The sequence below is a fragment of the Moschus berezovskii genome, chromosome Y, assembly GCF_049115385.1.
Source record: "Moschus berezovskii isolate FMDL1 chromosome Y, NW_MosBer_1.0, whole genome shotgun sequence".
In the NCBI taxonomy this organism is placed as follows: domain Eukaryota; kingdom Metazoa; phylum Chordata; class Mammalia; order Artiodactyla; family Moschidae; genus Moschus; species Moschus berezovskii.
Genome location: NC_142489.1, coordinates 42,181,893 through 42,294,624, shown reverse-complemented (window position 1 = coordinate 42,294,624; position 112,732 = coordinate 42,181,893). Strand labels below are relative to the sequence as shown.

At 42.2% G+C, this 112,732-nt stretch overlaps 1 long non-coding RNA gene across 1 annotated transcript; it reads left to right on the top strand.

Annotated features, from left to right (window-relative positions):
- The first annotated feature begins 11,547 nt into the window (after positions 1-11,547).
- On the top strand, positions 11,548-74,592 carry LOC129557934 (uncharacterized). Its single transcript, XR_008686360.2, has 3 exons — positions 11,548-11,679; positions 61,426-61,474; positions 73,880-74,592. It is a non-coding gene; the product is annotated as an uncharacterized LOC129557934 (long non-coding RNA).
- The last annotated feature ends 38,140 nt before the right edge of the window (positions 74,593-112,732 follow it).

Here is a 112,732-nt window from a genome sequence, read left to right as displayed (position 1 = left end):
TATCATTTTAGTAAAGTACGCAGTTCACTGATAACTTTTTTCTTCATTCAAGATCTTTATTAAATATTTTCACTCAGTCTGAGGTTTGCCTTTTCAGTTTCTCTCCATGATCTTTTGAAGAGCTAAGTTTTAAATTTTGTTTTAGCCTAGTTCACTAATTTTTTTCTTTATGATTAATGTTTGCTGAGGCTGAAGCTGCAAGCCACCTGGCTGAAGCTTTGGCCACCTCATGCGATGAGTTGACTCACTGGAAAAGACTCTGATGCTGGGAAAGGTTGGGGGCGGGAGGAGAAGGGGACAACAGAGAATGAGATGGCTGGATGGCATCACCGACTCTGTGGACATGAGTTTGAGTGAGCTCCGGGAGTTGGTGATGGACAGGGAGGCCTGGAGTGCTGTGATTCATGGGGTCGCGGAGAGTTGGACACGACTGAGCAACTGATTTGATCTGATCTGATTGTCTTATCTAAGAAATATTTGCCTACCTCAAAAAGTGAGGTATTTGTGAAGGTATTCTACATTTTTTTTCTAGAAGTATCACATTTAGTTTTATGTGTAGGTCTATCTTTCATTTCAAATAAATTCAAGTAAATTTTGTAGATAGTGTGAGACAGATGTTGAGTTTCATTTTTCCCCATAGAGTATAGTTTTGATCCAGCACAGTTGATTGAAACAACTCTTTTTTCTCCCCATTGAATTATCTGGCTATTTTTGTCTTAATTATGGGAGGTTTACAGTAAGTCTTGAAATCAGATGAGAGTCTTTCAATTTAGTGTTTTTATAGATTTATTCTAAACTCTGAAATTCCAAATAAATATTAGAATTACTTTGTCTATTTCTACAGGAGAAATACTGATAAGATTTTGATCAGGATTGTTGAATCTAGATTCATTTAAAGAGAACTGACATTTTAGTAAAACTGAATCTTCTAATCCATGAAAATGGTATGCCTCTTCATTTATTTATGCCTTCTTTAATTTCTCTCAGCAATGTTGTATTGTTTTCAGTGTATAAGTTGTACTTTTCCCCCCTTAAACTCATAAGTGGTTATGTTTGTTATGCTATTACAAATGGTATTTTAAATTTTACTTGTCACTAATATAGAGAAATACAATTAATTTTTATATATTGACCTTATGTTCTATAATCTTGATAAATTCACGTTTTTAAGAAAACTATGGGGAAATCTGGTAGATTATGGCTCAGTTTATCCATCTATTATAAACTGTATGAGAAAAGGCTGCTGCTGCTGCTAAGTCACTTCAGTCGTGTCCGACTCTGTGTGACCCCATAGACGGAAGCCCACCAGGCTCCCCTGTCCCTGGGATTCTCCAGGCAAGAACACTAGAGTGGGTTGCCATTTCCTTCTCCAATGCATGAAAGTGAAAAGTGAAGTCCCTCAGTCGTGTCCGACCCTTAGCGACCCCATGGACTGCAGCCTACCAGGCTCCTCCATCCATGGGATCTTCCAGGCAAGAGTACTGGAGTGGCTTGCCATTGCCTTCTCTGATGCAGACTTTAAAATTTTACTAGCTTTTGGAAGTGGGTACAAGCCCAAAAAAACATGTTTTAAATGTAGTTAATTTATTAAAGTTTTGTCAGTGATTTAAAAAGATGAAATACAGTGAAATCTTTCTTTCCACACATGGATCCAGTTTTCTCTCACCTTGCTTACTAGAAACCACAATTTTTGGGGTGTCTTTTTAGAAATTGTGCACTTGCAGACAAGTACTAATTTGTATTTATTTTCTCTTTTTATACAGTAGTAGTATATTATGCATAATGTTCTATATTTGCTTTCTTACTTAAAAATATATCATGTAATTTTTTTACAGTTGCACACTGTACCCTTGTATTGATGTACTATGTACCATAATTTATGTAAGCAATCTTCTGTTAATAGACATTCAGATTTTAAAAAATATTTAGCTGTTTAAATTAATGCTTCAGTGAATAGCCTTGCACATAAACCATTTATGTGTATGATAGATTCCTACAGGTAGAATTGCTAGATCAAATAGTATTTGCATTTATAAGTTGTTCAGTTCAGTTCAGTTCATTCACTCAGTCATGTCTGACTCTCCGCGACCCCATGAATCACAGCACGCCAGGCCTCCCTGTCCATCACCAACTCCCGGAGTTCACTCAAACTCATGTCCATTGAGTCGGTGATGCCATCCAGCCATCTCACTCTCTGTCGTCCCCTTCTCCTCCCGCCCCCAACCTTTCCCAGCATCAGGCTCTTTTCCAGTGAGTCAACTCGTCGCATGAGGTGGCCAAAGTATTGCAGTTTCAGCTTTAGATACTGCTAAATTTTCCTCTACTGGCAAGCCCAGGTATTTCAGAAGTATTTATTTGTTAGGTAGTTATACTATTCACATTGCTGCAAGTAGTTTTCTTCTTTGAACCAGAGGAAGGAAGAAGAGAGAAAACATTTTTTGAGACTATTTTCATAAGGAACTTAAACATATTTATGAAACGAAGAAAGGATGGAAAAGAAAAACCATTTAAGTTTTACTATGTATCATGTGTTATTCTTGGTTGAATCCTTACCACCGCCACCACTCTGTGAAGTTAGTTTCATTTTTCTTCTTCAAAAATGAAAAACTAAGGCCCCCAAAGGTTAAATATCTTACCCAAGGTTGTACTAATGATTGTTCAGCAGAATCAAAGAGCATATTTCTACTTTCTTCAGTGAGACATGCCTATATAACTAAGAAGATTCATGATCAAGGTCCATATGTCCTTTGACGATAAGTCCATCTTATCCCTGATTCTTGTGTAATTACTGGGACCATAAATCATGGCCATTGAGTTCTAATTTACCAAAAACTTGGTTGAACTATGAAACTCACTGTCAGAAGATGGCACACAATTAAATTCTCTAGGACAGACTTTTTTCCCATAGTTCTATAGAGTATCTTATCTAATAATAGCATTTTCAGTTACACAATCTAAGATAAGGCAATCAGATCTTTTGCTTCAGTTCAGTTCAGTTCAGTCGCTCAGTCGTGTCCGACTCTCCACGACCCCATGAATCACAGCACGCCAGGCCTCCCTGTCCATCACCAACTCCCGGAGTACACTCAAACCCATGTCCACAGAGTCGGTGATGCCATCCAGCCATCTCATTCTCCGTCGTCCCCTTCTCCTCCCACCCCCAACCTTTCCCAGCATCAGAGTCTTTTCCAGTGAGTCAACCCGTCGCATGAGGTGGCCAAAGTATTGCAGTTTCAGCTTTAGCATCATTCCCTCCAATGAACATCCAGGACTGATCTCCTTTAGAATGGACTGGTTGGATCTCCTTGCAGTATAAAGGACTCTCAAGAGTCTTCTCCAACACCACAATTCAAAAGCATCGATTCTTCGGCGATCAGCCTTCTTCACAGTCCAACTCTCACATCCATACATGACCACGGGAAAAACCATTGCCTTGACTAGACGGACCTTGGTTGGCAAAGTAATGTCTCTGCTTTTTAATATATTATCAAGGTTGGTCATAACGTTCCTTCCAAGGAGCAAGCGTCTTTTAATTTCATGGCTGCAATCAGTATCTGCAGTGATTTTGGAGCCCAAAAAAATAAAGTCTGACACTGTTTCCACTGTTTTCCCACCTATTTCCCATGAAGTGAGGGGACCAGATGCCATGATCTTTGTTTTCTGAATGTTGAGCTTCAAGCCAACCTTTTCACTCTCCTCTTTTACTTTCATCAAGAGGCTTTTGAGTTCCTCTTCACTTTCTGCCATAAGGGTGGTGTCATCTGCATATCTGAGGTTATTGATATTTCTCCCAGCAATCTTGATTCCAGCTTGTGCTTCTTCCAGCCCAGCGTTCCTCATGATGTACTCTGCATAGAAGTTAAATAAACAAGGTGACAATATACAACCTTGACGTACACCTTTTCCTATTTGGAACCAGTCTGTTGTTCCATGTCCAGTTCTAACTGTGGCTTCCTGACCTGCATACAGGTTTCTCAAGAGGCAGGTCAGGTGGTCTGGGATTCCCATCTCTTTCAGAATGTTCCACAGTTTATTGTGATCCACACAGTCAAAGGCTTTGGCATAGTCAATGAAGCAGAAATAGATGTTTTTCTGGAACTCTCTTGCTTTCTCCATGATCCAGCGGATGTTGGCAATTTGATCTCTGGTGCCTCTGCCTTTTCTAAAACCTGGGAGTTCATGGTTTACATACTGCTGAAGTCTGGCTTGGAGAATTTTGAGCATGACTTTACTAGCATGTGAGATGAGTGCAATTGTGCGGTAGTTTGAGCATTCTTTGGAATTGCCTTTCTTTGGGATTGGAATGAAGACTGACCTCTTCCAGTCCTGTGGCCAGCGCTGAGTTTTCCAAATCTGCTGGCATATTGAGTGCAGCACTTTCACAGCATCATCTTTCAAGACTTGAAATAGCTCAACTGGAATTCCATCACCTCCACTAGCTTTGTTTGTAGTGATGCTTTCTAAGGCCCACTTGACTTCACATTCCAAGATGTCTGGCTCTAGGTCAGTGATCATGTTATCGTGACTATCTTGGTCATGAAGATCTTTTCTGTACAGTTCTTCTGTGTATTCCTGCCACCTTTTCTTAATATCTTCTGCTTCTGTTAGGTCCATACCATTTCTGTCCATTATCGAGCCCATCTTTGCACGAAATGTTCCCTTGGAATCTCTAATTTTCTTGAAGATGTCTCTTGTTTTTCCTATTCTGTTGTTTTTCTCTATTTCTTTGCATTGATCACTGAGGAAGGCTTTCTTATCTCTCCTTGCTATTCTTTGGAACTCTGCATTCAGATGCTTATATCTTTCCTTTTCTCTTTTGCTTTTCACCTCTCTTCTTTTCACAGCTATTTGTAAGGCCTCCTCAGACAGCCATTTCGCTCTTTTGCATTTCTTTTCCATGGGGATGGTCTTGGTCCCTGTCTCCTGTACAATGTCACGAACCTCCGTCCAGAGTTCATCAGGCACTCTATCAATCAGATCTAGTCCCTTAAATCTATTTCTCACTTCCACTGTATAATCATAAGGGATTTGATTGAGGTCATATCTGAATGGTCTAGTGGTTTTCCCTACTTCCTTCAATTTAAGCCTGAATTTCGCAATAAGGAGTTCATGATCTGAGCCACAGTCAGCTCCTGGTCTTGTTTTCACTAACTGTATACAGCTTCTCCATCTTTGGTTGCAAAGAATATAATCAATCTGATTTCGGTGTTGACCATCTGGTGATGTCCATGTGTAGATTCTTCTCTTGTGTTGTTGTAAGATATAAATTAATTGCTGACAGAAGTCAGTCAAGAGAAAAAATGTATGTTTGGACTAGAGTCTAATGACCAAAGAATCTTAATTCAGGCAGGTCACTGATTTCCACGTGGCCTAAGGCAACATATTTAACCATGACTGTCTCATCACTCTATCTGTAAAATGGGGGGTTGTTATTGATAACAATCACTCACAATGTACTTGGCATAAAATTGGTCATCATTTCTGTTGCAGCGTGAAATGTGAACTGGTTTTATCCAGAACAGATCTTGTAACCAGGCAAAACTAGGTTTGAATCTCCTTCTGCTCTTTATTGGGTGTGTGACCTTGAGCACTTCACCAATTTTGCTGAGCCTAGTTTTCTTTATCTGAAAAATGAAGGTATCAGTAGTACCTACCTTATCGGGCTGCTGGAAAAATTAAATGAGCCCACATGGATTAAATGTTTAGCATAGGGCCTGGAACATAGTAAATACTCCTTAAATGGTAGCTGTTGTTGTTATTGTTATTATTGTAATTATTGTTTAGCGTTACTTCTCATTTCTGTCCTGAGATCTCTTAAGCACTGTCTGTTGGGGCAGATTTCTATGCTGTGTGAACCAAATTTGTATGTTTAATACAGCTTTGTGCTCAGCTAAATCAAAACACAGAAGTAAACCTCTACCTGACCTTGTTGGCGATTAGCTTTTGCCTTTTCATGCATGAGATTTGATTATCTTTATCAGTGTTTTAGCTTGTGTTACATATATATCATAAAATTATCCCAACCTTTTAATACCCTGTCACAAACATTTATCTTTTTGACCTTCAATGGAACTGTAAGATTGCCTGCTCTTTAATACATCTATCTTGTATAATGTGAAATTACCAGTTCAGTTCAGTTCAGTCACTCAGTCGTGTCCAACTCTTTGTAACCCCATGAATCACAGGACTCCAGGCCTCCCTGTCCATCACCAACTCCCAAAGTTCACTCAAACTCATGTCCATCGAGTCGGTGATGCCATCCAGCCATCTCATTCTCTGCCGTCCCCATCTCCTCCTGCCCCCAATCCCGCCCAGCATCAGAGTCTTTTCCAGTGAGTCAACTCGTCCCATGAGGTGGCCAAAGTATTGCAGTTTCAGCTTTAGCATCAGTCCTTCCAATGAACACCCAGGACTGATCTCCTTTAGAATGGACTAGTTGGATCTCCTTGCAGTCCAAGGGACTCTCAAGAGTCTTCTCCAGCACCACAGTTCAAAAGCATCAATTCTTCACCGATCGGTTTTCTTCATAGTCCAACTCTCAGATCCATACATGACCATGGGAAAAACCATAGCCTTGACTAGACAAGTTTAATATTTACAGGATGGTCAAGATGCTATGAGTTTTGATTTATCCTTGCCACTAGATGGCACTGTAATAGAACGCATTCATGATAGTTATCCTTTACTGTCTAGGAAGAGATGGCATAGAAAGAGGAGCTAAGGAGTAGTCTTCACATGTGAGTCTGAAGTTGAGAGGGGTTTGAAATAGGGACATTTTATGAGTGGAAGAATTTATAGAGTGTGAACATTATGTAGTTTGGGTTCCTCCAAAAGCATGCTTTGACAAAAAAACATGTGTGTGGGTGTGTTTGAGAGGTGATGTTGAGGGAGAGGGGCAAGAATGAGAGAGCAGGAAGAATAAGATTGGAGAAAAGGAAAAGGAGAAAAAAATAAAAATAAAATAAAAAATAAAGCTAGAGAAAGTAGAAAATTAAATAGAAAAATATAAATATAATCTTTTCCTTTTCTCCAATCTCATTCTTCCTGCTCCCTCATTCTTGCCCCTCTCCCTCAACATCACCTCTCAAACACACCCACACACATGTTTTTGTGTCAAAAAACTTCTTTATCCATTTCTCCATTGATGAACACATAGATGTGTTGACACACTAACTCAAAAAATATATGCATTCCCATGTTCATGGCAGCATTATTTACAATAGGCAAGACATGGAAACATGCTTTTGGAGGAACCCAAACTACATAATGTTCACACTCTATAAATTATTATATTCTATTATCTCAGTTATTTGTGGAATCTAAAAAAAAAAAAAAAAACCAAATAATCAAAACCCCATACCAAATTCATACAAAAAGATCAAATTTGTAGCTACAACAGGTCGGGGTTTGGGAGAGGGGGAACTGGAGGCAGATGTTCAAAAGGTACAAACTTTCAGTCACAAGATAAATTAGTACTAGAGTTGTAATGTAGAACATGACTACTGCTAATGCTATTGTATGATACATAGCAAAGTTGTCGAGAAAGTAAAACCAAGAGTTCTTATCACAAGGATAATTTTTTTCCTCTTTTGTTTCTTTTATTTTTATTATATCTATGTAAGAAGATGAATGTTAGCTGAACATATTGTGGTGATCATTTCATAATAAATGTAAGTCAAACCATTACACTGTAAACCTTAAATTTATATGGTGATGTCTGTCAATGACATTTCAATAAAACTGAGGAAAAAACTGTCATTTAGGTCTAATGACACAACCTATGCACTTAATGCTAACTTCTCAAAAACCCTGTGTCTTTTTCAATATCATGAAGTAAACAATGCATTGTATCCAGCAATATTTCTTTTTCCCTTTTCTTGATTTCCTTCCTCCCTTCTCTACTAAACCCTAGTCCCGCTAAAGCCTCTTAAGTCCACAAAGTTTTCCCAGTGTAAAAGAGGTTTTTGCTGTAGTTTTTGTCTGTCTTAGTGAGGGTTTAGAAAGTATTGTCTATTTTAATTGCTCACATGATGAGGTATACAAGGTGATTGGCTTCTTGGGTGTTTTTCCTTTGGTCCATATTTTTCTATAAGTATTTATTTAATTTTGAATTACTCTTACTCTGCTAGTCTCAGTGACAAAACCTTGTGGTGAACCTAAGCCACCTGTAGCAGAAACTACTAGTGCCCCATCAGTATGTGGCAGCACCTGCATCTCTGGCTTCCTCAGGCCACTGAGCAAATTTGCCCTTTTTGTACGGACTTCACAGCCTCTAAAAACAGCTCCTAATTATTGACTAGTGGGAGATGGCATTTAAACAACCCAGTAACTCATTTCTTTGTCCCTTTGGTGGGACAGCTCGGTCTAAGGCATGCTCTACATTATTTTCCAGCGTTCCCCTGGATGATTAAGCTCTGATCACCTTAAGCAGTAGCATGCTTGATAGCGCACTTTATTGTTTGTCTTCCCTTCCCCATTTCACTTTTCTATTCTCTCACTGGTGTTTCCTATAATTACTTCTTAAATAAACTACTTGCACATGAATACCTCTCTCAGGATATATTTGTCGGAGAACACAAAGTAAGATTCCATCACTAGGTGATTATTAACGAAGCTACAGATCAAATCGTCATCGCCTCACTGACTGTCTTCACACCTGGATGTCCTGGTTCCAAGGCAAGTGCCATACCTAAAGCTTTTTGTAAATGTACTGCTGAAGGTCATGATCCACAGCTGAACATGAATATGTTCATACTAGGTTGCTTGACAATGGTTTAATAATTATTAGATATCACTGTTTAGATGAAAAGTCTGTTCATGATATTTGCATTTGATTGCTAAGTAGAAGATGCAATGATTAAAGGCTGATACTTCCTCAGGAGAAAAGTCTAGCTGTTGAGCTTTCCAGTTTCATATGGTTCAGTGATTTCTTCCAGGTTTAGTCTGGCTGCTGACATTTGTGTTGAAGTGTCTCATGCCAATCAGCCTGAGAAAAGCTGGGACTGCTGAGCTGAACCTGTGCTCATAAAAGCTACAAAGAACTGTCATATTATAGGAAACAATCCCATATTAACATAAGATTAGGTTAGGAAGCCTGAACAGGGGTTTTAATCCCTATGCAAGAAATTAGTCTGTGCACATATTGACCATATTCCTGCTGTTTATCTGTAATTATTTTCAATTTCACATAGTTTTCCCACAATTCTCTATTATTTTATGTGGCCATGGTGTCTGTGTGATACTCTGTAAACTGACCATAATCCACTGTGACAGTCTCTGAGTCAAGCTTCCTAAGACATCAGTATTTCACACCAGGACATTTTGTAGGACACCTTGCTACTCTCTGTGGGGTTCAGACATCAGAAAGGATGAGAGATCTAAGACCTGGTGTAATCACCTGCATGTAATGAAGCAGGCCACAGAAAAAAGTGAGGGAAAAAAAAAGTAGGAAAGAAAATGGTGTCAGAGAAAGTAGGGACAGATCTAAGTGTTTGTCCAAGTGTAACTGCGCTTTGTTTCTCCCTTTTAAATGTAAATGACTGGCAAAAATCTCTTTTTCCTAGGTAGTAGGACTGGGAGGAAAGGGAAGGAGGCAATATTAAAGAAGAGGTCTCTATAAAAAGCAGCATGGTATAGTCTGGAGGCCAGGATCCTAGTCCCTGTTTATGAGCTGAATGACTGTGTGAAAACTATTTAGCTGTTCTGCAACTTTCAATTGCATTTATTATAAACTCAAGTTTGTTTCTCATCCTCCACTAGACCAGGAGCATCTAAAGGTTAGAAACTGAGAATGATTCATTTTCTCCAGTATCTACATGGCACTGGATACAGAATACACAGAAAAGATTGATTCTGAATTTAAACAGAGCAAGCACAAGGGCCCCAGAATGGTCACAGATGAATTTATCTGTACCAAAGCAATCGAGAATAGAGAATAATTCAATTCCTCAAAATATATTTACTGAGTGTGGACTCTCTCTCTCTCTTTCTCTCTCTCTCTATATATATATACACACTGTGTGTAATATACATATTATGGGTGTTTATATACAATAAATAAAATGATTATAAGACAAATTCTATAGTACATAAACACATAATTATAATATATAAATTTATATCATAACTTTATATAAATTTAATACCTATAAAATGTTACACTATATGTATTACTGATACTGTATTTATACTTCCAGTCGAAACAATGCTAGAAACAGTGCAATGATCAGAAAAAAGCGCCAAATTTAAAGCAGATCTTTCATTCTAGGGGCTTGAGTAAGTGAAAATCACTCAGTCCTGTCCAACTCTTTGTGACCCCATGGATTATACAGTCCATGGAATTCTCTAGGCCAGAGTATTGGAGTAGGTAGCCTTTCCCTTCGGAGAAGGCAATGGCAAGCCACTCCAGTACTCTTGCCTAGAAAATCCTATGTACGGGGGAGCCTGGTGGGTTGCAGTCCATGGGGTCGCTACGAGTCTGACGTGGCTGAGCAACTTCACTTTCACTTTTCACTTTCACACATTGGAGAAGGAAATGGCAACCCACTCCAGTGTTCTTGCCTGGAGAATCCCAGGGACGGGGGAGCCTGGTGGGCTTCCATCTATGGGGTCACGCAGAGTTGGACACGACTGAAGTGACTTAGCAGCAACAGCAGCAGCCTTTCCCTTCTCTAGGGGATCTTCCCAACCCAGGGATCGAAGCCAGGTCTCCCCCATTGCACGCGGGTTCTTTACCAGCTGAGCCATAAAGGAAGCCCAAGAATACTGGAGTGGGTAGCCTATTCCTTCTCCAGCGGAATCTTCCCAACACAGGAATAGAACCGAAGTCTCCTGCATTGCAGGCGGATTCTTTACCAACTGAGCTATCAGGGAAGCCCTCATTTTAGGGGACAAGAGGATATAAAAGATATATTATAAACAATGCTTGGTTAAGGGCAAGAAGTAAGGAGAAGAATAGCATACAAAAAAGAAGAAAGGAATGGACAGGGGAGTCTGTGGTACAATTTTAGTTAAGATACCAGGGAAGGCGGAGTTCACGCATTAACTGGATCAAAGTAAGGCCTGCGGGCCGCGTTCTGAGAGAAAAGAAAAGGCTTTAGGAATCAAAAAGATCCGGAATGAGGCGAGGAAGTGAAAGGAAATTCAGACAGTGAGGAATAGTGAGGGGAGTAAGTTGAACGCATTTGGGAGGAAAGAAGGAAACAAAAATATAGCGCAGCCTAAAAAGAGTCGAACACGACTGAGCGACTGAACTGAACTGAAACAATGATTTTACTTTTTACATTTGGTAAAAACAAACAAAAAAACAACTGTGTGAACTATGACGAAACTCTTACTGAGGACATTCTCTCCTCAGCGGCTCTTCAGAGAGGGACAGTGTTCCCCGCCCCTAAACTGGGATTTTGTTACTATAGCTTCTGATTGGCCTGGTGTAGGCGCGTGCTCTGCGCCTATTGGCCCGCGGCCCTGTCCCGGACGGGTAGCTATCTTGGGTCCCTTCATACTGCACAGCCATTTGGGAGTTGTAGTCCCTGCTCTGTTCTGGCCAGTCGCGGGACTTTTTGCCCTCTGCTCCCGGGAACCTCAGGCAGCCACCCCCGTGGGCACAAGCCCAGACGCTGTTCCTGCCCCGCGCTCCCTCCCTCTGCCTTTACTTCTCAGCTGCCAAGATTTTGGAAGGTAGGGGCTGTGAGCAAGCCCAAGTCGAACAGCGTTTCTGTGGCGCAGGTCCGGGTTTCCACAGGCGTCTGGTCATTACTCTGGTGGCCCAGTGGGGCGGAGTCTAACTGGGTCCTCGCAGCTAGCTGGGACGTGGAGGGGGTCTGTCCGGAGGACCTTCCCACGTCACCGAGCCTTTACATAGCTTGTTGCTGAGCACTCTCCCTAATCCTAACCTGCCCCTCTTCTGCTGTATTTTATAGGTGGGGAAACTGAGGCATGGGGCCACGCCAGCTGTTCCCGGGAGGCCCCAGCTCCCGGCCCTGGTGGTGTAGTTGGCACTGGTCGCTTTGGATGGTTTTCAGTTTCATTGTTAAGTAGCAGGACCTTCTGGTGCAACAGATAACGACCAGTGTTAAAACACCCAGTTCTTGGTTCCCGAGGTGGAGGGGGTTGGTTTGAACACGTGTCCAGAAGAGCCGAGCAGGGCACAGGGAAGGCAATATTTTGGGAGACAGTTTTACATTTGTATTTAAGAAACATAAAAAAAAATAATGTATTATAGGAGGAGAAAAATCAGTACTTGTTGGACTTCCTTACATCTTTTTATGGCTTAAGGTTTTTATATGAAAACGTGGGGATTTTAAAGGTTTGTTCATGTAGGAAAAAAAAAAAGGTCGGTCAGTAAAACTGGAGCTGGATTTGCAGCCTCCTCTCTAGGATCGAATTCTCCCTTTGCTGTATGACCAGCCACTCCACCGTGCATACCTAGGAAAAAAGAGTTCAATGCTCCCTGTCTAAGTGACCTAAGGAGCTGCCAGAAGTTGAAATGTAAATGAGGTCTTGCCTGTGAAAACTTGCCCTTTGGAAACTTCCGTTCCGTTCCGTCACTCAGTCGTGTCCGACTCCATGCGACACCGTGGACTGTAGCCTACCAGGCTTCTCCGTCCATGGGATTCTCCAGGCAAGAATACTGGAGTGGGTTACCGTTTCCTTCTCCAGGGGATCTTCCCGACCCAGGGATCGAACCCGGGTCTCCCGCATTGTGGGCAGACGCTTTAACCTCTGAGCCACCAGGGACTTTATTAATGTGTGTCTCTGAAAAACATGCTGGCAACCAGCACAAAATACGGCCAGAGGATGTTTTAGAAAGGCTCTGAAACTTGCCGAGTCCCGGACTACCGAGGGCGGCCCCAATTCGCACCTGTTAAGGTGGTGTACTGAACTCTCCACTTCCTGGCTCCATGTTTTCGCCGGCGGCTCGGACCGCGGAGTCTTCTGGGAGTTGCAGTCCCTCTTCTTGCTTCCCTGAGGGCTGGTACTCCACCTCCCACCCTGCCATTTGGCGTGGTGAGGTGTCTCCTGGTAGATGAAGTTTCATTCCCCCTTTGTGTGGAGCAGCTCTTTGACTCGGAACTACAACTTCCACTTGGCGCTGCGTTTTCTTGCTGCCAATCTTGCGTCCACCTGCTAGAGCCACTAGAGCCGAGTCTATTGAGATAGGTTTAGTAAAACTGTGTTTTTGTTGATTGTTTACCTTCTTCCAAGTACTAAGTTTAGGAGATTATTGTAAACGCTCTTCTAAGTATGTTAGGGATTATGCATGTTTGCAAACAGTGAATACTACATCTCACATTTGTAGATGAGTAAAAACACTTGCAAAGATGAACTGTCTGCAGTCACACATCTAGTAATAGAATGTAATATCTTTCTTATAATAGACATCCAGTTCAGTTACTCAGTCTGGTCTTACTCTTTGCGACCCCATGAATCGCAGCAGGCCAGGTCTCCCTATCCATCAAAAACTCCTGGAATTCACCCAAATTCATATGCATCGAGTAGGTGATGCCATCCAGCCATCTCATCCTCTGTCGTCCCCTTCTCCTCCTGCCCCCAATCCCTCCCAGCATCAGAGTCTTTACCAATGAGTTAACTCTATGCATGAGGTGGCCAAAGTATTGGAATTTCAGCTTTAGCATCAGTCCTTCCAATGAAAGGACTGATATCCTTTAAAATGGACTGATTGGATCTCCTTGAAATCCAAGGGGCTCTCAAGAGATTTCTCCAACACCACAGTTCAAAAGCATCAATTCTTTGGCCATCAGCTTTCTTCACAATCCAACTCTCACATCCATACATGACCACTGGAAAAGCCATAGCCTTGATTAGATGGACCTTTGTTGGCAAAGTAATGTCTCTGCTTTTGAATATACTATCTAGGTTGGCGGTAACTTTCCTTCCAAGGAGTAAGCGTCTTTTAATTTCATGGCTGCAATCACCATCAGCAGTGATTTTGGAGCCCCCCAAAATAAAGTCTGACACTGTTTCCACTGTTTTTCCATCTATTTCCCATGAAGTGATGGGACCAGATGCCATGATCTTTGTTTTCTGAATGTTGAGCTTCAAGCCAACCTTTTCACTCTCCTCTTTTACTTTCATCAAGAGGCTTTTGAGTTCCTCTTCACTTTTTGCCATAAGGGTAGTGTCATCTGCATATGTGAGGTTATTGATATTTCTCCCAACAATCTTGATTCCAGCTTGTGCTTCTTCCAGCCCAGCGTTCCTCATGATGTACTCTGCATGTAAGTTAAATAAGCAGGGTGACAATATACAACCTTGATGTACTCCTTTCCCAATTTGGAACCAGTCTGTTGTTCCATGTCCAGTTCGAACTGCTGCTTCCTGACCTGCATATAGGTTTCTCAGGAGGCAGGTCAAGTGGTTTGGTATTCCCATCTCTTTCAGAATGTTCCACAGTTTATTGTGATCCACACAGGCAAAAGCTTTGGCATAGTCAATAAAGCAGAAATATTTTTTTTTCTGGAACTCTCTTGCTTTTTTGATGATCCAGCAGATGTTGGCTATTTGATCTCTGGGTCCTCTGTCTCTTCTAAAATCTCTTGAACATCTGGAAGTTCACGGTTCACGTATTGCTGAAGCCTGGCTTGGAGAATTTTGAGCATGATTTTACTAGCGTGTGAGATGAGTGCAATTGTGCGGTAGTTTGAGCATTCTTTGGCATTGCCTTTCCTTGGGATTGGAATGAAAACTGACATTTTCCAATCCTGTGGCCACTGCTGAGTTTTCCAAATTTGCTGGCATATCTAGTGCAGCACTTTCATAGCATCATCTTTCAGGATTTGAAATAGCTCAATTGGAATTCCATCACCTCCACTAGCTTTGTTCATAGTGATGCTTCCTAAGGCCCACTTGACTTCACATTCCAGGATGTCTGGCTCTAGGTGAGTGATCACACCATCATGATTATCTTGGTCGTGAAGATCTTTTTGTATGGTTCTTCTGTGTATTCTTGCCACCTCTTCTTAGTATCTTCTGCTTCTGTTAGGTCCATACCATTTCTGTCCATTATCAAGCCCATCTTTGCATGAAATGTTCCCTTGGTATCTCTAATTTTCTTGAAGAGATCTCTAGTCTTTCCCATTCTGGGCATTACTTTTAGTTATTATATTTTAATCTTCTCAAGAGCTATATGAGAGGAACAGCTATTTTCATGTGCACTTTCCATGTTAGAAATCTAAGGCTAGGAAAATTAAGCAACGTGGTGAAGTTAACTCATCTAGTGAATCAGGTCAGTTCAGTTGTCGCTCTGTCCTGTCTGACTCTGTGACCCCATGGGACCCATGGCCTGCAGCGTGCCATGCTTTCCAATTCATCACCAACTTCCTGAATTTGCTCAAACTCATGTGTATTGAGTTGGTAAGGCCATCCAACCATCTTATCCTCTGTCGTCCCCTTCTCCTCTTGCTAGTGAATAGAAGTGAATAGAAGTACCAACATTGTAACCCTGTCTTCTTGACAGTCTCTGCTTAGAAGAACGTACAGGGAGCCTATCCTTTCAGAGTATGGAACTTGGAATCTTTCCATTATACCATGTTGTCTCTGTAGTTAGACACTAAATTGTATCGCTTCATTTAAATCTGAGGCAAAAATCTTAAAACAGCTCCTGTCATATAGTACACGTTTCACAAATGTTAGCTATAAATAGTTTTATAATACCCTTACTTTAGAGAACAGGTAACTGGCCCAGGTCATAAAGCAGTTTGCCAGAGGTCACACAGTCAGTTTGTGTCAGACATGAGACTAGACCCAAATATCTTCTTTCCAAGTCCTGGGTTATTTTCATTCTACCAACAGTCAACTAGCAGGAACACCACATATGAAGCTGTTTAGATAATGGTTTCTTTCCTAATTTGTTGTTTTAGGTCACAGACCAGTGCTGATTGTTGTAAAGTCTTGTTTCTTATTATTGGTAAGGTTGTAATATTTCATTAATTCAATAAATGTTTTCTGAGTATTTTTATATGCTCATCTCTCTTTAGGTATAGGGCCTCAGGATGAAAAGTAGCTAAGGGATTAGGGCTAGAATGACCTTATAAACTAATTAGCTTTTTCATTTTAAAGTTAGGGAAGTAAAAAAAAAATGAGGGGAGTGAGGTACATCATGTTTCGCAGTCCTCGTGTCATGCCTTTGTCAGAAATACTCTGTTTCTGCAGGGAGACAGGGTTCTGTAGGCCTTATAGTCCTGTAGTAGAAGTAGTGGTAGTGGTGGTGTTAGTCGTTTAGTCATGTGCGACTCTTTTCAATCCCATGGACTGTAGCCTGCCACTCTTCTCTGTCCATGGGATTCTCCAGGAAGAATACTGGAGTAGATTGCCATTTCCTTTGCCAGGGGATCTTCCCAACCCAGGGATCGAATCTGGGTCTCCTTCATTGCAGGCAGATTCTTTACTGTCTGACCATGACGGAAGCCCCCATAGTACTGTATGATGTAACCTTCTAGGCTCATGGGTTCTTTTACTTAGTACCCTTGCCCTTGCCTTAGTCCCATAATTTTTGGTGGATTGCTTTAGGAAATGTTTCTGTGTCCCTGTCTTTTTATGTACATGCAGCTTCAGGATGATCCTTTTGTATTTTGGGAGTTTAGTCTTGTTTTGGCTATTTTTCTTTTCTCTTTTGTCCTTTGAGACATGATAACAAAATGTGACATTGTGTTTTCATTCACATACATTTGAAATCTAATCCTTTAATACAGGTTATCATAAATGAACACATGAGTTGTTTGAATTATACAAAACTTTTGTTTTAGAAAACACATTGGTCCTTTCAGTTATCTATTCACAGATAATAAAGTAGGGGACTCTCAGCTCTCATGTGTGAAAGATGGTTTCTGCATGATTAGATAAAAAGTAGCAGTTTTAGAGACTTCCCTGGTGGTCCAGTGGCTGAAACTCTGTGCTCCCAAAGCAAGGGGCCAGGATTCGTCCCCTGATCATGGAACTAGATTTTGCATGCCACAACTGAGATCAAAGATTCCACATGCCACAACTAAGACCATGCATAGCCAAATATTAATAAATACATATAAAAATTAGAGCAGCAGTTTTTTAAATTATTGGCTAAACATTCCTGAGATGGTTACTATGGGACATGTTCTGCTCATCACCGCTGTCCCACCAGCTCTTTTCTAAATGACACTCTGATCAATCATCTTCCAGCATACTGCTTGACCACTGGTAGACACTGAAAAAGTATTTGTGGAATTGCATTCATAAGCACCTTTGAGCTCTGTTCCTGCATTTCCCCCTTGAATCTCAGTTTTCTCTTTTAATGTTGAAATGCAGCTTTGAAATAGAAGCTGTAGCAGGTTGCTTTCAATGTGCACATTGCAGAGAAAAATTTCAGCCTTTGAGGTCATCCTCTGAGGGACTGTTTCTTTGGGAATGTCCAGGTCTGTGACTTCTAAGATGAGAAAGTGATTCAAATAGCAAAACACAGAGAGTGGTAGTCTGAAGGCCTGTGATTCAAATCCCAGCCCTGTCTCTTCAGCATGTTAGTAAACCTTTGGTTTCCTCTTGTAAAATAGGGATAATAAGCACTTGTACCTTATAAAGTGATGATAAAGATTAAATAAGACAGTGTGTTTAAAGCTTGAGCATATTTTCAGGCACTCAATAGCTTATATTCAATAGATTAATAGATCTTATTTTTGTTATTATAATGTAAAGTTGTTTATGAAAATATATTTACTCAAGATTTAAACTAGAGGTAGATCCCTATTTCATAAAAGTGTCTGTGATTTGTTTTCTTAGAGTAGCAAGCTTGGCCAACATGTGTAAAATATGAAGTTACGGCTTCCCTGGTGGCCTAGTGGTTGAGAATCTGCCTGCCAATGCAGTGCTCAACAGGTTTGATTCCTGGTTGTTGAGGTTCCCACATGTCGCAGAGCAGCTAAGCCCCATGTGCCACAACTACTGAGCCACTGCTTGGGAGCCCAGGAGCCACAGTTTCTGAGCCCCTGTGCTGCAAACATGGATGGCCATGAGCCTACAGCCTGTGTTCTACAACAAGAGAAGCCGCTGCAGTGAGAAGCCCATGTATTGCAACAAAGAGTAGACCCCCCACACACACACACAGCCACAACTAGAGAAAACCTGCACGCAGCGACAACGATCCAGTAAAACCAAAAATAAATAAATCTTTAGAAAAAAAGTGTAGTTAACTGCAACTCTTGATAACCTATCTTGTCAGCCCAGTGAAACTCTCTTGTGTAGGCAGATAGTGAAGCTTTTGGCTCTGCATTGCCTGCTGAGAGGTGCCTGATCTCTGGTTTCATCTATATATGAAGTCTTGGGTTGAAAAGCGGCTGACTGTCAGTGAGGCCTTGTGTCCACTTCTAGAAAGGACTGGGCCTATCTCAGGAGCCTCAGGGTTTAAGTGAAGCAGTTGTCATCTAGCTGATGAGTAATCCTGGGGCAATGGCCATGTGGAGATGGAAATGCTTCTTTCTAAAGCTGACAACTTCAATAGTCATGAGGTTACTGACAGAAAAGTGGTTTGCTCTTTTTCTTTTTGGCCAGGCAGCATGTGGGATCTTAGTTCCCCCGCTAGGCATTGAACCGACACCCCTTGCAGTGGAAACGCAGAGATTTAGCCCCTGGACCACCAGAGAAGTCCCAGAAAATCTGTGAGATAGGGGACAGGAAAGGAGAAACAGAATGAGGATCATAGGGGACTTCCTTGGGGGTTCAGTGACTAAGATTCCACACTGTCAATGCGAAGGGCCTGGGTTTAATCCCTGGTTTTCAGGGAATTAGATCCCTCATGCCACAACTAAGAGTCCTGTATGCCGCAACTAAAGATCCTACCTGCTGCAACTAAGACCCAGCACAGTCAATCAAATATTTATTAAAGCACCAACGAAAAAATGAAGATCATAGCAAGAGCAAAGAGAAGATGAATGAAGGAAACAGTCAAGGCCCTCAGTCAAGTTATCTTAATGTAATTACTGAGCACATTTGTCCTGCTTCTAGTTCTGTGCCTGGCACTGCACTGCTATGCATTGGAGATACAGCCTTGAATGCTGCTGATATGGAGGTGATCCTGGTTGTATATCCTAAGCAGTGAAGAACTTGAAGGAGAGAAGGAAGGAGGGTAGAGTGTGTTAGGATTTGTTAAGCAGAAAGGTCCCTGTGCTTGGGAAATACAAATCGTTTAAGGGAAAGATGAGGCTGCAGCTGCAATACTTTGGCCACCTCATGCGACGAGTTGACTCACTGGAAAAGACTCTGATGCTGCGAAAGGTTGGGGGCGGGAGGAGAAGGGGACGACGGAGAATGAGATGGCTGGATGGCATCACCGACTCTGTGGACATGAGTTTGAGTGAACTCCGGGAGTTGGTGATGGACAGGGAGGCCTGGCGTGCTGTGATTCATGGGGTCGCGGAGAGTCGGACATGACTGAGCGACTGAACTGAACTGAACTGAACTGAGGCTGCAGAGGCAGGCATGGGTGATAGTTTGCAGAGTCCAGTTACCTGGATTGTAAAAGAATTTCAGACTTTATTCAAAGGTATTTGTGAGACCATTTAAACGTCTTTTTTTTTTTTTTTTTTTAAGTCATTCAGTTGTGTTTGACTCTTTATGACCCCATGGACTATACAGTCCACATTTAGACCAGAATACTGGAGTGCGTAGCAGTTCCCTTCTCCAGGGGATCTTCTCAACCCAGGGATCGAATCCAGGTCTTCCTCATTGCAGGAGGATTCTTTGCTAGCTGAGCCACCAGGGAAGCTCAAGAATACCTGAATGGGTAGCCTATCCCTTCTCCAGGGGATCTTCCCAACCCAGAAATGGAACCGTGGTCTTCTGCATTGCAGGTGGAATCTTTACCAGAGAAATCTTAAGGGGACAAATAAAATTATTTGATTCATTTTTTAAAGAGTTTGGATGCAGTATAGATGATGAATTTGTGAGAGGTCATAGTTGATGTGAGAAAAGCAGGTAGGCCTGCATTTCTTTAATGTACATTTGAATCTCCTGCTAATTCTAAAATGTAGAGACTGATTCAGCAGATCTGGAATGGGCCAGATATTCAATGTTTCTAACAGGCTGATGCTGCTGATCCATGGACTATACTTTAAGTAGCAAGCAGGTACTTAGGAGACTCCTCAGTGTTCTAGGTGAGAGATCATGGTGATTAAGAGAATGGACTCTGGAGAGCAGAAGACTTGGATTCTAAACTTGGTTTTATCACTTGCTGTGTGACATTAGGGAAAGTGACCTAATCTCTTTGAGCCTCAATTTCCTTATTCTCTGTGATATGAGGGGGGTAATAATTTCTGTTGCTTTAGTCATGTTTTAAATTTTGAATGAACTCACCCCTGGAAAGGGTTATTGTGCTTGGTACAGAAATTGGCATTCAGTACATGGCAGCTTTGGTTTTATTCTTAGTGTTACTAGTAAAAAACCACGTTTTGCATCCTGCTCCATGTTTCCTTATCATGTTTTGAATACTAGGTGAAATAGACTTCCTTTAATTCCACTGTTTTTGCTCATGTCTCACAGGTGAAGTGCTGAACTTATTCCAATCATTTGTAAAAGTTTGAGCTTTGTGGGCAAAGAAGTATATTTCTTGCAGCAATTAACTCTGAATTTGATGGCAAAAGAATCTAAGCTCTTTCTAAATTTGAGGGAAAAACGAGGGAAAAGTGATTTGCTGGAGGGTTTTATTCAACTTAAATATTACATATTTTGGGTGAATTTACACGTATCCTAAGATTTTCTTATAATGGTAAATAAGAAGGAAAAGAAAAGAAAATTGAGAAACTGGTTAAGAGGTTCATAAAAGGCACTCATTGACCGTATTCTGGAGCTTAAAAGACTCTGAATCATTTTGTGTTTACTAGTGTTCCTCATTATGGATTTACTTCTTTTTATTAACAATCAGAGTTCCAATAAAATTCGGTATATTTTTCAGTTTCTCAGGCTCACAGCTCTTGGAACTAAAACCCACCATAGATAATGTTGAAGTATCAGTGCTTCCTCGTGAGGTTTAATGCATGTGTATTTTAGTTGGGCACAGGCTTTAGGAAAGTATGGTCTGCAGTCATTTAATTGCCAAAGTTTGTTTTTTGTGATAAGAACAGAATTTTTATTTTCTGCAAGATGTGAAGTCTCCTTTGTGTGTCTTCAGTTAAGGAAAAAAAACAAAATAAAACTCACTGCTATTTCCCTCCACATCCACTGCAGGACAGAACCTATTTGGTCATGTCAGTAGATGCTTGAGTGATGCCTCGAGGCTGGATTTTGTGTGTGTGCTTGGAGCCCTGAGGACAGGCAGAGGAAGGGGCTAGAACCTGCTAGAATAAGATTGTTTCTCTAAACTCTGAAGTACCGTCAGTCTCTGTCCAACCTCTTCAACCAACAAGTCTAGTGAAGGAAGAGGTAGTAATCTGCAGGAGATCAGGGAAAAGCAGGAGAGAGAGACAGAGACGCAGAAGGAGACAGAAAAAGAAAGGAAACAAATGCGGAGGGTATGGGAGGTTAAAGCAATAAGAGGATGGTTGGGTGGAGGGGAAGGAAACGTTGGTTTTCAGTTTTTCATTCCACAAATATGTACGTAGATGGTGCCTCTGAGGTTGTGCTGGGCACAGCTTACATGGCTCTACACACAGAGTTCAGTTACTTCAGTTGCTCAGTCATGTCTGACTCTCCGCGAACCCATGAATCACAGCACCCCAGGCCTCCCTGTCCATCACCAACTCCTGGAGTTCACTCAAACTCATGTCCACAGAGTCGGTGATGCCATCCAGCCATCTCATTCTCCGTCGTCCCCTTCTCCTCCTGCCTCCAACCTTTCCCAGCATCAGAGTCTTTTCCAGTGAGTCAACTCGTCGCATGAGGTGGCCAAAGTATTGCAGTTTCAACTTCAGCATCAGTCCTTCCAATGAACACCCAGGATCGATCTCCCTTAGAATAGACTGGTTGGATCTCCTTGCGGTACAAGGGACTCTCAAGAGTCTTCTCCAACACCACAGTTCAAAAGCATCGATTCTTCGGCGATCAACCTTCTTCACAGTCCAACTCTCACATCCATACATGACCACGGGAAAAACCATTGCCTTGACTAGACGGACCTTGGTTGGCAAAGTAATGTCTCTGCTTTTTAATATATTATCAAGGTTGGTCATAACTTTCCTTCCGAGGAGTAAGCGTCTTTTAATTTCATGGCTGCAATCAGCATCTGCAGTGATTTTGGAGCCCAAAAAAATAAAGTCTGTTTTTCCATCTATTTCCCATGAAGTGATGGGACCAGATGCCATGATCTTTGTTTTCTGAATGTTGAGCTTCAAGCCAACCTTTACACTCTCCTCTTTTACTTTCATCAAGAGGCTTTTGAGTTCCTCTTCACTTTCCGCCATAAGGGTAGTGTCATCTGCATATGTGAGGTTATTGATATTTCTCCCAGCAATCTTGATTCCAGCTTGTGCTTCTTCCAGCCCAGCGTTCCTCATGATATACTCTGCATATAAGTTAAATAAGAAAGGTGACAATATACAGCCTTGACGTACTCCTTTTCCTACTTGGAACCAGTCTGTTGTTCCATGTCCAGTTCTAACTGTTGCTTCCTGACCTGCATATAGGTTTTTCAAGAGGCAGGTCAGGTGGTCTCGGATTCCCATCTCTTTCAGAATGTTCCACAGTTTATTGTGATCGACACAGTCAAAGGCTTTGGCATAGTCAATGAAGCAGAAATAGATGTTTTCCTGGAACTCTCTTGCTTTCTCCATGATCCAGCGGATGTTGGCAATTTGATCTCTGGTGCCTTTGCCTTTTTTAAAACCTTTTTGAACATCTGGGAGTTCACGGTTCACATATTGCTGAAGCCTGGCTTGGAGAACTTTGAGCATGACTTTACTAGCGTGTGAGATGAGTGGAATTGTGCGGTAGTTTGAGCATTCTTTGGCATTCCCTTTCTTTTGGACTGGAATGAAGACTGATTAATGTGAAGTGTTGATACCTTCATCAACAGGGAAGTGATGCTGGGGCTACAAAAACAACAGGTGGCTCCCAGTTGCTGGGTTCTGCCAGCTGAGGAGGTAAAAGCAAAGCCAGCAGACAGCGGTCACAGATAAATCTGCAGCTGAGGCCTTCTCTTGGCCTCTGTCTGCCTGACAGAACGCTTCCTCTAAGCTATCGCTTCCTCTCAGTTTTTTAACTTCCAACAAGGCAACAGACCAAGGTCTCCCTGGCCCAGAGGAATTAGCTGTCTTTGGCTTCCTGGTGCAGATGAAACAGCTGAGTCCAGCCCTTGTGTGTCAGGGCCTTCCTGGAACTATATGCAGGAGTGGTTTGGCCAGAAGCTTCTGTACTTCTAGCTAGTTCCCAGGTGCTGCAGATGTGGAACCGTGGGTCACAGTTGGAATATCAATGTTCTAGCCCACTCCACTGTTCTTGCCTGGAGAATCCCAGAGACGGTGGAGCCTGGTGGGCTACCATCTATGGGGTCGCACAGAGTCGGACATGACTGAAGTGACTTAGCAGCAGCAGCAGATCATTATAGGTTCCACTGTGTTGCATACTATTTTCTTAAGTTCAAATAGAGTTGATTTACAATGTTATGTTAATTTCTGTTCTACAGCAAAGTGATTATATATATATATATATATATATATATATATATTATATATATATGTGTTATATATATATATTAGTTTCCGACTGTTTGTGACCCTATGGACTGTAACCTACCAGACTCCTCTGTCCGTGGGATTCTCCAGGCAAGAATACTGGAGTGGGTTGCCATTCCCTTCTCCAGGGGATCTTCCCAACCCAGGGATTGAACTCCTGTCTCTTAGGTCTCCTGCGTTAGCAATCAGGTTCTTTACCACTAGCACCACCTGGGAAGTAGGTAAAATGTAACAGTATTTATATATAGAAATATTACATTTGTCAGTTCAGTTCAGTCTCTCAGTCTTGTCTGACTCTTTGCAACCCCATGGACTGCAGCATGCCAGGCTTCCCTTTCCATAACCAACTCCCGGAATTTACTCAAACTCATGTCCATTGAGTCAGTGATGCCATCCAACCATCTCATCCTCTGTCATCCCCTTCTCCTCCCACCTTCAATCTTTCCCAGCATCAGGGTCTTTTCCAATGAGTCAGTTCTTCACATCAGGTGGCCAGAGTATTGGAGTTTCGGCTTCAGCATCAGTCCTTCCAATGAATATTCAGTACTGATTTCCTTTAGGATGGACTGGTTGGATGTCCTTGCAGTCCAAGGGACTGTCAAGAGTCTTCTCCAACACCACAGTTCAAAAACATCAATTCTTCAGTGCTCAGATTTCTTTATAGTCCAACTCTCACATCCATACATGACCACGGGAAAAACCATAGCTTTGATCGGATGGACCTATGTTGGCTAAGTAAAGTCTCTGCTTTTTAATATGCTATCTAGGTTGCTCATAGCTTTTCTTCCAAGGAGCAAGTGTCTTTTAATTTCATGGCTGCAGTCACCATCTTCAGTGATTTTGGAGCCCCCCCCAAAATAAATGTTACTGTTTCCACTGTTTCCCATCTGTTTGTCATGAAGTGATAAGACCAGATGCCATGATCTTAATTTTCTGAATGTTGAGTTTTAAGCCAACTTTTTCACTGTCCTCTTTTATTTTCATCAAAAGACTCTTTAGTTCTTCTTTGCTTTCTGCCATAAGGGTGGTGTCATCTGCATATCTGAGGTTATTGATATTTCTCCCGGCAATCTTGATTCCAGCTTGTGCTTCATCCAGTCCAGCATTTCTCATGATGTACTCTGCATGTAAGTTAAATTACATTCTTATATATATATATTTATATTATATATTTTTTGTATTTTTTTCATTATGGTTTATCACAGAATATTGAATATAGTCTCCCATGCTATACAGTAGGACCTTGTTGTCTATCCATTCCATATATAATAGTTTGCATCTGCTAACCCCAAATTCCCACTCCATTCCTTTCCCACATCCCCTCCCCCTTGGCAACCACAAGTCTGTTCTCAATGTTTATTAATGCTTCTATTTCAGGAAAGTTCATTTTTGTCATACTTTAGATTCCACATGTAAGTGATATTATCTATTTGTCTTTCTGACTTACTTCACTTAGTGACTAAATATATCTGTACTGCTGCAAATAACATTGTTTCATTCTTTTTTATGGCTGAGTAGTATTCCATTGCAGGAGAAGGCAATGGCACCCCACTCCAGTACTCTTGCCTGGAAAATCCCATGGATGGAGGAGCCTGGTGGGCTGCCATCTATGGGGTTGCACAGAGTCGGACACGACTGAAGCGACTTAGCAGCAGCAGCAGTATTCCATTACATATATGTACCACATCTTCTTTATCCACTCATCTGTCAACGAACACTTAGATTGTTTCCTTGTTTTGGCTGTTGTGCACAGTACTGCTGTGAACACAGGGGTGCTTGGATCTTTTTAAATTATAGTTTTATTTGGATATATGCCCAAGAGTGGAATTATTGGATTGTATCATGACTCTGCTTTTAGCTTTTTAAGGATTCTCCCTACTGTTCTTAATAGTGGCTGCATTAATTTACATTCCCACCAACAATGTAGGAGGGTTCTTTTTTCTCCACACCCTCTTCAGCACTTATTATTTGTAGACTTTTTGATTATTGCCGTTTGTCCAGTGTGAGGTGATACCTCATTATAGTTTTGATTTGCATTTCTCTAATAATCAGGAGTGCTGAGCATCTTTTCATGTGCCTGTTGGCCATCTGTATATATCTTCTTTGAATAAATGTCCTCTTAAATTTTTTTATAGCTTTCATTTCAACTCTTTAATTTTAGATCTCAACTGTAAGCTCCATGAAGGCATGAGTAGTGGTTATTTTGCTGATGCTGCCTCCTCAGCATGTGGTCCCTGTGCAGGGTATGTGGTCCTTGTCAGGTCCTTGGGCTTCCCAGGTGGCGCTAGTGTTAAAGAACCTGTCTCCATTGCAGGAGATGTCAGAGCCCTGGGTTTAATCCTGGGTCAGGGAGATCCCCTCGAGGAGGGCATGGCAGCCTCCTCCAGTATTCTTGCTTGGAGAATCCCCTGGACAGAGGAGCCTGGTGGGCTACAGTCCATGGGGTCGAAAAGAGTCAGACATGAGTGAAGCAACTAGCACACAGGCACACCTAATTTGGAATTCAGTGTTGTACTTTGCACTGAACCACATTACTTCTGGGCCATCCTCTATTCCTTCTCTGGTTAGCCAAGTCCTGTTTGCGTGGGGAGTATCAGTTCAGTTCAGTGGCTCATCATGTCCAACTCTTTGCAAACCCATGGACTGCAGCATGCCAGGCTTCCCTCTCCATAACCAACTCCCAGAAGTTACTCAAATTCATGTCCATTGAGTCAGTGACACCATCCAACCATCTCATCCTCTGTCATCCCCTTCTCCTCCCACCTTCAGTCTTTCCCAGCATCAGGGTCTTTTCCAATGAGTCAGTTCTTTGCATCAGGTGGCCAAAGTATTGGAGTTTCAGCTTCAGCATCAGTCCTTCCAATCAATATTCAGGACTGATGCCCTTTAGGATGGACTGGTTTGATGTCCTTGCAGTCCAAGGGACTGTCAAGAGTCTTCTCCAACACCACAGTTCTAAAGCATCAATTCTTTGGTGCTCAGTTTTATTTATGGTCCATCTCTCACATCCTTACATGACTACTGGAAAAACCATATCTTTGATCAGATGGACCTTTGTCGACAAAGTAATGTCTCTGCGTTTTAATATGCTATCTAGGTTGGTCATAGCTTTTCTTCCAAGAAGCAAATGTCTTTTAATTTCATGGCTGCAGTCACCATCTTCAGTGATTTTGGAGCCCCCCAAAATAAAGTCTGTCACTGTTTCCATTGTTTCCCCATCTATTTGCCATGAAGTGATGGGACTGGCTGCCATGATCTTCGACCTCTTTCACTTTCATCAAAAGGCTCTTTAGTTCCTCTTCACTTTCTGCCATAAGGGTGGTGTCATCTGCATATCTAAGGATATTGATATTTCTCCTGGCAATCTTGATTCCAGCTTGTGCTTCTTCCAGCCCAGCATTTCTCATGATGTACTCTGCATATAAGTTAAATAAGCAGGTTGACAACATACAACCTTGATGTACTCCTTTTCCTATTTGGAACCAGTCTGTTGTTCCATGTCCAGTTCTAACTGTTGCTTCCTGACCTGCATACAGGTTTCTCAAGAGGCAGGTCAGGTGGTCTGGTATTCCCATCTCTTTCAGAATGTCCCACAGTTTATTGTGATCCACACAGTCAAAGGCTTTGGCATAGTCAATGAAGCAGAAATCATCTGCATATCTAAGGTTATTGATGTTTTTCCCAGCAGTCTTGATTCCAGCTGTGCTTTGTTCAGCCGGGCATTTCGCATGAAGTATTCTGCATACAAGTTAAATAAGCAGGGTAACAATATACAGCCTTGATATATTCCTTTCCCAATTTGGAAGCAGTCCATTGTTCCATGTCTGATTCTAACTGTTACTTTTTGACCTGCATACAGATTTCTCACGAGGCCAGGTGGTCTGGTATTGCCATCTCTTTAAGAATTTTCACCTTGCTTAGAGTTTCCTTTGCTATGCAGAAGCTTTTGATTTTAATTAGGTCCCATTTGTTTATTTTTGATTTTATTTCCAATATTCTGGGAGGTGGGTCTTGGAGGATCCTGCTGTGATTTATGTCAGAGAGTATTTTGCCTACGTTCTCTTCTAGGAGTTTTATAGTATCTGGTCTTCCATTTAGCTCTCTAATGCATTTTGAGTTTATTTTGGTGTATGGTGTTAGGAAGTGTTCTAGTTTCATTCTTTTACAAGTGGCTAACCAGTTTTCCCAGCACCACTTGTTAAAGAGACTGTCTTTTGTCCATTTTATATTCTTGCCTCCTTTGTCGAAGATAAGGTGTCCATAGGTGCGTGGATTTTTCTCTGGGCTTTCTATTTTTTGCCATTGATCTATATTTCTGTCTTTATGCCAGTACCATACTGTCTTGATGACTGTGGCTTTGTAGTAGAGCCTGAAGTCTGGCAGGTTAATTCTTCCAGTTCCATTCTTCTTCTTCAAGATTGCTTTGGCTATTCGAGGTTTTTTGTATTTCCATACAAATTGTGAGATTATTTGTTCTAGTTCTGTGAAAAATATCGTTGGTAGCTTGATAGGGATTGCATTGAATGTATAAATTACTTTGGGTAGTATACTCATTTTCACAATATTTATTCTTCCAATCCATGAACACGGTATATTTCTCCATCTATTAGTGTCCTCTTTGATTACTTTCACTATAAGCAAGGTGAAAAGACAGCCTTCAGAATGGGAGAAAATAATAGCAAATGAAGCAAATGATAAAGGATTAATCTCCAAAATATACAAGCAGCTCCTGCAGCTCAATTCCAGAAAACTAAGTGACCCAATCAAAAAATGGGCCAAAGAACTAAACAGACATTTCTCCAAAGAAGACATAAAGATGGCTAACAAACACATGAAAAAATGCTCAACATCCCTCATAGTCACAGAAATGCAAATCAAAACCACAATGAGATACCATTTCACACCAGTCAGAATGGTTGCTATCCAAAAGTCTACATGCAATAAATGCTGGAGAGGGTGTGGAGAAAAGGGAACCCTCTTACACTGTTGGTGGGAATGCAAACTAGTACAGCCACTATGGAGAACAGTGTGGAGATTCCTCAAAAAACTGGAAATAAAACTGCCATATGATCCAGCAATAGCACTCCTGGGCATACACACCGAGGAAACCAGAATTGAAAGAGACACATGTACTCCAATGTTCATTGCAGCACTGTTTATAATAGCCAGGATATGGAAGCAACCTAGATGTCCATCTGCAGATGAATGGATAAGAAAACTTTGGTACATATACACAATGGAGTATTTTTCAGCCATCAAAAAGAATGCATTTGAATCAGTTTTAATGAGGTGGATGAAATTGGAGCCAATTATACAGAGTGAAGTAAGCCCGAAAGAAAAACATCAGTACAGTATACTAACACATATATATGGAATTTAGAAAGATGGTAACCTGAACCCTGTATACGAGACTGCAGAAGAGACATAGGCATATAGAACAGTCTTTGGGACTCTGTGGGAGAGGGTGAAGGTGGGATGATTGGGGAGAACGGCATTGTAGCATGTATATTATCATAAGTGACCAGTCCAGGTTCGACGCATGATACAGGATGCTTGGGGCTGGTGCACGGGGATGACATGGAGGGAGGATATGGGGAAGAGGGAGGTGGGAGGGGGTTTCAAGAAAGAGAACACATGTACACCCGGGGCGGATTCGTGTCAATGTATGACAAAACCAACCAATATATTAATGTAAAGTAATTTGCCTCCAATAAAATAAATTTTAAAAAAAATTAAATTAAATTAAAAAAAAGAATTTTCCATAGATTGTTGTGATCCACACAGTCAAAGGTTTTGGCATAGTCAATGAGGCAAAAGTATATGTTTTTCCTGGCACTCTTGCTTTTTCTGTGATCCAACAGATGTTGGCAATTTGATCTGTTTCCTCTGCCTTTTCTAAATCTAGCTTGAACATCTGGAAGTTCTGGGTTCATGTATTGTTGGAGCCTGGTTTGGAGAATTTTGAGCATTACTTTGCTAGTGAAATTGCAGTTGTGCAGTAGTTTGAAAGTTCTTTGCCTTTCTTTGGGATTGGAATGTAAACTGACCTTTTTCAGTCCTGTGGCCACTGCTGAGTTTTCCAAATTTGCTGGCATATTGAGTGCAGCACTTTAACAGCATCATCTTTTAGGATTTGAAATAACTTAACTGGAATTCCATCGCCTCCACTAGCTTTGTTTGTAGTGATGCTTCCTAAGGCCCACTTGACTTCACATTCCAGGATATCTGGCTCTACGTGAGTGATCATACCATAATGGTTATCTGTGTCATTGAAATCTTTTTTGTATAGTTGTTCTGTATATTCTTGCCAACTATTTAATGCCTTTTGCTTCTGTTAGGTATATACCATTTCTGTCCTTTATTACCCATCTTTGCATGAAATGTTCCCTTTGTATCTGTAATTTTCTTGAAGAGATCTCTATAGTCCATCCTATTCTATTGTTTTCCTCTATTTCTTTGCATTGATCACTGAGGAAGGCTTTCTTATCTCTCCTTGCTATTGTTTGGAACTCTGCATTCAGATGGATATATCTTTCCTTTTTTCCTTTCCTTTTTTCCTTTGCCTTTTGCTTCTCTTCTTTTCTCAACTATTTGTAAGGCCTCATCAGACAGCCATTTTGCCTTTTTGCATTTCTGTTTCTTGGGCATGGTCTTGTACCCCGTGTACAATGTCACAATCCTTCGTCCATAGTTCTTCAGGCACTCTGTCTTATCAGATCTGATCCCTTGAATCTATTTGTCACTTCCACTGTATAATCATAAGGGATTTGATTTAGGTCATATCAGAATGGGGAGTATAGTAAGTAAAATCTACAGAAGCTTCAAACCTCAGTTCCTCTTATCATTTCTCTGAACGTGTACAGAAACTCATTTCCTCTCCTTATTGGAGATTACACCTTGTATATTGTGTTAATATTGTCTCTTTTCCCGCTTGAGAAAGTTTGCTCCCTGAGGGCAGGGACCTCTTTGGTTCTATCCTCTGGCCCATGGTAGACAGAATGAGTTTTGGCTCCTCATTACCATCAAGATCTGAAAGTCTGGGTCATGCTGTGGCTGCTGCTTCAAACAGATGGGTCATTGATATTGTGCAGGTAATAGGAATTGTCAAATACTGGGGAGTCAAGGAGGGGCTCATAGGGAGGGAATATGGAGAGGAGCCTACTGTCTGATTCTGAGCACTGACTGCTGGCTTTGCTTCTCATTAGCTGTGTAATCTTGAGCAAAGTACTCAACCTCTCTGAGTCTCGTTTTTCTGTAAAACAAAGATGATAATACTACTTAACTCTTAAGAGTTGTTGTGAGGATTCAGTGAGATATGTTGATATAAAAAACTGCCTTGCACAGTGCCTGATGCATAGTCAGCACTCAATAAATTACCTGTGGGCACTGTCATTAAGTCTAGAATGTTGCTCTGTCTACTTCCTGGAGAGTAGTTATACTAATTTTCACTTTGAAAAGTATAGCTAGATGTTTCTCATTTTATTGCATTTTTTGGGGAAGTCTCATATTTGGCCATGAAATAAATGGAGAGGCTAGTGGTTCTGGCCATATAAAGTTTACCAAAAATGTTGGTGAACAACAACCCAGGATTCAGCACACAAAACTACAAATGCTGGTTGATGTTCAAAACAAAGAACTGTTAGTTAGAAAATAGCACATCTACCATGATGTAATATTTAAATGCATTCTCACTTAAGAAGTGAGACAGTTAAGATTCTCATTAGACCAAAATCAGAAAAATGATAAATATTAATATTTGTCATCAAAGGAAAGCTTAGAAATCAAAGCAGAGCAAGCAACTGTTGTATTTTAAGGATTACATAATCCTGAATGAATTTTAATTCAACACCTCCAAAACTCTCTTTTTAGGATTTCTGTATAAAGTAGTTTAATTGTTTTTATCCAGTACACAAACTAGGAAAGATGTGCTTTTAGTCAGAAAAAATTCAGGGGATTTGCTGATTCAAAGACCTGGGCTTTGTTGTGTTTTATGTCTGTAAGGGAGACCCAGATACGCCTGAGCCAATCCTTCTCCATTGATCGTTACCTATTTTAGGAGAATCATGTTGGGAAGTTGGCTCTGGGTAGATTATGAAAGGGTACCAGGGTGCCTCCTGGCTTTGCCTCTCTACACTGTCTAGTTCTGAATGTTCAAGGACCGTGTACATCGTCCCGCATGGTCAGGAGGGAGCAGAGGGAGAGGTGACGTACTGGTGCCACCCCCTCAGCTGTCAGGGTCCCCCTTCCTGCTTTCAGTGTCTGAGATGGCTGACTCAATTTGAGAGGGCCTCGCCAGTCACCAGTCCTGGTGGAGGTCGGGCGACCTGGGTTTTAGTTCTGGCTCTTTCACTGCCTTATGCAAGTCCTGTCCACTCGCTCTCTGGGTCTCCCTTTCCACACTTGTCCAATGAGGGACTTGGATCTGATAATTCTGAAGTCCTGGGCTCTTCAACATCCTAAGACCAGGTGGAGAGCGTCAGGGATCTGATAAGCCTTCCCGCTACCCTCAGCCAAAGGGCTTTAGCCTGGCGAGGCAGTCTTTGGGGCCAGACAGACCTGCATCTTGCCTTAGCTAATTTACTTAAGTACTCAGTTTTCTCATCCACATGGAAATAGTACAACGTTGTTGTAAATAGGAGATGTTTGTGAAAGCATTCAGTGCTGTTTGACACATCACACGAATTTAATGATGCTGCTGTTTTGATGTTATTGTTACGTTATTATGTTGCTACTGTAATTACTATGTTTATATCTTGACTCAGCACTTTCCCGTCTCTTTACAATTCAGTTTTTTCTTTCTAAAAAATAGAGATAATAAGAGAATCTATCTATTGGTTAATTGTGAGGGTGTATGCCCTGAGTCCAGTCCCCCCATACTGGTAGAATAAGACACTCACAGCAATGCAAAAGCAAGAATGGGGTTTATTTCTAGCTTGAGTTAGGGCTCATGCCTCCTCCAGCGCAGTGGAGTGAGACAAGAGCCCCGAGCCCAGGTCACAGCGGTTTTTATAGTCTCAGATTACATAAGCACCTATTTTTGCTCAAAAGATCAAGCTTTCAGAAGCTCATTGGCCAGTTCATGCGCGCTCGGGATTTTTCTGGGGGATTTCCCTTTTTCCTCTGATTGGCCCAATTTTTGGCGCCAGCAGGACTTTTCTAAGGAGGAGTTTCTTATTTTTGGTGCAGCGGGATCTTCTTAGGGAGGAGTTTCTGTGGACTTAGCCTCCACCCTGTCTCCAGGAAATCGAAACTTAGGCCGAAGCAAGGTCTCAGGATATCCTGGCTACTCAGATGTTAGGGCTCCTAACAAGGGTTAAATTAGATAATACCTGAAAACACATGGGGTGCTTCCTGGTATAAAATACCGGATACACGGTAGCAGTTATTTTAGATATCATTTTTTTTTTAATTAGTTGCAATATCTTAAAAAAAGAACTAGATAGGAAAAGGTGACTGGGGGTAGTTACCTTCTCTAATACACTTGCTGAAGCAGATTTCCCAGTTGTCTAAAAGATTCCATGTTTTCCCTAAGCATCTCATTTATCATCAGTTCAGTTCAGTTCAGTCGCTCAGTCGTGTCCGACTCTCCGCGACCCCATGATTTATCATAGGGAACAGTAAATAAATAATGTCAAAACTGTTCTTAGAAGTAAGCTGTATGTATCCAACATGAGCTCTTAAACCTGGATGCTGTAGTCTGTTTAGCATCAAATGTTCCATATACATACACAGGAAACAAAAACACTAACTGGAAAGGTATCTGCATTCCCATGTTCATACCAGCATTATGTATAATAGCCAAGATATGGAGACAACCAAAGTGGCCACTGATGGATGAATAAATAAAGAAATTTTGGTATCATAATACAATGGAATATTATTCAGCTGTAAAAAATGAAGAAATTCTACCATTTCTGATACATGAATGGATCTTGAAGGCATTATACTAAGTGAAATAAAGTCAGTCAAAGACAAATCCTCATTTACATGTGGAATGTTTAAAAAAGAAAAAATAAAGGAAAGCTGCACCCTTCCCCCACTGCAAACCTACACCAAACTAATGGGAAAAGATCAGATTTGTCATTATCAAAGGTACAAACTTCAGTTGTACAATAAATAAGTATTAGGATTATAATGTAGAACATGATGATTATAGTTGGCAGAGCTCTATGGTATATGGGAAGGTTTTTAATAGGATAGACACTAAGTTCTCATCACAAGGAGAAATTTTTTTTTTCTTTTTATTGTATTTTTATGAGATGAGGGATGCTAACTAAATCTACTTATGGGTATCATTTCACAGTAGATGTAAATCAAACCACCAGGCTGTACACCTTAAATTCATACAGTGATATATATCAATTATTTCTCAATAAAACTGGGAACAAAGGTGGTACATATACAGTAGAGAAATGGAAAAATAGAAGATCGCTAAAATAGTGGAACATGATACTTCTGGGATGACAGCCGGAAAGTCGGAAGAAATGAAGCAAGAGATTTTTCCCCCCTAAAGTCTATGTATTTCCATTTAGCTAAACTATTTAAACGATTAATTAATAAGAATTATTTCGCTAAAAGTGAAAAACAAAAAAACTAGTATTCCAGGTCCATGATGTATTTCCACACATGGATGACATATATTAGTTAGAAGAGACTTTACTTTTTATCAGGTTACTATGGGCCAGGCCCTAAATTAAGCCCTTATGGGGATTCTCTCATTTCATCCTCACAGCAACTCTAGGCAACTCCTATCTATTTTCCACAGCTGAGAAAACTGAAACAGAGAGGTTAAATATATGCTGCAGGACACCCAGCTGGCAAATGGTAGTGCTGAGACGTGGACCCATGTCATTTGACATGGAAGAGAGCTTGAGCTCTACCAGTCCTTAGCTAGTCAAGAGGTCAAACCTGCTGGGTGACTACTCTTTCTGTATTAATGAGGTCTGATGGACCAAGACAAGGATATAAATGGACTTGCTTTTTACCAATGACATAGCAAATTAACATTCATTCTTATTGTTTCTAGGATCATTCCATTTCATGTAAGGGGATGAATTTCAATATGGAATAGACTATGGGAACATCAATATTTTTCTCAAATTGGCAGCATCAAAACTATATTTACGGAATTAAAACATATTGCATTTATATAATTCAAATTCAGTTGTAAACAAGATTTCTTTATCTCTCTCTGTAGCTCAGCTTGCAGCTGTTGGCCTCAGTCTATTTTTAAAACACAAAAATAAATTGTTTCTTGTTAACTCCTTTGGATCTGCGGACAAATGCTAGACAGAGTTACTGTCGATGAGCCCAGCATCTTGGTCAGAGGGCCCAGATTACTCTATCAGAAGGTGCTATTCGAAAAAAAAATAATAATAATAATAACCTTTTCTTGCCAACTGCATAAGAAAATTAATTCATTTTCAAAAATAAAAAAGACAAAATGCTCAAAAAATAAAGTAATATTGGCATTTTGTCCCCATATGATAGCACTATTAATATTTTAATGAATACCCTTTCCATCCTTTTTTATTGCATATGTGTATTTTTTTCTGTTAGTTTTCTAAATTGGGATCACAGGTTATGTATTGCTGTGTTATCTGTTTACTCATCAGTGTATTGTGATGTGCATTTCCTATGTCAGTAATGATTGCGAAGTACTCTTTCCATTAGAACCTGCAACTTACCCTAACAGTTTAACAGTAGGTTTCCCCACCTCTGCTTCCAATATATGTTTGTTGTTGTTGTTTAGTCACTAAGTTGTGTCTGCCTCTTTGCAACTTCATGGACTGTAGCCCACCAGTCTCCCTCTGTCCTTGGGATTCTCCAGGCAAGAATACTGGAGTGGGTTGCCACTTTCTCCTGCAGGGGATCTTCCCGATCCAGGGACTGAACCCACATCTGAATTGGCAGGCATGATTTTTTAATCACTGCGCTGCCTGGGAAGCTCTCTGATGTATATTAGTGAAAAATATTTGCATATATTTATAATCACATCTATGATTCTTTTCTTAGGATATATTCTCAGAATTGGAAATGCTGAGTTATATGGTAAGCTGTAGGAGTAACTATTTGGTTTTCCTTCACTGCAGGCAGTGCTCCCCTGTGCACCTAGAATTCCCACTAACAGCATCTCCTGGGCTCCGTTTCCCAGGAACCTCAGAGAAAAAACTACGGAGCAGGAAGATGGTGGGAAGTTAACAATATCAGTCTTCAGATTCTACTCATGAATCAAAATAAACATGTTGGGTTTCTGGTACCAGCGTTAACATATCGTGTATTTGCTTTTTAACTCTGTCAGCTCCGAATTCTTTCAGCTGCAAGTGATAGAAAACTTGACTTATGGTGGCTTTAAAAAGTAGGGAATTATTTCTTCCACATAATGAGAAATTTGGGGGGCTTCTGTGATGGTTCAGTGGCTAAGACTATTTGCAACGCAGGAGGCCTGGGTTCATCCCTGATCAGGGAGCTAGATCCCACATGGTGCAACCAAGTGTTCTCACATGCCACAACTAAAGATCCCGCCTGCCACAACTAAGACCCAGTGCAGTCAAATGAAAAAAAAAAAAAAATATATATATATATATATGTGTGTGTGTGTATATATAAGAAATTTAGAAATGTGTGGTGGCTGTGGCTTTAGTTCAGCAGCTCAGAGATGTCAAGGAGAATGTGTCTGAAGTGTTCTTGGTCTTTTCTAAATGGTCACAAGATGGCTGTGGGTGAGGCAGGTATCATGTTTGTGTTCTGGGAGTCAGGGAGGGGTGTGAGACAGATGAATGAGACACATTTTTGATTCTGGGAGTTGTTAGCCTGATTTTAGAAAGTGGTGCTTTTTTTCTCTTTTTGCAGAAGTAATATATGTTCACTATAGAAAATATATTTCACCTATAATCTTACCATCCAGAGGTAATCACTGCTCTCATTTTGGTGTTTATCTTTCTAGTTTAGTTAAAAATGCACAAAAAGGTGGGATTTTAAATTTATGTGCTGCCTCATAACAGGCTTTTAAAATCGGCATCTATCTCACTGCCTTGCACTGGGTAGATGGTTTAAAGATTTCACTGGAAATTCTATGAATAATTTAAAAAATACACTATGCATATTATTTTTCTGTATCTCTGAGTAGTCTTTACAGTCTATATTTTATAGTATAATTTTTAACAGCTGCATATCCCACATTTGTTTGAATGTTTGATGATTTATTTCACTGAATCGCTATTATTTTACATGTAGATTTGAAAAAAAAATTTAACTGTGACAAATAATACTGCATTGAACATCTTTATGTGTGTGTGTGTGTACATAAATCTTATATCCTTAGATAAATTCCTTTCAGAAGTGAAATCAGTGGGCTCAAGGAAACGCCAGTTTTATGGTCCTTGATTTATATTATCAAATTGCCCTCTTGAAATGGACTATTATACTTACTACCAGCAATGTGAGTTGTTATAATCTTGTTTTACTTTCTGACTTTTAATGGACATTTTTTTTTGAGTTGATAGTATATTTGTCTGATTCAAACACCTAAACAATACAAAAGGCATAAAATGAAATTTTACTCTGTTCCTGTCCCTATACTCCCATGTCTGGCCCCATTTCTCTCATATGTTAACCACTCTCACTAGGTTTTTTTGCATCCTTTCAGTATTTTTTAATGCATTCAGGCAAATATGTACATAAATTATTTCCCTTCCTTTCTTACACAAAAAATAGCACACTGTTCTGTATCTTGCTTTATTTGGTTTGACTGCTGTGTAATGTTCCATTATTTGAATATTCCATAGTTTTATTTGTCTGTTCTCCTGTCTAGATGTATTTGAAACATGTGTCTTTTCAGGGAAACCAGGCCCAAGTGAACCATTTTATTCTGGCCCTGCAGCTAGACCACAAATTGGAGTAAGCAGCTTTATCTGAATTTCCTAGACCTACTGCCTGGCTAGCTGCACATTTTGACTTAGCCTCCTAGGTGTAGTTGGCAGTGTTTGACATATTCTCATCTAAACATTTTCATGTTTTAGTTTGGGTAAAGAGTAACCCGTCCATTCTCATCCAAGGGATGATGGCTTCTATAGGAAATTATGTCCTATCTTGCTTTGTAATAAATTCATTGTTACAGAATGCCAGGTGTATTGTATGCTCCCTTGAGAGGCTCTCGGGAAGAATCCTTCCTTGCCTCTTCCTTCTTCAGATGGCTCTGAGCATCCTTTGGCTTGTGGTTCCATAACAAATGTCCTTCACTTGCCCTTCTCTGTATCTTCTCTCCTCTTCTGTCTCAAATCTCTGTCTTTCTCTTACAAGAACACCAGTCATTATTCTTAGGGCCCACCCAGATAATCCAGAATGACCTCATGTCAAGATTCTTAACTCCATCTGCAAAAATCCTTTTTTTGAAACAGGTAACACTTGCAGGCTCCAGAGATTTGATGGAGATGTATCTTTGGGGGGCTACCATTTAGCTCACGACAGGCTTTGAGTCTAGGGCTCTGATTCCAGAATCTGTGTTCTTCCCTGCTAGATCATACCCTGTGAAATGCTGCAGAGAAAGTCCATTTTCTGTTCCACATGGTAGTAAAGGACTAACGCTTATTCACTCAGTGTTGTTTCTTCATTGCATTGTACAGAGGAGATGCTCAGTAAAATGAAATGGCTTTAATCACTGAATTTCCATAGAAATTATGGAAGCAGTTTTCATATCTGTTATTGCTTTTCTCCAGGCTGAATATTCCCCAGGTACTTCAGTTGTTCCTTATGTGAAGTTCAGAAGCCCCACTGTTCTGTTTGCCATCCTATAGGTACTTTCTGATTTGGTCAGTCTTCCTCTTCATGTGACTTCTAGACTGAACTCTTGGTAAGATGTAAGTAATGGGGTAGAAAGGGACTATTAATTCTCATGGCTTGTACTCCATATTTTTTAAAGTACTTCTAGGTTGTATTTACTTTAGAGTAGGTGCTAAAGGTCATTTCTGGTAGTTAACAGCTAAAGATAAAGAAAAAAACACCGGAAAACTCTGCCATACTAATTGACTTATTTGGTCATTGAGGTTTTAGGGCCAAATACAGCCTCAATTATGCTAACACAAATTTTATTGATTTTGGATTCTGGGGATGGATTTTGAATTTGGAAAAAAAAATGGTCTAAATGTCACATTCTGGGGTTTAGTAGAAAGGGCAGGCATACTTACAAATAAATCTAGTTGCTTCTCTCCATTCCATTTTGTTTAATCCATGGAATACAGTTGTATTTTTTTAACAGATGTGAGTAATGATCCAGTACAATTTTTGTGAGAATGAATCAGAATTTTCATGACCAAGTGTTAGAGAAGAGAACCTTTTTCTTCTAAGTTTCTACCTGTTGTGGCCTGAAGTTGGTAAGAGTGTTGTTTTTTTTTTTTTTTGATCCCACTTACCAACTACTTGTGCTAATTTTCATGTACTTGTACCCTGGACAAATTTATGTTCTTGGTGTTATGTGTGCTGCAAGTTTCACTGCTGTCAAAACATGTTTTTAAAAATAACCCATGGGTTTTAACCAAGACAAATTAGATTTTTTTTTACACTAAAAGTAAACATTTTATTAAAGAAAGTCTGAAAAACACATGCACCAAAACAAAAGTGACTACGAATGCTAAATAAAAAACCTTCAAAAAATGTGTACCACATGATCCAATGTTTAAAACTTTATATATAAAAGCTATACTATAAGATACAAAGCTAAACTATTAGAGTACTAACAATACTACTCATATAAAGAAACTTAACAGTAGTAAAATATGAATACATAAGATGCTTATTTTTGGTCCTTTCAAAAAAACAAACTAAGATTATTTATTTTAACACGGCTCCAGGCACAAAAATAGAATATAAGATGACAACTGCAACATTCTTAGTGTTTATCCTTGTAATTCTTTAAATGTCACCAGTCATAATAGCAATGACTTTTAAAAATAGTTTTTAAAAATAACCAATGGGTTTTAACCAAGACAAATTAGATTTTTTTTAAAAGTAAAATCCACCACAATATTTAGATCAGCAAGAAGATGTCATTATGACTAACTTTTCCCTGTACATAATGAGATATGACCAAGGCATACTAGAGGCATACTAATGCATTAATTTCTTTTCTTTTAATCAATTTTTTAAAGTAGAGGTTAAAACAAGAAAAAGATAATAATTCCCAGGGGTGGACTCCATGGCTTCATTTACTCCATTATATTTCTGCCTCTTGAAGCCCAATTTCTTTTAAAGGAAACATTTTATAGAGAAAGTCCTCTGCTTGGAACGCCTTCCCCTCAACTCCTTCAGTTCAGTTCAGTTCAGTCGCTCAGTCGTGTCCGACTCTCCGCGACCCCATGAATCACAGCACGCCAGGCCTCCCTGTCCATCACCAACTCCCGGAGTACACTCAAACTCATGTCCACAGAGTCGGTGATGCCATCCAGCCATCTCATTCTCCGTCGTCCCCTTCTCCTCCCGCCCCCAACCTTTCCCAGCATCAGAGTCTTTTCCAGTGAGTCAACTCGTCTCATGAGGTGGCCAAAGTATTGGAGTTTCAGCTTTAGCATCAGTCCCTCCAATGAACATCCAGGATTGATCTCCTTTAGAATGGACTGGTTGGATCTCCTTGCAGTATAAGGGACTCTCAAGAGTCTTCTCCAACACCACAGTTCAAAAGCATCGATTCTTCGGCGATCAGCTTTCTTCACAGTCCAACTCTCACATCCATACATGACCGCGGGAAAAACCATTGCCTTGACTAGACGGACCTTGGTCGGCAAAGTAATGTCTCTGCTTTTTAATATACTATCAAGGTTGGTCATAACTTTCCTTCCAAGGAGCAAGCGTCTTTTAATTTCATGGCTGCAATCAGCATCTGCAGTGATTTTGGAGCCCAAAAAAACAAAGTCTGACACTGTTTCCACTGTTTTTCCATCTATTTCCCATGAAGTGATGGGACCAGATGCCATGATCTTTGTTTTCTGAATGTTGAGCTTCAAGCCAACCTTTTCACTCTCCTCTTTCACTTTTATCAAGAGGCTTTTGAGTTCCTCTTCACTTTCTGCCATAAGGGTAGTGTCATCTGCATATCTGAGGTTATTGATATTTCTCCCAGCAATCTTGATTCCAGCTTGTGCTTCTTCCAGCCCAGCGTTCCTCATGATGCACTCTGCATATAAGTTAAATAAGCAAGGTGACTCAACTCCTTACTTGGATACTATTTCTACCTGAGGTCGTGGCTTAAACGTCTCTTCTACAGGATAACTTACTCTGACTGGTAAGACTGTTAGTTCTTGTTTTATAAGCCCCCTTAGTACCTTGTATTTCATTTGCAAATTTCATTACGTCAGTTTCAATCACCTTGCTACAACTTGTCCTTTACTCCCAGACTGTAAACTCCATGAGGCAGGGGCTGTGTCTGTTTTCAACACTTTCCCTACATCAGTGTCTGGCCCATAGAAGATGCTTAGTGAATTTTTGTTGACTGATGTTGACAAAAGTCATTTAAGGGCTTATGTGAAACAATAATTTTAATAATATTTGCATTTCTTTTTGTTTGTGCGTGCGCATGCGCACCAAGCTAATAGCAATGAGCTATTTTCCTTTTTCTTTTTTGGGGGTGGGGGTTGGGTACCACTGCATCAGATTACTGAAGTAAAAAGAACAGTTGACATTCTGTTTTAAAGTGACCATGTATTTGACCCACTTCTTCTCTAGTAATGTCATCACGATTGTATCGCATTGCTGTGGGTTCTTGGAGGCTGACAGGCGGAACAAGTTGCTTCAGCTCACAGGCCTCATCTGTCATACAGAACAGCTTGCAGATCTTATTATGTGAATGAAATATGGAGAGAGGGATATTTTTCTTCCTGGGCTATCAGAGTAATTGAAAGTAACCGTTTCAGGGCACAGGGGGACAATGCAGGAAAATAGACTGCTTTTGTGAAGGGCAGCTCATCCGCTCTCAGAATCACAGGTGTCTGCGCCGCCAAGTGCAAAGGCTCGGGAAGCATTTTCTGTGATCAAAAGGCGCAGGATTCGACCAGAACATTTTTTTCAGTAAGGAAGATGCCTTGCTTCATGTTACCACCCCTTAGTTGCCTGTTGAGATGCCACCACCGTGGGCCTTTGGAAGTGTTTCCCAGTGGATGCAGGACACAGGCTTTGTGTATACTTTAGCCAGGGAAGAAAACCATTTTAGTATTCCAGATCAATGAAGCATAGTAGAAAACTGGAAATGTGCTGTGAAAAACCATTAACCAGAGAAATTCTATTGTTCCTGTTTTGGATCAGAAGAAATAATAACACTTGACTGCTCTTCTAGTCTGTGTTTTACAAGCTTGGTCCTGGTGCAACAGAATATCAGATAATACTGTGTCAGCAACGCTTTGCCTTCTAAATCGTTGGTCCTGTACAGACAAATAGAGCTCTGTAGAACAGTTTTAGTTCCAGGAAGCTTCTTACCTAGCACTGGTCGAAAATACTAATGTACAAGGTACAGTTCAGCAGTCATTCACGTCATGACTTCGTTATATTTCAAGATAGCTTTCAAAGCACTTAGTCGAATAAAACTCTAAAGTACTGTAACTGCCAGGTTGCTTTATCTAATTTATGAAACAGAGGCAAAAGAATCAACAATAACTTTCCATTTACCATTATTCAGTTCAGTTCAGTTCAGTCGCTCAGTCGTGTCCGACTCCCCACGACCCCATGAATCACAGCACGCCAGGCCTCCCTGTCCATCACCAACTCCCGGAGCTCACTCAAACTCATGTCCACAGAGTCAGTGATGCCATCCAGCCATCTCATTCTCCGTCGTCCCCTTCTCCTCCCGACCCCAACCTTTCCCAGCATCAGAGTCTTTTCCAGTGAGTCAACTCGTCGCATGAGGTGGCCAAAGTATTGCAGTTTCAGCTTTAGCATCAGTCCCTCCAATGAACATCCAGGATTGATTACCATTATTAGATTAGCTATTACTGAAACCGCAGAAAGTATATAACCCCTTACTTTGTGTTCACTTGAATTTGGTTATTAAACTTTGATGGAACTTTCATTTAACCAAATGCCTTTGTTTACAGCAATAAGCATGTTAAATCTTTTGTGTTGTGAATTTGATATGACTGTTTTAGTACATGCCTCCTGCAAAGCCCTGTTAAAGTTACAGATTCTATTCATTTGTGTTCTGTCAAACATTATCAATTCAAGCCGATTAGGGTCTTGTTTTTCTTCTTGACTTTAAGAAATGTATTTTTTTTGCCATCAAGCTTCTACTTTTTCAAGAATATAATCAGGCATTAACAAACACAAAACTGCTTCTCAGAGCAGCTTCATAAAAATTGATTTTTCAAAATTAAATAAGCATCTGGTGGACTGAAAATGTTTTATACCTGATATTTTAAAGATATTTTGATTACTGCCAAAGAAATCAATTCCTGCATGCTGTCTTCATTGCGGATGCCATCATATGTCACTGGGTTGTGTAGAGTACAGGCTCTGGGGGGAGGCAGACTTGGATTTGCACCTCGCCTCTTCCACTTAACTGCTTGTGACTTTGGACTTTTGCCTATTAGAAAATCCAGGTAACTCTAATCATCCCTTCCTCAATATGTAATTGAGTTCATATCAGTACTATAGTGTTATATATGAGTGGATGTGTGTAAAGAACTCAAAAACCCTGATTTTTATTATAATTCGTATTTGTGTGTGTGTGTCCACACACTGCATATATGTTGTTGACGTGATTGAAACTTGCTGATTGTAAACTTGGTCATAATAATGAAAACGCTGTTCTCCTTTCAGGACTTAATATTCCTATATCACGACTGTATCTAGAAGTGACATGGAGCATAGTTATCATTTTGGATCTATTCACAGTTATAGCTTGAAGAGAGATCACTGTGAAGGTGGCTACTTCACTTGCTGAGACTGGAATCAGATCCATATTCCAAAGACGTCTTTACTTTTAAAGTGAAACTTTATTTCAGTTATTTTAAATTGATGTAAAAACTGAGTTAGAGTGTTTTAAATAAGTGAAATAGAAATATGCAGCCTTTCCAATAAGAAGGGCTCCTGTTGACGCTTATTGTTAGTACACTTGAGGAGAAATTTCCATCCTCAACAGAACCATGTGAATTTGCTGAAAACCAATAGCAAATACTGGATCTCAAAGCCCGACTTCCTGATTACTCCACGATGGATTACTGGTCAGGTGATATAGTGTGGATTTCTCCAAACCCATATACACTACCCCAAAATGGTGTATATAAAGGAAAGTGGAGCGAGAACACGGCAATTAGAGAGAAGCTTAGAAGGTGTGAGAACCAGATAAGTCAGTGAAAAACCATCTTATGTCTGCTTGAATAATGAGTCACAGGAAAATGAAAACTTCTTTAGCTATGAAAGTTTCAGCAAGAAGAAAATGTTAGGCCTTCCTGGTGTTAGTTTAACGCAAAATAAGAGCGTTTAAGAAGTCTCTGCTTCAGCATCATGTTGACAGTGCCCCTCGCTTGAGTCAGGGATTGGGGACTTACTGAGACGCACCATCTGGCAAAATAAGGAAGGCCAGTCTTGTGCCAACTGAAAAAGCTGCCTCAGTTCCAACTCTTGTGTACTTTGCACATTACTGGTTGCCTTGCAAAACGTTTATCACTGTTTAATTAGGAAGGACTGAAGGAGCTTTGTACCCCGAAGAAAATGTCAACAGCTCAAAGAAAGAAAAATCATCCACTGGGTCATCAGGGGCAGGAGGTGTTTCACTTTGAGCTTGCAGGACAGCTTGGTGCCAGAATCTTTGTTGAGGGGACATGTGTCCTTGGTGTATTTGAGCAGAACTGGGGATCTGGTTTTTCTATTATTCTGACAGTTTTCCCCCCTTGTTTCTCCTGCAGCATGGCCAGGCCTTAAAGCACATGCCGAGAAGATCACCTCTGCTCTGCTTCTTGGCCTGTCATGTAAACTGTGGCCTGTCATGTTCATTAAAATGAAAATTTGTTGAATGGAATTTGCCCAACTGGCAGAATAGTTTAAATGTCAGATTTTGTTAGGCTGTGATATAAATACTATGTTTCTATTGTTAATTAATTGCAGCGCCTCAGTACCAGTGATCCAAAATCCAATTTAGTCTGCAATAGGCCTGTGGATAAGGGCCAGAGATAATGAATGCAGAGGGAAAAAATGTACTCAGAGTTTCCATTGTATCTGTCAAGGTCCTCTTAGAAAAACAGTAAATTTTGGTGTATCACTACAGTTCAAGAGGGGCAAAACAAGACAGAATTAAGATTCATTGTCTTTTGAAGCCTCTTAAATGTTCCTTACTGTTGCATCTCTTCCACTGCTCTAGCCCAACTGTGTCCCAGCATCAAAATTCCCAAAAGATGCCGGGCTCTGTCCCCTTTCTGTGTGACTCCCCCTACCCTGTTGTTTCCACCTCTGAGTCTGTTGTTATGTTTCCAGCTCATTTCAGACTTGTAGAACTGAGCTTTCTTGCCCTGTAATCCTGCTCAATTCTCTTTGCAGTGTTCATTTCCCTCTGTTCCATTTACCATCCACCCTTCCTTTCTTTTTCTTTCTGTCCATTGTTTCGGTCCCCAGGCTCAACAGCCTATCTGTCAAGTCTGCCATCATTTGTTAAGATCATTTTGCTTCCAAATTGAGCTGGTGGCTAAATATCACTCAGAATACCACTGCTTGAACTGTCTGCATTAGAAAGAGGAGCAGAGATCTTGCCACTGGGGCCCAGACCTCAAAACTGACTGTTGCTGCAAAGCCCTGAGCCAGCAGGCATTTGTGACCACCATTCTCAAGCAATATTTTGTTGAATACTTGCTGTGAGCGTGGCATCTTACCCGGCCATCTCTCTGGGTTCCAAAGACAAGTGGGTGTGCCAAGCAGAAGAGGACTAATTAAGACTTTGGAAGGCAGGGCCAATGTGGTCCAGTGGTCAGGGACCCTCATTTAATTCCTGGCATCCTGGTCGCTGCCAACCTCATTCTGCCCCTGCAATTATGCCAGCTGAGAAGCCGGAAGAGAAGATGAACTTTGGTCCGCTCTGAGTTTCCCGGTCCAGCAGTGTCTGTCAGATTAAAAACGAGAGGGAAGGAGGCCAGAGAATCTTCCAGATGGAGAGTTCAGAGGAGGGCACAACCAGACTCCCTCTCGGCAGTGATGTGGCCAAGTCATTCAAGCCTTGGGCCAGGAGCCAGGAGGAGGGCAAGCTGCTGCCTAACCCTGCAGTGGAGTGGAGTGGGGGCCACCAGAACAGCCACACCTGGCTTTGGGTGGAGGTGCTAGCAGACTGGGCACATGCAGGCCACATGGTGGAAGCAGAGCATTTTATCCTGAGAACTGGCAGGCTGTTTGGAGATAGGGCCCTCCATTCTGGATTGCTCTTAAGGGATGAGTTCCCCAAGTCACATAGATAGCTGCAAAAACCAAATGGGGAATTGGTGTTCTCCAACCTCTCTGTTTCTTCCTTTGGAATGAATCAGCCGTGTAGAAAAGGTGACCTTAGATAGGCAGGAGGCAGTCGGAGCAGCAGTGACCCTACATTCTTGGATGGACTCGCATGTGGACAGCAGATGGAGGCAGCAGGGGTCTGGCGGAGACGGAGCACTGACCCTCACTCCCCACACTTCTTGGTAGCATGATTTTTTAATGAGATTCTGTGTTCATTGAAAAGTATCCCGTATGGATACTTCAGGAATAGGGTTTTGCTCAAATGAGAACTGTCTTTTAGACTAAGGTCATCTGAGGTCTATGAAATGGAATAATAATGAATTAGGCTAAACACCGAATGTCTGGTTTAACCTTACTTAAAAGTTGATTATTTTAACATTGCATCTGTACAACCTTAGTTTCTCTCTGAGATGAACCTCTTTTTCTCCAATTCATGTTCTTAGAGTTCAGGAAGGGTTTGTGCTATTGGCAACAGAGCTGTTTGACTTGAAATGTCATCTCATTCTAAGAAAACATACTGAGGCCACATTAGTGCAACCCTGTGCAAATGTCACATTGTCAGAGTGTCTCCTCCTAGGATTAGATTAGCCACGGTACCTCCAGCCCTGTCTTGTGGTCAGACAAATCCAGTGACTCCCCATAGCCAGGGCGCCAACCTGGCCAGGGTCATGCTTCCTGAGATCTCATGGAATTTGATTTGTCTCAAACTCTCTGAATGTTAAGATGCTAATTATTGGTTGATTGGTATTCTGCTCCCCAGATGTCACCTAATGATTTTCCAGGGCTCATGCTACTTAGCAAATGTATTTTTCCAATACCTAGCAAATATTACAGCATTGAACAAGTGTAGTGAGGATGAGTTGTGTTGTATTTTGTGTGTGTATGTGTTTGTGTGTGTATCTCAGGCCACTGAAGTATAGACTTCTGTAGAGAGATACCTTTTCATCTTGAAAAAGGCTAGAGTACAAATTAAGAAAATGAAAAAAGGGAACAAAAATAAAAAACTAAAGAATTTTCAATCAGTTTTCAATTTTAATAATAACACAAACATAATTTCTTAAAGCAAATGTCCTTAAGTGTTACGTGCTTGACACTGTCCTGGAGGATGTGGATTCAACAAGGTACATGATAGGTGTGGTCTGTATCAGCTGCATGTTAAACATTACTACATTCAGTGCTTTTGTTTAAGATAAAAATGAGGTACTGACAGAAAAGAAAAGATGTGGTCTGTACCTTTGTTGAACTTAGACTCTAATGGAAAAACTGTACATTTTGACAATATTTCTATCCATGACAATAACAATGGTTATTGACAGTTATCCATGTTAATGACAAAACTAAGGAATGGGGACTTCCCTGGTAGTCCATAGGCTAAGACTCCACACTCCCATTGCAGGGATCCTGGGTTACATCCCTGGTCAGGGAACTAGAACCTGTATGCAGCTAAGAGTCTGCAGGCCACAACTAAAGATGCTGCATGCTCCCACATGTCACAAAGATGGAAGATCCTGCACATACCACAGCTATGCGTTTGCATGCCACAACTAAAGACCCCAAGTGCTGCACTTCTTTGGTGGTCCAGAGGTAAGAATCTGCCTGCAAGTGCAGTGGACACATGTTCGATCCCTGATCTGGGAAGATCCCTCATGCCTTGAGGCAACTAAGCCCACATACCACAACTACTGAGCTTGTGCTCTAGAGCTTGCAAGCTGCAATGAGAGAAGTCACGATGGTGCACACTGCAATTAGAAAGTAGCCCCCACTTGCCGCGACTACAGAAAGCCTATGAGAAGCAACAAAGACCCAGAGCAGCCATAAATAACTGAAAAGATCCCAAGAGCTGCAAGACCCAACATAGTGAAATAAATAACTGCAAATATTTAAAAAAAAAAAACCCAAACCAAGGAATGTTCTGATCTCCCCTCTCAACCCTAAATATATCAGTTTCACAAATTCTGAAAATATAAGAAACACACACATACATTGAAATAAAACTTCCGAGAATATATCTGAGAAGTGTCAGGTTTTGGGGATCTGTTCTGCTGTTTCTCCTGAGGGTTAAGTCAGTATGGTGATGGTGAGATGGTGAATTAGTCACTAAGCTGTGTCCGACTCTTGCGACCCCATGGATTGTAGCCCATCAGGCTCCTCTGTCCATGGGATTTTCCATCAAGAATACTGGAGTGGGTTGCCATTTCTTTCTCCAGGGGATATTCTGGGCCCAGAAATCGAACCCAGGTCTCCTGCCTGCATCGTGGCAGATTCTTTCCGAATGAGCTACCACTGAACTAAATCAGTATGCAGATTGTGAAATAATTCCATGTGTTTAATCATCTGTCATCAGGTAGTTGAAGGAAACGGCAACCCACTCGAGTGTTCTTGCCTGGAGAATCCCAGGGACGGGGGAACCTGGCGGGCTGCCGTCTATGGGGTCGCACAGAGTCGGACACGACTGAAGCGACTTAGCAGCAGCAGCAGCAGTTTAACCAAGGCTATGTTTTCCAACTGCCTGGTTTTCACCTTTATGTAGAAAATGGTTTAAGAATCTTCTCTTAGTTGAAAACTGACTATCATTTGAAAGAATGTTGCAATGCTTTGTTTGCAGTAACAGCTCACTGAACATAAGAACCGGAAGTCAGGGCTGAATTTATTCATTGTCTTCATTCATTCCTGTGTCTTCATTCCTGGGTGAACAGACTTCTTTCTTTGGTATGTACATAACTGTTAAAAGACTGAAAGGTCAATAACCAATCGCCTAATGTGGCAGTAGAGTTATGTGAGGACCGCTGAATGCAACCGTGAAGGCAGATTGCTCTGTTCCAGGCAATGCTGCCTTAAGGAAGGTGCAACTGATGGTTCCCAGAGATAGCTTTTAATTGTAGGAAGATAAATCACAAAGAAAAGAGGTGTTTTTTTTTTCTTTTCCTCTTTTTTTTTTTTTTTTCCTGATGCAACATGTTTATTATGTGCCAAAAAAACTACACCACAGCTTACTCCACACACCTGTAGGAGAGTGCAATCTCGCCTGCATATACTACAGTGAGGTAGAGACTAGACTTTAGAGATTTTTAGAGGTTTTTTTTTTAATATTTGAGAAAAATATTTCTTTAAATTCAGACCAGTTTTTAAGGGAACTGGGGGCTGGAAAATGGAGTGAGGGTGTTTGGGGGTGATAAAGATTTTCTGAGCAGCTATCCTCTGAAAAGCCACTAAGATAAATCAGTTGTGTTACTGACCTGTGCCACTCTGCCTCTGTGATCATGTCTTTCAGGAGCAGCCAAACCCTAAACCTCTTTGGATCCATTTAAATATAGTCTGTGTCTTGCAGGAGGTCACATGAAGGTTATAGAGTCCACCTGCTCTAGAACAAAATGGGGATAAATTACATAGGAGGGGAGTGGGAGAAGGTGTTGTAGCTGCAGGTGAAAATGTTCTGATGGCCATTAGAAGGTTAGGTCCTTGAATTTTGGGGTCAAGAGAAACATGGGAAAGAGAGGACAAGTTTGAGCAGATATGCTTGACTTTTGTCCAGGGATAAGTACTTTGGACACTAGAGTAAGTTTCCTGATCTTGTCCTGTCCTACTTCAGATATCTAGCACAGCTATACGGACAAATGTTTGCGTATCAGAGATTTACACAAAAACTGTGGCATCCACTTGTGCAGTTGACTCTTAAACAAGGAGGGGTTAGGGAGACCAACTGGTATATATTTCTTTATAACTATTGTCGGCCTTCTGTGACTGCGTCCATATCTGGGTTTCTGTGAATTCAATAACCATGGATCATGCAGTACTGTTTACTTCAGTTCACTCGCTCAGTCGTGTCTGACTCTCCGCAACCCCATGAATCACAGCACGCCAGGCCTCCCTGTCCATTACCAACTGCTGGAGTTCACTCAAACTCATGTCCACAGAGTCGGTGATGCCATCCAGCCATCTCATTCTCGGTCGTCCCCGTCTCCTCCCGCCCCCAACCTTTCCCAGCATCACCGTCTTTTCCAGTGAGTCAACTCATCGCATGAGATGGCCAAAGTATTGCAGTTTCAGCTTCAACATCAGTCCCTCCAATGAACATCCAGGATTGATCTCCTCTAGAATGGACTGGTTGGATCTCCTTGCAGTATAAGGGACTCTCAAGAGTCTTCTCCAACACCACAGTTCAAAAGCATCAATTCTTTGGTGCTCAGCTTTCTTCACAGTCCAACTCTCACATCCATACATGACCGCGGGAAAAACCATAGCCTTGAGTAGACGGACCTTTGTTGGCAAAGTAATGTCTCTGCTTTTGGATATACTATCAAGGTTGGTCATAACTTTCCTTCCAAGGAGTAAGCGTCTTTTAATTTCATGGCTGCAATCAGCATCTGCACTGATTTTGGAGCCCAAAAAAATAGAGTCTGACACTGTTTCCACTGTTTACACACTTATTGAAAAAAAATCCATGTATAAATGGACCAATGCAGTTCAAGCATTTGTTCAAGGGTCAACTGTACTTGTTTATTCAACAAGTATTGGCTGACTGACTAGTGCTAGTATAGAATCTGGGGCTCAGATTAGGTAGGCAGGGTGAGGTTGGCTTGAACAATAAAAGCCATAGATTTTAAAGAGTTTAGACGTTAATTAAGATCAGAAAACATAAATACAGGAGAAAGTAATAATTTAAGACAGTAGAGACTTCCCTGATTGTCTGGTGGCAAAGACTCCTTGCTCCCAATGCCGGGGGCCCAGGTTCTATCTGTGGTCAAGAAACTAGATCCCATATGCCACAGCTAAGATTTTGCATGACATAACTAAAGATACTGTGTACTATAGCTAAGACCCAATGCAGTCAAATAAGAAAAAAATATTAGCATTCATGCCTGCCACGAGGCACTATATGATGAAGGTGAGAACAAAGCTGTTTTAAGACCAGTACCACTTCCTGGCCCTTTACCTTTCTGGGAACGAGCCTTCTGTATCAGCTATTCTTTCTTACTCTTCTGCTTTTGGCCTCTTGAGCTCAACTGGCTCTTGTCATCACCTTGGTATCAGGGACCAGCCTCGATATGGCCCAGGATATCCTTGGGATGAATGGCGTCGGCGTCAGACAGAAAGAGAGAGAGAGAAAGAGAGAGACAGGGGCTGATGATTCCTTGGTTTACACTGGAAACCAATAAAATCCCAGCACGGGGTTTGCTCTGTTTACGTAGGCCGCAGGTGCCCTCTCGAATCACTGGAGGCACCCCACCAGGGTACCCCCTCGAGTGGGTCTTAGAAGCCCAGGTAGATGAGTAAACGCAGAGGGCCCAGCACTCCAAGGATCTCAACCAGAAAAAGGAGAATAGAGAAAAGGATGGAAAAAGAGAAAGAACGACACGGGGAGACCAAGCTTCAGTGAGCAAGGCCCAAAACTTTATTTTCCAGTGCTGCTTTTATACCCTAAGTTGTGTACATAAAAAATAGAGAAAGAGAGGTACAGAGTCATGCCAAAATCACGCGGGGTCAGCAGTGTTGACCCTTATCAGGATCAGGGCTCATTTTTGTATGTCTCATGATATACAAAAGTTTTGGGTGGTTTACATCTTCTGGCCAGGTGGCCTGCTAACAGTTTATGGCCCTCTCTCCTAACAAAGGTTAGTTAGCTAGAAAAAGTCTTATATTCTTTTAAGATGATTTTTCTAAAGTCAGGTGCTAGACACATGACAAAGTTACATTCCTATAAGGCACAGGTGTAGTGAGCTACAAGAAAGGAATTTATTAACTTAAGATCTGATGTGGTTAAATCAAAGGCCACTACTTATATTCTCTATATGTGATTAATATATTTCCAAGGATACAATAGATAGAGGAAACTTTGCAGCAAGCATTGATTCAACAATGAAATCTTTTTTAGTACTATTCTATTGATTTTAACTTTTTCAACAGATTTTTGTATTTGAGAATATTAGGCTTTCTGTCTTAGAATGGCTGGGAGGCTATAAACAGTCACACTCATAGTTGTAAGAGCCCGGACAAACTTGTCATGCAAGTTAGAAAGCTATCAGAGGGGCTTGGATTGGAACACTCCTATTAAGCCAAGGAGAACTTTTTAACTACAGCTCTGAATTAATGTTTTCAGAGAAAGGTGGTTGGGGGGAAGCCCCCGTAAGTATTAGAGGACTTGATAAGAGGCGTTAGATAGTAAGGCAGTCAGACTCCGGTTTTCTTTGGGGTAGATGCTCAGGTAAGTCCAGGGGGTTCCTCGAGTCCTGATTAGCCTTTGCCCGTCAGGCCTCTTCCCCAGTTGACCTTTGCCACAGGTAGGATTTCCCTCGCTGGCTCCAGGCACCTTGGCACATGCTCAGCCGGTGCAGTTTACAGACAGTGCTAGAAAACCCCCTCCGAGTCCTTTGTCCTCCTTGAGTTGCCGCTTTCTTTCCACCCTTCACATCTGAACGTGCCTAATACTGTCCTCACTCGGTGTTTTCATTTTAATGATTTCCACTTATTTCTTAGCCGATTCCAAACTGAATTCTGTCTCCGATCACAAAACAGTTCCCATTTCAGTTCCTCAGTGCCGTTTACATTGTAGAAGGTATAGAGCTGGCGTGAAGCTGTGAGGGGTGAGAGGCTGTTAGCATGGGACTTTTGGCTCGAGACCGATATCGCAAGACAAGTCACAAGAGACCTTCCATGTGACCATTAGCAGGGAACCGTTAGTGAGGCAGAGTTCTTCAGTCAGCCTGACAGTGGTCCTCGGGACAGAGAGTGTGGTGGGCGGTGGGTCTCTGCCTTCTCCCCAAGGCCTTCCAGAACCCGTCCTTGCCGGCAGGTGAGCTCAGGGGCCCAGGGACGGGCCCAGAGCAGTGTCTCGCAGAACCCCAGACCTCTGGTCACAGCCGCCCACTGGAAGCAGTGGCGCCTTTGGAAGCGCACAGGCCTTGAAGCAGCAGTCAGTCTCTTCCCTCATCCCCTCTCCCCTCTGTGACAGATGGCAGTGGTGGGCCATCTCCATGGGTTGCGGACCACAGAGGTGGCAGCAACTGGACACTGCCGTGATGGGAACAGCTTCAACCCAGCCACCAATTTGTGATGAGACTCAGCTACATGTAGAGGCCACCAGAGGTATTTAGCTGATAGCCCCAGCTACAGCCTCAGCTAACCCTCAGCACCTGGCTGACACTTGAGGGAAGAACCTTCACATGATTGCATGCCTCAGTCTTCCACCTGAGGCCTCAGGCATTATAGCATAGAAAATGGCACTCCGTCAGAATTCTTGTTCCGTAGAAACCATAATAGATATTAAATGATTATTATGAAGTCATTTTAAGTAGTTTGCACTGAATCAATTCATAGCCAATGCAAATACCTATTATTGCTAACTTGTACTTTGCCAAATATAAACTCATTTCTACCAGCTTTCTTTCAATTCCTATTTGATTGGTGTATAGTTTTCTATACTTTTCCTTTCAAAATCTGTTTTAGATATATTTCTTACAAAGATCAGATAGCAAGGTTTTTTAACATTCATTTTGAAAAGAAATTATTTAATAGATGCATTTAATCTGCTTACTCTGATTACTGACATGTTTAAACTTATTTTACAGGCCCATTAGTTGTTGGGCTGGTCCCGACATTTGTTTTTTCTGTTTACTGTGCTTTCCTTTGCTTCTTTCTCCATCCCATTCCAATTTTCTGAAGAAAGAGAATTGGTTGTGTTTTCTATTCCCTAGATTGTTCCCTTCACTGGTTTGAATGTTTCTGTTCTTTTGATGATTACTCTTATGTATTTTAAAACTCTGAAATATAATATGCATGTAAGATAATTTTTGAAAATGTTTATCTGCAGTTTAAAGACAATAATAAGCCAAACATCCAGATACCACTCCCCAAGCCAAGAAGTAGAGCATTATCACATTCCAGAATCCTTTTAGAGAAGTCCATCTTTACAAAATTTTCCTTGCTCTCCAGATAAATATAGCCTGAATTCTGTATACATCATTCATTCTCTTGCTTTTCTTCATAGATTTTGCCACTTTCATGTTGTATTTCAAAACAAGATAGCATTTATTTTTGCCTTTTTGAACATTTTATATGTGGAATAATATATACAGTCTTCTGTGACATGTTTCTTCTGTTTTACACCATAATTTTGAGGGCATACATGTTAATGTGTGTAACTGGTTCACTGATTTCTTGAAGCTGTATAATATTCCATTGTAAGAATCTGTACAAATGTAAATATGTTTATTCACTGTATTGTTGATAGATGTTTCTGTTGTCTTCAATGTCTCTTGGCATCCTAACATTGATGATCTAAATATTTCTCTTGAGCATATATGAAAGGATGTCTTTGGTTATGTACACAGAGAAAGAAATGCCAATATTCCTTAACAAGTTTATCAGTAGCTTTAATGCATATCTTTGAAACTGATTCAGAATCTCTTCCTCCCAAACAACGCATCCTCTGCTCCTTTGTTCTGTATAATTCTAGCCAACCATCTGTGCATGCTCAGTCACCTCAGAAGTGTTCGATTCTTTGTGACCCTATGGACTGCAGCCCTCCGGGCTCCTCAGTCCATAGAATTTTCCAGTCAAGAATACTGGCTTGTGTTGCCATGCCCTCCTCCAGGGGATCTTCCCTACCCAGTGTTCAAACCCGTGTCTCCTACAGCTCCTGCACTACAGGAAGATTCTTTACTTGTTTCATCTTATTTGAAAACCCTTAAAACTGGTTGTTATTATTGTTTTTTGTTGTTTTTTTTTTTTTTTTACAACCAGTGCTTATTAAGTATTATCCAATATCCATGAAATTAAAAGACGCTTACTCCTTGGAAGGAAAGTTATGACCAACCTTGATAGTATATTAAAAAGCAGAGACATTACTTTGCCAACCAAGGTCCGTCTAGTCAAGGCTATGGTTTTTCCCATGGTCATGTATGGATGTGAGAGTTGGACTGTGAAGAAAGCTGATCGCCGAAGAATTGATGCTTTTGAAGTGTGGTGTTGGAGAAGACTCTTGAGTGTCCCTTATACTGCAAGGAGATCCAACCAGTCCATTCTAGAGGAGATCAGTCCTGGGTGTTCATTGGAAGGACTGATGCTAAAGCTGTAACTGCAATAATTTGGCAACCTCATGCGACGAGTTGACTCACTGGAAAAGACTCTGATGCTGGGAAAGGTTGGGGTCGGGAGGAGAAGGGGACGACCTAGAATGAGATGGCTAGATGGCATCACCGACTCTGTGGACATGAGTTTGAGTGAACTCCGGGAGTTGGTGATGGACAGGAAGGCCTGGCGTGCTGTGGTTCATGGGGTCGCGGAGAGTCGGACACGACTGAGTGACTGAACTGAACTGAACTGAATATCCATTATTTGTTATTGAATTTACTAGATTTATCACCATACATGCCAATATAATTTGGTGAGCACTGCTTTCTGTTCCTCTTTCCTTCCTTCTGAGATCAATTCCTTCTTATTCAAGGATACATTTTAGTATTCCTCTCAGCAAAAATAAACTACTGTGAGCAGGAAACAACTTTTTTTTTTTTTTTTTTTAATAAGCTAGTTGTCATTCTTGAATGATAATCGGTTTAGCATGGCTATAGTTTTCCCTGAACTTTTTTCCTTTTGGAACTTAAGACACATTATTTCACTGCTGCCTTGCTTTTCCTTTTTTTTTTTTTTTTGCCATCATGATTATTTTATTCAAGACAAGGTATTCAAGCAAGTGGAGCCTAATTTCTGAGAAATTGGGAGGCAGGTTGTTCTCACTGGTTCAATTTAAGGCTTTCTTTCTATCTTTGGTGCTGTATCTTCCTTCTGTTGTATCTACCTGTAGATTTGCTCTCATTTAGCTTGTTGAGGTCTTGGTATGCATTTTTCAAGAGGATTCATATCTTTCATTCTAGAAAATCTGCACTCTTTTTGATATTGATCTTCTCTCTTTCTTTTAAGCTATATTGTACTTTGTTAAGCATTTCTATGTGGTTGGAGTAGAAAGGGATACTGCCTAATCTCTGTGCTGTTAGACCATAAATCTCTCAGGTTTTACAAAATATAATATTTTGTTTTATCTAGTCTTCCCCAAATTATGTTTCTTTCAACACTATTTCAATCCACATAGCCTAGGGGGAAGGAGAAATTAAAAAAAAATTTTTTTATGGAAGGATAATTTCTTTACAACTTTGTCCTTGTTTCTATCAAGCATCAACATGACTCAGCCACAGGTATGCATATGTCCCCTCCTTCTTGAACCTCCCTCCCACCTCCTAGCCCATCCCACCCCTCAACATTGTAACAGAGCACTGGGTTGAACTCCCTATGTCACAGAGCAAATTCCCTGGCGATCTATTTTACATATGGCAATGTGTATGTTTCCATGCTACTCTTTTGAGTCATCCCATCCTCTCCTTCCCCTACTGTGTCCACAAGTCTGTTCTCTGTGTGTGCCTCTTCACTGCTGCCCTGCAAATAGGCTTACTAGTACCATCTTTCTAGATTCCATATTAACATGTGTTAATATACAATATTTGTCTTTCACTTTCTGACTTACTTCACTCTGTACAATAGGCTCTAGGTTCATCCTCCTCATTAGGGCTGACTCAAATCCATTCTTTTTATAGTTGAGTAATATTCTGTTGTATATATGTACCACAATTTTTTCTTTTAGTTTTTAAAAAAATTATTTTTAACTGAAGGATAATTGGTTTATAATATTGTGTTGGTTTTTGCCATACATCAACATGAATCAGCCATAGGTATACATATGTCCCCTTCCTCTTGTACCTTCCTGCTTCTTGCCTCCCTTTCCCTCTCCTCTAGGTTGTCACAGAGCCCCGGTTTGAGTTTCCTGAGTCATAGAGCAAATTCCCACTGGCTATCTATTTTACATATGGCAATGTATATATTTCCATGCTACTCTTTCCATTTGTCCCACTCTTTTCTTTCCGCACTGTGTCCATAAGTCTGTTGTCTATGTCTTCATCTCCATTGCTGCCCTGAAAATAGGTTCATCAGTGCCATCTTTCTAGATTCCATATATATGCATTAATATACCATATTTATTTTTCTCTTCCTGACTTACTTCACTCTGTATAATAGGCTCTAAGTTCATCCACCTCATGAGAACTGACTCACATGCCTTCCTTTTTATGGCTGAGGAATATTCCATTGTATGTATGTACCACAGCTTCTCTATCCATTCATCTGTCGATGAACATCTAGGTTCCTTCCTTGTCCTAGCTATTATAAAAAGAACTGTGCAATGAATATTGGGGTACATGTGTCTCTTTCAATTGTGGTTTTCTCAGGGTACATGCCCTGTAGTGGGATTATTGGGGCTATTCTATTCCTAGTATTTTAAGAAATCCCCATACTGTTTTCCATGACTGTTATCAATTTACATTCCCCCAACAGCACAAAAGACTTCCCTTTTCTCCAAATCCTCTCCAGTATTTGTTTGTAGATGTTTTTAAATGATGGCCTTTCTGACTGGTGTGACGTTATACATCATTGTAGTTTTGATTTGCATTTCTCTAATAGTGAGCAATATTGAGCATCTTTTCATGTGTTTGTTGACCATCTGTATGTGGAAGGAGAAATTTTGATATTGTTCTATAGAGGCATCTTATCTCCTGCATTAACAGTCTAAAGTTTACATCGTAGCCCCCAAGTCTGGCCTTTTTCTTTGGTGGTTGTGCATCTGTGATGATGATATGTTCTATGGTTTGATGGGGACTGTGAAGAAAAATAGCCCAGTATGGTCTGAAGCAGTTACTTAGGACACTGAAAGAAAAAAAGAAAAAGAAACACGAGAAAACCATGGAGTTGTTGACTGTTCCCAGTTGCTACACCTTGAGACATGTTAGGACCTAGACAATGACCAAATGAGAGAAATAGGCATATTCTTTCTTTTTATTTTAATACAAGAGTGATAGCTCTTAAAAAAAAGTATTTATTTAGTTGGCCACACTGGGTCTTAGTTGCAGCATGTGGAATCTTTAGTTGCAGCATACAAACTCTTAACTGTGGCATGTGGGATCTACTTCCCTGACCAGGGATGGAACCCGTGCCCCCTGCACTGGGAGCTCAGAATATTAGCAACTAGGTCACCATTTACTTATTTATTTATTTGTAATAAAAAATCTTTTTTTGGCTATGTTGGGTCTTTGCTACTGCATGTGGGCTTTCTCTAGTTGCAGTGAGCAGGGGCTACTCTTTGTCCTGTGTAGGCTTCTCATTGTGGTGGCTTGTTTCAAAGCACAGGCTGTAGCTGCTCAGGTTTCAGTAGTTGCAGCACATGGACACAGTAGTTGTGGCTCGCAGGCTCTAGAGGGTCGGCTCAGTGGTCATGTTGCATGGGCGTAGTTGCTCTGCAGCATGTGGGATCTTCCCAGACCAGGGATCGAACCAGTATTCGATATTGCAGGGCATATTCTTAACAACTGCACCACCAGGGAAGCTCCACCATTTATTTTTAATTATGGAATCAACATATGAGTAATAGTGGGGACCATTATAGAATCAGCCCCTTGAAACCTTAAATTCTTTTTTTAAAATAATTTTTATTTAATAAATGGTACAAAGCACAATGTCGAAAACATTAACAGTTAAAAATTTTTTTGAAAAATTTTTTGAAACATTAAATTCTTACTACTGTTTAGCAACTATGCTTTACCACCTTTCCTATCATATTGACTTGTGTGCAGTTAGTGCATTGTTTTGGTCACAGGCAGACTTGTTTAATTTTACATGTCTAGATTTGATTTGATTTGAAAATGCCAAATGTAGCTTACTCTGCTTTGTGAGTTTCTCTGTACTGCAAAGATGGGCTCGATAAAGGACAGAAATGGTATGGACCTAACAGAAGCAGAAGATATTAAGAAGAGGTGGCAGGAATACACAGAAGAACTGTATAAAAAAGATCTTCACGACCAAGATAGTCACGATAACGTGATCACTGACCTAGAGCCAGACATCTTGGAATGTGAAGTCAAGTGGGCCTTAGAAAGCATCACTACTAACAAAGCTAGTGGAGGTGATGGAATTCCAGTTGAGCTATTTCAAGTCTTGAAAGATGATGCTGTGAAAGTGCTGCACTCAATATGCCAGCAGATTTGGAAAACTCAGCGCTGGCCACAGGTCTGGAAGAGGTCAGTCTTCATTCCAATCCCAAAGAAAGGCAATGCCAAAGAATGCTCAAACTACCGCACAATTGCACTCATCTCACATGCTAGTAAAGTCATGCTCAAAATTCTCCAAGCCAGACTTCAGCAGTATGTAAACCATGAACTCCCAGGTTTTAGAAAAGGCAGAGGCACCAGAGATCAAATTGCCAACATCCGCTGGATCATGGAGAAAGCAAGACAGTTCCAGAAAAACATCTATTTCTGCTTCATTGACTATGCCAAAGCCTTTGACTGTGTCGATCACAATAAACTGTGGAACATTCTGAAAGAGATGGGAATCCCAGACCACCTGACCTGCCTCTTGAGAAACCTGTATGCAGGTCAGGAAGCAACAGTTAGAACTGGACATGGAATAACAGACTGGTTCCAAATAGGAAAAGGTGTACGTCAAGGTTGTATATTGTCACCTTGCTTATTTTACTTATATGCAGAGTACATCATGAGGAACGCTGGGCTGGAAGAAGCACAGGCTGGAATCAAGATTGCTGGGAGAAATATCAATAACCTCAGATATGCAGATGACACTACCCTTATGGCAGAAAGTGAAGAGGAACTCAAAAGCCTCTTGATGAAAGTGAAAGAGGAGAGTGAAAAGATTGGCTTGAAGCGCAACATTCAGAAAACAAAGATCATGGCATCTGGTCCCATCACTTCATGGGAAATAGATGGAAAAACAGTGGAAACAGTGTCAGACTTTATTTTTGGGGGCTCCAAAATCACTGCAGATGCTGATTGCAGCCATGAAATTAAAAGACGCTTGCTCCTTGGAAGGAAAGTTATGAAAAACCTTGATAGTATATTAAAAAGCAGAGACATTACTTTGCCAACCAAGGTCCGTCTAGTCAAGGCAATGGTTTTTCCCGTGGTCATGTATGGATGTGAGAGTTGGACTGTGAAGACAGCTGATCGCTGACGAGTCGATGCTTTTGAACTGTGGTGTTGGAGAAGACTCTTGAGAGTCCCTTATACTGCAAGGAGATCCAACCAGTCCATTCTAAGGGAGATCAATCCTGGATGTTCATTGGAGGGACTAATGTTAAAGCTGAAACTGCAATACTTTGGCCACCTCATGCGACGAGTTGACTCACTGGAAAAGACTCTGATGCTGGGAAAGGTTGGGGGCGGGAGGAGAAGGGGACGACGGAGAATGAGATGGTTGGATGGCATCACCGACTCTGTGGACATGAGTTTGAGCGTATTCCGGGAGTTGGTGATGGACAGGGAGGCCTGGCATGCTGTGATTCATGGGGTCGTGGAGAGTCGGACACGACTGAGCGACTGAACTGAACTGAACTGAACTGTACTGAGAGAAGGCTACACTGTATCTTGAGAAAGGAGGATTGTATCTGTAAGCTTGCACAAATATACTCATAGAGGCAAGTGGTGAGGTCTGGTTTGGGAGGGCCATGCTCCTTGTATGGCTCAGTGGTAAAGAATCTGCATGCAGTGCCGGAGACGCAGGAGACAGAGGTTTGACACATAAACTCATAGAGGCAAGTGGTGAGGTCTGGTTTGGGAGGGCCATGCTCCTTGTATGGCTTAGTGGTAAAGAATCTGCATGCAGTGCCGGAGACGCAGGAGACAGAGGTTTGATCCTTGGGTAGGGAAGATTCCCTGGAGGAGGAAATGGCTACCCACTCCAGTGTTCTTGCTGGAAAATCCCTGGTGGGCTACAGTCGGTGGAATTGCAAAGTGAGACATGACTGAGCAACTTAACACATACACCTCATATTAATGGAAGAGGCTTTTCCAAGTAAAACTTCCAGGGAAATGGAAATTGAGTGTGCAGGAAAGATGGTGCTAAATAATACAAAGTACTCGGTCAGATCAAGTGTGCTGCATGTTTGATTTGATTTTCATCTCTTCACTTTATAAGGCTTCTGTTGAGAAGTTCACTCCCTTCTGTTAAGGAGTTCACACCCCAAAAGATTAGACTGTAGATTTGGCCAGGTTTGTGTGAGTCAGTCCTGGGTAGATGTGTGTGCTGCTTTCAGTTTACGACTGTGTCTCTCACTGGCCTTTTGTGCAGGAGGTATAAGGCATGAATATTATCAGTGGTTTATTTGCCTAGCATCACATATAATGGCATATGGAAATTCTACTTAGAGACATGGAGAGAAAACATTTGCTGTTTTACTCGCAGATAACTCAGTGCTTTCGTTTTTATCTCTTTGTAGCTTTGAAGCTCAGCAGAGAAGGGAAATCCCTTGAGAACAGTCTGTAAAGGTAAGTGTATTTATTACATGGCTTTGACAAACATTGCCTTTACAACATTGATTTTTCTTTTATTCAGAGATTTAAACACTTGGATTAAAGATATAGCTGAGAGGACAACTTCCTTAACCACCTGCTTGTCCTCCCTCACAGGCAAAAGTGCTGAGCAATAGTTAGAAGGGAGAAGGAGGAAATAAAATGATGTGCTGAGGGTAGTCAAATGCTTGTATGCTTGCTGACTTTTGCTTTCTTCTCAGCAGTTAAGACATTCCAATGGTGGTAAGTTTAGTGAGATTAATGCTAGATGGAAAAAGAATGCACTCGTACCACTTCTGGTCAATAGTTAAGTAAAACCAGCTGGCCGAATAAAGCATTTAAGATAAAATGCAAAGTGGCATTTCAATTGGGTTGCATGAGATTTTTCATGAAAGTCAGATGTGCTGTTGTGTAGAGGAGCTAGTTTTGTCTAAAGTAGAAAACCAGCCAGTTTGATGTAGTCACAGTTTGATGTAGTCATTCCTCAAAGTCACTGTGGACGCTAAGTGAGTTATAGGAAATGAACTTCCAAGTTCAAAGCAATGGAGAAAGTACCTACTCAGCCTCCTGTGAAACATTACAATCGAGTTTGTTTTTACATGGAAAAATGTAATTGTTTCTTCTTTCCTAGATATATTTATAAACGTACTTCTGTACAGCATTGTTCTTTGATTCATTGTTTAATTTCTGTTCTGCATGAAGTATTTTAATTTAAAGAATTCATTCTGGGGAATTATAGGGCTGCAGTTTCATCAAGAGTCTTTGGTGGCCAGGGTGAAATATGCCATAATTTTACATTTGTTTTCATCATCAATTATGTTTTTGACAATTATAGGTTTTTTCCTGTCATTTTTATTATAGCAATCATGACCGTGACCACTTTAGTTCAAATTGGAAAAGCCATTTTGATTTACCTTATACTTTAAGTTATTCCTAACTTTGTGACAAATCTACTTCTGGAGCTGATTTTTAAATGTTTATTTTGAGAGCAATTTTACAGGGAAATTGGAGAAAGTCCCTTTTGAATAATCAAAATGTGAGCTATAAAAATACTGTTTTGAGGGTTTGTTTGCATTGGGATGACTAAACTCAAATGCATGACAGCTGGTTGGCTTGGGGTTTTTCTGTAATGGTTGGCCACCAGTGAAGAAAAAAATATCTTAAGGTACCAGTTCAGTTCAGTTCAGTTCAGTTGCTCAGTGGTGTCCGACTCTTTGCGACCCCATAAATCACAGCACGCCAGGCCTCCCTGTGCATCACCAACTTCCGGAGTTCACTCAAACTCATGTCCATTGAGTCAGTGATGCCATCCAGCCATCTCATTCTCTGTTGTCCCCTTCTCCTCCCGCCCCCAATCCCTCCCAGCATCAGAGTCTTGATGATTCTTATTTTCAGCCATGTAACTTACATATTTCTGGACCATTGAGCCACATCTTGGAAAAAAGCCATATTTGATAACTTTTAGAAATTAATTGTCATAAATTGTTGAAGTTAGTGATGCTGTAGCAGCCTTCAGAACCTTGTGATCTTTAGGTACAGTTATGGTGCTCTCTGTCTTCCTGGAAAATGTTTTCACAATGGTATAGTTTTATTTCCTCTACTCTCAATGAAAACTTTTTGTTATTCTGTTATTCTGGAGTCAATCATAGATTTAGTTCTGGTTTGACTTTCATGAGTCATTGGACCACATGCAAGTTATTCCCCTGCTCTGTGTCTCAGTTTCTTAGTTTGTGAAATGGGGCTAATAATACTATTTTACTCCTAAAGGTGTTGTGGAGATTAAATGAATTATTATGTGTTGAGGGCTTGGAACAGTTCCTGGCCCATGATAAGTGTTCAAGAGCTATTAGCTGCTGCTGCTCTTATGAATATTACTGTCATCATCATCATCATTTGTATCCTTATGAATTTATTCATTAGGTGTTTTGAGGTGTCTCTTCTCTTTGGAAGTGTCAGGGTAACGTTTTGAAAATTATCATGTTGTTACTAAAGAAGGGTGAATTCTGCTTTGGCTTTAGGAGTGGAGTGAAAAGATAACTTGTAGTTAATAAGACAAGTGAGGCCTCTGTAAGTAAAAAGTTGAAGTTTTGTAGACATGAGAGTAAACACTGTCTTTGGGTGTGTGTGGACAACTACTAACTAATATAGTCTTAAGAAGTGAGTGATCTTTTGCTATCTAGTTACACGGAGGCATTTTTGAAGAAGACCTTGGAAAGTTTAGAGGACTTCTTTACTCCTCCCCCTTTTTGTTTCTCAATGTATTTGTTTCCTCCTTTTAACTACGTTTTATTTTCTTTTGACATAATTACACTAATTGGAACTGTACTCAGAGACCTTACTCAGGGCCCTGCATTCAGCCTCAGAATAGGTGCCTGACCACAAGCTTGGGTAAATGGGTGCTTCCTCTCTGGAAGTTGAATCTTGAGCTAAAGGATTCTCCTTTCTCCCAGGGGGCATTCTGCCCTGACAGTACCTCCCATGAGACCACTGGAGCCATTCCCATTTCCTAGCTTCCACTTCTGTCTTGGTCACTGATGGTCTCCCACCCTTATTTTCCAGTCTTTCATGGATTTGCTGAGCCTCAAATTTCTTTCCTGTAATCCCTCTTACATTAGTCATTTGGTTTCTGTTGCTTGCAATCACAGAACTAAGTGATAGGGTACTTTACACATTAGGGAGTTAAATTTGGAATAAACGGGGCATGATTATAAGTTTATAGTTAAAATACCAGTCACTACTTTCTTCCATCATGTAGATTAGATAAGGTGAAGAGTTCTCAATTATTTCAAAAATGGGCTGTTTTGCTGGCTTCTTCACTACTCTCGTATTTGGTAAAAAGAAATCACTTTTGGCTGCTTATCAAGCTGTCAAAGGATATGTATGTATGTAGGGGGAGAGTTGGAAATGAGAAGCAAAGAGGTCATCCTTTCAGTTTCCGGGGCCAAGATCTCTTTGTGGCAAGGGGATTGTGAAGGGACCGTGATTTCCTTCTACTTATCCCAGCATCCCAAAACAAAACTCTTTAAATATCTTTTTCTACTTTCCTCTGAAATTTTATTCCTCTTTTGAACACTTCTCTTGCCCTGCTGAACACTTTCAACGGTGTGTAAAATGTGATCGAAAACTCAATTACTTAGATCTCTGACATTACTCGTGATTCCCTGAGAATGGAATGGACAAGTTTGCTCTATTTCCCCTTGAGTCCTGCTTGCTGACTACTCCTCTGTTCTGTGTGGTGTCTAGAACAAATCTGGTTAATGATTTTTTTCACAGGAACATCAATTTTGCACTCCAACTGTGAATAAATAGCATGGCAGCATTGTGTAGTGGAAAGAACCCTAGTCGAAGTGTTAGGAAACATGCCTTCTAGTTTGGACTCTGCTGCTTGCTAGCTTTATGACTTTGGGCAAGAAACCCAACATTTTTTTTTACAGTCTCAGTTTCTTCACCTGTTAAATAGGATAACCTTTATCCTATCTACTGCATAGGGCTTTTCTCAGGATAACAATATATGTGAAAGTGCTTAGGAAACTAAAGTGCTGTGTAATATCCATGTATTATTTTTGTTATTATTATGGTATATATATTTATTAAACATTGAAAATTCGAAGGCTTATTTTATGAGACTGAAGAGGAAGGGGTGGGGGGAAATAAAAAAGAAAAATAGAAACAAAACTCTGCCCAGTGCTTGTGCCAGAATTCTGTCTGTGCCTCCAGCTCTCATTCCTCTGAAAGGCTCTGTGTCCCGGGAGCTTAGCTTCTATTGTCAGAATTCCCCAGGCTCCCTTGCTCTCCAGTTTTCTACTGGAGTAGTCCATGGAAGGCACGGGGTGAAAATCCAAGAACGCAAGGTTGAAATATTGTCCCCTGCCTTCCTTGCAGCACTGGCTGTTTTCCTCTAAGGAAGGCCACCAGGGTTCCTGTCAAGGGCCTAGCTTCCGCCTGCAGCTGCAGCTCTTTCCACCATTTGGTAATTGCGCCTTCCCTTTGCCCCTCTAAGTCTGGGGGAGAACAGTTTATTTTTGCTAACCTCAGGTTGCTGGTTGTCTCTTCTCAGTTTCCCTTAACCTGGCCCACACCCTTCATTAAATTCACCTCAGTTACCCCAGGTGAGGTGCTGTCTTTACCCTGATTTGACCTTGATAGCACAAAGGAACTTCTTTGTATTTCTTTCTGCCATTCTCAATTCAATTCAACACATATCTTTCTAGGACTTACAGTATGCCAGGGACGTAGTAAATATTTACTTACTATGAACTGGACATTTTGGTGGGACAGTTGGAGGGATTATATCAATCAGTTTTTTAAAAAGCAAGTTTTGGTAAATTAAAAAACTATGTTATTCCTAGTATATAAAGATATCCAGGATTATGTTTATACACATGGTGAATTATCTTTTAAAATCCATTTTTATTTTCATCATAACAACATGCCTACATTGTTTGGATAAAACAGCACTAAAAAGCAAATATTGGAAAACCACATCCCCTCCTCTTTTAACTTCCCTAAATTGCAACTTTAAAGTCTGATACTTCTGGCATTTCTCTCTCTGTTTCGAGTAACATGGTTTTTACATTTTTTTCCCTGATATATTGAGTTTAGCAGTAGCTCTTTGACACTTCCATTCCTTTGTTCACTACAGCCTCCTAAAATGATTATATTACATTTTTTTTGCTTAAATCGATATAGTGTTTACGTTGTTATGTTATTAGAGTTGGTAATGTCTTCTTTAACATATAACCTTTTGTCTTCCTTGGACTTAACATATGCTTTAAAAACATTGGTTACCTTATGAGGTAGGTAGTCATGGCATTTCTGTTTTATGGTTGTCAAAACTGAGGAAGTCTTAAGTATTTACCTAGAGTCACACAGCTAATAATTGTTAGGTTTGGAATTAGACTCCAGCTAGTCTGCCTACAAAGTGTGCATTCCTAATCACGACATTATTTACAAACACTGTCAGGTCAGCTGTAATCCTAATGGCTACATTAGAAAAACAAAACAAAACAAAAAAACCCAACCCCAAACCAATAAAATCATACTTGAGTTCTATCTTCTGAGCTTCAGAATCAGTAGTTCTGGGGAGGGGATCAAGAATCTGTATTTTTAAAATACAGATTCCATTTGATTCCATTGACCAGGTTTTGAGAGCTTCAGTTGTATGATCGTACCATTATCGTAATCACCTTCATTACCATCATGACCAATCAACATCACCATCTCCACCAGCATTACCAGCACCTCCATCAGCAGCAACAAATGTCAGTTTTGCACAGTGCTGTCAGTAGCTAAGTAGAAATTCTATATCCAAAAAAGCAGCTGCTTTTTTACCTCTTAGGTGAGATCACACTGGTGGGTGATTCAGGTAATGGTTTATCCAGTCATTTTTAAGTTTGGCAAGTGCTTTGAGAAGAATTGTGCCCATAGAAGTGGACAAGGTAATTTTTTTTCAGCTCAGCTGTTTGCTTTATCTGTTATAATGGCCATGAGAATATTGTTTCTGTACTTAACCCTGATCTTAAAGGCACTCCTTTTTTTTTTTTTCCGAGAGTTCCCAATGGTGACATCTGGAGAAATACAAAGCTCAGTAAAGGAGAATTTTTGATGTCTTTGTTCTGTTTGATTTCCACGCTCCCCATCTCCCTGATGCTTGTGGCATTTCTTGTTTATCTGGCAGGAGAGAAGCAGTAAAATTTAGCCTGGGGTTTTCTCATCCCTAGGTGTGAAATTATTTCAGAACTAAAATAATAATACTTTGCATTTCTACAGTTCTTTTACTTGAAGATCTGAAAGTGTTAATAGAGCTTCCCAGCACCCTATGAGTTAGGTTACTCTTATTAGAGATTTTCTCCAAAAACATTTTCACTTCCTGTCCCATGTGTAACTTGAAAATGCTTTTGTGTTATTTGGGAATCTCAAACCGTACAAGTGCCTGGCATCTAGGGCACTTCTTTTCTCTATATTTAATTTTCATTAATTCCCAGCACATTGAGGGAAATATAGTCATTTCTCATGAGTGGGTGTGGCATTATTTAGAGAAAATTAAAATAAAAGTGTTCTTTTTATTGCCTGGTATTTGGACATTTTGAAAATGTTCTGTAGTATTCATCAGCTATGGAACTGTCTATGTCACAGTTAATTTTCCTTTTTTAACGTAGCAGGACTTGTAATATATTGAACTTGACCTGATAGTATGGTGTCCTTCAAGAGCTCATGACATGTCAAGCCAGTTAAAAATACAAACCTAGTCTGCATTCTGAGTTAAAGGTGTAATTGTTTTGTTTTGAATGTTACATGCATGAGTTTTAATCAGTAGTGTTTAGGGTTTCGGCTCTCTCAGAGTCATTGATGCAGTAGTGCTGCATGTCTGCCCTTGCATAGAACAGTCAGGAAAAGCCCTTCTAATTCTTCGTCCACACCGGGCACCCTGGGAAGCTCTTTGTCTGTGCAGTATCAGGTGACCCTGCTTTCAACGCAAAGGCCGTAGGCATAGGATCTTTCACTGTATCTTCAGGGCTTCAGTATTTATTTTCCCAGCATCTTCAAACAATTCCTACTGAAAGGTCTTATCACTTCTCTACATTTTCTGTTAGGAAGCAGGGTACCAACCTTCACTGCTTGAAGGAACTGGAAAACCTCTAGCCTCTCCTCAGTCTTGAGAGAGTCTGATTTTATGGATATAAGATCAAAGGAAACAGAACAGTTTAAATGAAATAGAACAATCAAAATTTGTCTTTATCCCTGTCTTTTCTGCTGGTATTTAGCACCATGAATTTAGTCTTTTGTGAAAAAAAAAAAAAGCTAGTGAAGGTTGGAGTTTTAAAGATTAGAGAATACTTCTAGTGCTTTCTGCTTTTGGATATGCCCCCAGTGCAGAATACAGTCTGTTGAAGTTCTTCAGATGAGAAAGGGAAGAATATACACCGGAGGGATAACAAAATGTGCAAATTGATCTCTTTAAATTATGCTGCCCCAAATTTGCCACTGAGACAAGGTGATGCATCAGCATTCGCGGAGTGCTTTATGACTCATGATGGAGAGAGTGTGTCGGACGATCACCGGGTTAATACTTTCCCTGGCATCTCAGTTGTCTTCCTTTTGGGGAAAAGTTCACTTAAGACCCATCATCTGAAGATTTGGAGGGATGTGGGCAGAATTATGAATCTCTAGACTATTTTCTCCAGAGGCTTTTGCTCAAAGGAGGTCACATTAATTTGCTGCTAATTATATGAAGCTCGATTTATCGGTGAAGATGATTTTGGCAGCAAATAATCAAAAAGTCTACTCAAAAGGGTTTAAACAATAAGGGAATTTAAAAAAAGAAGCTAACAATCCTCTCCATGTCTACCTGCTGAGCCCCATGGATGTCATGATTGATGGAAAGGCATTACAGAACGCTGACTCTGAGTGTCTGGAATCCAACCTCAATCCACTTTTTCCTGGTGCCAAGCAACTGGGGACCCACCAAGGTGCCCTTGATGGTTGTCCCTGTGCAGTAGGGGAAGGATTTTGAGCACTCGGCTGTTGACAGATGGCTGAGCATTGTCAATTATTTTGTGAACCTCTCTACTCACGTGCATTTGAACACAAAATAAAACCCATCAGAATAAAGAAAATGAATTTTCTCAAGGAGCTAAACATCCTGAGGGAGGCAGTTTCAGGTTTTGTTAATTCAGCGGCTCAACAATGTCCTTACAGCCCTCATTTCTTGCTTTTTTTTTTTCCTCTGCCATCTTCAGTGCATTGACTTGGTCCTCAAACTGGCTGCCCTCATGGTTCTAATATGGCTGCTTCATTTTGGGGAGCCATCCCCAGACAGTAGCATCCACTGGTATAAGAGACTGTCTGTTCTTATAAAGGACTGTCTGTCCTTTTTAAATACAAGGGCCCTTTCTGGTAACCAATCCAGCAGGCTTCTTCTCAGGTTGCATTTGGCTGACTGCAGCTACCTACTTCTTCCGAAGTCAGACACTGGCACATAGGATGGGATTTCCTTGATTGCCTTATATTGGTGCTTTTCAATCTAAGTTTGTTCATGTCATGGTACACATAGAAAATGATAACATTTGGTCAGAACATTAAGTTAACAGAATAGGCTGCTTACAGCTGGAGGTGACTGAGTGTGTCTAGGTGTGTGTGTGTGTGTGTGTGTCTAGGGGTGTGTGTGTGTGTGTGTGTGTGTGTGTGTGTTGAGGGTGTGGGTGGGGATTCTGGCTGACCTGACTCTTCCTGCCTGGCTGCCCTAGGGACTAAAGGGGTGGATATCTGAGTAGCTATAACCCATTTTCTGGTTTCAACTAATCAGGATTTACTCCTGAGTGGGATAATCTCATCTTGCCTAGGTACTTGGCTTTGTGGAGCTATGACACCCCAATAAAATTAGGGTTTTACCTATGAGGTAGAAGAGGGGATGCTGTTCAATACACTCAGCTGTATCTGCTGTGTGGATGTTTCCTGTCTTTGCATATATACCTAATCCCCTTCTTTATTGCTTTGTTGAGAAAGGACCAAATCTTGAAAATTTTAAGTGCTCAGTAGTTATTTGTATATCAAATGAATTAATATGTACTTGTGTATGAGACTAAGCTATGCACTCAATGCCACTGACTTCCTGTGGTGTGCCAGGAATGTGCTGTATGAAGTGTAAGAAACATGGTCCATGCTGATGAGTTTATACCCTAGGGAGGGAGACCGAGCATAACTATTAAACAAAAAATGCATGCATTATTAAAAATTATGTTAAGTCCTGTACAGGAAACAACAGAAGGCAAAACAGAGCAAACGTATTCCCTATGGAGTGATCTGGGAGGGCTTCTTTGAATTAATGGCATTTTAGTTAAGACCTGACAGAAGAATAAGGGGATGTCTGTGTGTCTGTGTGTGTGTGTGTGAGAGACAATCAGTCATGCAGAATGGGGAAAGAGGGTCTATAGTTTTGATCCTTGTAACTATGTCTTAAGAGTCATTTGTTTTCAAGAAACAAAGAAACTGAAGTTGCTCAGTATTGTCCGACTCTTTGCAACCCCATGGACTGTAGCCTATCAGGCTCCTCCGTCCATGGGATTTTACAGGTAAGAATACTGGAGTGGGTTGCCATTTGCTTCTCCAGGAGATCTTCCTGGCCCTGGGATTGAACCAGGGTCTCCCGCATTATAGGCAGACGCTTTATCATCTGAGCCACCGGGAAATTTCAAGAAACAAAACAAACAGCAAAAAAAAAAAAAAACGAAAGATAGGACCCTTGCTATAAAACTACAGGACAGCTTAATGATTTGAGGGCAGGCTGGACCAAGGGTTTCCTGAGGCAGTGGACCAGGAAGTGCTTGACCCTCAAGAGTTAACAGGAGCAGGACATAAATGGATAAACTTGTCTGCTCCATATTGAGTCTCAGTGTCTCTATCCTAAAGCACAGTGACTGTCTGGGGAACTGCATAGCCTCTCTTTTCTGCTTCTCCCTGTGTACTGGCTGGTCCCCTGCATATTCCCATCCACCCTGACTGCCCCTGCAACTTCCTCTGCCCCATTCAAGAGGGTGGTAGAGACTGGCTGGAGTTACCACATCCCAGTTCCTCTTTCCTGGGGGAAAGTATCTGAATGGTTTACTGAGGTCAGGTGCCCACCTTTGATGGATTCCCATGTGTCCTGGGCACAAGGTCACCTGACTGGTTGCCTACTTAATTCTACTTAGTCCTATTCAGTGGTATTAGGAGAGATTTTCCGAGCAGGTGGAATATAGGTCAGGTGAATGGGTTAACACTCCTGTTAAATGCTGCTTTTTAGTAACTCAAATTTTAATACCACTGGTAGAGTCCTGGTGATGTAAATAACATAGTTACTGCTGCTGCTAAGTCACTTCAGTCATGTCCAACTCTGTGCAACCCCATAGACGGCAGCCTACCAGGCTCCCCTGTCCCTGGGATTCTCCAGGCAAGAACACTGGAACTCGTTGAGTTATTCAGCTGAGCGCTGATGCCTACTGCAGAGTACTGCATACACCACATAGTTAAGAAGTATTGGGCTGGTCAGAATTTCATTAAAGTTTTCATGTAACATGGAAAACGTGAGAACTTTTTGGTTAAGGCAATAGTTCAGTCGCTCAGTCGTGTCCTACTCTTTGCGACCCCAAGGACCACAGATGCCAGGCCTCCCTGTTCATCACCAACTCCTGGAGTTTACCCAAACTCATGTCCATTGAGTCAGTGATGCCATCCAACCATTTCATGCTCTGTCGTCCCCTTTTCCTCCTGCCTTCAATCTTTACCAGCATTAGGGTCTTTTCAAATGAGTCAGCTCTTCACATCAGGTGGCCAAAGTATTGGAGTTTCACTTTCAGCTTCAGTCCTTCCAGTGAACACCCAGGAGTGATCTCCTTTAGGATGGACTGGTTGGATCTCCTTGCAGTCCAAGGGATTCTCAAACATCTTCTCCAATACTACAGTTCAAAAGCATTTATTCTTTGGTGCTCAGCTTTCTTTATAATCCAACTCTCACATCCGTACATGACTACTGGAAAAACCATAGCCTTGACTAGATGTATCTTTGTTGGCAAAGCAATGTCTCTGCTTTTTAATATGCTGTCTAGGTTGGTCATAATTTTCTTTACAAAGAGTTCAGTTCAGTTCAGTCGCTCAGTCATGTCCAACTTTCCGCGACCCCAGGAATCACAGCACCCCAGGCCTCCCTATCCATCGCCAACTCCTGGAGTACACTCAAACTCATGTCCATCGAGTCGATGATGCCATCCAGCCATCTCATTCTCGGTCGTCCCCTTCTCCCGCCCCCAACCTTTCCCAGCATCAGAGTCTTTTCCAGTGAGTCAACTCGTTGCATGAGCTGGCCAAAGTATTGCAGTTTCAGCTTTAGCATCAGTCCTTCCAATGAACACCCAGGATTGATCTCCCTTAGAATGGACTGGTTGGATCTCCTTAAGTGTCTTTTAATTTCATGGCTGCAGTGATTTTGGAGCCCCTCAAAATAAACTCATCCACTGTTTACACTGTTTCCCCATCTATTTGCCATGAAGTGATGGGACTGGATACCAGGATCTTAGTTTTCTGAATGTTGAGCTTTAAGCCAAATTTTTCACTGTCCTCTTTCATTTTCATCAAGAGGCTCTTTAGTTCTTCTTCACTTTCTGCCATAAGGGTGGTGTCATCTGCATATTTGAGATTATTGATGTTTCTCCCAGCAGCTTTTATTCCAGCTGGTGGTTCATCCAGTCCAGCATTTCTCATGATGTATTCTGCATATAAGTTAAATAAGCAAGATGACAATATACAGCCTTGACATACTCCTGTCCCTATTTTGAACCAGTCTGTTGTTCCATGTCCAGTTCTAACGGTAGCTTCTTGACCTGCATATAGATTTCTCAAGAGGCAGGTCAGGTGGTCTGTTATTCCCATCTCTTTCAGAATTTTCCACAGTTTATTGTGATCTACACAGTCAAAGGCTTTGGCACAGTCAATAAAGCAGAAATAGATGTTTTTCTGGAACTCTCTTGCTTTTTCTATGATCCCGTGGATGTTGGCAATTTGATTTCTGGTTCCTCTGCCTTTTCTAAAACCAGCTTGAACATCTGGAAGTTCACGGTTCACATATTGTTGAAGCCTGGCTTGGAGAATTTTGAGCATGACTTTACTGGCGTGTGAGATAAGTGCAATTGTGCAGTAGTGTGAGTATTTTTGGCATCGCCTTTCTTTGGGATTGGAATGAAAACTGACCTTTTCCAGCCCTATGGTTACTGCTGAGTTTTCTAAATTTGCTGTCATATTGAGTGCAGCACTTGAACAGCATCATCTTTTAGGATTTGAAATAGCTTTACTGGAGTGTGATCACCTCCACTAGCTTTGTTCGTAGTGATGCTTCCTAAGGCCCACCTGACTTTGCATTCCAGATGTCTGGCTCCAGGTTGTGATCACTCCTTCGTAATTATCTGGGTCATGAAGATCTTTTTTTTATAGTTCTTCTATGTATTCTTGCCACCTCTTCTTAATATCTTCTGCTTCTGTTAGGTCCATACCATTTCTGTCCTTTATTGTGCCCATCTTTGCATGAAATGTTCCCTTGGTATCTCTAATTTTCTTGAAGAGATCTCTAGCCTTTCCCATTTTATTGTTTCCCTCCATTTGCAGTGATCACTGAGGAAGGCTTTCTTATCTCTCCTTGCTATTCTTTGGAACTTGACATTCAAATGGTAACCCAATACTTAGCAGTAGTGGTAATATATATGAAAGCTTTTTCTCAATGGTGTAAGCCAATTATATTATTTTAATGAGAATGCTTCTTTGTTTTGTGAATAAAAAATACTTTTTATTTTTACATTTTTATTTATTTATTTTAATTGGAGGCTAATTACTTTACATTATTGTATTGGTTTTCAGAGTCCCTTGTACCACAAGGAGATCCAACCAGTCCATTCTACGGGAGATCTATCCTGGGTGTTCATTGGAAGGACTGATGCTAAAGCTGAAACTGCAATACTTTGGCCACCTCATGCGACGAGTTGACTCACAGGAAAAGACTCTGATGCTGGGAAAGGTTGGGGGCGGGAGGAGAAGGGGACGACCGAGAATGAGATGGCTGGATGGCATCACCGACTCTGTGGACATGAGTTTGAGTGAGCTCCGGGAGTTGGTGATGGACAGGGAGGCCTGGCGTGCTGTGATTCATGGGGTCGCGGAGAGTCGGACACGACTGAGCGACTGAACTGAACTGAACTGAACTGATTGGTTTTCCCATATATTGACACGAATCTGTCCCGGGTGTACATGTGTTCCCCATCTTGAACCTCCCACCCACCTCCCTCCCCATCCCATCCCTCTGGTTCATCCCAGTATACCAGCCCCTAGCATCCTGTATCATGCATTGAACCTGGACTGGTGATTCATTTCACATACGATAATATACATATTTCAATGCCATTCTCCCAAATCATCCCACCCTCGCCCTCTCCCACAGAGTCCAAAAGACTGTTCTATACATCTGTCTCTTTTGATGTCTCATATACAGGATTATTGTTATCATCTTTCTAAATTCCATATATATGCATTAGTTTACTGTATTGGTGTTTATCTTTCTGACTTCACTCTGTATAATAGGCTCCAGTTTCATCTACCTCTTTAGAACTGATTCAAATGTATTCTTTTTAATGGCTGAGTAGTACTCCACTGTGTAAATGTACGACAGCTTTCTTATCGATTTGTGTGCAGATGGACATCTAGATTGCTTCCATGTCCTCGCTATTAGAAACAGTGCTGCGATGAACATTGGAGTACATGTGTCTCTTTCAATTCTGGTTTCCTCGGTGTGTATGCCCAGGAGTGCGATTGCTGGGTTGTATGGCAGTTCTATTTCCAGTTTTTTATGGAACCTCCACACTGTTCTCCATAGTGGTTGTACTAGTGTGCATTCCCACCAACAGTGTAAGAGGGTTCCCTTCTCTCCACACCATCTCCAGCATTTATTGCATGTAGACGTTTGGATGCAGCCATTCTGACTGGTGTGAAATGGTACCTCATTGTGGTTTTGATTTGCATTTCTCTGATAATGAGTGATGTTGAGCATTTTTTCATGTGTTTCTTAGCCATCTGTATGTCTTCTTTGGAGAAATGTCTGTTTAGGTCTTTGGCCCATTTTTTGATTGGGTCGTTTATTTTTCTGGAATTGAGCTGCAGGAGTTACTTGTATATTTTTGAGATTATTTCTTTGTCAGTTGCTTTATTTGCTATTATTTTCTCCCATTCTGAAGGCTGTCTTTTCACCTTGCTTATAATTTCCTTTGCTGTGCAGAAGCTTTTAATTTTCTTTAGGTCCCATTTGTTTATTTTTGCTTTTATTTCCAATATTCTGGGAGGTGGGTCATGGAGGATCCTGCTCTGATTTATGTCGGAGAGTGAAAAAACACGTTTGAGAATGGCAATCAGTATCTTCCCCCCCCCACCCCGGGTTTATTGAAAAATAATTGACATCACAGATAATTTTAAGGCATATAGCAGGATGGTTTGATTTACATATACTTTGAAATGATTATCACAGTAGGTTCAGCTAACAGTTATCTTCTCAATAAAAAGGAAAAAAAAGAAAAATTCTCCTTGTGATGAGAACTTTAAGATTTACTGTCTTAATTTTCCTGTGTATTGTACAGTAGTGTTATCTGAATTCATCTTGTTGTATGTTGTATCTCTAGTACTAATTTGTAACTGGAAGTTTGTACCTGTGACCATCATCCTCCAATTCCTCCTCTCCCCCAATCTGTCACCTCTAATAGTCACAAGTCTGGTCCCTATTTCTATGAGTTTTGTTTTTTTTAATATTGCACATATAAGTGAAATCATACAGCATTTTTATTTCTTTCTCACCTACTTCATTAGCAATAATGCCTTCAAGTTCCATCCATGGTGTTGCAAATGGTAGGATTTTCCATTTTTTTATGTCTGAATAATATTTTATTGTATAAATATACCATATATCCTGGGTGGGCACTTAAATTGTTACCATGTCTTGGGTATTATAAATAATGCTGCTTTGAAAATCAGGGTGAAGATATTTTTTCAAGTTAGTATTTTTGTTTCCTTTGGATAGATTTCCAAAAATAATATTCCTACATCATAGTAGGTCAATTTTAATTATTTTCAGGCTTCTTCATACTGTTTTCTAGAATGGTTATACCGATTTAAAATCCCACCAATAGTACCCAAGTGTACCCTTTTTTTCTACATGCATGTTAGCATGTATTATTGTTCATCTTTTTTATAATGCCGTTCTAACATGTGTGAGGTGATGTTTCGTGGTTTTTATTTGTATTTTCCTAATGACTAGTAATGCCATGTATCTTTTCAAGTACCCATTGGCCTTTTGTATATCTTCTTTGGGGAAATATCTGTTCAGTTCCCTTGCCTGTTTTTTATTGGTTTGTTTGACTTTTGCATTTGAATTATATAAACTCTTTTATATATTTTGGATATTAAACCTAATCAGATATATGGTTTGTGAATAGTTTTTCCCATTTAGTAGGTTGTCTTTCCTTATCTTGATGGTTTCTTTTGCTGTGCAGAAACATTTTTGTTTGGTGTATTCTCACTTGCTTGTTTTTTATTTTGTTGCTTATACGTTAGATTTTTATTTTTTTTTAATGTTAGATTTCATATCTTTAAAAAAATCATTAATACAACCCGTGTCAAGGAGCTTTGTTCCTATGTTTTCTTCTAGCAGTTTCATTATTTCATGTTTTACATCTAAGTCTTAAGTCCATTTTGAGTTGATTTTTGTGGATTGTATAAGATATGGGTTCAGTTTCATTCTTATACATGTGCATTATCCTGGCAGCATTTGTTGAAGAGATTGTCTTCTCCATTGAGTATTTTTGGCTCACTTGTCAGATATCAATATTAGTTTTCCATATATGCTTGGATTTATTTCTGGGCTCTAAATTCTTCTCCATTGATCTACTTTTATGGCCAATACCATAAAAACAACTGTTTTGATGACTTTAGCTATATAGTATAGCTTGAAATCAGGAAGAAATTTGCTATGTGGCAGCAATAATTTACATAGTGTTTACATCGTGTTAGGTATTTTAAGTAATGTAGAATTTATTTAAAGTATCAGTACATGGGAAGGTGTGTGTAGGTAATATGTAAATACTGTGACCACTTCATGCAGAGAGTTGACTCACTGGAGAAGACTCTGATGCTGGGAGGGGTTGGGGGCAGGAGCAGAAGGGGATGACAGAGGATGAGATGGCTGGATGGCATCACCGACTCGATGGAATTAAGTTTGAGCAAACTCTGGGAGTTGGTGATGGACAGGGAGGCCTGGTGTGCTGTGATTCATGGGGTTGCAAAAAGTCAGACACGACTGAGCGAATGAACTGAACTGAACTGAACTGATGCCATTTTAAACCCATTTATTAACCCATTTTAAAATGGGTTATTTTTATTTATGGCAAAGAATTGATACTTTTGGACTGTGATGTTGGAGAAGATTCTTGAGAGGCCCTTGGACTGCATGGAGATCCAACCAGTCTATCCTGAAGGAAATCAGTCCTGAATATTCATTGGAAGGACTGATGTTGAAGCTGAAACTCCAAAACTTTGGTTACCTGATGTGAAGAACTGACTCATTTTAAAAGACCCTGATGCTGAGAAAGACTGAAGGTGGGAGGATAAGGGGACGACAAAGGATGAGATGGTTGGATGGCATCACCAACTCAATGGACATGAGTTTGAGTAAACTCTGGGAGTTGGTAATGGATGGGGAGGACTGGAGTGCTGCAGTCCATGGGGTCGCAGAGTTGGACACAACTGAGTGACTGAACTGAACTGAAAGCATTTTATATAAGGGACTTCAGTGTCCTTGGATTTTGATATCCTTGCAAGTGTCCTGAAACCAATTCCCTGTGGATACTGAGGGACAGTGGTATAACTATCTGTTTTATTTTGCTTTTTTATAGTTACCAGTTTCTTGAAATCTTTTTTCTGTTTTTTTTTTTTTTGGTCCCACTCTTCGTCTATGAATCTTTTAAAGACTAAAGTGAGCCTCTTGAAGGCATCATATTGTTAGATCTTGTTTTTATCCATTCAGCCATTCTGTGTCTTTTAACTGGAGAATTTAATTCATTTATGTTTAAAGTAATTATTGATAAGAAGGACCTATTGCCATTTTGTTCATTGTTTTCTGGTTGTTTTGTAGATTCATTGTTCCTTGTTTCTTATTCTGATTTTTTTTTTTTTTTTGTCTTTCGATGTCTTTTGATATCAATATGTTTTAAGTTCTTTATTGTGTTCCTTTTTGTGATTACTATAGAATTTTCCCTTGTGACTACCTTGAGGCTTAGATAAAATATCTTAAATTTATAACACCCTACTTTAAACTGATAACAATTTAACCTGAGTAGAATTCATAAACTTTACACTTTTACTTCTCTTCCCCTTCCCATTTTATATACTAACTAATAACAGATTATGCTTGTGGTTATTTTTACTGCCTTAGAAAAAAACTTTTAAATTAAGGTTTTTAAGTGAATTATGCACCACTATCACTTACAGAATCTGTGACTGTATATTTATCATCACCAGTGAGATTCATACCACTTTTTTTGTTTTTATGATGTTAATTAATGTTCTTTTACTTTCACTTAAGGAACTCCACTTAGCATTTCTTGTAAGGCAGGTTTAGTGGTAATGAATTTTATTTGTTAGGAAGTCTTTGTCTCTCCTTTGTGAAAGACAGCTTCACTGGACATAGAATTCCTGGTTGACAATTTTCTTTCAATATTTTGAATTTGTGATCCCGTTTTTTTTTTGTGGTCTAAAAATTTCTATTGATGAATCTGCCCATAATCTTTTGAAAGTTCCTTTGAATGTAACTTCTCTCTTTTATCTTGCTATTCTTAAATTATTCTGGTGGTATCATATTTACTTGGTTTTCTTGATCCTTAATTCTTTATGTCAGTATCTGCTTGTTTCAGTCATCCAACTCCTTTTCTGGACTTTAGAGGCTTGCTTTGGCACATATGCTTTTTCCCCATTCAGCTCCATTTAGGTTTCTGAGTATGTCTGCAAGTGATGTCCTTGCGCAGGTGGGACCCACTATTATGATCTGTTTTCGGGCAGGGCAACTGTTTGATCTCTGAGGATGGGAATGAGGATAAGCTGAGAACAACTGGTTGAGAACAGTTGGATAGGACTGCTGGCTTAGTTCCTTACCCAGGTGAGGCTATCTGCTTGTCTCCACTGTTGCCTGTATGCACTGGTCAGGCTTACCAGATAGACAGTTGGCACAACTATTGAATAGTTGTGCCCTAATTCACAGGGCTGTGAATTAGCTTCCTGCTTTGGCAGGGTAGCAGGATAGGACCCAGGGACTCTACAGCTCATTGTTTGGGGATCTGAATCGGTCCAGAGTGTAAATTATAGCCTTGGTCAGGTTAAGCCCCCAGTTTTGCTCTGCAGATGGTGGGTGCCATGGGCTGTGCTAGCACCAGTATGCGTGGGGATATTGAATGGGCTCTGCATCTCCTGTGTGCTCTGGGTAGATTCCCTGATTGGAGAGACTAATGGCTGTGTTAAGCAAGCAGCAGAGCTATCACTTAGAGTTCCTCCCTGAGTGCAGTGGGAGAAGCAGCTCTAAAGCTGCTAGACCTCTTTGTTATGTTAATTCGAGCTAACCTGTTCCCCAAGTTCTCTGACTGAACAGGGCCTCTGGCTTTTCTCTGCAAACTATGGGCTCTACCTACCTCTTGGCTCAAGTGCTACTGGGCTACTTAGCTTCCAAGAGTTACCTCTAGCTCTTCTGATCAGATTTAGCAGAATACCATGTTTCAAAGTGGCCAAAATCCCTTGCCTGGTTTGAAGCAGGAGAGCTTCTGTCAGTTTCCTAAACCAGCTCTTTGGCTGGGAGGGGCAGTGAGATACCCTCAGCCTTGGCTGTGAGTTAATCCTCCTGCTTGTCCATAGCATGGCAATGCTCTGTGCCTGGTACTAGCTTTTTGCTGGGGTCAGTCAGCTCTGCTTGCCTGCCCCTTGGTTTGCGCTGCTCAGCTTGCAGTTTCCTCCAGCGCTTCTGGTCAGATGAGACCAGAAGATGCTCTCCACAGTGGACGGGGCTGTGACTAAGTTGTCTGGGTGTGGTCATACTGGGCTTTAGGGCTAGTAGAATTACTCATTTGAAGATCAGCAGATCTGTACTCTGTGGGAGTTCCCTGATGAGAGTGTGCTCTCTGCTTGGTTCTGCACATGGGCAGAGCCTCTGGATTTACTACTTGGGCATTGCAGGTGTGAACTTGGTCTGCCAAGATCTCTATCTGGTTGTTACAGGCCCCTCTTCCATCTCTATCACAGTCAGGTTCCCACTGACTGAGCCCTGAGTCTGCTCCTGCAGACTCCATGGTGTGAGGTTGAGCAGGAGCTCTTGTAAAGTGATCCACAATGCTTGGATGCTGGTTGTATCTACTGTGTTCACCTTCCCACCAGAGGAACTAGAGACTCAGGGGAGACCTCTCCATGTGATGCTGTACTGGCCTAGGGGAGGGGCAATATGGTCAACGTGTAACTGCTTCTCTTACCTTCTAATGCAATCTCTGCTGGTCTCTGTGGTCCATGGAGTGGTCCATGGAGTGTGCTTCAGCCTCACCCCCATCATGTTCTAGGATTCTGTGAGTGGTGTCTTATTGTTGAATAGTTGTTAGTTGTTCTTTTTAAAATATTTTATTGGAGGATAATTGCTTTGCAATGTTGTGTTGGTTTCTGCCATGCAACAACATGGATGCATACACATGTCTATCCCCTCTTATGCCTCCCTCCCACCTCCACCCCATCCCACCCTCTGCTTTAGCAGCAGAGCAATGTCATGAACAACCTATGTTGCCATCTTGGTGATGTCAGCCTCACTAGTCTATTAATATATCTTTAAATCACTTTATAGTTACTTTATTCATATTATAAACGTAATACATTTACATTTTAGAATATTTGGGAAAACATATCAGCAAAACAGAATAGAAACGTCTTATAACTCTTCTGCTCAGAGGTGGACACCTGTGGTGTTTGTGAATATTTCTTTCTAATCAGTTCTCCATGTAGATACATCTTTTAGAAGAATTGTGCATATGGCTTTTTCCACTTAATATTGTATTGTGAATGATAAAAATTCTTCTACCACATCATCCTTAAGGACTGTACTGTATTCCCGCATGTTGATAGAGCATATAGAAGTGGATGTACAGGGCTTCCCTGGTGGCTCAGTGGTAAAGAATCCACCTGCCAGTGCAGGAGACACTAGTTCATTCCCAGATCTGGGAAGATCCCACATGGTGCAAAGCAACTAAACCTGTGCACCACAACTGTTGAGCCTGTGCTCCAGAGCCCAGGAACATCAACTACTGAGCCTGCAGCCCTAGAGCCTCTGCTCTGCAAAAAGATAAGGCATGTCAGTGAGAAGCCATGCACTGCATCTAGAGAGTAGCTCCTGCTTGCTGCAACTAGAGAAAAGCCCAAGCAGCAATGAAGTCCCAGCCCAGACAAAATAAATAAATAAAATTGTTTTTAAAAAAGAAGTGGATATACAGATTTGGAAAGCCCATCTGCTGCTGGATGCACTCTTTAGGCTGGGATGGATTGGAATGCCAACCCCAAGGTTGTGTAGCAGGGCAGATACTGCAAGGTGATTGTCGAAGTTGGTCAGAAATTAAGTTTGTGTGATAATGATCACCCCTTTCCCGAGGCCACCACATTCCTGAGGATGATTTGCGTGAAGCTCATTTTCTGTTTCACAAGGAAAAGGGCTCAGCTTAAGCATCCTTTTTAAGGAAAATAATCAGCATTCCTCAGGGTTCCAGGAAGCTTCTCTGCCACTCAGGTCAGGGCAGCCCCTGCAGACTGGAACTTGCTCCTCCTGATAAAGCAAATGCAAGCATGCCAAATTACTTTGTTCTGGCTTAACCCTACTCCAGAATGAATCCACAAATGCTACAGTTCGACAGCTTATGAACATGTGCTACACAGAACTCTGAAAGCGTCCTGCCTACTTAATCCTTTTCCTACTTCAGGGAAAGAAAAAAGTCTGTGTATACTTCAACTGAGAATTGAGGGATCACAAAAATGAAGATTGGATGCTGTGCTTGAAATCACCAGTTGTGTTTTCTCATTTCCCCTTGAACCATGGGTTGATTTTTCAGTACAGCTGCATCAGTGGGGAAATGTGTTGCTCTTAGATTCACTCCCAAGTGCGTGACTGTCTAAATGCCTTTTGAGGAAATGCAAGATCCCTTTTAAAAAGAGGGTTCGTTATGGTGGATTCTGAGGACTGGAGGTCATCTCTTCAGGTCATTATTCCCTCCCCAATACATCCCTCCCCCCACCCCCCACATACAAAGACTCTCAATTCAGATGATCACAGATGGTGAAGGGCACTTCTCTCCTTTGTGTTCTTGGAAAGAATCTTTCAGAGAGGTGCCTGCAGTCGCCATAGGTGTGCATTAGCTCAGAGTTTCAAGAATGTGCCCTGGCACTTAGATTGCATATTGATCCTTCTGGTTTGAAATGATTTCCCTGCAGAATAGTTCATGTGTATTTCCATGCCAGTACTTGCTTGCAGACACCCACGGAAGTGGTCCTGGAAAGCTGTCTAACTGTGAAGCACCTTAGATTTTTGATCCCACTCTGCTAGCTGTGGGTGTCCCCACCCGGGAGCTCTGGAGGTCTTTAGTAGGTCGCTTCAGTCTCTCTCCATCTCCAAGAAGTGAATGTGATTCTCCTGCCTGTGTCTTATTTAATGTGTGTCTGTATCTTCCAGCTGTCTTGGACTGGGGGTATTCAGGGCCATTCGGTTTGACACCAAAGGCACTACTTGTGTACAGTCAGTCATAATGAATAACTGTAAACATGATAAGATGCCTACCCAGTGGGGGTGTTAGCCGAGAGGTGTGTGAATCTGCTTGGAGGGGCAACAGCTGAGATGTCAGAGTAGTTTACCATCTCCTGGGTAGAGGCATTGGGAGAGTGTTTTCTGTCTGAAAAATACTACAGGCGTTAGATCTTAAAGCTCCGCTTCTGTGGCTGCAGGTGCTCATGCTTCTGATTTTAAATGAGAGAAGTTCTATGAGTATTAGTTGGGTAGGAGATTCAGAGCAAGAAAGACATAAAAAATGCAGGGGCTTTCAAAATGGGAATAAATTATGGTCATCATCAACCCAGGATATATTGGTTAAGATGCATTCACGGGGACTTCTTTGGAGGTCCAGTGGCTGACACTCCATGCTTCCAATGCAGGGGTCCAGGTTCAGTCCCTGGGTCAGGGAACTAGATCCCACATGCTGCAACTAAGAGTTTGTATGCCACAACTAAGGCCCGAAGCAGCCAAATAAATAAATAATTTGTAAGACAGATGTATTCATGAAGAATACATGATTTGGTGCCCTTCATACCAATAAGACTGCTACCCTGTTTCATTCTCCATATAAACATTAAAAACACTGATGCTGGCAAACAGGGAAGATATTACTGCTAGGACAGTAAATGAAAGCATATGGGTATTACATTGTAACAACATGGAATCATCACACCATTGGTATTTATCAACTGATATTGCTATTTACATTGATATCTATCATGGTATTGTGATATAGTCTGAAAATGTAGCCAGTATATTTAAGCTTACAATATACTCCAGGCAATGTGGAGGTCACTTTTCTTGAATTCTCTTATTTAATCCTGAATTCTCCTATTTAATCTTTACTTATTTAATCTTTACTGAATTCTCTTATTTAATCTTTTCTTATTTAATCTCTTATTTAATCTTTATTGCAGTAATAACTAAATATTATTAACTAAATAATAACTCAGATATTATTCTTCAGAGTTTAATGGGTGAAGGAATGGAAGATCAGAGAAGTTAATTAACTTGACCAATATTTTATTTATTTTTTGCTTTTTGGCCACATTGTGCAGCAGGTGGGATCTTAGTTCCTCAAAAAGGGATGAAGCCTGTGTCCCCTGCAGTGTAAACTGGAAGTCCTAACCACTGGACCACCAGGAAAGTTCCAAAAGGACTTTAAAAGAGAGAAACTGCAGTATATCTTTGTCCAGTTAGGGTAAGGGAAGGAGAACTTGTCTTTTCTCTGAAAAGGCATGCTGATGGAGTTTGTGCTGTCTTCCTGGTAACTTTGGACAAAGTTGAGATAATTTGGTGACAGGTCTTAAGCAGTGTTCTTTTCTGCAAAGCTGGTCTATAGTCATACATTCTTTAATTCACTCATTATGATTGATTCGTTCAGATTCATGCCCTTTATTTTTCTGTAGATTGAGCATCTGCTTTAATGAGAGTTAGGTGTTAAAAGTAACAGAAAAATAATCAGAGAATTGAGAATTTGATTGGAAAGGAGGCTATCCAGGGAGAGTAAGACTATACGGCCCTTTGTGGTTAATGTGGCAAGAAGCAGCAGAATTCAGGAGCTTGCTCCTGGAGTTATTGGGGGTGACCTCTAACTAATGTGTCTTCTCCTATTGGGAACCCCTGTTAGTATTCCAGAAATTTGGTTTCAGTACAGGGATGGGCATTTGTTCTGCACTGTCAGCCACAATGAAGAAACCTATTAACAGCATGCGATTTCTCTCTGATGGGTGGTTTGAGAGCTCAGAGTTGTATGTCTGAAAGAGATGGTGCATAGAAGTGGAGGAAGGACCTTCATATCAAATACTATAGCAGACTTCCTTTATGACACATTCAGGGACAGCCCCAGAAATAAATAATTATGGAGTGGGTAACAGCCTGCTCATTTGTCCCTTTGCTTCTCATAGCTTGTGGAACTCACCCCATTCTTCCCCAAGCACCCCACCTTCACCCATTCTCCTTTGAATTCTCAGTGCTCTTCCTCCCTCTTTTTGGTGGCCTGTCTTCCATTAATCAGAAGCAAGATAGAGGGGTGTTGACAACACTGATATCACTCATTTACTCTTCAGTGTGAATTTAGGCCAATTTATTACAGTATTTCATGTGATACATGAGATGATTTTACATAGTATGTAAGTGGAAACATTTTTGATTAGTTGCATTACTTTTTTATAGGTTTTCTTCCATTTATGGCACGTGATATTGACTAAACACAAGTGATGCTGGATGTTTACAGTGGTGATATGAAACTATCTTTCAAAAAATTGAGTTTGGCAAAATCAAATTGATTAAAAGAAAAATATTGTATTAATGATAGAATATTGGTTCACAGGCCATGTAAGAATCACGAAAGGAGTATGTGAATGACTGAAGTTTTAGAAAAGGTTCCCTGGCTGTATTTGCATTTCAGACTCTAACTCATAGGAAGAGAGCTGCATTGATCAGGATGGAGAGAACGCTCCTGAAGTCTCACTTCTAGGTGGCCACTTGCTTCATGCTGCTGCTAAGTCACTTCACTCGTGTCCGACTCTGTGTGACCCCATAGACAGCAGCCCACCAGGCTCCCCTGTCCCTGGGATTCTCCAGTCAAGAACACTGGAGTGGGTTGCCATGTCCTTCTCCAATGCATGAAAGTGAAAAGTGAAAGTGAAGTTGCTCAGTCCTGTCCGACCCTCAGCAACCCCACGGACTGCAGCCTACCAGGCTCCTCCGTCCATAGGATTTTCCAGGCAAGAGTACTGGAGTGCGGTGCCAGTGCCTTCTCCATGCTTCATGCTACAGGATTGTAATTCACCTGTGTTACAGATGACTTGCCTCACTCCAGGCTCTTCTCTTTTAGTTAATGGTTACATTTCAGAGAAAGTGATTCCTTCTCTGTAGCATTCATTTTGGTGTAGCTATGAGGCTTGTCGTCACAAGGTTCTTCATTAAATGCTCATGTGTTCACGGACCAATGCTGGTTTGAGTATGCAAAATAGACATGGTATCTAAAGCAGCAGAATGAATAGTAGAAACCATCTAACCATAAAATTATAGAACAGAAATAGAATGTTTATTTCACGTACCCAAAGTAGCACCTGAGTTTATTCAGTTTACTTCAGTCACTCAGTCATGTCCGACTCTTTGCGACCCCATAAACCACAGCACGCCAGGCCTTCCTGTCCATTACCAACTCCCGGAGTTTACTCAAACTCATGTCCACAGAGTCGGTGATGCCATCCAGCCATCTCATTCTCTGTCGTCCCCTTCTCCTCCCGCCCCCAACCTTTCCCAGCATCAGAGTCTTTTCCAGTAAGTCAACTCTTCCCATGAGGTGGCCAAAGTATTGCAGTTTCAGCTTTAGCATCAGTCCTTCCAATGAACACCCAGGATTGATCTCCTTTCAAATGGACTGGTTGGATCTCCTTCATTTAACAGAGGGCAGTTAACACACATATATGATAACATTGTGGTAAATATTTACCAACTGCATCTGGTCCCATCACTTCATGGGAAATAGATGGGGAAACAGTGCTTTCAATGCAAAGGCCGTAGGCATAGGATCTTTCACTGTATCTTCAGGGCTTCAGTATTTATTTTCCCAGCATCTTCTAATTCTTCGTCCACACCGGGCACCTGATACTGCACAGACTGTAGTGTGCATGCTGAGTCATTTAAACTGTTCTGTTTCCTTTGATCTTATATCCAGCTCCTCTGTCCATGGGATTCTTTAGACAAGAAGACTGGTTAGCTTGATAGACAGATGAGAAAGGGAAGAATATACACCGGAGGGATAACAAAATGTGCAAATTGATCTGTTGTTCCATGTCCAGTTCTAACTGTTGCTTCCTGACCTGCATACAGGTTTCTCAAGAGGCAGATCAGGTGGTCTGGTATTCCCATCTCTTTCAGAATTTTCCACAGTTTATTGTGATCTACAAACACCATGCAAATCTATACATGTGAAGTTTCCATTTACATTTGATTTGAATCTATAACTTTCTTTGCAATACCATGCAAGAGGATGCCCCCCTTTTGAAGTTAAAGAACATACTGCCCCACTGAACAGCTCAGGCCTTCATTTCTTTATCTATGGACTCGCAGTAAAGTCCAGAAGTCACTGATTTCACCCAAGGGTGAGCCTGGTCATCGTCTGTTTCCCAGTATCTCAGTGACACAGGAGTACATGGTTTAATTCGACACTGATCCCATTCTTGTCAAACACAGGAAAAGGCTTGCTGGGTTCAAATTACGCTACTTCCTAGCTGCATTTTGCCTTCGTGGCCATCTCTTATTGTCTCTCTGCCCTCCAAGACAAGGAGTATCCATCTCAGAGTCATTCTAATGTGATGAGAGATAATGTATTGAAAAAAAATGTATCACTCTGCCCAAATCTACTGATACCCTTGTGATTCTTAACACTGATATACTATAATATGGGCTTCCCTGGTGACACAACATGAAAGTATCTGCCCACATTGCAGGAGATGCAGGAAATGCAGGTTTCATCCCTGGGTCAGGAAGATCCCTTGGAGGAGGAAATGGCAACCTACTCCAGTATTTTTGCCTAGAGAATTTCACAGACAGTGAAGCCTGGCAGGCTGTAGTCCATGGGATCGCAGAGTCGGACATGACTGAGCATGTACACATACATACATATACTGTAATATACCTGAATATTTTATATATTCAGCAGTCCCAGTTAAAAAGATAGGGACACAGCAACCACCAAGATAAAAGACACAATTCTGGGTGCTCTCATTTACCCTTTGCATTCTTTGCCACTGCTCTCTCTCACTCACATTCTTGTGGCCACACGCTCCCAAACTGCTAAGCACAAATCTTACATAACAGCAGAAAAATCCCCACAGCTGTCTGTAGCCCTGCACTCAGAAATGACTCAAACACTGAGGCAGGAGCAGAGGAAAAAGAAGACTGAAAAACCTTTCTATTAAAACAAGGGCTTTGGTGGTAAGGAGACAAAGCTGATCTGACCTTCCTTCTCACCCCTGAGCTTTCATGCTTGCCGGCTGATTAGCTAGTGTCTGGAACTAATTAACAGGTGTGGCAAGAAACAGAGCAGGAAAAAAACAAACCTTGGCAACTTTCTCTCAGGGAATTGATGAGTCTAGATTTACAACAGCTCCTTTAGGACAGAACTGGCAGAGAACTCAGTGAGGCGAGTTCATTATTCAGAGTCCACCTATTCAGACTGTGAAAGGACTCACCACCAAGAAGCAAAAGTTAAGACTTCATCCCCAACTAAATGATGGCTCCCTTGACTACAGATGGTGCCCCAAACATCATGGACAAAAACATTTGAGCAGAAGTCTGAAGCCCAGGAGCAATCAGAGGACAAGAACATGTTTGCCAGACTCTGGAGTAAGACAGCAATGAAGGAAGCACAAATACTTTACAGCCATCAAAGACAATATTTTCCTAACTACTCAGAAACGTCCAGAAACTAATTACAAATCACACACTAACTTGCATGCCCTCTGAGGACGAAAAGTATTATTATATCCTGTTATCCAAGGTAACTTACCAAGAACTCCTGAAAGGTTTCTGCGGCCAAAAGAAAATAATAGTCTTTAAGTCCTTTTACGTTTTTATTCTCAGCCACAGGAATAAAATACATTTACCCAGTAAGGCTTTTTTCCCTTACTTCTATTGACACACATTATCATTTATTGAGTTTAAAATGCAATCAAGCATTTCATCCACCTTCCATCAGAATACACACAGAGTGGATCCCGTACAGCGGCCAAGAATGAAAGAATGAAGACATCTGTGCAGCTTGACCTTCAGTCCTCACTCACCTGGCCTTTCCCCTTTTCAGAACTCACATATCAGTCTCAAACTACACGTAGTTCAGTCCAGTAAGTGCAACTCGTATGTGTGGAGGTAGTCAACTATGTATGAATAAGCATCGATACCAGTGAAAATCAAAATGTTAGTCCCTCAATCATATCCGACTCTACAACTCCATGGACTGTAGCCCACCAGGCTCCTCTGTCCATGGAATTCTCCAGGCAAGAATACTGAAGTGGGTTGCCCTTCCCTTCTCCAAGGGATCTTCCTGACCCACATATTGAACCTGGGTCTCCTACACTGCAGGCAGATTCTTTACCATCTGAGTATCAACAACAGGTTGTTAGGAAAAACATCGCTATCTTAGGAGGCAGAAGTCTAGTTCCACCACTTTCAAAGGTATCTGATTCTGAGTAAGATTCTTAATTAAGCAAAACTTCCATGTGTTCATCTGGGAAGCACAAGGATGAATTTCAAATTAGATGGGCCCAGCCCCTAGCATGATGCTCACCATGCTGGTAGTAGCTGCTCGATTAATGGCCATATCATACTCACCATCACTGACTCAATGGACATGAGTCTGAGCAAGCTCTGGGAGATGGTAAACAACAGGGAAGCCTGGTGTGCTCCAGCCCACGGGGCTGCAAAGTCGGACATTATTTAGCGACACAACAACAACACTGGGAACACATCTGCAGGAGTAATAGCAGAATTTCAAGATACCCTCCCTCTTCCCTGGAAAACTGGCTGGGCACAAGGGAGTTCATGCTAGAAATCAGGGCTTGGAGCTTCCCTGGGAGATCAGTAGTAAAGAAACCACCTGCCAATGCAAGAGACATGGGTTCAACCCCTGATCCAGGAAGATCCCACATGCTGCAGAGCCAACTATGCCCGTGCACCACAACTACTAATCCTGTGCTCTAGAGCTGGGAGCCACAACTACTGAAGACCACACACCCTAGACCCCATGCTCTGCAACAAAAGAAGCCACCGCAAGGAGAAGCCCAAGCACTGCAACAGAGTGGCTTCCACTCTCCCCAACTAAAGAAAAGCCCGCACAGCAAAGAAGACCCAGCAGAGCCAAAAAATAAAGAAAGAGAGAAAAGAAATCAGGGCTTGAAGCAGGAAATACTACCCAAGAATAAAACTCCCAGTCCCAGAGAAAGAACAAGGAAGTGGGCAGCTATCAGCAGCAGCACACACGGGCGATCGCACCATCCCTGAAAAGGGACAGACCTGCCTTAATTAAGCAAGGGAAAGAAACACTACAGCTCTCTGTGGACAGAAAGGTCTGGAGCACTATTTGCCTTTAAGTGTCACCCTGAAATCTGGATCTGCTGAAGACAGTGAAAAGGTCCGTAGGGAGCTCCTTGTCTTCTGCTTCCCCTGTGGGTACATACAGCTGCTCTCATCATCTCTCCCCTGGGTTTCCAACGTAAGCTCAGGGCAGGGGATGGGGGTGGGGACTGAGGAGCCACTGACATCCCTTCAACAGCCTAGCTTGAAGACTTCAATATCCTTGGTTATCCCTCATAAACGAACTTAAAACTGAAGCCCAGTTTCTTATCAGCTGCACCAATGGGTATGTGTCCACCCTGCCCATCGTCCCCTGGGAAGGAAGTGGCCCCATCCACAACCCGAAAGAACAACTAAATGGCGATGGATTTTCCCAGCCAGCTCACTGCTTTCTCTGCTCCCCAGCAGCAGCATCTCCTGCCCAAATTCTTGGCCTGGAGACGTGCAGGGACATGCAGGACCCTGGCTAGAAACCCTTGTAGGCAGACTTGAGCTTTCTGATACAACTATGTTCGTTTCTTGCATTCACCCTATTTTCCACATCCAAATTAAGCAGCAGGTTGGCAAATTTGTTGTTCTTCAGTAGCTCAGTCGTCTCCTACTCTTTATGACCCCATGGACTGCAGCATGCCAGGCTTCTATCCTTCACTATCTCCCAAAGTTTGCAAAAACTCATGTCCATTGAGTCAATCATGCTATCCAACCATCTCATCCTTTGTCATCCCCTTCTCCTCCTGCCCTCAGTCTTTCCCAGCATCAGGATCTTTTCCAATGAGTCAGCTCTTGGCATCAGGTGGCCAAAATATTGGAGCTTCAGCTTCGGCCATCAGTCCTTCCAATGAATATTAAGGGTTGTTTTCCTTTAGGATTGACTTGTTTGATCTCCATGCAGTCCAAGGGACTCTCAGGAGTCTTCTCCAGCACCACAGCTTGAAAGCATCAATTCTTTGGTGCTCAGCTCAATTTTATGGTCCAAATCTCATATTCATATATGAGTCTCTCATTTTAACAGTCTGTTGGAAGAAGGAATCAAACATCCTCTAGAGACATAGGAAACTAGTCGATCTGATCACATGGACCACAGCCGAATGTGGTCCACTGGAGAAGGGAATGGCAAACCACTTCAGTATGCTTGTCGTGAGAACCCCCTGAACAGTAGCAAAGGGCCATACTGAATGAGGATACTGAATGAGGAATTCCCCAAGTCGGTAGATGCCCAGTATGCTACTGGAGATCAGTGGACATGAGTTTGAGTGAACTCTGGGAGTTGGTGATGGACAGGGAGGCCTGGCATGCTGTGATTCATGGGGTCGCAGAGAGTCGGACACGATTGAGTGACTGTACTGAACTGAACTGAACACTGTACTAATGCAGAGACTACCACCCAATCCACCTTAACAACTCCACAGCCGTATTAAAGCTTGGACCGCTCCCTGGTAATAAGCAGTTCAGTGTTTGCATCTGGTATGAGATTGGCTAAAAATAGGAACTTGGGCCACAGTAAATCCGAACACCCAGGAGAGTAAATGCAAACGCCTGGGAGGCTGTGTGAGGAATGATTCTATGGCTTCTCCCACTAGCAGGAAAGAATGGGCATTGTGACCCATTAGCAATCTTGTCAGGGAGTTTCTGCAGACCTCTGTGGACCCCTGCAATCTCCAGAGATCTCTAAGGTCCCCTCTGCTTTTTGAACTGCTGTGCAAGCATGCAATCAGAATTCTCAACTCTATACAGTTCTAGATTTCCTCCACAGCAAAGGCTGGCATCTTAAAAGCATTCAGGCCTGTTTGTAACCCTCCATAGGTCCCTCATGGCATCACCAGCTAGAAACCAGAAAGGGGAGACACAGAAGTCTGGAGCTCTGCTAAATGCCCACTCAGGAGCTAAAACAATAAAGGCGATTATTTTCAAGTGCTTCGTGTTTGCCAGGCCTGTGCCAAATGCACTCCCTGACTTACCTCAATTACTCCTTCAACAACCTCACAGAGCAGGGACTATTACCCCCTTTCACAGTCAGGCAAACAAAGCCCCAGCCCTCTATCCTGATACTACCCAGACTCCAGTGCTTCCTAGTGACAGTGCTTTTCAGGAGGAAATGCTCCATCAATGACAAGGGTCTCTCTTGGTCCTGTGGCTTCAAGGGGCAAGAGTTTAAGATGTGATTGCTGTCACACAGGGACTACAGCTAGGAAATGCTCTTGTGAAAGCTCAGGAAAAGTCTGAAGGAGCACCCTAGACCAGCACTATCCAATCAAGACACAGTACAAGCCACGAATGGGAGCCACATACGTTATTTTAAATTTTATGATAGTCATGTGAAACAATAAGAAGGCAGTGATATTCATCTTAATGTTGTACATTTAACCCTATATATCTAAAACATTCAAAAGACAATGTAAAATTTTATTATACATACTTGTTTCAGGGATTCCCTGGTGGTTCAGATGGTGAAAAAATCCACCTGCAATGCTGGAGACCCAGGTTTAATTCCTAGGTCGGGAAAATCCTCTTGAAAAGGGAAACACAACCCACTCCAATATTCTTGCCCGGAGAATCTCATGGATAGACAAGCCTGGCAGTCTACAGTCCATGAGGTCACATAAACTACAGCTTGCCAGGCTCTTCCTTCCATGGGGATTCTCCAGGCAAGAATATCAGAGTGAGCTGTTGTTCCCTTCTCCAGGGGATCTTCCAGACCTACAAAGAATGAGCAACTAAGCACACACCTACTTGTTTCATGTATCTTTGAAATGCAAGGTGTATTTCACATTTAAAGCACATCTCAATTCAGACAAGTCACATTTCAAGTGCTCAATGGCCACATGTGGCTACGGGGGAGTCCCCATACTGGACAGCACATTCACAGACATTTCACAATAAATTAGCAAAGGCTCAACAGTGCACACTGTTAAAACACACAATTGCACTCATCTCACACGCTAGCAAATTGATGCTCAAAATCCTACAAGTCAGGCTTCAACAGTATGTGAACCATGAACTTCCAGATGTTCAAGCTGGATTTAGAAAAGGAAGAGAAACCAGAGATCAAATTGCCAACATCCACTGGATCATTGAAAAAGCAAGAGAGTTCCAGAAAAACATCTACTTTTGCTTTATTGACTACACCAAAGCCTTTGATTGTGTGGATCACAACAAACTGTGGAAAACTCTTCAAGAGCTGGGAATACCAGACCACCTGACCTGCCTCCTGAAACATCTGTATGCAGGTCAAGAAGCAACAGTTAGAACTGGAAACAGAACAGACTGGTTCTAAATCGGGAAAGGAGTACATCAAGGCTGTATATTGTCACCCTGCTTAAACTTATATGCAGAGTACATCATGAGAAATGCCGGGCTGGATGAAGTGCAAGCTGGAATCAAGATTGCCAGGAGATATGTCAATAACCTCAGATACGCAGATGACACCACCCTTATGGCAGAAAGCGCAGAGGAAGTAAAGAACCTCTTGATGAAAATGAAAGAGGAGACTGGAAAAGCTGGCTTAAAACTCAACATTCAGAAAACTAAGATCATGGCATCCGGTCCCATTACTTCATGGCAAACAGATGGGGAAACAATGGATACAGTGACAGACTTTATTTTCCTGGGCTCCAAAATCACGGCAGATGGTGACTGAAGCCATGAAATTAAAAGATGCTTGCTCCTTAGAAGAAAAGCTATGACCAACCTAGACAGCATGTTAAAAAGCAGACACTTTACTTTGCTAACAAAATTCTGTCTAGTCAAAGCTATTGTTTTTCTAGCAGATATGTATGGATGTGAGAGTTGGACTATAAAGAAAGTTGAGCACCCCAGAATTTATGCTTTTGAACTGTGGTATTGGAGAGGACTCTTTAGAGTTCCTTGGATTGCAAGGATATCCAACCAGTCCATCCTTAAGGAAATCAGTCCTGAATGGTCATTGGAAGGACTAATGCTGAAGCTGAATCTCCAGTACTTTGGCCAACTGCTGTAAAGAACTAACTCATTGGAAAAGACCCTGATGCTGGGAAGGATTGAAGGCAGGAGGAGAAGAAAACGACAGAGGATGAGATGGTTGGATGGCATCACCTACTCAATGGATATGAGTTTGAGTGAGCTCCAGGAGTTGGTGATGGACAGGGAGGCCTGGCGTGCTGCAGTCCATGGACTCACAAAGAGTCGGACAAGACTTGACTGAACTATACAACAGTAGAAGGCTTCCCAATTGGTTTAATGGTAAACAATCCATCTGCCAATGCAGGAGACACGGGTTTGATCCCTGCGTCTGGAAGATCTCCTGGAGAAGGAAATGGAAATCCCATGGACAGATAAGCCTGGAGGGTTACAGTGCAAGGGGGTGGCAAAATACTTGGACATGACTGTGCAACTAAAGAGTAACATTGGAAGAGATCTCTGAGGGGAAAATCCACACCTAGGAAACAAATGTGGGCTCACCTGGTGTCATCCAAGTATTAATACTTGGTGCATTAAGAACACCACAAACTTATCTGATGTCAGCTTCACGAAAGAATTCCTTTTGCCTTTTATCCTAACTCTCCAATTTCCTTATCATAAACAACACTGATCAGAGGACCACTCAAATTTTGAGAAACAAGCTACCCTAAAGGAAACAATGAATGTATTCACAGTAAACACAAGATACTTTACCAGGTATAAACAACAGAGGGAAAGGATCCATTTATTCAGTCACAGTTTTAAAAACTGCTGTCACCAAGCCCATACTTAACACTTACTTAAATAGTCAAGAATCCAGAAAGGTGTTGCTTTGGAATATAAACAGTACTACAAAAGCCATAATATGATGCAAAACCTCTGGGCTTTGAAGAAAGGAAAAATAAGCAATTAATTTTAGACCCCCAAATCTCCATCAGTAAGGCTTACCCATTAGAATATGATGTAACCACTGCCGAGAGATTGGACTTCCTTCCCCCTGAATAAATGAGAGTCAAATACAAGCCAAATCAATTTCATGGATCAGGAAACCTTTGCACAAGGTACTTGCTATCAATACCTGCTCGTTTGGGTGAATTTCAAAATAGCTATATAGCTTTAAAATTGCTTATATAGCAGCAAATGTATTTGCAAGGATGTAAAAGCTCCCTAGATCTGCCTCTCATGCTACTTTCACGTTGGCTAACATGTCTTGATACAGCACAGGGATGACACTAAAGTCCTCTCCCAGTTCAATCCTTGCAGAGGACTCTAAGAGCCAGTTCAGGCCTTGGCAGGAAAGAGTTCTGTGATCAATGAGCAATATCTGCCATGGCTACAGGTAAAGATGAAGGGCCTCACATGTCAATTTGCAATCCCTGTGTAGAAAAAACTACAAAATAACACAGCGACAGGAAAGAGAAAAACACACATGGTACAGTACAGACTATCACTGAATGTTTCCATCTGTATGCACACTGGGGACGTGAATAGCCTCATACTAACAGAGATACACAAGGCATATGCATCCTGCCCACGGAGGTGAACAGCCTCACGCTAACAGAGATGCTAGCTGACAGAGACTGTCAACAGACAATGCTCCTGAGTGGCCACGTGTACCTTAATTCATCCACTGCCCACTCTGCTAGCAGAGAAGGAATACGATATCATCCAGAAAGCCAAGTTCAATTCTGCTGTGCTACTTCATTAGCTGGGGATCTCTGTTCTCCCGGAGCTCCAGCCCTCCTATGTTTTCTCAGGGTTGCGTGGAGTTACTGTTAGAGTCTGGAGTTGCCCTTCCCTCAAAAGAACAGAGGACACTCACGATAATGCAAGACACACAGCGAGGTTTATTTCCAGCTAGCTGGGGTCCAAGTGTCCGCCCGACGCAGCGGGTTTCAACAAGGACCCCGAGCACTTAGAGCCAAGGGGTTATATAGCATTTTCAAATCATGATATTTCTAAATTACCTAACTCACAGGAATTTTTTCATTACACACACCCACAGCTGTGCCTATCTCTCTCCTGGGGTCTTAAGGAGATAAGTTTATCAGACCTGTTTACCTAATTTTCAGTGTCGAAGCTGCCCACATCCTTGGTGTTTAAGATTAACTTGCCTTCCTGGTACTTAAGATTAACTTGTCTCCCAGGTTTTATCTAGTTCTTCTTCCCTCAAGTCACATACTCAGTAAAAATGGTTTTTCCAGCCTCTAAGATGGCCGTTCTTATGCTAACCCTTTCTTACAGTTACCTGACAGTATAGTTATGCAAATGCTTCTTTCACAAATCTTAACCAGCAGCTACTAAAAGAAGGCACCACTTATACTGTCCTAAGTGCTTAATACTTTCCTGGTGCTTTGCATACAGAATTTCATTCTATCTTCTCAAGGACTCTCAGAGATTGAAACTCTCATTTTCCCCATTCTACAGATGAGAAAACCAATCAAGTAGGTTCAGGGCCAAGCTGCTGCTGCTGCTAAGTCGCTTCAGTTGTGTCCAACTCTGTGCAACCCCATAGATGGAAGCCCACTAGGCTCCCCTGTCCCTGCGATTCTCCAGGCAAGAACACTGGAGTGGGTTGCCATTTCCTTCTCCAAAGCATGAAAGTGAAAAGTGAAAATGAAGTCGCTCAGTTGTGTCCAACTGTTAGCGACTCCATGGATTGCAGCCTACCAGGCTCCTCCATCCATGGGATTTTCTAGTACAGGCCAAAACTAAGATTCACTAACTTGAGCCAGTTAACCTGACTGACAGATCTGTGCAATTCTAAGAACATGCATTTGCCACTGGCTTCTTTCATCTGAATCCAGCCATCCCAAGTCTCATTTCCTCAAAATCCTATTAAAGGTCCCCAGGCATCTGAGAGTTACTTCCACAAACTGCTTTGTTTATCTGGCCAGAGTGCTTACAGTTCCCCCAGATTCTCCAAAAATCAATTTTCCATCCGCTCAGCATCTCGAGTGAAGGCAGAAACCTGAGGAACCAGCAGCTCCCTCAAGTCGGTTAATTCACTGCAGTAACTGAGGTGTTTTTCTTTTAAAAGAGCACATCCTACAGTGTTCAGGAAGAACTCTTATGCCAGAGTTAGCCATCCTCTCTATCACATAAAACAATTTCAGCAGCTTCTGCGCAAATTGACCAATTGAGAAAATGAGGGGCTGATGCCTAAAACTGTCAAGTGATTTTCTGCACCCTCCACATATGGCCCTTGCACACATGTAAGCTGAGAAAATGACTAGTTTTAGAAAACAACTAGTTGGGAGAGGAATGAAAGAAGGCAGGCATCGACTAGCATTGTGTTCTAGAAAACTAAACTTGTGCCTAAGCATATTTGCAATGACATGATGCACAGTCAACATCTGATTAATCAAGGGTAACTGACACGATAGTCAACCAGTACCTGTCAAGCAAGCCCAGGTGGTCATTTTTGGTCCTTCTCTGACCAATCTGCCCAAAGCCATTACCAAGCAACGGATGTACACTCAGCTCTAGGAAGCTCTGCTGTCCTCCACATATCTAGTGTCACTGTCACCAGGACAACCAAAGCAGAAATGAGACTGCCTAAGTCTTCTGCGTCAACCCTACAGCCAAGGGCATTTCTGATGCAAATGAACACCAGAGTCACAGAACTTAGCCTAAATTATTCCACAAGAGAAGAAAACAAAAGATTTGTCACCATCAAAACCTAGTCCTGCTGCCACATAAGACATTTGACCTTTAATTACAATATGTCATTTTCAGCAATAAATACCTTGATGATGAGTAACAGAAAGCACACATTTACCTTGTTTTCAGAGATGCACTTCAAACACCATGACAACATACATACATTCTGAATTCTCTAACAAAGATGTTGACTTTGAGTAACTTGTCTCTTAAGAGGATATGTGACATTTCTAGAAAACACATACAAGGGTGTCACTGTCTTGTACAATGTCCTGTAATTTTTCTAATTTTGCAATTTTTCTAATCTTTGTAATTTTGCTCAGGTTCCCTGATGGCTCAAAAAGTAAAGAATCCACCCGCAACATGGGAGACCCAGGTTCAACCCCTGGGTTGGGAATATGCCCTGGAGTGCTACCCACTCCTGGATTCTTGCCTTGAAAATTCCATGGTCAGACGACCATACAGTCCATGGGGTCACAAAAAGTTGAATACGACTGAGTGACTAACACTTTCACTTTTTATCAGCAGTCAAATATGACTGCCACCACCTAGACACTGAGGATTCAGTAGGCAGAGGAAGGATGGCGCTCCTGCCCTCAGAGGGCAAACAGTAGACTCTAATTAGGCTCTAAATCATAAGAGAAGAATTCACATAGATGGCATATTATAAGGACAAAAGGAGCTGGAATTAGGGTGAAGAAATCACCTCCTCAACCTTCCAACTGCTCACATCAAAAGCCACACACACTACTCCATCCAAAGTCCAGGTGTGCCTATGTTGCTGCTGGAAAAATTAAGATTCCTGAAATTTCTGTCACGTATCAGAAATCCATACATGGGTGTCACAGGTGAAAAAATTACTGGGTCGGGGATTTAATGTGAAAAAATTAAGCTCCTTGGGAAGGGGACATCGCCAATATTACTTCATTCACATTCCGCTGTAGCGGTCACTGGACTTCCCGTATCAGCCCCATCTTGGGTAGTTTGGTAACAACAAAGTGACCAAGGGCCCTAGTTCTTCAAAGTGAAACTTCTGTAAAAAAAAGAAATGTAACTTTTTAAAACTGAACAGTTCAGTTCACTTCAGTCGCTCAGTCGTGTCCGACTCTCCATGACCCCATGAATCACAGCACGCCAGGCCTCCCTGTCCATCACCAACTCCCGGAGTACACTCAAACTCATGTCCACAGAGTCGGTGATGCCATCCAGCCATCTCATTCTAGGTCGTCCCCTTCTCCTCCCGCCCCCAACCTTTCCCAGCATCAGCGTCTTTTCCAGTGAGTCAACTCGTCGCATGAGGTGGCCAAAGTATTGCAGTTTCAGCTTTAGCATCAGTCCCTCCAATGAACATCCAGGATTGATCTCCTTTACAATGGACTGGTTGGATCTCCTTGCAGTATAAGGGACTCTCAAGAGTCTTCTCCAACACCACAGTTCAAAAGCATCGATTCTTCAGCGATCAGCTTTCTTCACAGTCCAACTCTCACATCCATACGTGACCACGGGAAAAACCATTGCCTTGACTAGAAGGACCTTGGTTGGCAAAGTAATATCTCTGCTTTTTAATATACTATTAAGGCTGGTCATAACTTTCCTTCCAAGGAGCAAGCCAACTGCAATTTAGATCAGCAGGAAATCTTCCACATTATGATGAAGCATCCAAGCAGCAGCCTATCTCAGAGCCATAAAAGGACAGACCCGGGACAGCTGAACTTCAGGCAGACAGGAATGACGCCACGGCTTCAGGCAATGATGGGCTCCAACGCGCTAGCACATGCACACACATACACATTTACACCCAGCCAATCTGGGCAATATAAAACCCCAAACAAGCAACAGCAAAGAGATTTTTTTTAAAAAAAGAGTGTCCCTCGGGTAGAAATCGAGAAATCAGGCATGCTGGTGGCAAACCCCTCCAGGCATCAGCTGAGGATTGTAAATAACTGCTAGAGGCCAGGTGACTGCCCCTCTCTCAAGGGGCAGCCACTATTTAATTCCAGCTTACTATTGTCTCGAAGGAAGACACGTGCCCTAGGCTGTTGTACCTGCCTATTTTCCAGATTTTTACAAGAAGCCCCCATGAGGGCAGGGCTCTCCATCTGTTTTGGTCACCGCTATCTCCCCAGTGTCTGGTATTCAGGACACACTTGTTCATGACATGAATGAGAAATGCTCCAATTTTTAATTCAACCTTTTCTTCAACACAGTACAGCCAAAAATGCCAGATGCCCCCTGCAGAGCTCCAGATAACCCGAATGACTGTACCTTCTCCGTTTCTCTTTTCCAGAGCACGCTCTGGAACTAGGTTGGGTGCTTCATTTTAGATAAAGAACCCTGCCACCACTCTCCCAATCCTAAATCACATTCAGTAAGTTTTAAAAGTCAGGCATAACTTCATCAGCATGAGCAAACTTCCAATCTTTTTAAAAAAAAAAAAACCAAGGATTCCAGGAGATGAAGTTTCCTGTTAAAAAAAAAAAAAGCAGCTTACAGGCATTTCATTAACTAAGATCCCCTTACTATTCCATTTGCTAATTCCCTCAGGATATTCTGCAGCAGGGTTTGAGAAATAATGAAAGGGTTCTTGGTGCCTTAAAAAGCCAACTGTTAAGAGTAAAACTAACCAGAAGGACCCCTGACAAATCACATTATAATATGGACTAGGCATTGGACTCGAGTGTAGCACAGAAGTCACAGCCTCTGAAACCATCCAGTGTGGAATCAACAGTCCCTAAAATTCCAGAAGAATGTTAGAAGCCATTTCATTAAGGGTGAGGAAGACAACCCCAAAGAAACCTAGGGTCTTGCCCAGATTCCACAGCTGGCTTGGTGGGCTTCCATGGAGAGTTCTAAACTGCAGAGGAAAAATTCAGAACCCAAACTTTCTCCAGCCAAGTACAACTTCCCTTAGACATTTTCCTGAAGTCATAACTTGAGCCTGCAGCCCACATTTAAATGATAGATGGGATGATAAAATACCCCATTATTATAACATAACCATCTTTAACGCCCCAAACGAAAGTTCTTGAATTACAAACTAAACCAATTTAGATCCTTTTGAAGAGGAGTCAGAAAAACCACCAACAAACTCACTCTATCCTCAGTTATTATCAGCTTATTCAGAAGCTAAAGTAATTTGCAGAAAGGTCATCTCTTCAATGTAACCAAATAAAATCCTCTCCTAATTGCATCACTTCCTTATTTAATTGTAGCAAATACAGGAAGACACCTTTATTTCACCCAGTGTTTATGGTACTTGGCTTCTATGGGAAAAGCAGTAGCATGAAATATGAAAGGCTGGGTCTTTTAATCTGCCTTCCTGTGGAATTAGGAAAAATATCTTCCAAATGAACAGAAACCATTCTGATTCAAAATAATTCTAAGATACAATTAAGGAGACATATTTTAGCTACTCTAAGAACAAAGGTGACCCTGAACAAGCGACAACTTCCTTTTGGTTTCAGTTTCCTCATACTTAAGTGAGGATATCGTCGTTTCTTCTAGAGGGGATTAAAGGAATATAAAAAACTCACACATAGCAGCAAGATCATGGTAAGTGCCTCATGAGTGTGGGCTGTTATAACCAATGTCCCCACTTTGGAGATTAAATAAATGAGGCTATTTTCTCAACATAGCAACATAACATAGAATTCACATAGAATTTCAACCTGGAGCTCTGAGGTCCTAGTGTAGTTAGTGAATAAGAGGTGTGTATAACTGGGACTCATACATCCCCACTACCACCCAATCCCACTTCAACAGGATGTTGAGGAATTTACCCAGTGGCATAGTGACATGCCAGCTAACCAGCAACATAGCCAAGGTCATGGCCAGCTCTTAACCTTCACATTCACTGAATCAGAACACTTCAGGAAAAGTGATATTTAAAAGAAGAAAAAGAACAGAACTCATTTGTTATAAATAACTATGGCTTTGAAAATAAATCCTTTTGACGACTCGTGACTAACTTGACTCTTGAAAAGTAAATGACATTTCCTCATTAATCTGGATTATGCTTTTATATTTGGTACATGGCTAACAGCTATGTCTCCTATCCATATTATTCTACACTAATGAGTTTATCTGATTTAAGTACACTGTGAAATTCATGTGGCTGCAATGGTGTCAGAAATCAAATACCTCTTGGATTCATCTAATAACCTGTATGGAATCCTCAAAAGTATACCCACTGCAGTATCAGTTGCCAACTGTGTCCTCCTCCTCCTTAAGAAAATGGTATCACAGACCCAAAAATAAAACCAGTTGTTCTATTTTCTTACATGGAAGTGTTACATATTCCATGAACTATGCTTTCATTGCTTCTTTCTTAGTTGCTAAATTTCAGCAGCCAACTGTGTCACTTTGCTGCAGCCCCGAAATAGCTAAGTTGAGTACTTAAAATTGTATTCTGTTGTTTGGTCAGAACACCATCATGCTGATTTGTCTAAAAAAACCTGATTAGAAGGCAGGAGTTTTGCACACACAGTGCGTGCTTCTCTCTTGTATACGCTGCAGGTCTGAATCCATGAAGATATGGAGACAAGGGCGTGAATGTGTTCAAGTGTCACTCAAGTACAAAATAAAAGCAACACCCAAAGACTACTGCTTGCTTCCCAGTAGTGGCACACAACTAAAATCCAGAAATGACAGTCGCAAGTAGATCCATTCTCCTTAATTACCACACAGCACAGAGGCCTTAAAAGAGGGGTGGGCATTCCAGGGTGCAAGACCAAGCAACACTTTCTACCATGGGTAACACCACACAAGGACCTGGAAGATTCACATGGTATATTCTAAGCCTGCAGATACCGTTTCTCATCTTTAAGCAGGGAAAAAACAGACCTCCTTTGAGATGGGAGTAAGGAGGTATCTCAGACTTCACAGAGACTGTCTCATTTCTTTAAACCTCAAAATGTAACCATTTTACTAATTATATATGAAATGTCCCTGTGCCAGCCTAGCTTGCCTTCAAGAACAAATCCAGGTAAAAAACCTATCATGGAATTTAATATAATTTTTTTTTTTTTTTTACATACAGTTGTCCTTTTTTAGTTTAGTTTTTTCCTTAATCTATACTCCCTACTCGCAGATGCTAATTGCAGCCATGAAATTAAAAGACGCTTACTCCTTGGAAGGAAAGTTATGATCAACCTTGATAATATATTAAAAAGCAGAGACATTACTTTGCCAACAAAGGTCCGTCTAGTCAAGGCTATGGTTTTTCCAGTGGTCATGTATGGATGTGAGAGTTGGACTGTGAAGAAAGCTGATCACCAAAGAAGTGATGCTTTTGAACTGTGGTGTTGGAGAAGACTCTTGAGAGTCCCTTGTACCGCAAGGAGATCCAACCAGTCCATTCTAAGGGAGATCGATCCTGGGTGTTCATTGGAAGGACTTATGCTAAAGCTGAAACTGCAATACTTTGGCGACATGTTGACTCATGCGACAAGTTGACTCACTGGGAAAGACTGTGATTCTGGGAAGTGTTGGGGGCGGGAGGAGAAGGGGACGACGGAGAATGAGATGGCTGGATGGCATCACCAACTCTGTAGACAGGAGTTTGAGTGAACTCCGGGAGTTGGTGATGGACAGGCCTGGCGTGCTGTGATTCATGGGGTCGCGGAGAGTCGGACGCGACTGAACTGAACTGAACTGAACTGATACTCCCTACTCAACTCTCTTCAATACACAAAAAATAAACATGGTTACTTTATTGAGCACTTACTCTTTACCCTGCACAGAGCTCAGTCCTTTGGCAAGCATGCTCATTCCAAGCTTCATGAAGACCTTGGAAGTCAGGGTCCTCTCACGATGCCATTTTGTAGAGAAGGGGGAGGGGGGATAAAGCAAGGTACAGAGAGATTAAGTAACTCGTCCAAAGCAGTACAGCCAGTAATGGAAGAGACCAACTGGCTTGAGATGCTATTCTGATGTATTATAAACAACTTTCCATAGCTACCTGGTTTAGAAAGGAAAAAAACTGTATTAACACCATTCAAAAAGCTAAGATCATGGCATCCGGTCCCATCACTTCATGGCAAATAGATGGGGAAACAATGGAAACAGGGACAGACTTTATTTTGGGGGGCTCCAAAATCATGCAGATGGTGACTCCAGCCATGAAATTAAAATGCGCTTGCTCCTTGGAAGAAAAGCTATGACCAACCTAGACAGCGTATTAAAAAGCAGAGACATTACTTTGTGAACAAAGGTTTGTCTAGTCAAAGCTATGGTTTTTCCAGGAGTCATATATAGATGTGAGAATCAAACCATAAAGAAAGCTGAGCACCAAACAATTGATGCTTTGGAACTGTGGTGTTGGACAAGACTCTTGAGAGTCCCTTGGACTGCAAGGAGATCCAACCAGTCCATCCTAAAGGAAATCAGTCCTGAAGAGTCACTGAAAGGACTGATGCTGAAGCTGCAATACTTTAACCACCTGATATGATGAGCCAACTCACTGGAAAAGATCCTGATGCTGGGAAAAATTGAAGACAGGAGGAGACGGGGATGACAGAGGATGAGATGGTTGGATGGCATCACTGACTCGATGGACCTGAGTTTGAGCAAGATCTGGGAGTTGGGTGATGGACAGGGAAGCCTGGTGTGCTGCAGTCGATGGGTTCACAAAGAGTCGGACACAACTAAGCAAATGAACTGAGATTTCTCCTTTCCATAAGCAGATATAATCATTGTCTCCTTCAATGTGGAAGTTGCCTCCCATTGTCCACCCCAAGTACAGCAGGCAAATGAAAGGTAAAGTGAAAGTCGCTCAGTTGGGTCTAACTCTTTGCAATCCCATGGACTGTACAGTCTATGTATGGACTTCTCCAGGCCAGAATACTGGAGTGGGTAGCCTTTCCCTTCTCCAGGGGATCTTTCCAACCCAGGGATTGAACCCAGGTCTCCTGCATTGCAGGCAGATTTTTTACCAGCTGAGCCACAAGGGAAGCCCAAGAATACTGGAGTGGGCAGGACAGCAGGAACACTACTCAATTCAGTTAAGAGGGCTTCGAAAAGAGAAATCAGGCACTCTAGAACCTGGTGAGCTGACTGGCACTCCCCTAACCAGCCCTAAAAACACTTTTCACAATGTTTTTTAAAGTAGTCGTATCAACTGCTCTATGTGGTCCTAAGAAATTTCGAGCCTGCAGAGGCCCGACAAGCCAACTCAAATAGATTTCTTTTTTCTGTCAAAACAGCAAACATTTTGCTATGAATGATACGAAGGAAATGGCCTTTCCGATTAGAGGTGTCCCTACAGGAGGAGACTTGCACACGGAGCTCTCTAGCTACCTCAAGCAATCTTGCACGTCCATCATTGATAAACCTCACTGCCCTTCTCATCAGAGGAGAAAAACCACAAATTTACCTGTTATATATTTCAGTCATCACAGACTTTTGAAAATGAAATCCACCTAGGATTACCTTCAGACCTTTTTCTTTTAAGACATAAACAAATCCTTGGTCTTGAAAATTTTAAACAAAAAGGAAATGTAGGAAAAAAGCAGGAAGACGTAAACAGTGTATTTAAAATATACATCATTTCTCAAGTGATTTTTAGGTTACAACTGCATGTAAGTAATAGTTCAAGATGGTGGAGGAGAAGGATAATACAAGAGTCAAAGTACAGTCTGCAACAGGTAACTTTTTTTCACAGGTGCATCTGATCTTCTGAGGGCACAGAACGCTGTCATAGTTCAGGGCCTGGATCTTATACAAGCAAGAGAATCACTTCCGTTTCTCAGGCAAACAAAAGTATCAGATCATTTAATCATTTGGGATTACTTACTGAGGGCCTAACATGTGCCCAGGCAACCTCATTCGGGTTCCAATGCCTCATTCTGGTTCTGCAAAAGCCGCAGAATTCCACAAGCAGCCACTGCTCTTCTTAGAAGAACAGTCTCACTTTCCCGAGGCCCTCCCTGACTAGTTACCAGCTTTGCCTAAATCAAGCTCAGACGGAGAAATGAAAGTGGAGGCAAGGCACATTTTCTTGGCTTCCTTTATATTGTTGGATACATAGGCCTTTTATTCTCTGCAGACAATCAAAAACAAAGTTTCAGGTCATTACCATCCATCACCTCATAATGTTCAATCTATAACCAAAGCATAGCAAGAGCTTACTTGCCGGGGGGAGGGGGTGTTAACAAGCACTTCTGTGATAACTTCAGATGCTGTGAATTTCTACCATAAACTGATTTTTGAAATGTGACTCCATGAGAGATATACCCTAGGATTAAAGTGTTAATCACAATTTTTTTCAGTTTTCCAACTCATAAAGCACACCTCTATTACAATCTTACCCTGCTTAGAAATGACACTGCATTGTCCTGCATGCTGTAACTAAAATGTTGAATGTTATGTATTCAGATTTTCTTTTTTAATTTCACTATGAAAGGAAATAGGAAAAGCAACAAAACACTAGCAACATTTAATTTCTTTCCTCACCCTAGGTCTGGCTGACATGTCCAGATTGTCCTTTTGGTCAAGAAGTTTCTAGGAAAATGAGGAAGGGTAAGTAATGAGCTAAGGAAGTAGGAGGAGATCCCTAATAGCAATAGTTCTGGGGCATCTTAAATGCTCTTTCATGAGAGGCGAAAAGCTTCATTTTAATTAGCTCACTGATTATACTACATAAACTAGTTCTTCAGAACAGAAATAGAAAGATGAAATCAGAAAGGGTTTTTGTTTTATTTTGCTGTGTTAAAGCATCAGTATTCCCTGTACTGGCTCATGTAAACAACATTATCTTTTACTCTGTGAAAATGGGTCCATAATTAAGGGGAGTTGCCCAGAGCTTCTGGACAAGGAAATGGCAAGCCACTCCAGTATTCTTGCCGGGAGAATCCCAGGGACAGGGGAGCCTGGTGGGCTGCTGTCTATGGGGTTGCACAGAGTTGGACATGACTGAAGCGACTTAGCAGCAGCAGCAGCCGCCCAGAGCTTCACAATTGGTTAGTTCTTTTTCTCATTTCAGCCAGCCTCCCCAATAACCCTTCTGCCTCCACCAAGAGCAACTTCCCTACTTCTATCATGTCTATTTGTACTAATATTCTAACTTTATCATCTCTGTGACATGAACACTGTTTAGAAAGAAACAAAAGATTTTATTCCATCACTGCATCAAATGGACCCAGTTTCAAGACTAGACAAAGGTCCTTCACTGTCAAACGACACTTTGGGAACGGAGTTGGAGGTGCGTGACTTCTCACTCTATCCCTTAAGAGTAAGACTGCTGACTTACATTACTTATGTGTTTCTAATAAGGCCATGCAGGATGACCACCAGGACCAAAGCATGTACGTGTAAATGTATCAAGAGCCAGTTCAGAGGGAGACTCTCGAGACATCAATCACTGGTCCTCCGATTCTGACATATCCAACGTACACAGCAGAGCTTATCCATCTAAAACATTTCCAATATCAGCCTCCTAGATGTAATTACCTACAAAACATACCAGAATCATAGAGAAGGATTTCTCTCTGAGGGTGGAAAGAGAAATCAACTTAAAAGAAATTTTTTGTAAGTTTCTTTTGAAAGCTTAAGAATATAAAATACACAAAATGTTAACCCTTTTACGTAACAATGTATATGCTGTAAGATGAACTTACATTCCCAATGATTAGAGATATATACCAAATACCTAAATAAACTATGGATACAATTTAAAAAAATGGGGTATCGGGGAGGTGGGTAATGGAAGAGCAAAAATTGAGTTGTAATTGTTACAGCTGGACAGAGGATTCTCAGGGGCCCCTTAGGTTTCTCTATTTTCATAAAATCTTCCATATGAGTATTTTTTTTAAGATGTCAGAAAACAAGATACTATGCGCTAAATCATGTAGATAATCCTTATGCTCCGCAAAGTGGAAAACATCACTTGAAACACTAAGGGTGATGCGGGTCCCACAGCTGTCACACCGTATTTGAGAGACTAAAAGCCACTCTTTCCCATCCTCTGGTGAAAAACTCAGGCCAGGACGATGTTTCTCAAACCTTTCCAAATTAGAGCTACCCTGTATCCAGAACAAAACGTTATCAGAAAAGTTGGCGCGATTCTGAGAGGGAACACAAAATAACAAGGGATTTTGGTTAAGATGTCACAAGCCTGACCCTAACCCAAACCAGAAGCATCTTTATACCCGGTACCAACCAGACAAACGCTTTCCAGGTTGGACGGGGGCGTACCAAAGCGAACTCAGGTCCCCACCGCTCTTGGGCGGTTTAGAGCCACCCAGCAGCAGCAGAGCGAAGCTGAGACGGCGTCTCCGCTCCCCGGAGCATCTGCAGCTGCCGAGCTTCTGGCCCCAGCCGGGCGCCCCAGCCCCATTCCCACCGCGGTCCCAACCGCACCGAGGCGGTCGAGTCCGACGGGCGGAGGTGGCAGGAGCCTGACAAGTGGCTCGGGGGCGCCCCCTGAGGTCCAGAAGCGTAGCGGCACTTTCGGAAAACCCAACGCCGACGTCTCCGGCTCTGACATTTTAGCTTTGGTTGCAAAGCCTGCCGCTGCACCCTCTCCGGCGGCACTCTTCCAAACCACAACCCTCCTTCCCCGGGCACCGCTGTCATTTCCCTTTTAGACACCCTTTGGCTCCCGGACGACGGAATGGGCTCTTTGTTTACCTCGCAGCGAGGGCAGGCATAGGAAATGTGGAAGATGAAAACTGTCCCAGCCCGAAGCAGGCGGCATCACTGGAGGTCCCATTTTGGATTTCAGGCTTCCTCAGACATCAGGAAAAAGAAAAATCCCGGCTGGCCCACTGACTGTACATCCGAGTGTAAAGTGAACGCCAGAAGTGGAATCAGAAATTCCTTGTATTTCGCAAGGCTGCTCTCTGGCTGCTTCCCACTGCCCCCATTAAAGCGTGACCCCTACAAAGCTAAAGCACAGTGTGTGCGCCTGAGCCCACTCTGCCAGGACGTCCACGGCAAAGAAGAGTCTAGAAGGGGCAGATGGTTAACACAAACACTGAGGAGTGGTAGAGGGAATGTTCAGGAGTTACTGTCAAAACCGCCTCCAGCCCCCGGTGGAGGCAGGAGCCTGGTGGACAAACCCAGGCCTGGGGTAGAAGGTGGACACACGTCCTGGCTCCGCATCCGAGCTGGGATTCAGGACTGTGGCAGGAGTTCTGTGTGGTTCCAGAGACAGGAGGATGCGCAGAGGAAAAAGCGGGGTGCCGAAGAAAAGACCATACTTTGCCTCTCTGCCCCTCGAGGCACCCAGTTGCCTGCAAAGGGGACCCTCGCTGCCTGTCCCCGAGAGCAAGCAAGAGCGCCCGCACCCTGTTCCAGGGCGCACGACGCAGGTGGGGGACCCGTTGCACCAAAATCTGCGCTTGGGCCACCAGGGGACAGGCGGCTGTGACCAGGGGGAGCATAAACATTGGGGGGGGGGGGGGGCACGTTCCTCCGAATATCCAGGAGCTGGTGGATGAGAAGGCAGAAAAACGGGGGTTTCCCTGTCCTTAAAGCAAAGGACTAATAATGAATAGTCCCCTTCTTCCCACCCGTTCCCCGACTAGGAGAGGGGACGTGGTCTCCACCGGGAAGACGGGGTCGGGCAGATTCAAGGGAGCTAGGAGCTGCAGCCTGGTGTTAAGGGGGCTGCAAGAGGGAAGAGGGAGGCAGCTGGCCTCTGCCCTCCCCTAGCAAAAAGAAGAAGGCGGGTCGGCCGATGGAGGGCTGGAAGTGGAGGATCGCCGAGCCGCACACCCTCCGTGTGGTGATTTATTATTTTCATTAGCGGTCAACAGTGTTCCTGTCTTAACCCGACCAGAAAGTTGCTGGTGTGGGTCTGCCAGCTGCTAACAGCCTGCAAAAAGGCAAAGACGCAGGTAGGCAGGGCGCGAGGCAGGGCTCGAGACACAAAAAAATCCTCCAGGGCGCGAACAGCTCCCCAGCCGCCGACCCGCCCCCGCCCCCACGCCCCAACCCGAGCAGCCCAGCCAAGCAAAGGGGGCCGCGGGCCCAGGATGGGGGAGTCACGGATCTCCCTAAACCTCCTGCCCCCTGCTCTCCCACCGCGCCCAGGTCCCCGAGCCAGGAAGGTTCCCGAGCCCCAGCCCCGAGCAGAGGTCGTCCCTGACCCCCAAGACCCGAACGCAGGCTGCTCCCGACATCCCCAATCCTCCACGACCAGCCTCCAGCTTCCATTCCCCGAACATCAGCCCCTCCAAAGAGTCGCGGAGCAACAAATCCAATCCCCCTTCTGAGCTCCTTCAATGCTCGAGTGAGCGGGGAACGCACCCAGGGCCTCCCCCAAACCCACAGAGGCATCCCCCACAAATCCACAGAAGCATCCTCCCCATGGCCCCACTCTTCCGAAGAGCCTCAGAGCTCTAGGTCTCCTGCACAGCGGCGGAGCAGCCGAACGAGTCTTCTCCCAACTCCGGCTCCCCCAGGCCCCCAAAGCCGAGCGAGAGATAGACCCCTGCGGCCCCTGTTCCTCTCCCCGGCCAGCTCTTTGCTTCCACCCTCCCCAGCCACGAGCCTCCCTAAATTACGCCGCCAGAGTCAGCGGAGAGGATCCCTCTCTCCTCCCCGGATGCTCGACCTCCACTTAACCCTCTCCGGGGTCCCCGGGAAGGGCGCCTGAGCTCCATGCCCCAGCAGCAACTCCGCTTCCCCGTCGCGCGCTGGCCAGGGCCGCGTCCTCTCTGCGGTCAGCACTCACCGGGGAAGCACACGACATAATGGAGCACGGAAATGGTGATTTTCAGGAACAAAATCTACCAACACGGTTCCAGTAACCTCCGCCTGTCCGAAAACGCACATCGAAAAGAGGAAGGCAGGGGGGTAAACTTGTTGAGTAAGTTCTTACCTCGTCTAAGCCCTGGCTCTTCGCCTGCTCGCCTGATTTACTGGGGCCCCGCGCTCGGTGGCCGGAGCCACAGTCTGAAATCCGGGAAGCCGCCGAGCGTCCCCCGGAAAATCTCAAAAAGTGGCCGAGAACGCGGAGCCACGCTGGGGACGATCCTCGGCGGAGAAGCGCTGCTTTATGTTCAAAAATGAGCGAGTCGAGCGGGCAGGGCGAGGAGGCAGCGGGCGGCGGCGATGCCCGGAGCCCCGGGCAGGCAGAGACCGCCGCCGGCGGCGGCGAGTAGCCGAAGATCCCCACCTTGAGTCGGCAGCGAAGCCCGAGAGCCTGCGGGCGGCGGCGGGGCTGAGCGCGGCGCGGCGTCTCCGGGCTTCAGGCCGGTAGCTCCTTCCAGGGCCCCGGTAAGGAAGGAGGCCTGTTTGCAAGCGGGGAACGGGAGGGTAGAGGCGTGGGGAGAGCGAAGAGCCCCCAAAATAGAACAGCCGGAGGAAACCGAGGAAAACACAAAGGATCTCAGAGGGGCGCAGGGGCGAGGGCGCCTTCAGTCCATGCTCCTGAAAGTTGTGGCTCTGGCGCGAGCTGGGGAGGATCGGGGAGCGCAGGGCTGGAAACTAGCCATGCCTCCATACAGGAAGTAACATGTGAGCATGGATCCTGGCAGAGACTTCAAAGCCGGCGAGCGAGCAAGCAGGGGACGCGCGGCGGCGGCGGCGGCGGCGGCGGCGCGCGAGCAGTGGGCGCGCGGCGGCAGTGGGGACGCGCAGCCGGGCTGCCGGTCGCGGGGGCGCGCGCCCCGAGCTCTTAAAGCTGCAGCGCTGGGCTCTCCCCTCTCGGGCGTCTCACAACTAGGTTTTCCCCGCGCGCTGCAGAGACGGCCGGGGCAGGTTCGGGACTGGGGATCCTCTCTGGTCGGGTCTCGGAGAGAGGGAGGATGGCGAATGCTTTCGCGGGCCGACGAGTGTTTGCCTGTTTCCCGTCCTTCGAGCTCTTAAAGACGCCACTCTTTGAGCGGGCTTGGCTCGGAATCCCCCCGCTCCCGTCTACGTGGCTGGTGGATGGCGAGAGGGGAGCCCGGCTCGGGATTGAGGAGAGGAAGGGGCTGCCGGCTGCGTTTTGGGTTTCTTCTCCCTGGCAGCGCCACGGCGGGGCGCGCCCTGCTCGCGCCCCCAGCCCGATGAATTCCCCCACCAGGATACAAAGCCGAGCGGCCTTTGCACTCCGGCTCCGCTTTGCGATTTAATTTTTTTTTTTTTTTTCCTCCCTTTTCTGAAATTTTTGGCCTTGTTCCCGGCTGGGGACGGGGAGGGGAGGGGAGGAACACCGATCCTAGGCTTGCAAGCTCCAGCCCTGTCGAGTCCCACGCCCCCTTTCCCCGCGGCGCGGCTGATCAGTGGCCGAGTTTTCCCAGCTCGCCGCTCCACGGGAGGAGGGAAGGTTCCCGCACCCAGCCTGGTGGCGGGGAGAACGCGGGAAGTGCGCCTCTTATCCCTGGCTCGGTGAAAGCTGCGCCGCGTGGCTGGACCGATTTCCTGGCAGCATCACCGACTCTGTGGACGTGAGTTTGAGTGAACTCCAGGAGTTGGTGATGGACAGGGAGGCCTGGCGTGCTGTGATTCATGGGGTCGCGGAGAGTCGGACACGACTGAGCGACTGAACTGAACTGAACTGAACGGAGGGAGCGGCAACCTCTTTAGCAATCGTGGAGAGGCGTCCGAGGGAAATGGGAGTACAGGGCTTATCTGTAATGAGTTTTGTCCCTTAGTTCGTGGAGAGAAAGATCTTTATCGCTTAGACTTCTAAGTGCCCTATTTTCCCCTCCTAACGCTGGTGCTAAAAGTAGGGGAGGCGGGCTTCTGATTAAACGTGTAACTGAGCCAAAGTAATTAGCCATTTGTAATTTTTGCCTAATTTTTCTGCCTCTGTTTAAATGCCATCTGGACTGTTTTTAACTTGCCCCTGCTGTTTCGTCCCACCCCGCAGGGTCCCCCACCCATCCAAACAGCCCAACCGGATGCTAGGTTTTCAAATGTACAGATGTTCGAGAGCCTCCCGCAAGATGTTATTAGGGAAGCACTTTCACACCCACACTTCGAAAAGAAAAACCTTTGAAAAGTTATATTTGGGATTACGAACTAATAAAATCCAGGAAGTTCCCGGGGAGGACCGGCTCTCTATCTTTAGCAAAACGGGGATGAACACTCTCCCCCAGGGTGGAGAGTGAGTCGTTTGTTTGCTTTGTCATTTGGTCCTTCATGGTTTTGTTTGAATCCCGACTCCCCCATAAATGCTCGGAGACCGTCAGTTTTCTAGGGAGTGTTGTATTTAAGGGATGTCCATTGGT